Below are 144179 nucleotides of genomic sequence, written 5' to 3' on the forward strand. Positions count from 1 at the left end.
TAATAATCTGTTTTCCTGTTTTTGCCACCAAAGTGGATAACCTCACATTTATCCATATTAAATTGCATCTGCCATGAATTTGCCCACTCACCCAACCTATCCAAGTCACCCTGCATCCTCTTAGCATCCTCCTCACAGCTAACACTGCCACCCAGCTTCGTGTCATCCGCAAACTTTGAGATGCTGCATTTAATTCCCTCATCTAAGTCATTACTATATATTGTAAACAACTGAGGTCCCAGCACTGAGCCTTGCGGTACCCCACTAGTCACTGCCTGCCGTTCTGAAAAGGTCCCGTTTATTCCCACTCTTTGCTTCCTGTCTGCTAACCAATTCTCTATCCACATCAATACCTTACCCCCAATACCGTGTGCTTTAAGTTTGCACACCAATCTCCCGTGTGGGACCTTGTCAAAAGCCTTTTGAAAATCCAAATATACCACATCCACTGGTTCTCCCCTATCCACTCTACTAGTTACATCCTCAAAAAATTCTATGAGATTCGTCAGACATGATTTTCCTTTCACAAATCCATGCTGACTTTGTCCGATCATTTCACCGCTTTCCAAATGTGCTGTTATCACATCCTTGATAACTGACTCCAGCAGTTTCCCCACCACCGACGTTAGGCTAACCGGTCTATAATTCCTCGGTTTCTCTCTCCCTCCTTTTTTAAAAAGTGGAGTTACATTAGCCACCCTCCAATCCTCAAGAACTAGTCCAGAATCTAACGAGTTTTGAAAAATTATCACTAATGCATCCATTATTTCTTGGGCTACTTCCTTAAGCACTCGAGGATGCAGACCATCTGGCCCTGGGGATTTACCTGCCTTCAATCCCTTCAATTTACCTAACACCACTTCCCTACTAACATGTATTTCGCTCAGTTCCTCCATCTCACTGGACCCTCTGTCCCCTACTATTTCTGGAAGATTATTTATGTCCTCCTTAGTGAAGACAGAACCAAAGTAATTATTCAATTGGTCTGCCATGTCCTTGCTGCCCATAATCAATTCACCTGTTTCTGTCTGCAGGGGACCTACATTTGTCTTTACCAGTCTTTTCCTTTTTACATATCTATAAAAGCTTTTACAGTCCGTTTTTATGTTCCCTGCCAGTTTTCTCTCATAATCTTTTTTCCCCTTCCTAATTAAGCCCTTTGCCCTCCTCTGCTGAACTCTGAATTTCTCCCAGTCCTCAGATGAGCCACTTTTTCTGGCTAATTTGTATGCTTCTTCTTTGGAATTGATACTATCCCTAATTTCTCTTGTCAGCCACGGGTGCACTACCTTCCTTGATTTATTCTTTTGCCAAACTGGGATGAACAATTGTTGTAGTTCATCCATGCAATCCTTAAATGCTTGCCATTGCATATCCACCGTCAATCCTTTAAGTGTCATTTGCCAGTCTATCTTAGCTAATTCACGTCTCATACCTTCAAAGTTACCCTTCTTTAAGTTCAGAACCTTTGTTTCTGAATTAACTATGTCACTCTCCATCTTAATGAAGAATTCCACCATATTATGGTCACTGTTACCCAAGGGGCCTCTCACGACAAGATTGCTAATTAACCCTTCCTCATTGCTCAATACCCAGTCCAGAATAGCCTGCTCTCTTGTTGGTTCTTCGACATGTTGGTTCAAAAAAACCATCCCGCATACATTCCAAGAAATCCTCTTCCTCAGCACCCTTCCAACCTGTTCCGCTTAAAAGGATAAGTACCGGGAGGGAGATTGGTGGGAAGGGATGGGGGGGACGAGTGGACAAGGGAGTCGCGTAGGGAACGATCCCTGAGGAAAGCAGAGAGAGAGAGGGGGAGGGAAAGATGTGCTTGGTGGTGGGATCCCCTTGGAGGTGGCGGAAGTTAGGGAGAATTATATGTTGGACCCGGAGGCTGGTGGAGTGGTAGGTGAGGACAAGTGGAACCCTATCCCTAGTGGGGTTGTGGGAGGATGGGGTAAGAGCAGATGTGCGTGAAATGGGGGAGATGCGTTTGAGAGTAGAGTTGATGGTGGAGGAAGGGAAGCCCCTTTCTTTAAAAAAGGAAGCCATCTCCTTCATCCTGGAATGAAAAGCCTCATCCTGAGAGCAGATGCGGCGGAGACGGAGGAATTGCGAGAAGGGGATGGCATTTTTGCAAGAGACAGGGTGGGAAGAGGAATAGTCCAGGTAGCTGTGAGAGTCTGCAGGCTTATAGTAGACATCAGTAGATAAGCTGTCTCCAGAGATAGAGACAGAAAGATCAAGAAAGGGAAGGGAGGTATCGAAAATGGACCAGGTAAACTTGAGGGCGGGGTGGAAGTTGGAGGGAAAGTTAATGAAGTCAACAAGCTCAGCATGTGTGCACGAAGCAGCGCCAATGCAGTCATTGATATAGCGAAGGAAAAGTGGGGGACAGATACCAGAATAGGCATGGAACATGGATTGTTCCACAAAGCCAACAAAAAGGCAGGCGTAGCTGGGACCCATACAGGTGCCCATGGCTACACCTTTAGTTTGGAGGATGTGGAAGGAGCCAAAGGAGAAATTATTAAGAGTAAGGACTAATTCCGCTAGACGGAGGAGAATGGTGGTAGAGTGGAACTGGTTAGGTCTGGAATCCAAAAAGAAGCGGAGAGCTTCGAGACCTTCCTGGTGGGGGATGGTCTTCCTATAGATGCTGGCCTGGCCAGCATTTTGTGTGTGTTGCTTGAATTTCCAGCATCTGCAGATTTCCTCATGTTTGTGTACTAATTAGTTCTTTGTTTTCCACTGAATCACAAGATCAGGAGATGATAATTCAACAACAGTTAACGACCATATTGTGTAATTTCAGCAATGCTTAAGGACCATATTTCTTCCTGATGAAGGGTCTCAGCCCAAAACATCAACTATACTTTTCTATAGATGCTACCTGCCCTGCTGAGTTCCTCCAGCATTTTGTGTGTGTTGCTTGGATTTCCAGCATCTGCAGATTTTCTCGTCTGTAATTTTGCTGCTCACTGTTCAATTCATGCCTACTGTTATCGGCAAACAAATTATGAGCCTTCATTCTTCACAGAACTGACTATGTTGGTTTAATAAACAAGCTGATCAAGTTACATCAGTTACAAATTATATCCTGACGTAATCCTGAATCGACAATTTTCTCTTCTCTTCTCTCCTCTCTCTATGTATACCTAGTTTTTCCTGCTCATATGATCAACCTTTTATAATCTCCTGTTAACTTTGGCAAGTTCAGAGTTGTTATCTTTGAACTTCACACAAGCAACAATACTTTGCCTCCAACTTTTGTCTCTTGTAGGTCCCAATATTAGTCAAGACCAAGCTGTTCACAACTTTGATGAGCTGCTTTTCTCTGAACTGGCCACATTTCATTTCTGTAACAAAATGTCATCATGCCTGCTCATCCTGTGTCTTTTCAATGAAACTCCACCCTCTACTATTCTAATGCTTTCTTATCTGCCTATTTATCTTTCTGCATTTTCACTGGAGCTCATCCAAACTCCATCTGCCCTACACCCTAATCTGCACAGTCTTCCTCACAGATTAACTTTGTGTTTGTTGCCCTACATTGTTTAAGCTATTCATTTATTTTAACTTGGGTGGTCATGTATCTTCACTGCCCTTTTTCTACCCTGACTCTGTTACGTCTTTCAGTTGTGCAATCTTCCAATTCTGGATTCCTTAGCTATCTTGACTTTTGAGTTGTGTCATCTAACGTGACTATTCTGGATTTTCTATTTTGTTCCTTTGCTTTACTATTTGCAATGTTCAAGTTCAATTTATTGTCATTAAACTATACACGTATACTGCCAAACGAAACAACTTTCCAGTCCAAGGTGCACAACACTGCATATAATTTTCATAATACATAAAGTAATATTATCACAAATTAACAAAATTATTTATTTAAAGATGCGGCGCAGAGTAGTCCCTTCCAGCCCTTCAAGACGCAGCCCCCAACATCCCTGATTTTAATCCTAACCCAATCACGGGACAATTCAGACCATAAGACCAGAAACTCAACAGGAACACATTATGGCACATCAAAACCTTTTCACTATCAACAAGGCAGCAGTTGGACCATAAGATGCAGGAGCAAAATTAGGCTATTTGGCCCATTGAGTCTGCTGCAACATTTCATCATGGCCGATTCAGTTTTTCCCCTCTCAGCTATGATCTGTTGCCTTCTCCCCATATCCCTTCATGCCTTGACCAATCAAGAATCTATCAATCTCAGTCTTGTAAAGACTTGACCTCCACAGCCTCTGTGGCAACAAATTCCACAGGTTCATCACTCTCTGGCTAAAGAAATTCCTCCTCATCTTTGTTCTAAAAGGACGCCCCTCTATTCTGAGGCTGTATACTGTGGTCCTCGACTCTGCCACCACATGAAACATCCTCTCCACATCCACTCTATCAAGACCATTCAACAATTGATAAGTTTCAATTAGGTCACCCCTCATTCTTCTGAATTCTAGTGAATACAGGCCCAGAGCCATCAAATACTCTTCATATGACAAGTTGTTCAATCCTGGAATCATTTTTGTGAACCACATTTTAACTCCAGTGTCAGCATATCCCTCCTAAGACAAGGAGCCCAAAACTGCTCACAATTCTCCAAGTGAGGTCTCATCAGTGCTTTATAAAGCCTCAACATTATATCCTTGCTTTAATATTCTAGTCCTCTTGAAATGAATGCTAACATTGCATTTGCCTTCCTCACCACAGACTCGACCTGCAAATTAACTTTTAGGGAATCCTCCTTTTTCTCCCTTTGTCCCTCTGAATATACCTCTTGCCCATCCTCTGGGTCCCCCCCCCTTGTCTTTCTTCCCAGACCTCCTGTCCCATGATCCTCTCGTATCCCCTTTTGCCTATCACCTGTCCAGCTCTTGGCTCTATCCCTCCCCCTCCTGTCTTCTCCTATCATTTTGGATCTCCCCCTCCCCCTCCAACTTTCAAATCCCTTACTCACTCTTCCTTCAGTTAGTCCTGACAAACTGTCCGCCAGAGAAAGCAGGATCTCCCAGTGGCCACACATTTTAATTCCACATCCCATTCCCATTCTGACATGTCTATCCACGGCCTCCTCTACTGTAAAGATGAAGCCACACTCAGGTTGGCGGAACAACACCTTATATTCCGTCTGGGTAGTCTCCAACCTGATGGCATGAACATCGACTTCTCTAACTTCCGCTAGGCCCCACCTCCCCCTCGTACCCCATCTGTTATTTTTATGCACACATTCTTTCTCTCACTCTCCTTTTTCGCCCTCTGTCCCTCTGAATATACCTCTTGCCCATCCTCTGGGTCCCCCCCCCCTTGTCTTTCTTCCCGGACCTCCTGTCCCATGATCCTCTCGTATCCCCTTTTGCCAATCACCTGTCCAGCTCTTGGCTCCATCCCTCCCCCTCCTGTCTTCTCCTATCATTTTGGATCTCCCCCCCCCCCTCCAACTTTCAAATCCCTTACTCACTCTTCCTTCAGTTAGTCCTGACGAAGGGTCTCGGCCTGAAACGTCGACTGCACCTCTTCCTACAGATGCTGCCTGGCCTGCTGCGTTCACCAGCAACTTTGACGTGTGTTGCTTGAATTTCCAGCATCTGCAGAATTCCTGTTGTTAACATCTTTGTATATCTCCTCTGCACTCTCTTTATAGTATCCACATCCTTCCTGTGAAGAACTAAACACAGTACTTCAAGTGGGGTCCAAATAAGGTCTTGTATAGCTGTAACATTACCTCATGGCTTTTGAACTCAATCCCATGGTTGATGAAGGCCATCACACCATACACCTTAACAACACTGTCAACCTGTGCAGCAGCTTTGAGTGTCCTGTGGGCGTGAACCCCGAGATCTCACTGATTCTCCACACTGCCAAGAGTCTTAATATTATATTGTCTTCAAATTTGACCTACCAAAATGAACCACTTCACACTTATGTGGGTTGAATTCCATCTGCCAATTTTCAGTCCAGTTCTACATCCTATTGATGTCCCACTGTAATCTCTGACAACCCTCCAGACTATCCACAACACCCCCAGCTTTTATATCATCAGCAAACTTACTAACCCACCCTTCTACTTCCTCATCCGGGTCATTTATAAAATTTTACCAGTCTACATGCATATTGAACCCCTTAGGACTATTGTAACATTACCCTTTTGGCATGCATTTTGTATCTCCTGTTACATCCTTACTACTATTTGGGGGTCTGTATAGTTAAAAAATACACGTGGACTAAGATGTTAACTGTCCTGTGCTATCACCAGTGGGATCATCAGTTGATCTGCCACCTGTTTTCAGGAGTTTCGGCCCGCTTATGATCAAGATTCCCTTGAGCTGGTGGGCCAGCAGTGCTAAAGCACCACCTCCCACTGGTGAGCTTAAAAACTTGGCATCTGCCTCTATCAGAGTTGTTGGTCACTTCCATCCAACAGATCGTCTACTCTTCAGGTGTCTGTGCAACTACTGAAGGCAAGATATGTATACACTGTCTGACTATCTGCCCCTCTGGACATACTTGGTCCACACCCATGCTGAACCTTTCTCTGCTGCCTCAGCTACAGCCCTGCTGGTTGACTTGATCTCTCTTCTAGTGAAGCCAAGGTCACGCAGCCACTTCTGGAGAGTGAACGCAATAAACCCACGGCAGCCTACTTCGAATGGATAGCATGAGACTTTCCACCCTCTGTCTCTGCACTCTGATCTTAACTCTGCATACTTGGTTAACTTGCGCTCATGGGCTTCATCAATGTTGTCTTCCCAGGGAACTGTGAGTTCACCAGTCACCGCTTCTCTACTGGTGTCAGACCATACGATTATATCTGGACGCAATGTTGTGAAAGCTATTTGCTCCGGGAAACTGCCTTTCCCATCCAGGTCAGCCTTGACACACCAGTCGTTGGCTGAAGAAAGTATGCTTGATCGTGAGCCTGTGCTGTACACCCTTGACTTGGAGCCTTCTTTCACAAATAGTATGCGATGTTCTGTGCAGCATGGGACATGAGATAAGTTGTGCTGCAGTACTCTCTGCTCAACTGCTTCTGTTACAACTTTGAGAACATTGTTATGTCTCCAAGTGTACATGCCGCTGGAAAGATTGACTCTGCGTGCACTCAAAATATGTTGAAGTGTTCCCTTCTCGCCACAAGCAGCACACCTGTCTGTCTTATCTTCATACCAGGTGCTGAGGTTGGCAGGTGTTGGGAGCAGATCGTACGTTGCTCTGCATAGAAAAGAAATGCGGAGCGGTTCCATCTGCCACAGAACATCCCAAGATAGATGTCGTTGTTCAACACTTTCCCACCGGGTCCAAGCCCCTTGTTTGGCCAGGCCAGCTGTTTTAGTTAAGCTCTTCTCCTCTTCTACCTCTCCTACTTCTTGTGTTACAAGCTCATGGCGCTCCTTACCTGTAGAAGATGACCACCACTTGTGGGTTGTCCATCCAAGTCCCTGGTGGCCTAGCTGGATAGCCCCAACCGTCTCCTTGTGCTTCAATCTAGACTCTGCCTCATCAACTGCTACACGGGCTGACCACTTCCTGCCTGATCTCACATCCGGCTGGGTGTTCTTGATGACAGGGTCTTTTGAGTCTCGAAGCATCAAGAATGATCTTACCTTGGCTACCTTGACCTCCTCAACAAGGGATTGCACTGGGATGGTAAGCTTTGTCTGGCTACTGTGGATTGCAACATTGGTGAGGCTGCTCGGTACTCCAAGCCACTTCTTCACATACTTGTTGATCTTCCGTTCCATTGCCTCAACATGGGACATTGCCACTTCATAGACAGTTAGTGGCCACATTATCTGTGGCATCAGTCCCTACTGCAAGCACCACAACTTCAACTTGCCAGGCAAGCCACACTTGTCAACAGACATCAGACCTCTGCTGATCTGTTCTCCTGTCTTTTGAACCCTCTTGGTGTCTTAACTGGTTGGTCCTGAGTGGATGAAATCCCCTCTCCACAAAGGGTGAAATAAAAGTCAACCAGCTTTCCTCTCCTAAGAACAAGCTCCTTGACTTCTTGGTCTTGAACTTCATTCTTCCCCAATCCATCAGCTCCTCGAGTCTAGATAGTACATTTTCCACTGCCTCCGTGCTGGGACCCAAAAGTTTGAGATCGTCCATGAACGCTCATATTGGTGGTAACTCCTCTCCGCCATCAAGTGCGACACCTGGTCCCACTGATTCTGCAGCCCTCACAATAACCTCCATGGCTAACACAAAAAGGATGGGTGAAATTGAACATCCTATTGGGATTCCAACATCCAAACTCTGCCACCTAGTTGTAAACTGCTGAGTGGAAAACCTCATCCCGAAATCGTTGTAGTACTGCATAACTAAGTTCCTCACTTTAGCAGGAATCTATAGGAATTCCATCGCAAACCCAATCAGGACATGGGTAACAGAACCATATGCATTTGCCAGATCAAGCCAAACTACAGCCAGATTTCTTCTCAAACTTTTTGACTCCTGGATGGTATGCCATGTCATACTAAAATGTTCAAGGCATCCTGGGAAGCCTGGTATTCCTGCCTTCGGCTCAGATGTATTTGCTAATCCATTCTCAATCACAAATGAAGATATTCTTTCTGCCAGAATGCTACACATAATCTTACTTTCTACATTCAGGAGTGAAATTGGTCGGAACTGATTCAATGTAGAAGAATTCTCTTCCTTTGGGATGTATATTCCTTCAGCCTCACTCCATGACAAAGGAACAACACCTTGTCTCTACACCACCTTTAACAATCTCCACAAGTATTTCCTCAGCTGTTCACACTTCTTGAACACCTTATACAGCACTCCATTAGGTCCTGGCACTGAGCCTGACCTTGCCTTTCTGATGAACCTTTCAACTTCTGCCGGTTTGGGTTCTGACAGATCGAACTTCACTCCTGGCTCGGTAGGCTTCACAAGCCCTGAAATGTCAAGCAAAGGAGCCTCCTGCTGTTCGTTAGAGTAAGTGCTTGCTAGGTGATCCTCAAGTTCTTGTTGAGAGATGTTAAGCTGCCCGCTCTTACTTTGTTCAGACAGTTTCTTTGTAAACTCGTGAGGGTTCTCAGAGAATGACTTTCTTGCCTTCTCTCTCTTCTTTCTCTTTTTACGTTGTGACTCTGCACGACAGAGTGATGCTAACTTTATTCGAAAATGTGCTCGGAGATCAGCAAGCCCTGGCTTGTCACCCTCACTTGCTACATTCCACCTCTGTCTCAACGATCTAAGCTCTTTCCTCAACCTACTAATCTCCTTCTGGCGCCTGCTTGGTTGCTGTGTAGGCTTTGCTTTCTTCAACTCAACCAAACCAAACCTGTACTTTCCAACATCGTAAATCATATCGTCCATCACTTCCAACTTTCTCTTTGATGTTCCCCTGAGAGTGTTCTCCAACATCATATTGATATCCTCATCAAATACACACCAAGCCTTCTCATTGCTGGCCACTTGACCTTCCTCTTCTTCTCTACCTCCTCACCACCGCCATCATGCGAAGAATCTACCTGGGTACTGTGGTCTGAAACCTGACCTGGATTATCTCTCGTCTGACCTGGAGTATGATGACACTCTCCAGAGCGAATCGCTGTGGCTTGTGAATCAGTGGTTGAAAAGGCCACGTCACCTGTATATAACTCCCATAAGGGTCTTTTTACCCTTGCAGTTTCTTAGCTCTATTCACAAACATTCAACACCTTCCAAACCTATGTCACCTCAGTTTGCAATGACCAATTGGACCTACCAGGTATGTCCTTGGACTGTGGGAGGAAGCTGGTGTACCTGGGGGAAAACCCATGCATTCCACAGAGCGAACGTACAGACTCCTTGCAGATGGTGCTGGAATTGAACTCTGAGCTCAAGTATGAGCTGTCATAGTGTCGCGCTCACCACTACTGTACCATGGCGCCCATAATAAGGTGCATTTGCAACACAGGTTAAAATGTAAACACTGTAACACTACTAGCTCTTGTGTGAGGAGACCTGGGTGGTTTTATGGCCTGGGGGAATAAACTGTTTCCCATCTTAACAGTTTTTGTCCTACCTCATGGCAGTGGTTCAGAGGGATTATTAGATGGATGAGAGGAGGATCATTGACAATGCTAAGGGTCCTGTATATGCATCGCTCTGGATAAATATCTCTGGGTAGAAGAGAGACCCCAATGATCTTCTCAGCAGTTCTTGCAATCTTTTGTAGGAACTTGTGGGTAGGTGCCTTGCGATTCCCATACCAGACAGTAGCCAGGACACTTGATAGTGCTCCATTTGAGGGGGAGAAAAGTTAGAATTAAGCCTCGCTTGTCCCAATTTCCTTGTGAAGTGGAAATGCTGCTGTGCTTTCTTGACCAGAGAGGTGGTGTTGAGGGACCAGGTGAGATAGTCCATTATATGCACTTCCAGAAATTTGGAGCTCCTAACCTTCCCCACGGAGAAGCTGTTAATGTGTAGTGAGTGGTCAGCCTGCACATACCTAAAGTCCACAATCATCTCTTTAATCTTGTCCACATTAAAACTCTATTGTTGTGTTTGCACCATTCTACCAGCTGCTCTATCTCCTCTCTGTACGGCGTCTTGTCGTTGAGGCCAGCTGTGCTATAGGTGAACTTGATGATTTGATTTAAACTGGATCTAGCAATACAGTTATGCATCAGGAGAGTGAGCAGAAGCAAGCTGAACACGCAGCCCTAGGGTTGGGTGCGGTGGGGAGCACCATGCTCAGCGTAATGGATCTAGAGATATTTCTGCCAACAGGGACTGACTGTGACCTTTCTGTCAAGAAGTCCAAGATCCAGATACAGAGAGAGGTGCTGAGACCCAGTTTACCCACCAGCTTCTGAGGAGTGATCGTATTAAATGCCAAACTGAAGTTGATAAACAGCGTCCTGGTGTATGAGGCACCACTTTCCAGGTGAGACGGGACGCAGTGGAGTGCAGAAGCTATGGCATCATCGCTGGACTGATTTGAGTGATATGCAAATTGGAAAGGGTCCAATGTAACAGAAAGATAGGAATTAATGTGATCCATAGCCAGCTACTCAAAGCACTTTGGTTTGGTTAAATGTTATTCATGGAAATTTAAGAGCCATGCAGACTCATTTTTTAAATTGATGCCTCTAAACTGATAATATTATTGCTGATCTGAGAGAGCTTGGATAACCTTCTGTTTCTTTATAGTTTCAAATGACTGGGAAGCTTATATTATCCAAAGATCAACTTGTCAGAGTTGATCAACTATATTTCCTGTAATGGGCTAGGTAATAGAACAGTTGATTTTTTTTTTTAAATTTCAATTGGTGTCCTGTTTGCCCCATAGATAAGGTAAGCTGTATTGTAAGAAAAAAGCTAATGTGCATATCAAGTTTTTTGTATCTTCCGTTATTAATACCATATTGGTTCATGTTTGAAAAATACCATTCAGTCCATTTTTGAAGAGTGGAAAATTGAGCTCTATATTTCAGTAGCTCACACTCAGAATAAAAGTTGTTTGTGCAATATTTGGATATTGTTGTTTACCTAGATACAAGACATGAAGAAAGAAATGAAGTCCACATAGTAATGGCCAATGATAATGAACCTGAGGAAAAACTAAAAACTGATGATCCTATTTCAAAAAAAAAATTCTTTTAAAACTTATAGATGAGCTAGACACATAGATAAGTTTTATGTAAAAAGAAATGAGTTTGGGAAATGTGCTGTTTTTGAGAATTGAGTGGCTGTATTAATACAGAAGCAGTTAGTATCAATCTATGCATTGGAATGTGTCTATTTAATTTTGGGTTTACACATTAGAGTTGAAGTTTGCTGTAGTACATCTTCTGCACCTGTGGCAACAGATGAATTCTGGAAACACTAAAATGATTGCTTACATCTTTTTTAATGCCATTTGAGTTCAACAATGCTAGTCAGTTGTTTTGCTGTATGTAGGATAGTATGTATTTGAGAACTGATTCATGACTTCCAATATATAGGAAGGAAATCAGTATTAATAATCAAGACCCACAATCTCCTTCCTAAATTTCAAAATTTTGACAGATGGTCATATTAGGGCAGCACAGTAGCGTGGTAGTTAGCACAATGCTTTTATAGTGCAAGCGGCCTGTAAGGAGTTTGTACATTCTCCCTGTGATTATGTAGGTTCTCTCACACAGTCCAAAGACCTACTGGTTTGGTAGGTTAATTAGTCATTGTAAATTGTCCCCTGATTAGGCCAGAATTAAATCAGGGGACTGCTGGTTGTCATGGCTTGAAGGGCCTATTCTGTGCTGTATTTCCAATCAATCAATTAAATCTAAATGGAACAGTTGAACTGAAATTGATGCTTGTGATGTCTGCAGTGATATGCATTCCAACAGGTGGTTTGACAACCAAAAGACTCGATAGCAGAGTTCAAATGTTCTGCTATTTTCAGTATCAAAATTAATTAGTCAGGCAAATTATTTTAGAATCTTTAACAAAGTAAGTGTTCCTTAGAAAATTCATAGTTCAATTGTTAATGAAGCCCTGATGCAAAAATGTACCTCGAGTTATTGGGATAAGTGAGAAAAATCTTGGATGTACATTTTAGGGATTGTCTTACTGGGATGAAAAATGCATGGGGTTCATGCAGGGAATTGCAACATGTTAGCCTATGCGTCTAATAAAGGTAAGGTGATGAGTAGTGGGCACTGGAAATTGGAGACTTGCAGGAGACCACAATTAATTACATGACTAATAAAACCAGGAAAGGGTATTTACTTTTGTGGATCCCACCCTCCAAAGTCTCCATTAATTGCTAATTTTTTTTTATCAACTGTACTAAATGTTCTAATATACAGTCAATATTTGTATTTTAACAGATTTTAGGTATTATATGTTAAGCATAATGTTACTGATGTATATGGAAAAATAAAAACTATTTCAAAGCTCTGAATAGGATACTTTATTTGTAATATATATTATTGTCTTCCAACCGACAACAAAAAAACACTTAACGTTATTACTTTGGGTATTTCGTGAGATCCTGCGACTGATGCAAACTCATGAGCTTTTGAATATCTGGTTGCAACTTGGTTAAAGATAATCAAAGATCACCTGTTTTCACAACATCAAGATGGCAGTCTTTTGATGGCAGGTGAAGAGCTTGACTAAACTCACATTCGACTTGATAAGAATCCAATTAAAAACAACTTCGCTTTCTCCCAGAGCTGTGGAAACCTATTTTGAATATCACTAGTTGTTCAGAAATTTTCCTTGCTGCATTTGAAGTTTGCTTGAGCTGTTCTATCACTCTGCACAGAGGTCAATCAGACATTCTTTCAATGTGGTGTCAACATCATTCACATTCACTCCAAATGAATCCACCACCCAATCTAGATTTAATTTTGTAAGCAAATATTTTTAAACGCTATTATATATGCAAATTCTGTGGTTCCAAAATTAAATTACATTTGTTTATGCCTGCTACAAAATCTGGCAAGGCCCCCGGGGGCCCATGTTGAGAACCACTGGCCTAGGCCACTCTTGCCACGTTTCCCAAACCTAAGACCCTGAACACCAAAGACAGCGGCAGCCAAAACAAAGTAAAATCATAGCTCGGTGACATCCCTTAAAGTTGCACATTATTTTTGCTTGGAAGTAGATCATCTATTCCTTCATCTCAATTCTGGAATTCTTTATCAAACAACATTATAAGAGTGTCTTCATCATAAATAACAATTGAAACAGTTCAAGAAGATAGCACTTCACTATCTTCTGTCGGGCATGGGCAGCTGATGATGAACAATAATTGCTGGCCTTGCCAGTGATACTCACATCTTGCAAAATAAATGTTAAAAAGCAGTGTAGCCAATTGCCTGCTGTTCAATGTCTTCCGCTTTCTCATGTAAATGCTTAAATCCTAATGTCTTCTGCTTTCTCATGTAAATGCTTAAATCCTAATCTCTTTACTTCAGTATTAAGATTATTATCAATTTGGTATTCTGCTGCAGTTTCCACTACTTTTGTCCTATTTGTAGAATAAAGAATGGTTCTGTACAGTAGTTCAGTGTAGTTAGTGGCCCAAGCGATAGAATGGGGGCGAATTGTGCCTTCCTAGAGCTATTGATTATGCATTTACAGTTCATAAATCAGTTCTTTAAACTTTTATTCTGCTTTTTTAGTAATCCTAACACTAGGAAGAAAATTGGAGCCCAAAATAAAATCAGACTTCACATCTGTAGGCTCTAATGTCCTTGGGACATGACAAAATGTTTTGCAGCAATTCAGGGATTCTTAATGGGTGGACAATGTAAAGAAAAATGTAATAGATGTTTATACATAATCAGTCACCACAAAAAGCAGTATGGTAATTCTCAAACACGAGGAAATCTGCAGTTGCTGGAATCTGGTCCTGACGAAGGGCCTTGGCCCGAAACGTCGACTGTACCTCTTCCTATAGATGCTGCCTGGCCTGCTGCGTTCACCAGCAATTTTTATGAGTATGGTAATTCTGTTTTGGTCTGAGATTGGGATCATTTTCTTTCAAGTGGTAAGGCTGTATAATAGTGTTGATTTGTACTTGAGAGGCAATGGTACCATTGATTTAATGTCATCATCTCTAATTCAGAACTCCTTTTACTCAGTAGTAGACTACCAATCATGATTGTGTCAAATCTATAGAGTGGGATGAGAAATGCACAACCTAACAATAAGGTTAATGAGCACTTGCAATTGAGTCACAATCGATATAAGTGGGAGTAGCTGGAAATCTGTGTGAGACTCCAGTCAGCAGGTTGCTGACTTGGTCACAACAATTAGCAGTTTAGCTTCAATAAGTTGTAGTTTCGAGTTACATTTTTTGGTATCTATTTTTGTGATCAAGGTTCCTGATTCTTATCCATTTCAAGAGCTATAATGTCTATTAAAAAAGAACACACCACTTGCAGGTAACACGAGGAAATCTGCAGATGCTGGAATTTCAAGCAACACACATAAAAGTTGCTGGTGAACGCAGCAGGCCAGGCAGCGTCTCTAGGAAGAGGTACAATCAACGTTTTGGGCCGAGACCCTTCGTCAGGACTAACTGAAAGAAGAGCTAGTAAGAGATTGAACACTGCAATAATTTCCTTGGCAAACTTAAACTGCAATTGGTTCTGTATCATTTTCTTTAAAGGACCTTGCTTAAGTAAATGTTTTGTCATTAAAGGTTAATGTAATCTGGAATGCCATTTTTCTTAATACCTGTTTGCCCTATTCAATGTGATCCAACACTTGAGGATTTGTAAGTTTTGCTGCTATCCATTGTCATTACTGTCTTCCTTTGATGTGATCTACAAGGTATGGGGCCTGATTTTGTCGAAACAGAATATGTAAAGACACTTTCCCACGACGCACCCCCACATAGAGGTGAAACTTTCTTCTGAGTATTTTTTCTGTAGTTAGATGTATTTATTTTATTGTGCTAAAATTAAGGGCTTAAAATTGGCATCGGGAATTGGATATATATTTTTTGTTAATGATGTTTGCGTTTAAAAAAAAATAATGCCCACCCTCACCTTCTCCTTCTCCCTCATCAGACATGTATATACCGAAATCATCCAAAAGTTCATGCAGCTTTTCATGAAGTGAATAACGGTTAATCTCTGCAATACTATTGGTTTCTGTGTCATACACTTGAGAAAGTGTCAATGTTAATTTTGAGTTCCTAGCCTTCCAATTTTACAGGCTTCAGTGGTGCAAGATGAACATATTTGGTTTTTATCCTTCTAAAACAAATTATTGCATTTGTTATTAATGTATTGAAGGAACTTCCATTTGATTTATTATTGTAGTAGAATAATTAACTTCATTGCATTAAACTGAAAGCATTTAGTATGATGGCATTGTGCCCATTAATTTGGAGATGCTGTATGCTTTTGAAACTAATGGCATTGACTTGTACAAGAAGTATTAAAAGAAACTGGTTTACTGCAAGCCAGCAACCCCGATATGATAATTAGAGATGGAGCTATAGATATAGTATTTGAAGAAACATGCTGTATCTTAAAGTCATTATTTGGTTGTAAGCGCAAACACGAGGAATTCTGCAGATGCTGGAAATTCAAGCAACACACATCAAAGTTGCTGGTGAACGCAGCAGGCCAGGCAGCATCTCTAGGAAGAGGTACAGTTGACGTTTCGGGCCGAGACCCTTCGTCAGGAGTAACTGAAGGAAGAGCTAGTAAGAGATTTCTCTTACTAGCTCTTCCTTCAGTCAGTCTTGACGAAGAGTCTCGGCCCGAAACGTCGACTGTACCTCTTCCTAGAGATGCTGCCCGGCCTGCTGCGTTCACCAGCAAATTTGATGTGTGTTACTTGGTTGTAAGCTGGGTTTTTTCACATTCTTGTATTTATTGTCAAAATTCCAATTGTAATAATTTTACTGATTTTTCAGGTAACAAGAATTTTGTTTCTTCTTATTGCAGCTAAAGATTGAATATATTTCTATCTTCCCTTTGGGTACCCTCTACAGGAGAATATCAGTTTTCGTTATACATGTTTGATGGACAAACAGAGCAGCACATGTTTGAGCCTCATCTCTGTGATGACAACATTAATATAAAACAGAAACAGTCATTTATTTCTAACAAAATAGCGCTGACTGCTTTCAGCTGGTTCTTTATATTATCTTCACACAGATCAAGTGGTTGCAGCAGTTTGAACTTATTACTGTGATCTTAACGTCGGCAGCTTTCAGGCAGATCCTATGCTTTATTTGTACATCTAGACTTAATGTGAATGCATGTGATAAACAGGAGGTGGTAACTTTAGTTAGGGACCTTCAAATGAATAATGTTGTCAGCTCTTGCAAGAATCTGATTGACAGCTCTCCATTTGTTGCTGGAATGGCCCAGGAGGGCTCCCAGATCCCCCCTCAAATTTATAGCAATGCTGACAGAGAACTTGATCTGTCAACCAAGATTTGCCCTGGAGAAGGGAATAAACCCTATCTGGTGAAAGCTGAGAATACAATGGCAAAACGGTATTTGAAAACAAGAGAACAAACATTTTATGAAGATGGTAAAGGAATTACTGGAATGGGAGGAGATGCAAATGACTCTGACTCAGATGATCAAGGCTCTTATAACCAGGAGCAAATCATTGTTGAACTGAACCTTAATAATCAGACTTTACATGTGTCCAAAGGGACAGAAGGTGTAGCTTCACATTCTGAAAAATCAGCCATGGTTGATTCAAGTGATGCAGAAAATGAAGGGGGTGATGATGATGAGGATGATGTTGACGTAGAAGATGGTGGACATGATGAAGAAGTAGAAGATATCAAACAAGGCAAACCTAAGGAAATAACCAGATTGAAAGCAATAAAAACAACTTTTTTAAGAGAAAGTACAAAGATTCAGCTGCCTGAACAGAGAAAGAAAAAAAATAAGGTTTCTGGACCTCCAACACAGAAAGAAAAGCAGATTGAAGAAAAGCAGAATCTCACCTGTGAAAAATGTCCCAGAGTCTTCAATAATCGTTGGTATCTTGAAAAACACATGACTGTGACTCACAGTCGAATGCAGATATGTGATAAGTGTGGAAAAAAATTTGTGTTGGAAAGTGAACTTGTTCTTCACCAGCAAACTGAGTGTGAAAAGAATATTCAGGTAGGCTACAGCTTTTGTAATGTTAATAAATTATAAAGTTTTCATATTTTGAAGCTAGTGGAGCATCAGAAGTTGTAAAAAAGATATTTCTTTCAGGATTTGCTTCTTTGAAGGATATACATCATGTTTTCAAGCTTTACAGGTTTTATCCCAGGCAGAGTTAACTTCGACTGAAGTGAAATGACTCGCTGATAATCCAACAGTGCTGTAGTATTAATTGAGTTGGGTGTTCATGGATAGATCAATGGGTTATTAACCTTTCCCATCAACTACATGCAGGTGGAATCAGACCTAGTTGTTACCAACATTATCTCCATTGTTGAAATGACATCTCTATGGAGTAGAGGATGCACTTGATTCCTTCCTCTGTTGCAGTAGTTTTAACATGCCCTTATACAGATCTCAAAACACAATAAGTAACTAATCCTAAAATATAAATTTATTTTCATATACTACTTGAAATAAAAATGACTTGAAGAGATCATCACCCAAGAATAGCTTTGTGGAACTGAAGTAATAACTTAGTGATAACACGTTAATGAACAGCAAGAATAAATGGATTGTTTGCAGGTTGGCAATTTGAAAATGTTTGAGTGTAGCTGTAGAGGTGAAACAAGGAACCACAAGGTAATCAGATTAACCTTGACAGAGAAACACGCACAAAATGCTGGAAGAACTCAGCAGGCCAGGCAGCATCTATGGTAAAAAAGCACAGTCAATGATCCTTCAGCAGGACTGAAGAAAAAAAGATGAGGTGTAGAGTTAAAGGGTGGGGGTAGGGGAGAGAGAAATGCAAGGTGATAGGTGAAACTAAGAGAGGGAAGGATGAAATAAAGAACTGGGAAGTTAATTGGTGAAAGAGATACAGGTTTGGAGAAGGGGGAGTCTGATAGGAGAGAACAGAAGGCCGTGAAAGAAAGCAAAAGAGGGAGGCGATGGGCAGGCAAGGAGATAAGGTGAGAGAGGGAAAAGAGGATGGGGAATGGTGAAGGAGGAGCATTACCAGAAGTTGGAGGCTACCCAGATGGATTATAAGGTATTGTTCCTCCAACCTAAGTGTGGCCTCATTGCGACAATAGAGAAGGCCATGGATTGACATATCGGAATGGCAAGTGGAATTAAGATGGATGGCCACTGGGAGATCCTGCTTCTGGCGGGCTCAGCGAAACGGTCTCTCCTTCTACGTTGGTATCGTCGATGAGTTGTTTTCCTTGTAGAGAACAATTTAGAACAGGGGTCCCCAACCTTTTTTGCACCGCGGACCGGTTTAATATTGACAATATTCTTGCGGACTGGCTGACCGGGGTGGGGGGAGGTTGGTGTTCAATTAGGGTTAAACTCACCTCAACATGTCTTTTACAGTTAGGGTTGCCAACTTTCTCACTCCCAAATAAGGGACAAAAGTAGCAGTCAAATCCCGGGACACTTTACCCCAGGAAAGACTACCATGACCATGAAGCCTTGTGTGGGCACCTATGGGCGCATGCGTGACGTGCACATGTAATGTGCGTATGCGCGTACATGCCGATTTTTTTCCTCCACGAATTGGTTTTGCCTTCATCTTCCAGACTACACTGTACATACATTATTTCTACTTTATATAGGCTGTGTATTTATCATATCATTCCTGCTCTTACTATATGTTAGTGTTATTTTAGGTTTTATGTCATAGTCATACTTTATTGATCTCGGGGGAAATTGGTTTTTGTTACAGTTGCACCACAAATAATAAATAGTAATAGAATCATAAATAATTAAATAGTAATATGTAAATTACACCAGGAAATGAGTCCAGGACCAGCCTATAGGCTCAGGGTGTCTGACCCTCCAAGGGAGGAGTTGTAAAGTTCGATGGCCACAGGCAGGAATGACTTCCTATGATGCTCTGTGTTGCATCTCGGCGGAATGAGTCTCTGGCTGAATGTACTCCTGTGCCCACCCAGTACATTATGTAGTGGATGGGAGACATTGTCCAAGATGGCTCGCAACTTAGACAGCATCCTCTTTTCAGACACCACCGTGAGAGAGTCAATATTATGTGTTATTTGGTATGATCTGTTAAGTTATTTTTTGGGTCTGGGAATGCTCAAAAATTTTTCCCATATAAATTAATGGTAATTACTTCTTCGCTTTATGCCATTTCGGCACGAAAGGTTTCATAGGAACGCTCTACCTTAGCGGGGGAAATACAGAACAAAGGCGGCCCTGTGAGGGACAAACCAATTTAGCCCAATATACGGGATGTCCCAGCAAATATGGGACAGTTGGCAACCCTATGTTCAAGTTCAACAGTGCGTGACAGGGAATGAGGAAATGTGCAGCTGACTCATATCGTTTCCTCACGGCCTGGTAGCATATGCTTTGCGGCCCAGTACCAGTCCGTGCCTCGGTGGTTGGGGACCACTGATCTAGAAACTGGATCCAAAATAGGCTCAGTGATGGGAAGCAGAGGGTAGTGGTCGAGGGTTTTTTCCGACTGGAAGTCTGTAACCAGTGATTGGGATTGGTGCTAGGACTTTAATTGTTATATACAGTGGCATGCAAAAACTTGGGCACCACTGGACAAAATTTCTGTTACTGTGAATAGCTAAGCAAGTAAAAAATGACCTGATTTCCAAAAGGCATAAAGTTAAAGATGACAATATTTCTTTAATATTTTAAGCAAGATTACTTTTTTATTTCCATCTTTTACAGTTTCAAAATAACAAAAAAGGAAAAGAGCCCGAAGCAAAAGTTTGGGCACCCTGCATGGTCAGTACTTAGTACCACCCGCTTTGGCAAGTATCACAGCTTGTAAATGCTTTCTGTAGCCAGCTAAGAGTCTTTCAATTCTTGTTTGCCTATTCTTCCTTGCAAAAGGCTTCTAGTTCTGTGAGATTCTTGGGCCATCTTGCATGCACTGCTCTTTTGAGGTCTATCCACAGATTTTCGATGATGTTTAGGTCAGGAGACTGTGAGGCCCATGGCAAAACCTTCAGCTTGTGCCTCTTGAGGTAGTCTATTGTGGATTTTGAGGTGTGTTTAGGATCATTATCCTGTTGCAGAAGCCATCCTCTTTTCATCTTCAGCTTTTTTACAGACAGTGTGATGTTTGCTTCCAGAATTTGCTGGTATTTAATTGAATTCATTCTTCCCTCTACCAGTGAAATGTTCCCTGTGCCACTGGCTGCAACACAAGCCCAAAGCATGATTGATCCACCCCCATGCTTAACAGTTGGAGAGGTGTTCTTTTCATGAAATTCTGCACCCTTTTTTCTCCAAACATACCTTTGCTCATTCTGGCCAAAAAGTTCTATTGTAACTTCATCAGTCCAAAGGACTTGTTTCCAAAATGCATCAGGCTTGTTTAGATGTTCCTTTGCAAACTTTTGATGCTGAATTTTGTGGTGAAGAAGCAGGAAAGGTTCTGATGACTCTTCCATTAAGGTCATATTTGTGCAGGTGTCACTGCACAGTAGAACAGTGCACCACCACTCCAGAGTCTGCTAAGTCTTCCTGATGGTCTTTTGCAGTCAAACGGAGGTTTTGATTTTCCTCTCTAGCAATCCTACGAGCAGTTCTCTCGGAAAGTTTCCTTGGTCTTCCAGACCTTAACTTGACCTCCACCGTTCCTGTTAACTGCCATTTCTTACTTACATTACAAACTGAGGAAATGGCTACCTGAAAACGCTTTGCTATCTTCTTATAGCCTTCTCCTGCTTTGTGGGCATCATTTATTTTAATTTTCAGAGTACTAGGCAGCTACTTAGAGGAGCCCATGGCTGCTGATTGTTGGGACAAGGTTTGAGGAGTCAGGGTATTTATAAAGCTTTGAAATTTGCATCACCTGGCCTTTCCTAACGATGACTGTGAACAAGCCATAGCCCTGACAAGCTAATTAAGGTCTGAGACCTTGGTAAAAGTTATCTGAGAGCTCATCTCATGGGGTGCCCAAACTTTTGCATGGTGCTCCTTTCCTTTTTTTCACTCTAAAATTGTACAAAACAAAAATAATACACTAATCTCGCTTAAAATGTTGAAAAGAATGTTTCATCTTTAACTTTATGACTTTTGGAGATCAGTTCATCTTCTGCACGCTTAACTATTCACAGTAACAGAAATTTTGACCAGGGGTGCTCAAACTTTTGCATGCCACTGTAGTAATGACTGTCTGTGATCTGATGATGCAAATATTTGTGGAGTTGTGGATAGCTACAGTGGTTGCCCAAGGATACAGAGGAACATAGATGGGCTGGAAAGTTGGGCAAACAGGTGGCAATTGAGATTTAATCCAAACAAGTGTGAGGTTATGTATTTTAGGTCATCTAATATTGGCTGGACATGTACAGTAACTGGCAGGAACCTTAGCATTAATATACAGAATGACATTGGGAAACAAGTTCATAACTCCCTGACAATGGCAATGCAGGCCGATTGGGTAGTGAAATTTTTTTTCTTCTTGCCTTTATAGGCTGGGGTATTGACTGTAATAATAGGGACATTGGTTAGGCTGCATAGTGTGTAGTTTAGTCACCACGTGATAGAATGTATATGGTACCATTAGAAAGAGTACAGAAGTGTTTCACCAGGATATTGCTTGGAATGGAAATCTTTATTTGCGAGGAAAGATTTGATAGGCTGAAATTGTTCTCACTGGAGTGCAGGAAGCTGACGGGTGACCATATAGAGGTTTATAAAAATTATGGGGGGTAGTCTTTTTTTCCTCAGGGTAGGATAGTATAGAGGATATGGGTTTAAGATGAGAAGGAAAGATTTAAGGGAGATTTGAGGGACATGTTTACACACAGGGTGGTGGGTATGTGGAATAAGCTGCCAGAAGAAGTAATAGGGGTAGGTATCGTCACAGCATTCAGAAAAACATTTGGACAGGTACATAGATAAAGAAGGAATGGGGGGACATGGGCCAAATGCACGATATAGATATGCCCCTCTGATTGCCAATGAGTTTGGCTGATCAGTATGACCCTTTTTAAATAAATAAATAAACGGGAATGGAAACAGTAGTCATTTGGACATGTGAATTAGAGAAAGCTGGCAAGAATTTAAAGGCAAATTGTGTCTAAGTGACATGAGCAAATTCTTTTGCTGTAGTAATAGAAGCTCATGTACACTATATTAACCACATTTCCTTCGCTGAAGCTTTCTAAAAATAATTTGATCAGGTGCCACATACATTTGTTAAAATTGAAAATTATGAAATAAAGGAGACTGAGGCAGGTTGGGTAGAAAGTGGCAAAGTAACAGGAAATAATATAGCCATGAGAAAATGCTTTTCAGACGGGGGAAGACACGCATTTTCTCCAATGGCCAGTACCTCAAAGTTCAAAGTAAATTTATTATTAAAGTACATGTGTGTCACCATATACCTAGATTGCTACTTCTAATTGTTTTGCTAATGACTTGATCTAGAAATTGTGCCCTACATTCCTCATATTTAGAGGTAACAAGGAGGTTTTGTGAACTGTGAGGAGATGTATACAGGCTGGGAGGATAAGAACTAAATAAAATTTAATGGTAAAGATGTGAAGTGTTACATTTTAGTAGGAAGAATAATGGGATTGTAAACAATAGGGGTGCAAGAACAGATTTAGAGATAAGTACAGAGTTTGTTGGAAGTAGCAGGGAAGTTTTGTGATAGTATTGGGTTCCCTGTCCACAAAGCCCTAAACTCAAGTTATTTTAATCCCTTTCTGATTCTGGATATCTAAGGGTACCCTCACTAGTAGTCATAGTCATAGTCATACTTTATTAATCCCGGGGGAAATGGGTTTTTGTTACAGTTGCTCCATAAATAATAAATAGTAATAGAACCATAAATAGTTAAATAGTAATATGTAAATTATGCCAGTAAATTATGAAATAAGTCCAGGACCAGCCAGGCTCAGGATGTCTGACCCTCCAAGGGAGGAGTTGTAAAGTTTGATGGCCACAGGCAGGAATGACTTCCTATGACGCTCTGTGTTGCATCTCAGTGGAATGAGTCTCTGGCTGAATGTACTCCTGTGCCCACCCAGTACATTATGTAGTGGATGGAAGACATTGACCAAGATGGCATGCAACTTAGACAGCATCCTCTTTTCAGACACCACCGTGAGAGAGTCCAGTTCCATCCCCACAACATCACTGGCCTTACGAATGAGTTTGATGATTCTGTTGGTGTCTACCACCCTCAGCCTGCTGCCCCAGCACACAACAACAAACATGATCGCACTGGCCACCACAGACTCGTAGAACATCCTCAGCATCATCCGGCAGATGTTAAAGGACCTCAGTCTCCTCAGGAAATAGAGACGGCTCTGACCCTTCTTGTAGACAGCCTCAGTGTTCTTAGACCAGTCCAGTTTATTGTCAATTCGTATCCCCAGGTATTTGTAATCCTCCACCATGTCCACACTGACCCCCTGGATGGAAACAGGGGTCACCGGTACCTTAGCTCTCCTCAGGTCTACCACCAGCTCCTTAGTCTTTTTCACATTAAGCTGCAGATAATTCTACTCACACCATGTGACAAAGTTTCCTACTGTAGCCCTGTACTCAGCCTCATCTCCCTTGCTGATGCATCCAACTATGGCAGAGTCATCCGAAAACTTCTGAAGATGACAAGACTCCGTGCACTATAGGGGGGGTTATGCTATATCCGCCTACTCTTCAAGGACTAACTTCCCTGCCTAGCCTCTTTGCTGAGGTTTTAGCTGCTAATATTCACCGCTTGAGCTTTTTTCCCCCCAACCAAGGAGAAGATGCTTCCAGCTAATGAAGTAGTTGAAACAGTTATTTTATTTTTTATTATATACATTTAAATTTAGGCAAATAGTTCTTGACATACATTTAACTCTCAGAGAATTTCGAATCTATAAAATATTTACAAATTACAAAAGATTTATAAACTATTAAGGATTTCCAAGCACAGGTACAATTCTTAAGAACTAGAAGAATATACCAACAAGTTGCAGATGAATGAGTCATCCATCGCAGAAACTGAAGGTTGAGGAATGAATTCTAGTTCTTTCTGTCAATTCTCCTTATCATTCCTAACAATCCCCAATGCGTGTGATAATTATACAATTTTCTACTAAATGACATCATCTGCATATGATTTTTTTCCAGATACCTCTGCTAGGACAAAGTAACTCATACAGATGGTCTTAAAAGGTTCTGGCAACAGAGATCCTAAACATCTACAATTAATGCTATGAGAGCTGACCCTCTGAGTTCACACTCATCCCAACTTGTAACCGTGTTTGATGTACTAAGTGACATAACCCCATTGTCTTGCGTTTGGTTAATGCAGACAAGAAGTCTCTTGGTCACTTCATTTTGCAAAGCAGATCTCTTAGCAGACAGCCAACTGCTGTGAGCTATCTGCCTGTATTCTGTAACATTGCAAAACTATGCATCCAACTTCAAACTGATTGCTGATTGCAATTTACATTAAGAACATGAGAATTATTCTTGTTTACGACAAAAAGCTGAGCAAAGAATATTGGTTAAAAGTTTAACTATTGCCAGCAACTCTGACCCTTCAGAAAGGTCATGCCACTGTGCTAGAAAGTTGAGTTTAGCAATAAGCCTCTCAGGCCCTGGAAAGTGAATATCCATCACAGTTTGAGAGTCTTTTTTTAAAAAAAAGTAATCATGGAGGGTTAAAAGAATGCTGACTGTCCCTGGATGATCTTTGTGGCCCTTAGTAATAAAAAAATGTTCAACGTAGACATTGTTCTTTGCAAGCCTGGACCAGGCTTTTCTGAGTTGTTGGAACCATCTTTGTGGCATCCAATGCACAATTAAACCAGTAACCAGGGGCCTGATCTAATATTCAGGAGAACAAAAATGCTGGAAACTCAGCAGATCAGGCAGCCAGTCATTGGTCATGTCTGAAATCCTTAGAAGTGATTCAAATACCACCATGATAACTGAGAACATTAATTCAATTTAAAATAAATAGTTGACAGAAATAAAACAAATATTAAGCAATCTGATTTGGCGTTTTAAATAAAAGTAGGTAACTAACATCCTTTGAGAGGGAAATCTGCCTTACTTAGCCTGCAAATTGTTCCTAATTTCAGTTCTAAACCAATGTGGTTGTTGTTCAAATGGCACAGAGTATTTCAGAATGTGAGTTTCTGAATCCATTGTAAAGATGAGGAAGGAGTTAGGAGGACTCTTAAATTCTTTGTTTTTGTTCTCCTGAATATCTATCGTGTGCATTACTCTACATTTGTCAGAATTAATTAGATGCCACATGCCTATCTACTTCTCCAGTCTGTTCAGTTTTTGTTTTACACGGGTGCACAATTTGGTGAAATTAGCAGATTTAGTTACTCTGGTGCTGATATCCTACTCCAGATAAGTGATCAATGTAATAAGTCGAAATATTCTGAACTTAATCATTTGCTGATGATTACTTGCTTTCACAAGCATCTAGCAGTATAATGCCTGAAATAGAAAACTGCATTACAACTTTTAGCTGCAGGAAAAAAAAAGTCTTTATTTTTGGTTCTAATTTTCTTTTATCTGAGAATCCAGTAGATGTCCTAAATCTATGATGCAGTTTCCAATCTAAGAAAATCCAACTTGCCTGAATGTGTTGTTGAAATTATAAAATATCTTTCCTCATTGGTGCTGGGCTTTTTATAAATATTTTTAATGTGAATACAATTTGCTTTGCCATGTTTTAGTTCATTAGTGTACATTTTAAATTTGATCCTCCAAATGGAAACCAAAGAGGTAATAATCATTAGAAAATGCATACAAAGATTTGATAATCAGAATGTTGAAAACAGACAATGCGGGAAATATTTATAAAATGATGATTGTCATCGAGAGCACTTTTGCGTATTGCACTTCAGGATTGAAGTAACACCTCGCTAAGGATCAGAATCAAGTTTATATCACTGACATCTGACATGCTGTGAAATCCCTTGTTTTGTGGCAGTAGTACAGTGCCAGACATAAAAAATTACTCCCAAGTTCCAAAATTAGGTAGTGTAACAGATGAATAACAAGGTTGGGTTCATGGGCTATTCAGAAATCTGACAGCAGAGAGAAAGAAATTGTTCTTAAAATGTTTAGTGTGGGTCTCAGACTCCTGAACCACCACCTCTAATGTGAAGAGGGCATGTTCCAGATGGTGGGTGCCTTTAATAATGGATGGCACTGCTTTGAGGTACTGTTTCTTGAAGTTGTCCTTGGTGGGGAGGATTGTCCTTGTGGTGGAGTTGGCTGAGTTGACAACCTTCAGCAGCCTCTTGCGATCCTGTACGTTGTAGTATTCACACCATGCTGTGACTCAGCCAGTCAGAATGGGTTTCTATTGTACCTCTGTAGAACTTTGCTAGAGACTTTGGTGACATCCCAAGTTTCTTCACACCTCAAATGAAGTTAAGCCACAGTTGTGATTTTTTTTAAATAAAAAAAATTGGTGGAAATGACGCTGTTCAGTTATTTGGAAAGGCTGGTGAAGATGAGGTCAGTCTCCATGCTGAACAAATTTGATCAATTTTAAATTGACATAAACTGTCTGGAGTTGCACATATTTTAATCAGGGGGACAATTGACAGGTCATTTACAGAAGTGCAAGCAACCTAAAGAAACATTTTTATACAGTAAAATGTTGTAATCTAGAATTCTTTGGCAAAAGATTGTTGAAAGGTTTGTTACTGACATTGAATTGATATTGGATAAATAGTGCCAGACATAAAATTGTAAGGCAATGCATAGAGCAAAGGAATGGAATTAATTTGGTCCACCATGGGCCTATACAAGGGTGATGGGCTGATTTATCACATGTTTTGCATCATATTGCAATTTTCCAGAACTTGGGGAACAAAAAGTTAACTATATTTAAAAATGTGGATTGTGCACGAGAGCTGCTACAATTCTGCCCAATCAGTTAGTTATTGTTGGCATTCCCTTGAGTAACAAAATAGTACTTTTAATTGGATTTTCAGAAGGCCTTTGACAAGGTGCTGCACACGAGGCTGCTAAACAAGATGGGAGTCTGTGGTATTACAGGAGTGGTACTAGCATGGACAGAAGATTGACTCTCTGGCAGAAGGCTACATGGGAATAAAGGGGCCTTTACTGGTTGGCTGCCAGTGACTAGTGATGTTCTGCAAGGATGTGTGTTGGGTCCGCTACTTTTCATGTTATATGTTAATGATCTGAATGATGGAATTGGTGGCTTTGTGGCCAAGTTTGTGGATGATGGCGGGTCTGGAAAAAGACTTGGATGGATTGCGAGAATGAGCAATAGAAAAACATAGAAAACCTACAGCACAATACAGGCCCTTCGGCCCACAGAGTTGTGCCGAACATGTCCCTACCTTAGAAATTACTAGGCTTACCTATAGCCCTCTATTTTTCTAAGCTCCATGTACCTATCCAAAAGTCTCTTAAAAGACCCTATCGTATCCGCCTCCTCCACTGTTGCCAGCAACCCATTCCACGCACTCACCACACTCTGCGTAAAAAAAACTTACCCCGACATCTCCTCTGTATCTACTCCCCAGCACCTTAAACCTGTGTCCTCTTGTGGCAACCATTTCAGCCCTGGGAAAAAGCCTCTGACTATCCACAGGATCAATGCTTCTTATCATCTTATATACCTCTATCAGGTCTCCTCTCATCCTCCATCGCTCCAAGGAGAAAAGGCCGAGTTCACTCAACCTATTCTCATAAGGCATGCTCCCCATCCAGGGAACATCCTTGTAAATCTCCTCTGCACCCTTCCTATGGCTTCCACATCCTTCCTGTAGTGAGGCAACCAGAACTGAGCACAGTCCTCCAAGTGGGGTCTGACCATGGTCCTATATAGCTGCAACATTACCTCTCGGCTCTTAAACTCAATTCCATGATTGATGAAGGCCAATACACCATATGCCTTCTTAACCACGGAGTCAACCTGTGCAGCTGCTTCGAGTGTCCTATGGACTCTGACCCCAAGATCCCTCTGATCCTCCACATTGCCAAGAGTCTTACCATTAATAGTATATTCTGAAGTGGCAGATAGAATAAAACATAGGTTATGCACTCAGGTAGAAGGAATAAAAGCATAGATTGTTCTCTAAATGGGGAGTGAATTTGGAAATTGGGAGTGCAAGTACAGGACTGCCTAACTGTTAACTTGCAGGTTGAGTCAGTAGTAAGGAAAACAAATACAATGTTGGTACTTATTTCAAGATGAGTAGAATATGAAAGTAAGGAGTCCTTAAGGCATTGGTCATATCACGTTTGCAGTATTGTGAATGGTTTTAGGCCCCATATCTAAGGAAGAATATGCTGCTGTTAGAACAGATGTAAAGATTTATAAGACTGATGGTTTTGGTAATAAATGAAAGGGTTGACATAAGCGGAGCATTCATGGTTCTGGACTTGTATTCAGTGGAGTTTAAAAAAGATGAGGGGGGGATCTCATTGAAACCTACCAAATATTGAAAGGCCTGGATAGAGTGGCCATGTTTCCTGTAGTGGGAAAGTGTGGAACCAGAAGACATATCCTCAGATTGCTAGGATGTCCCTTTTAAAATAGAAATGACAAATTTTGGAATCAGTATTCAATAGTTCCATTTAATATCAGAGAATGTATACAATATACATCCTGAAATTTTTGCTCTCATACATCCACAAAAACAGAAGAGTGCCCTGAAAAATAAGTGACAGAAAAAATGTCAGAACCCCAAAGCTCCCCTACCCCCCCCATGAACAAGCAGCAGCAAAGCATCAACCCTTCCACCCCATAGTTCAGCAAAAAAACATCAGCACCCTCCACCGTCCAAACAAGCAAAAGCAAAGCCCACAATAAAGACCATGATCAGCAGTACAAAAAAAAACTAATAGCTTACTCAACTATTTGACATTCCACGGGCTCTCTCTGTCTATATAAAGGGACAAAGAGTCACTCAGTGAGAAGGGAGACATAAACAAAACAGATCACTGATTTACTGTGTTAAAGTCACTTTTTCTGAGTTCTCTGACTCAAGAATAAGCATCAAACTCTTCCCCCGCTGACAAGAGGAAAGAGAGTGTGATCCAAGTAGAGTCTCCAATAGCTGCCGTGCTGTTCCGGATATTCCGTTTACTCCCACAACACTGAAGTCAGCGACACCAGCATAGAGTCAGCTTGTCCCCAGAACTGCGAAGTCTTGGAACCCCAAGGATGTGCTCGTTGTAAAGGCCACGTCGTTGGGATATTGAGAAATGGTCAGTGAGCACTGGGAGCGGGAGCCATCGCCAGAAAGAACGAAAGTTTGGGTGCAGCTCTAGGTCAGGGTCTTCGACAGAACCCCATCCACCTTGAAAAGGAAAAAGAAACATTAAAGGTAGAAGTAAGTTGTTTCTGCAGATGAGCTGTAAGAAGTCACTGTCTAGCGTCATCTTAAATTCCGCCCTGTTTATATGGTTGGTCCAGTTTAGTTTCTGATCAATAGTGATTACCTGGCAATGTTATTGTCATTGAATATAAAGGATACCTGATCTTTAGTGGGAGGTGTTCATTGTCTGGCACTTTATAATTAAATATTGTGTAATCATAGAAAACATGCCCCTTCTAACCTTATAATAGAAGGAATATAATTGAAACAATTTGAAGACAATTTATTCTGAGATGTAATCCTGAGGAATTCCTGAAATTATGTTCCAATGGTGAGATGATTGATCTCCAACAACTATAGGTATAACTCTAGCCACTGGCGTTTTTACCAGTGACTTCAGTTTTACTAGGCCTCCATTATGCCACACTCGGTCATAAGCTGCTTTGATATCAAGGGCAGACATTCTCTACATCTTTTACCTCAAGAATTCAGCTCTTTGATCCATGGTTGGAACAAAATTGGTGAGTGTGGACCTAGTTAACTCCAAATTGCATTGGTGAGAGGATGATTGGTGAGTTGCATATTGCTGAAAGCACTGCCAACAATACCTTACGTCTCTTTGAAAATCAAGACTACTCTGGGCAATTATTAGCAGTCTGATTGTCCTACTTTTGTGAACAGGATATAACTGGAATTTTTCCATATTGTTGGGTAAATTGGAGTTCTGTAACTAGAGCATCTACAATAGAGATGCAGGTAGTTCTAGAGCACAAGTCCTCAGCATTACAGCTGAAAAGCTGTTTCATTCCACAGGCTTCTGTCGTTTCTAATTATTATATGAAGTGAATTTAAGTTGTTGGTTTATGATGGGAATTTTTTGGAGAAAGTAAAGATGGCATATCTGATTAATTTTGGCTGTAAAGGATGAAGGATTAACTTTTTAGTATTTGTGTAGCCTAGCACCATTGTTAAGGATGGGGATGCTCGTAAAGCAGCTCCTTTCTGATAGCTGTTTAATTCTTTGCCCCCATTAAAGACTGTGTAGCAGGACTGCAGAGTTTTGATCTGTCCTTTTTGAGGATTGGCTTGTTTATCTTTGTATAGTTTAGCACACATAATTCTGTGAGCTTCAAGTTAGCACCTCATTATTAAGCAGGCCTGGTGTTGCCTCTGTTTTTTCCTAATGCAATTGAACCATAGTTATTCCCCTGCATTATATATGATGGTGGGCATCCTTGGGGAGTTGGATGTCCGGTTTTCAGATGCCCAGTCTTGCCTAAGTCTCCCAATTAACACATCATAGAATATGATCGAAGCATCCTCAATGAGGAGATCTGATTTTTCTCTCCACATGGATTGTACAGTGGTCATTTCTGTCATTGCTATGATTGGTAAATACATCTGTCATGGGTGGATTGATGAGGGAGAAGTCAAATAGGTTTATTCCTCAAGCTCAGTAACCATCTGCAGCAGACTTAGTCTAGCTATCAAGCCATTCTTGGTGAAGACACTGAAGCCCCTACCCTTGATACTTATGCGTTCAGTAGTTGTACAATATGGAGTACTGATTGATCAGCTGAAACCATGAGACAGGAGTCAAATTAGGCCATTTGGTCCATCAGTGTACTCAGCCATTTGATCATGACTGATTTATTTTCCCTCACCCCTATTTCGCTGCCTTCTCCCTCTAACATTTGACACCCTTACTTATCAAGAATCTATCAACCTCCTTTTTATAGCCAGTGACTTGTCCTCCACAGTCATCTATGGCAATGAATTCAACTGATTCTCTGACTAAAGAAATACCTTGGTAGGCAGTAATCTGGAGTTTTCTTTCAAGGTGTCCATGAACGTATGGGGTTTGAAGTGTTAAGGACTTGTATAAGTAGGACAGAGTAGCTATTAAAGCCTCTGTCACCTATAGTAGATCTTTCCTTCCAGTTCCTTTGTTCAGACCAAGCATCAGAATGGGGAAGAAATATGATATAAGTGACTTTTACCAGACAGGACAGTTTGCGTATCTTAAAATGCTAATCTCTTGGGATTTTCATGCACAAATGTCTGGAGTTTACAGCGAGTGGTGTGTTGGGGGGGGGGTGGGGGGAGAAACAGTGAGCAGCAGTTCTGTGGGTGAAACTGTCTTGTTAATGAGAGAGGTCAGAGGAACTGGTTCAAGCTGATAGGAAGCTAACAGTAAGTCAAATAACTGCATTACAACAGTGGTGTGCAGAAGAGCATCTTGGAATGCACAATCAGACTTTGAAGTGGACAGGCTGCAGCAGCAAATGTACACTCAATGGCCTCTTAGGTATAGAAAGTACCAAATATAGAGGCTGCTGATGTAAATTGAGGTTGATATCTGAAGTTTACCCCTTTTTATAGTTAACTTCCTGCCTGCTGCAAGTCCATTTTGGAGCTAATGTATGTTCGTAAGAGGTGCTCACTTGCTTCTTCTACCTAAAGTCACCCACCAAGAACAAATTGTTTCCTATTGCAACCATTTCTGCTTCCAAGTGTTGATCCACAGGCATCCTTATGAGCAGAGGAAGTTTATAAGCTAGTAGTTAGCAGATTTTTGTTGCCTTTATTAACTTGAAGCCATAAGATTTCATGAAGTCTTTCAATTGATGTTGAACATTCCCAGGCCCACTGCCTTTATTCATAACATCGATGCCACCTCGGAGATTGTGATAAGGCATCTCTGTATCTGAAATGCAAGATTTGCATCTGGATGTCTCAAGCTATTGATTGTCTCTGGGGCAGCTCTTGCTTGTCGTCGTCATCGTGGCTATCCCTCAAGGTCGAGGATGATGGTCTTCGTTCTGTTGATCTACTTATGGGCTCTCAAGTGGCTTATGAGTCCAATCTTGGCTTTGAAAGTTCTTCCACATTCAGGACAGGTAGTTCCAGATGGCAGATTGGGCTTTGGTTGTTGCTGCCTCTCTTTCCATTTTCTTCTAATTCTGCACATCTGTTGGCTTCGAAAGTTGCTGTTCCTTCTTGGATGATGGCTTGCCAGAGCTTCCTGTCCTTGGCATTGGTTTCCCAATTGTTGATGTCGATGTTACATTTCTTCATGTTGGCTTTTGAGACGTCTTTGAATCTTTTCTGTTGTCCGCCTCTTTTACGTTTGCCTTCTTTAAGCTGGGAGTAGAAGATTTGTTTCGGCAGATGTTCGTCTTTCATCCCAACAACATGACTGCTCCATCTTAGTTGGTTCTTGATGACGGAGGCTTCAATGCTTGTTGTTTTTGCTTCATTTAGCACACTGACGTTGGTTCTTCTGTCTTCCCAGCTGATATTTAAGATGTTTCGAAGACCCTGTTGATGGAACTTTTCAAGTGCCTTCAGATGTCATTGGTATGTTGTCCAGGTTTCTGATGCTTACAGGAGCTTTGGGATTACCACTGCTTTGTATACTAACAAAGTGTACTGTGTCTGTTCGGATATCACGATCATGAAAGACTCTTGTTCGGAGATGTCCAAAAATGCAATGTTCCAGCGCATTTAAGACGATGTTGGATCTCGTCATTAAGGTCGACATTGCAGGAGAGGTGACTTCCAAGATACGGAAAGCGGTCCACGTTTTCCAGGGTTGTTTTGCCAAGTTGAAATGATGGTTCTATCCGATTTTGTCTCAATTGGTGAAGGGTGATAGATGATTTGAGTCTTCTTGGAATTGATGGTAAATCCAAGTTTTGTGTATGCACAGTTGAAGGCCGTCAGAATCTGTTGTAGGTGGTTTTCTGAAAGAGCTGCAACACTGTTGTCATCTGAGTATTGGAACTTGATGAGGGAACTCGTGGATATCTTTATTTTGGATTTGAGACGGGCAAGATTGAAAAGTCTGCCATCTGTTCTGTAGACAATTTGAATTCCTGGGGGTAGGTCATCCTTGATGATGTGGATGATTGTCGCAATGAAGATGGTGAACAAAGCTGGGGCAGTCACGTATCCCTGTTTTACTCCTGATCTAACTTGAAAAGACTCACAGTTACTGTTGCTGACTGGGGCAGCTCTTGCTTGTGAGGAGGACTTCATTGCATCAGATTTTTGAGCCTGGGTCAATGACAGGTGAACAATCTAATGTTATTTCTATGTTTTGATTATTTATCTGGACTATTTTAGGTTGTTTATAATCAGTTACATTGCTATCGGGCTTGTGTATATGAGTATACATATTAGTGGGTTAGATAAGGTAAAAAAAAAATGGATTTCCTTCTCCGAAGGGCTTTGTATGAGATGGGTCTTTGACTGTTCAGTAGACTGGTCGCCATTCCTGAAGGTATCTTTTTATTCCAGATTATTTAATGCATCAGATTCATGCTTGTCTCCACATTTATCAGTTCAAGTATCTGATTTAATAGTCCTGACGAAGGGTCTCGGCCTGAAACGTCGACTGCGCCTCTTCCTATAGATGCTGCTTGGCCTGCTGCGTTCACCAGCAACTTTGATGTGTGTTGCTTGATTTAATAGTCTGTCTACTTAACCAGTTTGCTGATTTATATCTTGCATTGTTTGAAAAGAGAAACAGAGATGTTATATGAAGTTTATTGGAAACACCTGAAGTTGAAGAATCAACTTCAAATGTTTGAAGTTGCTCTAATCCCAAACGGACTAAAGTGGGGAAAAAACAGTGATGTAATATTTAATCATTTTTCGTGAGTTAATTTTATTGCTTCTGACACCACAAAACTTAAGATATCTGCAATATCTCAAAGCACATCATACATGGGATGGATTTGAGACGTTTCTGTTGATTTTTTTAATCAATGTTTTAAATGGTTATTGAAATAATACATAAAACCACAGAGAAAACTCTGCTCTTTATCCTGTCCTATCTTTTTTGTATTTGTCCAACCACAGTAAGACGGACAAGAATTGATTTGAATAACTTATTTGTGCTGTTTTAAAGGATTTCTCAGGCTCTCAAGACTTCCCAAAGAGATTTTTCATTAATTAAGTATCTTGTTAAAATTTGAGTTGTGAGAAAGCTTCATTTCCTGCAGGCTGCAGTGAAATAAACAACCTGTTAATAATAGGAATGCTTGAGGGATGATCACGTTGACTATCTTACCTTGGAAAGGTATGCTGCTGTTCTTTAAGTGGTTCTGTCATACATTTATCACACTCCACAAAGCAGTCATGTGTCAACTGCAAGGCATTTTGCTTTCAGACCTATTGCTGGCATACAGGTGCTCAGTTTCTATAGTAGAATTAAAACCTTGATAGCTAAAGTACAGAGTTGGCAGAGAAAAACATTGACAATTGTTTTGTAAAAATGTCTGCTTTCTATTTTCCTACTCACTGTATAATCAAGTTATCACAGGAAGTAGTTGACATAAATTCAAGAGAAGCTAGATAAGCAGATGAGCAAAGAGGAATATGTTAATAGGAGGGGTGGGGGAGGCTCCTGCAAAACGCAAACACCAAGGTACTTTTGGGATGAATAACTTATTACTGTACTGTAAATATTTTTTTATATTTATATGTAGATGGGTCACGTTCTGAATGGAGGTCAGTGACCAGTGGTGTGCCTCAGGAGCATTCGTAATAAGGTGGATGAATTGAAAGTGCAGATTGTTACTAATGATTATGATATAGTTGGGATCACAGAGACATGGCTCCAGGGTGACCAAGGATGGGAGCTCAACGTTCAGGGATAATCAATATTCAGGAGGGATAGACATGAAGGAAGGGGAGGTGGGGTGGCGTTGCTGGTTAAAGAAGAGATTAACGCAATAGAAAGGAAGGACATAAGCCGGGAAGATGTGGAATCGATATGGGTAGAGCTGCGTAACACTAAGGGGCAGAAAACGCTGGTGGGAGTTGTGTACAGGCCACCTAACAGTAGTAGTGAGGTCGGAGATGGTATTAAACAGGAAATTAGAAATGTGTGCAATAAAGGAACAGCAGTTATAATGGGTGACTTCAATCTACATGTAGATTGGGTGAACCAAATTGGTAAAGGTGCTGAGGAAGAGGATTTCTTGGAATGTATGCGGGATGGTTTTTTGAACCAACATGTCGAGGAACCAACGAGAGAGCAGGCTATTCTAGACTGGGTTTTGAGCAATGAGGAAGGGTTAATTAGCAATCTTGTCGTGAGAGGCCCCTTGGGTAAGAGTGACCATAATATGGTGGAATTCTTCATTAAGATGGAGAGTGACATAGTTAATTCAGAAACAAAGGTTCTGAACTTAAAGAGGGGTAACTTTGAAGGTATGAGACATGAATTAGCTAAGATAGACTGGCAAATGACACTTAAAGGATTGACGGTGAATATGCAATGGCAAGCATTTAAGGATTGCATGGATGAACTACAACAATTGTTCATCCCAGTTTGGCAAAAGAATAAATCAAGGAAGGTAGTGCACCCGTGGCTGACAAGAGAAATTAGGGATAGTATCAATTCCAAAGAAGAAGCATACAAATTAGCCAGAAAAAGTGGCTCACCTGAGGACTGGGAGAAATTCAGAGTTCAGCAGAGGAGGGCAAAGGGCTTAATTAGGAAGGGGAAAAAAATTGAGAGAAAACTGGCAGGGAACATAAAAACTGACTGTAAAAGCTTTTATAGATATGTAAAAAGGAAAAGACTGGTAAAGACAAATGTAGGTCCCCTACAGACAGAAACAGGTGAATTGATTATGGGGAGCAAGGACATGGCAGACCAATTGAATAATTACTTTGGTTCTGTCTTCACTAAGGAGGACATAAATAATCTTCCAGAAATAGTAGTGGACAGAGGGTCCAGTGAGATGGAGGAACTGAGCGAAATACATGTTAGTAGGGAAGTGGTGTTAGGTAAATTGAAGGGATTAAAGGCAGATAAATCCCCAGGGCCAGATGGTCTGCATCCCAGAGTGCTTAAGGAAGTAGCCCAAGAAATAGTGGATGCATTAGTGATAATTTTTCAAAACTCGTTAGGTTCTGGACTAGTTCCTGAGGATTGGAGGGTGGCTAATGTAACCCCACTTTTTAAAAAAGGAGGGAGAGAGAAACCAGGGAATTATAGACCGGTTAGCCTAACGTCGGTGGTGGGGAAACTGCTGGAGTCAGTTATCAAAGATGTGATAACAGCACATTTGGAAAGCGGTGAAATCATCGGACAAAGTCAGCATGGATTTGTGAAAGGAAAATCATGTCTGACGAATCTCATAGAATTTTTTGAGGATGTAACTAGTAGAGTGGATAGGGGAGAACCAGTGGATGTGGTATATTTGGATTTTCAAAAGGCTTTTGACAAGGTCCCACACAGGAGATTAGTGTGCAAACTTAAAGCACACGGTATTGGGGGTAAGGTATTGATGTGGATAGAGAATTGGTTAGCAGACAGGAAGCAAAGAATGGGAATAAACGGGACCTTTTCAGAATGGCAGGCAGTGACTAGTGGGGTACCGCAAGGCTCAGTGCTGGGACCCCAGTTGTTTACAATATATATTAATGACTTGGATGAGGGAATTAAATGCAGCATCTCCAAGTTTGCGGATGACACGAAGCTGGGCGGCAGTGTTAGTTGTGAGGAGGATGCTAAGAGGATGCAGGGTGACTTGGATAGGTTGGGTGAGTGGGCAAATTCATGGCAGATGCAATTTAATGTGGATAAATGTGAAGTTATCCACTTTGGTGGCAAAAATAGGAAAACAGATTATTATCTGAATGGTGGCCGATTAGGAAAAGGGGAGGTGCAACGACACCTGGGTGTCATTATACACCAGTCATTGAAAGTGGGCATGCAGGTACAGCAGGCGGTGAAAAAGGCGAATGGTATGCTGGCATTTATAGCGAGAGGATTCGAGTACAGGAGCAGGGAGGTACTACTGCAATTGTACAAGGCCTTGGTGAGACCACATCTGGAGTATTGTGTGCAGTTTTGGTCCCCTAATCTGAGGAAAGACATCCTTGCCATAAAGGGAGTACAAAGAAGGTTCACCAGATTGATTCCTGGGATGGCAGGACTTTCATATGAAGAAAGACTGGACGAACTGGGCTTGTACTCATTGGAATTTAGAAGATTGAGGGAGGATCTGATTGAAACGTATAAAATCCTGAAGGGATTGGACAGGCTAGATGCAGAACGATTGTTCCCGATGTTGGGGAAGTCCAGAACGAGGGGTCACAGTTTGAGGATAAAGGGGAAGCCTTTTAGGACCGAGATTAGGAAAAACTTCTTCACACAGAGAGTGGTGAATCTGTGGAATTCTCTGCCACAGGAAACAGTTGAGGCCAGTTCATTGGCTATAGTTAAGAGGGAGTTAGATATGGCCCTTGTGGCTACGGGGATCAGGGGGTATGGAGGGAAGGCTGGTGCAGGGTTCTGAGTTGGATGGTCAGCCATGATCATAATAAATGGCGGTGCAGGCTTGAAGGGCCGAATGGCCTACTCCTGCACCTATTTTCTATGTTTCTATGTTTCTATGAATCTATTCTGGGACCTCCACTCTTCGTGATTTTTTATAAATGACCTGGATGGAGAAGTGGAGGGATTGGTTAGTAAATTTGCCGATGACACAAAGGTTGGGGGTGTTGTGGATAGTGTGGAGGGCTGTCAGAGGTTACAGCGGGACATTGATAGGATGCAAAACTGGCTGAGAAGTGACAGATGGAGTTCAGCCCAGATAAGTGTGAAGTGGTTCATTTTGGTAGGTCAAATATGTTGGCAGAATATAGTATTACTGGTAAGACTCTTGGCAGTGTGGAGGATCAGAGGGATCTTGGGGTCCGAATCTATAGGACACTCAAAGCTGTTGTGCAGGTTGACTCTGTGGTTAAGAAAGCATACGGTGTATTGGCCTTCATCAATCGTGGGATTGAGTTTAAGAGTCAAGAGGTGATGTTGCAGCTATATAGGACCCTGGTCAGACCCCATTTGGAGTACTGTGCTCAGTTCTGGCCACCTCACTGCAGGAAGGATGTGGAAATCATAGAAAGGGTGCAGAGGAGATTTACAAGGACGTTACCTGGATTGGGGAGCATGCCTTATGAGAATAGGTTGAGTGAACTCGGCCTTTTCTCCTTGAAGTGGCGGAGGATGAGAGGTGACCTGATAGAGGCGTATAAGGTGATGAGAGGCATTGATCGTGTGGATAGTCAAGAGGCTTTTTCGCAGGGCTAAGGTGGCTAACACGAGAGGGCACATTTTTAAGGTGCTTGAAAATAGGTACAGAGGAGATGTTGGGGGATAAGATTTTTACGCAGTGAGTGGTGAGTGCGTAGGATGGGCTTCCGGCGATGGTGGTGGAGGCAGTTATGATAGGGTCTTTTAAGAGACTGCTGGATAGGTAAATGGAGTTTAGAAAAATAGAGGGTTATGGGTAACCCTAGGTAATTTCTGAAGTAAGGACATGTTCAGTGCAGCACTGTGGGCCAAAGGGCCTGTATTGAGCTGTAGGTTTTCTATGTTCTATAAAATAAAAACAGGAATCTTTGACATTTGAATCCATTTCTTGACTGATTAGATAAATGTATCAATATAGTTTACTGTATCAAGCAATAGTACAAAATTGCTAATGGCATTTTAAAATGGTGAATAAAGTCTACAAGAGAGGATTTTGCAATTTGATACTGACTATATAAAATTTTAAGACTTTATTTTGTCTCATTGTATAAACATTTCTTTATGTGTAGGACTTGTAAAATATTTTCACACTCAGCCCTCCCCCCTTGGATAAATATTCAGAGCTAAATGGTTGTTTGGGTGAATTCTCTTGTATCCAGCTCTAGGGAGTAGCTCCATTTAAAGGGAAAGATTAATTGGCAGATATGCACGGCAGTGTGATAGCCCTGCACTAATTTATACTTCAGGACTTGAAAGGAAGGAGGAAGACGCCAGAATAAAAAGGTGCGGGCGGCGGCGGGGCGGGGGGGGGAGGTGGAGATGGAGGACTATCTGGAAGGTTATAGGTGAAGCCAGGTGATAAAGGTCCAGAGAAGTAATCTAATAGATGAGATTAAACCATAGGAGAAGGAGGGGCATAGGAGGAGATGATAGACAGGTGAGGAGTAGAGATAAGAGTCCAGAGAAGAGAGAAGGGGAAGGGATCAAAGGAGAAATTAATGTTTATGCTATCAGGCTGGAGGTTACCTGGACCAAATATGACGTGTTGCTCCTCCATCTGAGACTGGCCTTTTTTCCATGGTCCATGACTGGTATTTCTTTTTTGTTAATCCAGGAACTGAGAATGTGGTAAAGGTAGCTGTGTGGTTGGATAATATTAGCCATGGTCTCCTAGAATGACTATTCCACCTCTTGTGTATCTTCATGGTCACAGTATAGGAGAATATCCTGACAGCTTCTGGTTGCTCTCAAATGCTTGATGTTGTGTACAAAAAAAATTTATAGGTAAGGCTGGTACCTTTTATTCTTAAGGGATTTTTTCTGTATATCTCAGGGCAAATGGGGTAGTTGTTTAAAGTCAAGTTGAGGTTATCAGGCGTACAAGTGCAGTGAGGTATGGGTACGATGAAAAATTTTGCATCACAGGCATGTAGGTACAGACAACATACAGAATATAGATTCCACGTAAATTTATACAAGACCACAGAGACATGGGAGTAGGCAGATTAACAGTTCGACCAAAGAACTTATCTCTATGCTGTAATGCTCTATGACTGACATCATAACATCTAACGTATTAGTGGTTCTTGCTTTGAACACTGCTGGATGCTTTTGTGTCTCCTGCTGAAACATGCTGCCAAGAAACAGTATGTTTCACTTTGGCTCCTTGGAACCATAATGTAGTTGTCAGCGAGCATGAAAATGGGATGCCGCCCGCAAGTCAATTGACCATAGGTTAGTTTAGTCTATTCTGTTCAGGTTGTCATCCTTGCCACCAATCAAGAAAGATACAGATGCAAGAGTAGGTTGTGTGCTGCTGTTCTGTGTAAAGTAATGCTTGACCTCCTAGCTCAACCTTGTTTGCTTTTAAATCTTTGAATTATCTATTTTTTGAAGTTGTAAAGAGACGTACATCTAATTGCTGTTTAAGATTAATTTTTTATCTTCATTTAAAATTAAAGTTTCTTTACACTATTGGTGCTTTTGAGAGATTTCTATTTTGTTTTCATCGGCATATCTTTAAACATCTATGAACCATTATAGTAACTACTTTTGCACAAGGAATTGTACTGTAGGAACTGAAGTTCATCTAGTATTTCTGCCATCATTTTGAGCGATGCTAAATATGTCAAAGTTTGTGTGATTTAAATTGAACAATTGTACTGCAATGCACAAAATAGAAGTACTGTGGGAAAGAAAGTCCGAATCACCATTTGGTTCAAATATACGACTTGGAGAATAGTCTTTTCACAAATTGGTAATCTGCCAGCTCTTTAGACTAAGCCAACTTCTATAAATGTTCCATGTGTAACCATCACATTGATAATCTTGTCTAGAACGAGAGTTCAGAAACAACCAAAAAAAACTCTAATTGAATACTGGGCAAAATCTGTACTACCCATTACTGTCTGGCTTCTCCTCCTGTTTCATTTGATAAGAGATTTGAAACCCCCACAACTGATGTGCTCTTGAAATCTGACAAGCTAACCAGTCGTAAATGTCTGCTATGAAGTTTGATAATGAAATAGTTCTCGCTACCTGGCAACATTGTGAAAGAACAATTATCTAAGATTTCAGAGATTCTAAAAGTTTAACAAACTTAAAATTTAATGGACTATTCAGAAATCGCAGTCGTTCAATATCTGGCTTACCAGGTGATGTTTCCTGTTCTACCTTTTCATTCACAGGGCCCTGGGTCTCGTGCTCTTCTGCTTAACTGCCTCATTGAAAAATTTATAATACTGGGTATCAACATTTGAATTTACTTGTTTGTAAAACAAAAAATATGCTGAAGTACTAATAGATATAGCAACATCCAATAGACTTGAAAATTCAAACAGTCTGGCACTACCAAAGTCCTAAGCATGCTTGATTATATGAAGCTTTATTGTATTCACTTTAAACATTGTTTCTATTCTTCTGACTGCACTAACTCTCTTCTCCACCACCCACCCCCGCCCCCCCATCAGTCTTCTTCTGAACTGGCATGATGGTTTTATCCTTGTGTATTGGGGATGCAGTATGTTATTAGGAAATGAAATTTCTAATTGCACTAAATGTTCCCAGAGTTAATAGGTTAACTTCTAATAAAGTAGATCAATGTAAAATTGGTTTGAATTTTCTGGCCAATCCCTTCATATTACTCAACTCATTAATTTACTACCCATTTCCCATCCAGTAAGTGAGACAAGATTATTAAGTTCATATATTACAATCAAACTTACTAAGATCATAATAAAACTTAAGTTTTAGATTTAGAGGCAGCTATGTATATTTTGTATTCTAAATGGGTAAGTCATAGTTACAACAGTTGTTTGGTGAAGTTTAAATGTTTTAATAAACTTTGATTTTAAGACGGGTACCTAATTTCATTTTGGGAAAATCCTACAAAAGGTTCAACTTATTTCAATCAATCGAAGCTATTAAAGTTGATTTTGGGATCAATTATATTGAGATTCGTGGGAATTTTTCTAAATGATTTATAACTATCTGATCACCTCAGTACAGGAAGGATGTGGAAACTATAGAAGCGGTGCAAAGGAGATTTGCAAGGATGTTGCCTGGATTGGGGAGCATGCCTTATGCAAATAGGTTGAGTGAACTCGGCCTTTTCTCCTTGGAGTGGCGGAGGATGAGAGGTGACCTGGTAGAGGTGTATAAGATGATGAGAGGTATTGATCTTGTGGATAGTCAGAGGCTTTTTTACCGGGGCTGAAATGGCTAACATGAGAGGGCACAGTTTTAAGGTGCTTGGATGTAGGTACAGAGGAGATAGAAACATAGAAAATAGGTGCAGGAGTAGGCCATTCGGCCCTTCGAGCCTGCACCGCCATTTATCATGATCATGGCTGATCATCCAACTCAGAACCCCGCCCCAGCCTTCCCTCCATACCCTCTGATCCCCCTAGCCACAAGGGCCATATCTAACTCCCTCTTAAATATAGCCAATGAACTGGCCTCAACTGTTTTCTGTGGCAGAGAATTCCACAGATACACCACACTCTGTGTGAAGAAGTTTTTCCTAATCTCGGTCCTAAAAGGCTTCCCCTCTATCCTCAAACTGTGGCCTCTCGTTCTGGACTTCCCCAACATCGGGAATAATCTTCCTGCATCTAGCCTGTCCAATCCCTTTAAGATCTTATACGTTTCAATCAGATCCTCCCTCAATCTTCTAAATTCCAATGATTACAAGCCCAGTTCATCCAGTCTTTCTTCATATGAAAGTCCTGCCATCCCAGGAATCAATCTGGTGAACCTTCTTTGTACTCCCTCTATGGCAAGGATGTCTTTCCTCAGATTAGGGGACCTAAACCGCACACAATACTCAAGGTGTGGTCTCACCAAGGCCTTGTACAACTGCAGTAGTACCTCCCTGCTCCTGTACTCGAATCCTCTCGCTATAAATGCCAGCATACCATTCGCCTTTTTCACCGCCTGCTGTACCTGCATGCCCACTTTCAATGACTGGTGTATAATGACACCCAGGTGTCGTTGCACCTCCCCTTTTCCTAATCGGCCACCATTCAGATAATAATCTGTTTTCCTATTTTTGCCACCAAAGTGGATAACTTCACATTTATCCACATTAAATTGCATCTGCCATGAATTTCCCCACTCACCCAACCTATCCAAGTCACCCTGCATCCTCTTAGCATCCTCCTCACAGCTAACACTGCCACCCAGCTTCGTGTCATCCGCAAACTTGGAGATGCTGCATTTAATTCCCTCATCCAAGTCATTAATATATATTGTAAACAACTGGGGTCCCAGCACTGAGCCTTGCAGTACCCCACTAGTCACCGCCTGCCATTCTGAAAAGGTCCCATTTATTCCCACTCTTTGCTTCCTGTCTGCTAACCAATTCTCCACCCACACCAATACTTTACCCCCAATACCGTGTGCTTTAAGTTTGCACACTAATCTCCTGTGTGGGACCTTGTCAAAAGCCTTTTGAAAATCCAAATATACCACATCCACTGGTTCTCCCCTATCCACTCTACTAGTTACATCCTCAAAAAATTCTATGAGATTCGTCAGACATGATTTTCCTTTCACAAATCCATGCTGACTTTGTCCGATCATTTCACCGCTTTCCAAATGTGCTGTTATCACATCCTTGATAACTGACTCCAGCAGTTTCCCCACCACCGACATTAGGCTAACCGGTCTATAATTCCCCGGTTTCTCTCTCCCTCCTTTTTTAAAAAGTGGAGTTACATTAGCCACCCTCCAATCCTCAGGAACTAGTCCAGAATCTAACGAGTTTTGAAAAATTATCACTAATGCATCCATTATTTCTTGGGCTACTTCCTTAAGCACTTGAGGATGCAGACCATCTGGCCCTGGGGATTTACCTGCCTTCAATCCCTTCAATTTACCTAACACCACTTCCCTACTAACATGTATTTCGCTCAGTTCCTCCATCTCACTGGACCCTCTGTCCCCTACTATTTCTGGAAGATTATTTATGTCCTCCTTAGTGAAGACAGAACCAAAGTAATTATTCAATTGGTCTGCCATGTCCTTGCTGCCCATAATCAATTCACCTGTTTCTGTCTGCAGGGGACCTACATTTGTCTTTACTAGTCTTTTCCTTTTTACATATCTATAAAAGCTTTTACAGTCCGTTTTTATGTTCCCTGCCAGTTTTCTCTCATAATCTTTTTTCCCCTTCCTAATTAAGCCCTTTGCCCTCCTCTGCTGAACTCTGAATTTCTCCCAGTCCTCAGGTGAGCCACTTTTTCTGGCTAATTTGTATGCTTCTTCTTTGGAATTGATACTATCCCTAATTTCTCTTGTCAGCCACGGGTGCACTACCTTCCTTGATTTATTCTTTTGCCAAACTGGGATGAACAATTGTTGTAGTTCATCCATGCAATCCTTAAATGCTTGCCATTGCATATCCACCGTCAATCCTTTAAGTGTCATTTGCCAGTCTATCTTAGCTAATTCACGTCTCATACCTTCAAAGTTACCCCTCTTTAAGTTCAGAACCTTTGTTTCTGAATTAACTATGTCACTCTCCATCTTAATGAAGAATTCCACCATATTATGGTCACTGTTACCCAAGGGGCCTCTCACGACAAGATTGCTAATTAACCCTTCCTCATTGCTCAAAACCCAGTCTAGAATAGCCTGCTCTCTCGTTGGTTCCTCGACATGTTGGTTCAAAAAAACCATCCCGCATACATTCCAAGAAATCCTCTTCCTCAGCACCTTTACCAATTTGGTTCACCCAATCTACATGTAGATTGAAGTCACCCATTATAACTGCTGTTCCTTTATTGCACACATTTCTAATTTCCTGTTTAATACCATCTCCGACCTCACTACTACTGTTAGGTGGCCTGTACACAACTCCCACCAGCATCTTCTGCCCCTTAGTGTTACGCAGCTCTACCCATATCGATTCCACATCTTCCCGGCTTATGTCCTTCCTTTCTATTGCGTTAATCTCTTCTTTAACCAGCAACGCCACCCCACCTCCCCTTCCTTCATGTCTATCCCTCCTGAATATTGATTATCCCTGAACGTTGAGCTCCCATCCCTGGTCACCCTGGAGCCATGTCTCTGTGATCCCAACTATATCATAATCATTAATAACAATCTGCACTTTCAATTCATCCACCTTATTACGAATGCTCCTTGCATTGACACACAAAGCCTTTAGGCGCTCTTTTACAACTCTCTTAGCCCTTATACAATTATGTGGAAAAGTGGCCCTTTTTAATGCTTGCCCTGGATTTGTCGGCCTGCCACTTTTACTTTTCTCCCTAGTACTTTTTGCTTCTACCCTCACTTTACACCCCTCTGTCTCTCTGCACTGGTTCCCATCCCCCTGTTGTGAACTAACCTCCTCACGCCTAGCCTCTTTAATTTGATTCCCACCCCCCAACCATTCTAGTTTAAAGTCACCTCAGTAGCCCCCGCTAATCTCCCTGCCAGGATATTGGTCCCCCTAGGATTCAAGTGTAACCCGTCCTTTTTGTACAGGTCACGCCTGTGCCAAAAGAGGTCCCAATGATCCAAAAACTTGAATCCCTGCCCCCTGCTCCAATCCCTCAGCCACGCATTTATCCTCCACCTCATCGCATTCCTACTCTCACTGTCGCGTGGCACAGGCAGCAATCCCGAGATTACTACCTTTGCGGTCCTTTTTCTCAACTCCCTTCCTAGCTCCCTATATTCTCCTTTCAGGACCTCATCCCTTTTCCTACCTATGTCATTGGTACCTATATGTAGCACGACCTCTGGCTCCTCACCCTCCCACTTCAGGATATCTTGGACACGATCAGAAATATCCCGGACCCTGGCACCAGGGAGGCAAACTACCATCCGGGTCTCTGGACTGCATCCACAGAATCGCCTATCTGACCCCCTAACTGTTGAGTCCCCTATCACAACTGCCCTGTCAGGGTTAAGTTTTTTACGCAGAGTGTGGTAAGTGCGTGGAATGAACTGCCGGCTAATGTGGTGGAGACAGAAACAATAGGGTCTTTTAAGAGACTCCTGGAGAGCTTAGAAAAATAGAAGGCTATGGGTAACCCTGGGTAATTTCTAAAGTACATACATGTTCGGCACAGCATTATGGGCCGAAGGGCCTATATTGTGCTGTAGGTTTTCTATGTTCCTAGCTAGTTTCCTTTGTATCCCCATCGCCTATGCTTGAAACAAGGAAATGTCTATTGCATTGCTTATAAAATTGTACTTAATATTTTATATTGCATTTCATAAGGATGTATGCAGAAAAACAGAAAGCCTGCGTGCACTTACCCTATCTATACCCCTCAATTTTGTATACCTCTATCAAATCTCCCCTCAGTCTTCTGTGTTCTGGGGAATAAAGTTCTAACCTATTCAATTTTTCATTATAACTCAGGTCCATCAGTCCTGGCAATATCCTTGTAAATTTTCTCTACACTATTTCAATGTTATTGTCATCTTTCCTGTAGGTTGGTGACCAAAACTGCACACAATGCTCCAAATTAGGCCTCAGCAGCATCTTGTACAATGTCAACATAATGTCCCAACACCTGTACTCAATACTTTGATCTATGAAGGCCAATGTGCCAAAAGCTTTCTTAACAGCCCGATCTACCTGTGACACTGCTTTCAATGAATTATGCACCTGTATTCTCAGATCCCTTTGTTCTACCACACTCCTCAGTGCCCTGGCACTCACTGTGTAAGACCTACTCTGGTTGGTCCTCCCAAAGTGTAACACCGCGCACTTATCTGCATTAAATTCCATCTGCCATTTATTATCTCATTTTTCCAGCTGATCCAGATCCTGCAGTAAGTTTTCATAAACTTCCTTGCTGTCCACTATACCCCTATTCTTGGTGTCATGCGCAGTTTGTTGATCTAGTTAACTACATTATCGTCCAGATCGTTGATGTAGAAGACAAACAACGAAGGACCCAGCACCAATCCTGCAACACTCCACTAGTCACAGGCTTCCAGTAAGAGAGGTAACCATCTACTACCATGCTCTTGCTTCTCCTGCAAAAACAATGACTAATCCAATCAAATACAGGCTCCCACTTTCAAATCTCTTACTAACTCTTCCTTCAGTTAGTCCTGACGAAGGGTCTCGGCCTGAAACATCGACTGTACCTCTTCCTAGAGATGCTGCCTGGCCTGCTGCGTTCACCAGCAACTTTGATGTGTGTTGCTTGAATTTCCAGCATCTGCAGAATTCCTGTTGTTTGCGTTTTCTAATCCAATTTACTACCTCGTCTTGAATGCCAAGCGACTGAACCTTTTTGACCAACATCCCATATGGGACCTTGTCAAATACTTAGCTGAAGTACATGTAAGCAACATCCACTGCCTTGCCTTCATCAACTTTCCTGGTAACTTCCTTGAGAAACTCCATAAGATTGGTTAGACATGACCTACCATGCTGACTAAACTTAATCTCTGTCTATCCAAATACTCACATATCTGGTCTCTTATAATGCCTTTCAATCACTCCTGATGTCAGGCTCACTGGCCTATAATTTCATGGTTTATTCTTAGAGCCTTTCTTAAATGGCAGAACAACATTAGCTATCCACCAATCCTCTGGTACCTCACCTGTTGCTAAGGATTTATCTGTCTCTGCTCAGGCCCCTGCAATTTCTGCACTTGCCTCTAGTAGGGTCTGAGGGAACACCTTGTCAGGCCCTGTGGCTTTATCCACCCTGATTTGCCTCAGAACAGCAAACACTTCCTTCTCTGTAATCTGCATAGGGTTCATAATCTTGCTGCTGCTTTGCCTAGCTTCTATAGACCATCTCCCAAGTAAATACAGATGCAAAAAAAATCCATTTAAGATCTCCCCAGTCTCTTTTGGCTCTACATATAGATTACCATTCTGATCTTCCAGAGGACTAATTTTGTCTCTTGCAGTCCTTTTCCCCTTAACATATCTGTAGAAGCCTTTAGGATTCTCCTTCACCTTGTCTGCCAGAGCAACTGCATGCCGCCTTTTAGCTCTTCTGATAGCTTTCTTAAGTGAGAAAGCAAGGCAGAAGATCCCAATGGAGTACCTGCTAAGGCTCTGCAAACCTGTGCCAACCAACTAGCAGGAGTATTCAAGGGCATTTTCAACCTCTCACTGCTACGGGCAGAAGTTCCCACTTGCTTCAAAAAGGCAACAGTTATACCAGTGCCAAAGAACAATAAAGTGGGCTGCCTTAACGACTATCGCCCAGTAGCACTCACATCGACAGTGATGAAATGGTTTGAGAGGTTGGTTATGACTAGACTGAACTCCTGCCTCAGCAAGGACCTGGACCCATTGCAATTTGCCTATCGTCACAGAAGGTTGTAAATCTAGCCTAAGAAGTACTTATCTTTAGGGAGCGGTGTCTCAGAAAGGCAGCATCCATTATTAAAGACCTCCAGCACCCAGGGCATGCCGTTTTCTCACTCTTACCACCAGGTGGGAGTGTGCCTGAAGACACACACTCAGTGATTCAGGAACAGCTTCTTCCCTTCTGCCATCCGATTTCTGAATGGACTTTGAAGCTTTGGACACTACCTCACTTTTTTTTTAATATACAGTATTTCTGTTTTTGCACATTTTTTAGTCATCGATATATGTAATTGATTTACTTGTTTATTATTATGATATTTATTTTCTCTGCTAGATTATGTATTGCTTTGAACTGCTGCTGCAAAGTTTACAAATTTCACGTCACATGACGGTGATAATAAACATGATTCTGATTTCTTGCATTTCTTATACTTAAGTACCTCTTTAGGTCCTACCTGCCACACACTTTTTTTCTTAACTAGGGCCTCAATATCTCTCAAACTGAGGTTCCATAAATCTGTTTTCTTGGCATGCAGGTACAGCAGGCGGTGAAAAAGGCGAATGGTATGCTGGCATTTATAGCGAGAGGATTCGAGTACAGGAGCAGGGAGGTACTACTGCAGTTGTACAAGGCCTTGGTGAGACCACACCTGGAGTATTGTGTGCAGTTTTGGTCCCCTAATCTGAGGAAAGACATCTTTGCCATAGAGGGAGTACAAAGAAGGTTCACCAGATTGATTCCTGGGATGGCAGGTCTTTCATATGAAGAAAGACTGGATGAACTGGGCTTGTACTCGTTGGAATTTAGAAGATTGAGGGGGGATCTGATTGAAACGTATAAGATCCTAAAGGGATTGGACAGGCTAGATGCGGGAAGATTGTTCCCGATGTTGGGGAGGTCTAGAACGAGGGGTCACAGTTTGAGGATAGAGGGGAAGCCTTTTAGGACCGAGGTTAGGAAAAACTTCTTCACACAGAGAGTGGTGAATCTGTGGAATTCTCTGCCACAGCAAACTGTTGAGGCCAGTTCATTAGCTATGTTTAAAAGGAAGTTAGATATGGCCCTTGTGGCTACAGGGGTCAGGGGGTATGGAGGGAAGGCTGGGTTCTGAGTTGGATGATCAGCCATGATCATAATAAATGGCGGTGCAGGCTCGAAGGGCCGAATGGCCTACTCCTGCACCTATTTTCTATGTTTCTATGTTTCTATGATACGCTTTGTACTCTCAAAATTTCACCTTTGAAGGCCTTCAACTTACAAAGTGCACCTTTGCCAGAAAACAGTCTGTCCCAAGCCACACTTGCCAGATCCTTTCTAATACCATCAAAACTGGCCTTTCTCCAATTTAGAAGCTCAACCCAAGGACCAGACCGATCTTTTTCTATAATTACCATAAGACATAGGAGCAGAAATTAGGCCATTTGGCCCATCAAGTCAGCTCTACCATTCAATCATAGCTAGTCCTTTTTTTTTACCCCTCCTCAGCCCCACTCCCCGGCCTGCTCCCGTAACCTTTGAAGCAGTGTCAAATCAAGAACCTATCAATCTCTGCCTTAAATACACCCAAATGCATGGTCTCCACAGCTGCCTGGTTTCAATGAGATCTCTCCCCCTCCTCCCCCCATCCTTCTAAATTCCAGTGAGTACAGACCCAGAGCCATCATCTGATACCACTTTCATTCCCAGAATCATCCTGGTGAACCCTCTCCAGCACATCTTAGATGAGGAGCCCAAACTGTTCATAATACCTCAAGGTGAGGCCTCAGCATTACACCCCTGCTGTTGTATTCTAGGCCTCTTGAAATGAACGCTAACATTGCATTCGCCTTCCTCTCCACCGACTCAGCCTACACTGAGCATGGGGGAGGGGCCGGGGACAGGGCTGTGTGCTCAGTCCACTGCTGTTCACTCTGCTGACCCACGACTGTGCAGCAACACACAGCTCGAACCACATCGTCAAGTTCGCCAATGACACGACCGTGGTGGGTCTCATCAGCAAGAACGATGAGTCAGCATACAGAGAGGAGGTGCAGCGGCTAACAGACTGGTGCAGAGCCAACAACCTGTCTCTGAATGTGAACAAAACAAAAGAGATGGTTGTTGACTTCAGGAGGACACGGAGCCATCACTCTCCGCTGAACATCGACAACTCCTCCGTAGAGATTGTTAAGAACGTCCCTACTTTCTGCGAAGGCTGAGAAAAAACCATCTCCCACCCCCCATCCTCACCACATTCTACAGTGGTGGTATTGAGAGCATCCTGAGCAGCTGCATCACTGCCTGGTTTGGAAATTGCATCATCTTGGATCACAAGACCCTGCAGCAGATAGCGAGGTCAGCTGAGAAGATCATCGGGGTCTCTCTTCCCACCATTACAGACATTTACACCACATGCTGCATCCGTAAAGCAAACAGCATTATGAAGGACCCCATGCACCCCTCAGACAAACTCTTCTCCCTCCTGCCATCTGGCAAAAGGCACCGAAGCATTCAGGCTCTCATGACCAGACTACGTAACAGTTTCTTCCTCCAAGCCATCAGACTCCTCAATACCCAGAGCCTGGACTGACACCAACCTACTGCCTTCTGCTGTGCCTATTGTCTTGTTTATTATTTATTGTAATGCCTGGACTGTTTTGTGCACTTTATGCAGTCCTGGGTAGGTCTGTAGTCTAGTGTAGTTTTTGTGTTGTTTTACATAGTTCAGTGTAGTTTTTGTATTGTTTCATGTAGCACCATGGTCCTGAAAAACGTCGTCTCATTTTTACTGTGTACTGTACCAGCTGTTATGGTCAAAATGACAATAAAAAGTGACTTGACTTGAAGTTAACCTTTAGGGTGTTCTGAACAGGGACTCCCAAGTCCCTTTGCATCTCAGATACTTGGATTTTTCTCCCCTTTTAGAAAATAGTCTGCACATTTATTTCTACTACCAAAGTGCATGACCATGCATTTTCCAATCTTGTATTTCATTTTCCACTTTCTTGCCCTTTCTCCTAATCTGTCCGAGTCCTTCTGCAGCCTGCCTGTTTCCTCAACACTACCTGCCCCTCCACCTTGAAACTAACGGTATTATGATTATTAGATGCAAAGTGTTCCCGTACACAAACCTCTGTCACCTGCCCTGTTTCATTCCCTAATAGGAGATCAAGTATTGCACACTCTCTTATTAGGACTTCTATGTACTGATTAAGGAAACTTTCCTGAGCACATTTGACAAACTCAAACCCATCTAGTTGTTTTACAATGTGGAGGTCCCAGTCAATATGTGGAAAGTTAAAATGACTTACTGTCACAACCTTATGTTTCTTGCAACAGTCTGTGATTTCTCTACGAATTTGTTCCTCTAAATCACGCAGACTGTTGGATGGAATATAATGAGCATTAACGTGGTCATACCTTGTTTGTTCCTCACTTCCACCCATAAAGCATCACTAACTAGCTCTCCAGTCTGTCCTGACTGAGCACTGCTTTTGACATTTTTCCTGACTAGTACCCCTCCCACTTTAATCCCTCCGGCTGTGTCGCGTCTAAACAACAGAACCCCGTAATATTGAGCTACCAGCCCTGCCCCTCCTGCAGCCAAGTCTCAGTAATGGCTACAATATCATAGTTCCAAATTGATCCATGCCCTAAGATCATCTGCCTTTCCTACGATATTTGCATCTACCTGTGTGTGCGTGTGTGTGTTCGTTCCTTTCACCTTTGCCGTCTAGTATTTGATATTTCCATCCTGAAGGAAAATACTTTCTCTACCCATCTATGCCTCTCGTAATTTTGTATACTCTCGTTATCATCCTCCTCTGACACTTTAAAGAGAACAATCAAGCTTGTCTACCCTTTCTAGCTTAATATATTCAAATCCTGGCAAAGTGTATGTGAACCTCTTTAACCTTTTCAAGGCCTTCACATAGTGTTATAACCAGAACTGCACACAACTACATTATCATTTCAAGTTATTAATTCACCTGTAATGTTTGTTCACTGCTGATTTTCAGTACCTAAACTCTGTTTCCTCTATCATATTCTTTCAGTCTGACCCAGCACTTCCATGATCTTGATTTCACTCCACTTTTGCCCTAAATTAGTTCCATATTAGATTCCAATTAATTCAATATATCTGAGGTTTCACTGTTTGTCAAAAATCATATGGCCTCTGTTTTCAGGATGAGGTGATGAATTGGGAAGTGTGTGGACTGTATTGGGTGGTTTCTATCTGGCAAAGATGGTGAAGGCATGAGTTATTGTTGTTTATTGTGTAGTTATTCTGATTTTTTTTTGCGGATATGATTGGGTCTTTTAAGAGACTTTTGGATAGGTACATGGAGCTTAGAAAAATAGAGGGCTATGGGTAACCCTAGTAACTTCTAAGGTGGTGACATGTTCGGCACAACTTTGTGGGTCGAAGGGCCTGTATTGTGCTGTAGGTTTTCTATGTTTCTAAATGTTGCTAGGCCTACGTAATACCTGCGCCTTCCTGTGACCTCTTGTAACCACATTGACTTGCATGATCTCTCCTGCTTTGCATTTGTAGCCAACAGAAATGTTCCTATTTGTTCTCTTGGAATCTAATTCTGCACTTGGTCAGTTGGACATTTGAAGGAATAATAAAATTTGTCATTTTTTTTAATAATATCCTTTTATAACTTGGAGCCAGTAAAAAAATATTACTATGTGCTTCTGGTCTAGCACAAAATGGCTTTTTTTTTCTCAGTGGCAATTAGCAAAATGAGGTTGCATAAATACCAAGAAACTAAACGTGAAACTTGATTTCTTGATGTGAAGTTTTATCACTTCGTTCATATTCTTTAAATCCATGTGTTACAAAACCAGTTTGGCTAATTATTACTTTCAGTTTGGGATTGTACGTTGACTAATTGTAAAATTGCAAAAAGATACTTTACATAAGATTAAGTTTAGTTAATTTTATTTTGTGTTAAAGTATCTTTTTGCAATTAGTCAACGTACAATCCTAAACATACAGTGAAATGTGTTTTGTGTTAACGATCAACACAGTTTGAGGACATCCTGGGGAAAAGGCCTGTAAATGTCACCAAGCTTCTGGCACCAATATAGCATGCCCACAGCTGGCTAACCCTATCCTGCATATCTTTGGAATGTGGGAAGAAACTGGAGCACCTGGAGGAAACCTATGCAGTCACATGTAAGCTCCTTACAGACAGCATGGGAAATGAACACTGATTGTTGTTGCTGCTACCATGAGCAGTACTTGCTCATTTTAGTTTAATATGAACAGTTAGATGAGTTTTGATTTCATTGTTTCACCTTAAAGTTGTAATGACCTTCAATAATGCTTAAAACAGGATAGCCCACTTGTCATCTTGGTTTAAAAGGCCACTGTGGATGTCTGCACTCATGTACTCTAAAGCTAGTTTCAGAGAGTAAATCGACAGGAAAAACTCTGGTTAACTCTGAAACTGTATCTATAAACATACAAAATAGGAACAAGAGTCGGCCTTAACTGATTATAACCTAATATCCTAATATGTTCCTGTCTATCCATGTAACTTTTCAACCTCTTGCTTATCAAGTATCTACCTGATTCTATTTAAAAATATTCAAAGATCGTTTCCACCTCTCTTTCAGATGGAGAGTACAAAGATACACAAACCTCAGAGAAAAAAAAATCACTTTACTTCCTATCTTAAATGATTTTTGACAATGATTTATAGTTCTAGTTTCTCCCACAAAACAAACGATCCTCTCTGCATGAAGACATTAAGAGACTTCAGATACTGGAAATCTGGAGCAACACACACAAAACACTGGAGAAGTTCAGCAGGTCAGGCTGCATCAATGGAGGGAAATGAAGAGTTGATGTTTTGAGCTGAGACCATTCACAGTAAGATTAAATTGGCCAGATCCTTCCCCTCTCATTTTACTTATCAATATCCCTTTAACACTTCTTCATGTACTCCTCGCAGTCTAGTTTTCTATTTATCACCTTGTCATCAGCAAATTTAGAAACTGCATTGTGCATGTTTTCATTGAAGTTACCAATAAAAGTCATATGATTGAAGTCCCTCACTGATCACTGTGGCACACCACTCATTACATCTTGCCAACCACTTCTTTACATTTTCCTGGTTAACTGATCTTCTAATCCAGCAATATGTTTATTCCTACACCTTGAATATTTTCTGCAATAATTTTGGATGCAGAAGGTAGCTTTTCAGAGAGCATTTTGAGTACAGTACATCCACTGATTCCCCTTTATTGATAGCACATCTTGCTTGAAAAAATTCTAATACAAGATTATTAATCAAATTTTTAATGGTCTTGATTAAAGGAGACATATTGAACAGAACGCTAGGTTCTTCAGCTAGAGAGAATTATCACGGAACTGCAAAGTCATTTGTTGGAGGTAATGGAACAAAGCCTCCCAACTATTTGCTGTTCTATTAATTACAGAATTATTAATGCAGAGAAAAAGGTAAATGAATATGTTTGAAATTATTTATTTTGAGTATATTATTTTCAAATGATTTTTTCAAACACTTATTCTTCCTGTCATCAGATTTTGAAATTCCATGAATACTAGCTCACTATTCCTCTTTTGTATTATTTATTTATTCATTAATTGTAACATAGTAATTTCTGTCATCCTCTATTGCTGCCACAAAACAACAAATTTCATCACATCAGTGATAATAAATCTGATTCTATTGATCATTTCTTAGCTGCTATTATTTTTAACTGCAGTTAATATGTATTTCCTGCAGATGGCATATGAATTCATCTAATCAAGTTACTGATTTAAATGTGAAGTCTCACCCAAAGTAATCAGGTTTCAACCAACTTGTGTTCAGCTCTAGTTCCTGCTTTTCCTGGTTGAGTTGCCCATTGGTTAACTGGTGGTTTACTTCTGGATGAGCGAAATTATTTCAAAAATGACTTATGACATTGGAAACAGAAACTGCAGATGCTGGTAAGCTGCAGCAAGACACAAAGGAGTTAGTGGTATTCATTGGATCAGGCACCATCTATGGGGGGAATTAGATGGTTAATATTTTGTGTCGGGACCCATCTTCTGTCCTCGCTCTCCATTTCCCTCTATAAGTGCTGCCTGACCTGCTGAGTTCTTCTAGCTCTTTTGTGTGTTTCTGTATGTGACATTAGAAGTTTTGAACATAGTGAATTTGTTAAGTTGATACTCGTAGAATTCCACAAAACTGTTATTGCTTGGTTGACAAATGAAACCAGTTGTTGAAGCCACTCAACACCAAATTAGCCTTTCTAATTAAATAAGTGACTGAAACCTGTGAAATAGCAGCAAACAGAATGATGATTCATTCTGATCTAATGTATTGTTTTAGCAAATTGTGTATTTTATACTTTTTGTCTATAACTGGAGCTTCTAAGTTCAGAAGCAAGCAGAATTGTATGTGGAAGAGGTTGTACAATATACTTTCAAAACATGGAAACCCTGGAATAGATTATCGATTTTTCTGCTTGTTTGGTTTCACTTCTTGATCATGACTGGATTTCCATTTACCTTAGACTCCCAACTGATCAAAAATAAAGTTCAAATATATTTAATGTAAATGAAGAATCAGGTTTACATGTTTTGGGTTTATTTAGTTGCTTAATAAATCAACGGAACTATATTCTTCACTTTGCTCACTATTGAACCACAGTATTGATTTATTAATTCATAGAGTTATTCATCACTGAAGCAAGCTCTTAGGCTCCCTGCCAATACCATCCAAGTCCCATTCACTATCACTTCATCTGTATCATTCTGTGCCTTGGCATTTTAAGTGCTCATCTAAATTGTTTTAAAATGTTGAGAGTACAGACAGAACCACCATCTGGTGAAAAGATTTTTTTTCAGATTTCCTCTTGCTTCTCACCTTAAAGCTTTGTTTGTATGCATCTGTTTTGGAGAAAAGTTTAGAATGGGAATATGTCATTCATCACCTTGAGACCATTTTCAATGCAAATAGGGCTGGCCTATATTTAAATCTTGTAATCTAAAAGTGTAGAGAGCAACAGTGAGACATGTTGGTGGTTGCTTACTGTGGAATTTTGAAAGTGCTTCTTTTCTCGAAAGTGCGTGAGCAGTTGTCATTACCTATCGGTAGTCTCCCTCTAGCTGAAAGTTTTTTTTTTTGAGTACTCAAGTAATCTCATAGAAACATAGAAAACCTACAGCACAATACAGGCCCTTCAGCCCACAAAGTCGTGCCGAACATGTCCCTACCTTACAAATTACTGGGGTTATCCATAGCCCTCTATTTTTCTAAGCTCCGTGTACCTATCCAAAAGTCTCTTAAAAGACCCTATTGTATCCACCTCCACCACCGTTGCTGGCAGCTCATTCCACGCACTCACCGCTGTCTGTGTTTATATAAAAAAAAAACTTAACCCTGACATCTCCTCTGTACCTACTCCCAAGCACCTTAAACCTGTGCCCCCTTGTGGCAGCCATTTCAGCCCTGGGAAAAAGCCTCTGACTATCCACACAATCAGTGCCTCTCATCATCTTATACACCTCTATCAGGTCACCTCTCATCCTCCGTCGCTCCAAGGAAAAAAGGCCGAGTTCACTCAACCTGCTTTCATATGGCATGCTCCTCAATCCAGGCAACATCCTTGTAAATCTCCTCTGCTCCCTTTCTATGTTTTCCACATCCTTCCTGTAGTGAGGCGACCAGAGCTGAGCACAGTACTCCAAGTGGGGTCTGACCAGGGTCCTATATAGCTGCAACATTACCTCTAGGCTCCTAAATGCAATTCCACGATTGATAAAGGCCAATACACTGTATGCCTTCTTAACCACTGAGTCAACCTGCGCAGCTGCTTTGAGCGTCCTATGGACTCGGACCCCAAGATCCTTCTGATCCTCCACACTGCCAAGAGTCTTACCATTAATACTATATTCTGCCATCATATTTGACCTACCAAAATGAACCACCTCACACTTATCTGGGTTGAACTCCATCTGCCACTTCTCAGCCCAGTTTTGCATCCTATCAATGTCCCGCTGTAACCTCTGACAGCACTCCACACTATCCACAACACCCCAACCTTTGTGTCATCAGCAAACTTACTAACCCATCCCTCCACTTCCTTATCCAGGTCATTTATAAAAATCACAAAGAGTATGGGTCCCAGAACAGATCCCTGAGGTACACCACTGGTCACCGACTTCCATGTAGAATATGACCCGTCTACAACCACTCTTTGCCTTCTGTGGACAAGCCATTTCTGGATCCACAAAGCAGTGTCCCGTTGGATCCCATGTCTCCTTACTTTCTCAATAAGCCTTGCATGTGGTACCTTATCAAATGCCTTGCTGAAATCCACATACACTACATCTACTGCTCTTCCTTCATCAATGTGTTTAGTCACATCCTCAAAAAATTCATTTAGGCTAGTAAGGCACGACCTGCCCTTGACAAAGCCATGCTGACTATTCCTAATCATATTATACCTCTCCAAATATTCACAATTCCTGCCTTTCAGAGTCTTCTCCATCAACTTACCAACCACTGAAGTAAGACTCATTGGTCTATAATTTCCTGGACTATCTCTACTCCCTTTCTTGAATAAGGGAACAACATCTGCAACCCTCCAATCCTCTGGAACCTCTCCTGTCCCCATTGATGATGCAAAGATCATCACCAGAGGCTCAGCAATCTCCTCCCTCGCCTCCCACATCCGGTACATCTCATCCGGTCTCAGCGACTTATCCAACTTGATGCTTTCCAAAAGCTCCAGCACATTCTCTTTCTTAATATCTACATGCTCAAGCTTTTCAGTTCGCTGCAAGTCATCACTGCAATCACCAAGATCCTTTTCCATTGTGAATACTGAAGTAAAGTATTCATTAAGTACCTCTGCTGTTTCCTCCGGTTCCATACACACTTTCCCACTGTCTCATTTGTTAGGTCCTATTTGTTCACATCTCATTAGTCAAATGGGTGAAGGCCAGAGGGCTTCACTGCTTCTGGTCTTTTAACTGTAGGATGAGTTGCTGAATTTGATGAAGGGGGGAAGGAGTTGCCATTTAGTATTCCATAGTATGTTTCACCTAGTTAAACACACATTATATAGAATATTTAAAATGTTCCTATTTTTCCTTAGTGTGTTTCCTGTGGAAAATGTTTCAAGAAACTGTGGTCTCTGCATGAACATATCAAAGTTGTCCATGGCTTTGCTGAAAAGAAATTCTCCTGTGAGATTTGTGAGAAGAAGTTCTACACAATGGCTCATGTTCGAAAACACATGGTTGGTAAGTTGAAAATATAAGTACACTGCCTTTTAATTGCCTCCCTTGTTACTGGGTTAGTGTGCCCAGAATTTCTTTTAACATTTATGGAAGTGTCTTACAGCAAAGATTAAACAACTTAAGGAGAAGCACAGCCAAATACATGAAGTTGTTAATGCATTCTACATATTGAAACCATTTTTCTAAAAATATGCTCTTGCTATTCCTTTCCACTACCATCTTCAGAAGTTATTACATCTTATAAGGAAAGTGGTATTTCTTTACGATTAAATTCTCGGGCTTCCAGCAAGTATCGATTATAACCAAGATCCTTTTTTATCCTTCGTAAAATTATTATAATTAGTTTGTGTACAGAATGGTGATAAGTTCAAAATTTAGTCTTTTAGGTTTATTTTCTTCACAGCAGTTACCATGTATCTCTTCTTTAAGTTTATTGGCCTGAACTGAGAGCTGTACTTATCGTGTGATTTGACCAGAGCACTGGGAAAATCAGACATGACCATTTTAACCTTGTGATTCACTATTTTTCCTTTATTGCTACCTTTAAATTATTGGAACACATGATACTTAAGACTTCACTCTCTTTCAATATCATTCATAGCTATTGAGTACATGTTTTTTTTCAATTGAGAAAAATCTGAAGAGCTGGAGTGCAATCGGCAAATCTGTCTTTAACATCTGGCTGCATCTTACATCTATAAAATTTTGAAAGTTGCATGGGAAATGTAGACAACTGTAAGGAACTTTGTACTGAGAAACTTTATAGTGGACAGTGAAGAAAATTATCTAAGATTACATCAGGATCTAAATTAACAGTATATGATCCAAAATTTGTGGTTCGTGATGAGCTGAGCAAACTCACAGCTGACCTGTTCAGAAGGATGATAATTAACTCATGCTATCACATCCTAACCACTACCACTTGCACAGTGAAAACTTGCTGAGGGAAGCAAACTCCATCTATCATAGTGAGATTCTGTATGGTGGTGGGTGGACGAGGAGGAGAGGGTTGGTGAAGCCTTCAACTTAAGTTTCTTCTCCCAACCTTCTTTGCTTAGCTTGCCAAAAAACCAATGTTTTGAAAGTATTAATCATTAAAATGTTTCAGAATCGGGTTTAATATGTCGTGAAATTTGTTAACTTAGCAGCAGTACAATGCAATATATGATGTAGGAAAAAAAAGTAAATCAATTGCAGTAAGTGTGTGTGTGTGTGTGTGTGTGTGTGTGTTTGTGTGTGTGTACCCACACCCAGGGCTTGTCCTGCGTGATGGGGGTCCTTAATAATGGACACTGTCTTTCTGAGGCACCTCTCCTTGAAGATGTCTTGGATACTACGGAGGCTAGTACCCAAGATGGAGCTGACTAATTTAGCATCTTTCAGTAGCGTCTTTTGATCATATCCAGTAGACCCCCCCCCCCGCAAAAAAAACTAGACAGTAATGCAGCCAGTCAGAATGCTCTCCACGGTACACCTATGGAAGTTTTCGAGTGTTTTGGGTGACAAACCAAATTTCCTCAAACTCTGAATGAAATATAGCGTACCTTCCCTAATTTATATTCAGTGGATATTTTGGAAAAAAATTTAGATTTAAATACTTTTCAGAAAGGTGTAATAGCAATTATTTATAATATAATTATGAAAATACATCCAGACGTATCTACTAAAGTTAAGATTGATTGGGAAAGGGAACTTAAGATTACTTGACCGATTGAAAAATGGGGAAAAAAATTCTTCAATTAGTTAACTCATCCTCTATATGTGCTAAACATGCGTTGATACAGTTTAAAGTAGTGCACAGGGCTCATATATCTAAGGATAAATTAGCACGTTATTATTCTCATATAAATCCTCTATGCGATAGATGTCACTCTGAGATAGCTTTAACTCATATATTTTGGTCATGTCCTTTTTTGAAAAAATACTAGAAAGTTATTTTTGATATTATTTCAACTGTTTTGAATATTGATTTACAACCTCACCATATTACTGCAATTTTTGGGTTACCAGTGATAGAACCAAGTCATTTAACTTCTTCAGCTCGTCGGATGATTGTATTTCTTACATTAATGGCTGGAAGATCCATTTTGCTGAATTGGAAAGAGATCAATCCTCCCACCACATTTCATTGGTTCTCTCAAACTATGTTGTGTTTATTCTATTAAATTCGAAAATACTTGGAGGCCATTTATTCAGCATTTCCATATGATGTAATTTGATCTTTTCCAAACCTATTTTATTTCTTTTTAATATATGTCAAGAGGAGCGAAGTCAACAACACTAATGGTTCTTTTTTTTGACGTTACGTAACAGCCCATGTCTTTTCCTGCTTTAGTTAGTTGGTTAGCATTGTTTAGATTAGTTTTTCTTTTGGGGTATATACTCTTTTGGGGTATATATGTTTTTTTTTCTGTATATTATATTTGTATCCTGTACGATTGGGAGGTTTAATACCCATGTGTCAACTGGGTTTATATTTAAATATGTTAATTACAACAATGTAATCCCAATAACTTTGTATCAATACTATGTTATGTTTATCATTATGAAACTAATAAGAAAATTGAAAAAGAAATATAGCCGCTGTCTTACCTTCTTTATAACTGCATCAATATGTTGGGACCAGGTTAGATCCTCAGAGATCTTGACACCCAGGAACATGAAATTGCTCACTCTCTCCACTCCTGATCCCTCTGAGGATTGGTTCGTGTTTCCTCATCTTGCCCTTCCTGAAGTTCACAGTCATCTTTTTCGTGAGTGCAAGGTTGTTGCTGTGACACCACTCAACTAGCTGGTATATCTCACTCCTGTAGATCCTGTCATCACCATTTGAGATCCTGCCAGCAATGGTTGTATCATCAGCAAATTTATAGATGGTATTTGAGCTATACCTAACCACACAGTCATGGGTATAGAGAGAGTAGAGTAGAGGGCTAAGCACACATCCCTGAGGTGGCCAGTGTTGATCGTCAGCAAGGAGGAGATATTATTACCAATCTGCATAGATTGTAGTCTTCTAGTTAGGAAGTCGAGGACACAGTTGCAGAGGGAGGTACAGAGGCCTAGGTTCTGTAGCTTATCGATCAGGACTGTAGGAATGATGGCATTAAACCCTGAGTTATAGTCATTGAACAGCATCCTGGTATGGCTGTTTGTATTGTCCAGGTGATCTAAGGCCACGTGAAGAGCCATTGTGTCTGCCGTAGACCTATTGTGGCAATAGGCAAATTGCAGTGGGTTCAGGTCCTTGCTGAGGCAGGAGTTGATTCTAGCCATGACCAACCTTTCAAAGCATCTCATCACTTGATCAAGTCATTAAGGCAGCTCACACTACTCCTCTTGGGCACTGGTATAATGTTGTCCTTTTGAAGCAAGTGAGAACTTCTGACCATAGCAGTGAGAGGTTGAAAATGTCCTTGAATATCTCCACCAGTTGCTTGGAACAAGTTTTCATAGTCTTACCAGGTACTCAATCGGGACCTGCCGCCTTTCGAGTGGTCACCCTCTTGAAAGACCGCCTGACATCGACCTCCGAGACAGAGATCAAAGGGTCACCAGGTGCAGAAGGGAACTTCACAACTGTAGTTATATTCTCCCTTTAAAAGCAGGCATTGAAGTCGTTGAGCTTGTCTGGTAGTGAAGCAGCACTGCCATTCAGGGCTTCACTTTGTCGGAACTAATGTCCTGCAAACCCTGCTGGAGTTGATGTGCATCTGATGTTGCCTCTAATCTCACTTTGAATTGTTTCTTCGCTCTTGAAATAGCCCTCCGCAAGTCATATCTGGTTTTCTTGTACAGATCTGGGTAACTAGACTTAAATGCCACAGATCTAGCCCTCAGCAGGCGACAAACCTCTTGGTTTATCCACAGCGTTTGGTTTGGGAATGTACAGCAAGTTTTCATTGGCACACACTCATCCACAAAGGTTTTAATAAAGTCGGTAACTACTGTGGCATCCTCATCCAGATTCGAAGATGAATACCTGAACATAGTCCAGTGCACTAATTCAAAGCAGTCCTATAAGCGCTCTGTGCTTCCTTTGTCCATACCTTCTGGATCCTCACTACTGGTGGTGTAGTCTTTAGTCTCTGCCTATACTCAGAGTAGAAATACAGCCAGGAGATCAGACTTCCCGAAGTGAGGGTGTGGAATAGCACGTTAGACATTCTTGATGGTCCAGGGTGTTGTTTCCTCTGGTTTACAAGTAATTTGTTGATGATAATTATTTAGTGACTTTTTCAACATGACCTGGTTAAAATCCTCCAAAATGATGGTGAAGGCATCAGGGTATGCTGTTTCTTGCATGTTGATCACATCGCTGAGATCACCTAGAGCCTGATTGACATTGGCTTGAGGTGGAATGTACACTGCTATCAGAATGATCGCTTATATCTCTCACAGTAGGTAAAATGGACGGCACTTAATTGTGAGACATTCCAGGTCTGGTGAGCAGAATTGGAACATCACTGATACATTTGTACACCAAGAGGAATTGATCATGAGGCATACTCCACCACCTCTGCTTTTGAGAGATTTGATAGTCCTGTCCAATGGTATATAGTGAACCCATCAATCTGAATCTCTGCGTCTGCTACAGAAGGGGGTTAACGAGGATTCTGTGAAGCAGAGGAAGCACACTGTACTAACGTCCCTCTGATACAGCGTCCTAGCTCTGAGATTGTCAATTTTATTTACTAAATACTATACACTTGCTAGCAATATAGTCAGTAGTGGGAGTTGAAAACACTTGTTTTTAAAACACACTTGTAACCCATACTGGCAGCCACGTTTCCTTTGAGTAGTCCAACAGAAGTATGGCTACGTTTGGCATTGTTTCCATCGGTTTTAAGCAGTGATAGATTGTTCAATTGCATTAAAGTATATTTATTAACTGTACAGACCTTGGATGCAGTTATGATTCTCAGCTGCAGCAGGCCGAAACAAGAATATTTAATCGTATCCATCAAGCTGTGCCACAACGAGATCACCCTGAAGGTGCCCTGAAAGTAAAAATGTTTAAAACCAATTTAGATAAGTTGATTAATTAATGCTTAGATTCACCCTGTGTAACTGTTTATCACTATTTAAAGTAATTCAGATGCAGTCACTATCAGTATATTAGGTTATTAAAATGGGTTCCCACTGTGTTGCAACTTCATGTGATGGATATCTGCCAGAGGAAGCTGTGGAGGCAGGTACAATTAGAACATCTTAAATACATTTAGATATGTACATGGAATGCAAAGATTTAGAGGGATATTGGCCAAATACAAATGAGAGTAGCTCAATTAGGCAACTGGGTTGGCATGGATGAGTTGGGCCATAGGACCTATTTCCTTCTGAATGACTAACTTCCTGACATTGAAAAATCTGCTTTCATTGATTGGTGTGATTTACTTGCAGATACAATAGCAACATTTGAAAAGCTCTTAGACAAGCACATAATATCCAAGGAATGGAGGGCTATGGACCATTTGCAGGCAGAAGGGATCAGTGTAATTAGACATTGTTAGCTTAATTAATTCAGCACATCGTGGGATGAAAGGCCTGTTCCTTTGCTGTAACTGCTCTATGTTCTAATATGCCCAAATATATACTTCACCCAGCTAATCTAATTTATGAATTGCTTTATCTGGTTTTACTTTAGCCTTGACAGTTGGTTTCAATGGTAATTTAATCACTGTGCTTTGCCACTGATTATTTGTGCAAATTGAACAAGAGCAGTATCCCTACACTAAGAATCGAATATTCTGCTAGCTACTTTCTGGATTTCCAATCTCTCAATTTTTTTCTATGTTTTGAACCTTTTTTTTAATCTATTCCAAGAATTAGTGAATTCCCAATGCTTTGATCTTGATCATAGAAAAGTTCTAAGGATTTTGTCAAAAGCATTTTGGAAGATTAAATACATAACGGTGAAAAGCTTTACACAATGTTGCTTCCTCAGACGCGCATGGTCTATTTGTAATTTTGTGGATGTACTAAGTGAGAGCTAAAAGTTTGTAAATAACATTTTCAAGAGCAAAAGTAGAATTGTCTGCCAAGCAGGTATTTGCCACAAGAACATCCATATATGACTCTATTACTAAAAGGTATTTCAATTTCCATTTGCATTTTTAGTAATGTGCAGATCTCTCAAAGTACATTACACATAATGAAGTACTGTTTGAAGTGTAGACATTGTAATAGAGAAAAAGTAGCAGCTAGTTTTACATATCAAGATTACACCCCATTAATATAACACCAATGTTAGGGACAGGTACTATCATTTAAGTAAAGAAATATCATATATAGTCAATTTTAATTTCAAAGCATATGCATAGAAGGAATATATCATATAACCCTGCTTTGGTTATAACATCTTATCTGATGTGCATAACCAGATTATCAATGCAAAGAAGATAATTTGAATCATTTAGTTATAGTCATACCACAGATCATGTTTTTTTTGTTTGCAGTCTTTTTATCTTGTAGAAATATAAACCAGGTAGCAATGGGGATAAAGAAATTGATAGATTATTGCAGGGTCAGAAAATAATTTGTGGCACTATTTAGCTACAATATGGTGACCGTAGACCAAACCTATTATATTATTGGAGAGAGATCACAAGACTGTTGCAAGAAACTAAAGTTGTTATAGCTTTCCACATGTTGACTGGACTTCTATACTTTAAAAGGACCAGGTGGGATAGAGTTTGTGAAATGTGGTCAGGAAAGTTTCCTTAATCAGTACAGAGAAGTCTGAATGAGAGAATGGATCTGCTATTAGGGAATGAAACAGGGCAAGTGATAGAAGTTTGTGTAGGGGAACACTTTGGATCTAGTGATCATAATGCCTTTAGTTTCAAAGTAAAAATAGAAAAAGGTAGGTTAGGTCTGTGGGTTGAGATTTTTAAATTGGAAAAAGGCCAGTTTTGATGGTATCAGACATGATCTGGCAAGTGTAGGTTGGGACGGGCTGTTTTTTGGGTAAGGGTGTACTTGGTAAGTGGGAGGCCTTCAAAAGTGAAATTTTGAGAGTACAAAACTTGTATTTATGGAACCTTGGTTTTCAAGAGATATTGAGGCCCTGGTTAAGAGAAAAAAGGAGGTGCATGCAGGTATAGGCAGGCAGGAACAAATGAGGGTATGTGTGGAGTATAAGAAATGCAAGAGAACACTTAAGAAAGAAATCAGGAGGGCTAAAAGAAGGAAGGAGGTTACCCTAGCAGACAAGGAGAAGGAGAATCCTAAGGGATTCTATAGAGCAAAAGGATTGGTCCTCTGGAAGATCAGAATGATAATCTGTGGAGCTAAAAGAGAAGGGGGAGATCTTTAAGGTATTTTTTGCATTTGTATTTTCTCAGGAGGCAGACAGAGTCTATGGAAGTAAGACAAAGCAGCAGCAAGATCATGGATCCTGTACATACTACAGAGGAGGAGGTGTCTGCTGCCTTGAAGCAAATTAGTGTGGATAAATCCCTAGGGCCTGACCAGGTGTTCCCTTGGTCCCTGTGGGAGGCAAGTGCAAAAATTGCAGGGGCCCTAGTAGATATATTTAAATCATCCTTAGCGACAGGTGAAATAACAAGGGATTGTAGGATAGCTAATGTTGTTACACTGTTTAAGAAAAGCTCTATAAATAAACCATGAAATTACAGGCTGGTGAGCCTGACATCGGTAGTGGGAAAGTTACTGTGAAGTATTTTGAGGGGCCGTATATATGAATATTTGGATAGACTTGGATTGATTAGGGATAGTCAGCATGGCTTTGTGCATGGTAGGTCATGTCTAAACAATCGTAGAGATTTTTGAGGAAGCTACTGGGAAAGCAAGGCAGTGGATGTTGTCTACGTGGACCTTAGCAAGGCAATAGACAAGGTCCTGCATGGAAGGTTGGTCAAAAAGATTCAGTCATTTGGCATTCAAAATAAGGTAGTAAATTGGATTAGACATTGGCTTCGTGTGGTAGTAGATGGTTGCCTCTCCGACTGGTGGCCTGTGACTAGTGGAGTGCCATCGGAATTGGTGCTAGGTCTGTTGTTGTTTGTCGTCTAAAACAACAATCCAGTAAATGTGTGGATGACAACAAGATCAGGGGTGTAGTAGATCTTGAGGAAAACTCTCAGAGCTTGCAGCGGGATCTGGACCAGCTGGAAAAATGGGCTGAAAGAATGAAGATGGAATTTAATGCAGACAAGTGTGAGGTGTTGTACTTTGGTAGGACCAACCCAAGTAGGTCTTGCACAGTGAATGGTAGGGCACTGAGGAGTGGCAGTAGAATAAAGGGATTTGAAAATACAGTTGCATAATTCATTGAAAGTAGTAGCACAGGTAGATAGCTCATAAAGAAAGCTTTTGGCACATTGGCCTTCATAAATCAAACTATTGAGTACAGGAGATGGGATGTAATGTTAATGCTGGTGAGGCCTAATTTGGAGTATTGTGTGAACTTTTGGTCACCTACCTACAGTAAAGATGTAAATAAGATTGAAAAAGTACAGAAAAAAATTACAAGGATGGTGCCAGGACTGGATGATCTGAATTATAAGGAAACATTCAATAAGTTAGGACTTAATTTCTTGGAGCAAAGTAGATTGAGGTATACAACATTAAGAGGGGTATAGATAGAGTAAATGCAAGCAGGCTTTTTCCACTGAAGTTGCATGAGACTACAACGAGAGATCATGGGTTAAGAGTGAAAAGTTTAAGGGGCAGTTTCTTCGGCAGTTGAACGGGGCATGACTGTGCAAGCGCGTGTAAGTCGGACCGTGAGGTGGCGGGAGTATTTAAAAGAGAGCAGTTTAACGGAGCGGGCGACGGAGTAGAGGGAGACAGAGTAAGAGGGCTTTGACTCCTGAGGCTTCGGCGAGCAGAGGCTGAGGAAGAGCTTCACTCCAAGTGAGGTAAGGCTGGGTAAGTTCCTTTAATAAATCTTATTACCTCAAGAGTAGGTAATGGAGGCAGCAGTTAGGGCAGTTGAGTGCTCCGTTTGCAGTATGTGGGAAGTCAGGGTGAGCACAATCGGCCCTGATGACTACACCTGCAAAAGGTGCATCCAGCTGTAGCTCCTAACAAACTGAGTTAGGGAGCTGGAGGTGGATGAACTTCGGATCACTGGGGAGGCAGAGGCAGAAATAGAGAGGAGTTACAGGGAGATAGTCACCCCTAAGAGTCAGGAGACAGGCAGCTGGGTGACTGTCAGGAGTGGGAAGGGGAATAGACAGAATGAGCAGAGCACCCTTGTGGCTGTTCCTACCAATAATAAGTACATCATTTTGGATACTATTGATGGGGGCAACCTACCACGGACAAGTTGCAGTGGTTGTGTATCTGGCACTGAGATGGGACCCTCAACTCAGGAGGGAAAAGAGGAGAGCAGTAGTGATAGGGGATTCGATAGTTAGGGGGACAGATAAGAGGTTTTGTGGAAGAGATCGAGAATCCCGGATGGTCTGTTGCCTCCCTGGTGCCAAGGTCCGTGATATCTCGGATCGAGTTCTCAGTATTCTCAAGAGGGAGGGTGAGCAGTCAGATGTTGTGGTCCATGTAGGGACCAATGACGTGGGTAGGAAGAGTGAGGAGGTCCTGAAAGGTGAGTTTAGGGAGCTAGGCACCAAGTTAAAGGACAGGACCTCCAGGATAGCAGTCTCAGGATTGCTACCAGTGCCACGTGCAGGCAGGTTTAGAAATAGTAAGATTGCGCAGATCAACACGTGGCTGAAGGCGTGGTGCAGGAGGAAGGGCTTCAGATTTATAGATAATTGGGCAGTTTTCCAGGGAAGGTGGGACCTGTTCCAGCGGGACGGACTACATCTGAACTGGAGGGGGACAAATATTCTTGCAGGTAGGTTTGCTAGAGAGGCTCCAGTAGATTTAAACTAGATACGAGGTGGGGAGGGGAACCAGAGTGTAGGAACAGATGTAGGGAAGAAGGAAGAAAGAGAAAATAGTAAAGTTGTTTGCACCGTTAGTGATAAACAGAGAGTAAGAGATGGAAAATTTCTTAAATGCATTTATTTTAATGCTCGGAGCATTATAAGAAAGGTGAATGAGCTTAAGGCATGGATTGATACCTGGAAGTATGATGTGGTAGCTATTAGTGAAACATGGTTACAGGAGGGGTGTGATTGATTCCTGGATTTAATTGCTTCAGGTGTGATAGAATCGGAGGGACAAGAGGGGGAGGTGTTGCATTACTTGTCAGAGAAAATATTACTGTGGTGCTCCGTCAGGATAGATTAGAGGGCTCATTTAGGGAGGCTATTTGGGTGGAATTGAGGAATGGGAAAGGTCTTATGGGGGTGTATTATAGACCACCAAATGGGGAGCGAGAATTGGAGGAGCAAATTTGTAAAGAGATAGCAGATATTTGTAGTAAGCACAAGGTTATGATTGTGGGAGATTTTAATTTTCCTTGCATGGACTGGGAAGCCCATACTGTAAAAGGGCTGGAGGGTTTGGAGTTTGTAAGATGTGTGTAGGATAGTTTTTTGCAGCAATACATAGAGGTACCACCTAGAGAAGGGGCAGTTTTGGATCTCCTGTTAGGGAATGAGATGGGTCAGGTGACGGAGGTTTGTGTTGGGGAGCACTTCGGGTCCAGTGATCACAAAGCATTTAGTTTCAATATAATTATGGAGAAGGATAGGTCTGGACCCAGGGTTGAGATTTTTGATTACAGAAAGGCTAACTTTGCGGAGATGCGAAAGGATTTAGAAGGAGTGGATTGGGACAATTTGTTTTATGGGAAGAATGGTAATAGAGAAATGGAGGTCATTTAAAGGTGAAATTTTGAGAGTACAGAATCTTTACGTTCCTGTTAGGTTGAAAGGAAAGGTTAAAAGTTTGAGAGAGCCATGGTTTTCAAGGGATATTGGAAACTTGGTTCGGAAAAAGAGAGATATCTTATCTCATATATATATATATATATATATATAGGCAGCATGGAGTAAATGAGGTGCTCGAGGAATATAAAGAAGGTAAAATGAATCTTAAGAAAGAAATTGGAAAAGCTAAAAGAAGATATGAGGTTGCTTTGGCAAGTAAGGTGAAAATAAATCCCAAGGGTTTCTACCATTATATTAATAGCAAAAGGATAGTGAGGGATAAAATTGGTCCCTTAGAGAATCAGAGTGGACAGCTATGTGTGGAGCCAAAAAAGATGGGGGAGATTCTGAACAATTTCTTTTCTTCGGTATTCACTAAGGAGAAGGATAATGAATTGTGTAAGATAAGGGAAACAGGTAGGGAAGTTATGGAAACTATGATGATTAAAGAAGAGGAAGTACTGGAGCTTTTAAGGAATATAAAGGTGAATAAGTCTCTGGGTCCTGACAGGACATTCCCTAGGACCTTGAGGGCAGTTAGTGTGGAAATAGCAGGGGCTCTGACAGAAATATTTCAAATGTCATTAGAAACGGGGATGGTGCCGGAGGATTGGCGTATTGCTCATGTGGTTCCATTGTTTAAAAAGGGTTCTAAGAGTAAACCTAGCAATTATCGGCCTGTGAGTTTGACGTCAGTGGTGGGTAAATTGATGGAAAATATTCTTAGAGATGGTATATATAATTATCTGGATAGACAGGGTCTGATTAGGAAGAGTCAACATGGATTTGTGCGTGGAAGGTCATGTTTGACAAATCTTATTGAATTTTTTGAAGAGGTTACAAGGAAAGTTGACGAGGGTAAAGCGGTGGATGTTGTCTATATGGACTTCAGTAAGGCCTTTGACAAGGTCTCACATGGAAGGTTGGTTAGGAAGGTTCAATGGTTAGGTATTAATATTGAAGTAGTAAAATGGATTCAGCAGTGGCTGGATGGGAGATGCCAGAGAGTGGTGGTGGATAACTGTTTGTCAGATTGGAGGCCGGTGACCAGTGGTGTGCCTCAGGGATCTGTACTGGGTCCACTGTTATTTGTCATATACATTAATGATCTGGATGATGGGGTGGTAAATTGAATGAGTAAGTATGCAGATGTTGTTGGAATGTTGGTTATGCACTTTGGCAGAAAAAATAAACGGGCAGACTATTATTTAAATAGGGAAAGAATTCGAAGTTCTGAGATGCAACGGGACTTGGGAGTCCTCGTACAGGATACCCTTAAAGTTAACCTCCAGATTGAGTCAGTAGTGAAGAAGGCGAATGCAATGTTGACATTCATTTCCAGTGGAATAGAGTATAGGAGCCGGGATGTGATGTTGAGGCTCTATAAGGCGCTGGTGAGACGTCACTTGGAGTACTATGGGCAGTTTTGGTCTCCTTACTTAAGAAAGGATGTGCTGACATTGGAGAGGGTACAGAGAAGATTCACTAGAATTATTCCGGGAATGAGAGGGTTAACATATGAGGAACGTTTGTCCACTCTTGGACTGTATTCCTTGGAGTTGAGAAGAATGAGGGGAGACCTCATTTTGAATGTTAAAAGGCATGGACAGAGTGGATGTGGCAAAGTTGTTTCCCATGATGGGGGAGTCTAGCACGAGAGGGCATGACTTAAGGATTGAAGGGCACCCATTCAGAACAGAAATGTGAAGAAATTTTTTTAGTCAGAGGGTGGTGAATCTATGGAATTTGTTGCCACGGGCAGCAGTGGAGGCCAAGTCATTGGGTGTATTTAAGGCAGAGATTGATAGGTATCTGAGTAGCCAGGGCATCAAAGGTTATGGTGAGAAGGCGGGGGACTGGGACTAAATAGGAGAATGGATCAGCTCATGATAAAATGGCGGAGCAGACTCGATGGGCCGAATGGCCTACTTCTGCTCCTTTGTCTTATGGTATTATGATACTAAGATAGGTAGAGTTGTGGATAATGAATTAGGTTTTCAAAGCTTGCAGAGAGATTTAGGCCAGTTGGAAGATTAGGCTGAAAGATGGCAGATGGAGTTTAATGCTGATAAATGTGAGGTGCTATGCTACATTTTGGTAGGACTAATCAAAATAGGACATACGTGGTAAATGGTAAGGCATTGAAGAATGCAGTAGAACAGAGGGATCTAGGAATAATGGTGCATAGTTCCCTGAAGGTGGAATCTCATGTGGATAGAGTGGTGAAGAAAGCTTTTGGTATGCTGGCCTTTATAAATCAGAGCATTGAGTATAGGAGTTGGGATGTAATGTTGAAATTGTACAAGGCATTGGTGAGGCCAAATTTGGAGTATTGTGTACAGTTTTGGTCACCAAATTATAGGAAAGATGTCAAAAAAATAGAGAAAACAGAGAAGATTTACTAGAATGTTACCTGGGTTTCATCACCTAAGTTACAGAGAAAGGTTGAACAAGTTAGGTCTTTATTCTTTGGAGCGTAGAAGGTTGAGGGGGGACTTGATAGAGGTATTTAAAATTAAGAAGGGGATAGATAGAGTTAACGTGGATAGGCTTTTTCCATTGAGAGTGGGGAAATTCAAACAAGAGGACATGAGTTGAGAGTTAAAGGGCAAAAGTTTAGGGGTAACATGAGGGGGAACTTCTTTACTCAGAGAGTGGTAGCTGTGTGGAACGAGCTTCCAGCAGAAGTGGTTGAGGCAGGTTCAATGTTGTCGTTTAAAGTTAAATTGGACAGCTATATGGACAGGAAAGGAATGGAGGGTTATGGGCTGAGTGCAGGTCTGTGGGACTAGGTGAGAGTAAGAGTTCGGCACAGACTAGAAGGGCCGAGATGGCCTGTTTCCGTGCTGTAATTGTTATATGGTTATAATATGAGGAGAAACTTCACTCAGAGGGTCATGAGAATGTGGAACGAGCTGCCAGTGCATGTAGTTCATACAAGCTCGATTTCAATGTTTAAGAGAAGTTCGAATGGGTACGTACATGGATGGTAGGGGTATGGAGGGCTATGGTCTGGGTGCAGATTGATGGGAGTAGGCAATTTAAGTGTTTCAGCATGGACTAGATGGGCTGAAGGGCCTGTTTCTGTGCTGTACTTTTCTATGACACTATTTGCCTTTCAATAAAGTGCCTATTTTGATTGCTGACCACTTGTCAAAAATAATGTTTTTCAGTATTTATTTTTAAGGTAGGGTATCCTATAAATATTGCACCTCAGCCAAAAATGTACAATGTGGTACTCAATTTATAACCCAACATCCTTCAGAAATCATGGTATAAGGGGAAATGGAGCTTGGTACAGCACCAATAAAGGAGGTGTCCAAAGGGTATTGTTTTTACTTACTGCATTCAAAACTTAAGACCATACATTTTTTAAAAAATATTATCTCATGCCTAATCAAAATGCATTAAGTTCTAGCTGCTGGATTGTAACTAATTGAGGTATTGCCATGCATCTAGCCGTTTCTTTTCTCAGCCATAGTATGATTATGAAGACACATAGTCCTCTTTTATTGTCACTTAGTAATGCATGCATTAAGAAATGATACAATATTTCCTCTGGTGTGATATCACAAAACACAGGACAAACCAAGACTGAAAAAACTGACAAAACCACATAATTATAACATATAGTTACAAACAGTGTAACAATACCAGAACTTGATGAAGAAGTCCGTGAGCACAGTAAAGTTCAAAGTTTCTCAAATGTCCCACATCTCACGCAGACGGGAGAAGGAAGAAAAACTCTCCCTGCCATGCCAACCACAATCCGACTGAGTCATCCGAAAACTTCGAGCTCTAATCAGCTCTCTGACACTGAGTACTGAGCGCCATCTCTGTCCGAATGATTCGACCTCCTTCTCAGTTGTCAAAAGCAGGCAAGGCCAGGGATTTTGAGGCCTACCCTCCGAAAGATTCACGACCACACAGTAACGACAGCAGTGAACAGGCGTTTCAGAAATTTCTCCAGATGTTCCTCTGTGCTTTCACGTCCATTCTCCATCAAATCAGAATTGTCCACGGCCCCTATTTAACAGATACGATATCATTTTCACTGGAGAGCTGCGCACGCACAGCACGCTGCCATCTTCTCCTCCCGCCTAGTGTACTTTTTTTAAAAAAAAAACCACCTGTAGCCAAAAGTGCCCTTTAAACATTCCGTCATTTCCATTTCCCCAATATTTTCAGATTAATTCTTGCTTATTTTCGCCCTTCCTCCATTGTACCTAATTTCTCATGCTTTTTACCTTCGGTGTAATCCCATTTATTCTTACTGAAATATTTTGGAGCTGTGGGTAATCATAAGGGGTTACAACACATTTCCTTTAAGAGAATATAACCAAGTCTTATAAAATACTGGAAACACTCAGATCAAATGCAGGAACAGTCTCTGCTGCTCCTCACTGCTGTACTAATCAGCCTGTTAATATTCTTCAGGCTTGTTGAATTAGAACTACTCAAGCCATTATTAATAGAAACATTGAAACATAGAAAACCTACAGCACAATACAAGCCCTTCGGCCCACAAAGCTGTGCCAAACAAGAAGCCTTTTGGATTGAATTGCTGAATTTCTTTAGCCAGAGTGTGGTGAATCTGTGCAATTCATCGCCACAGGCAGGCCAAGTCTTTGCGTATATTTAAGGCAGAGATTGATAGATTCTTGATTGGTCAGGGTATGAAGGGATATGAGGAGAAGGCAGGAGACTGGGTCTGAGAGGAAAAATGGATCAACCATGATGAAATGGTGGAGCAGATTCAATGGACCAAATGGCCTAATTCTGCTCCTATATCTTATGGTCTTATGGTCTTTTCACAATAAAGAATGAGTTTTGCACAGATGTATCCCAATTTCAAACCATCTGCATTGGAAATTCTTAACCTCAGTAAATATGGGACATTTGTGTACATGTTTTAAATTCAATATCAGGGTATCCCATTGGCTTTGCAGGGTGACATGCTTGGCTGAGGGATGCTGAAGAAGGGTCTTTGCCCGAAACATTGACTGTTTGTTCATTGCATAGATGCTGCCTGACTTGCTGAGTTCCTCTAGCATTTTATGTACAAACCCCCTTTCCAGAAAAGTTGGGATATTTTCCAAAATGCAATAAAAACAAAAATCTGTGATGTGTTAATTCACGTGAACCTTTATTTAACTGACAAAAGTACAAAGAAAAGATTTTCAATAGTTTTACTGACCAACTTAATTGTATTTTGTAAACATACACAAATTTAGAATTTGATGGCTGCAACACACTCAACAAAAGTTGGGACAGAGGCATGTTTACCATTGTGTTACATTACCTTTCCTTTTAATAACACTTTTTAATCGTTTTGGAACTGAGGGTACTAATTATAGTAGATTTGCAATTGGAAATTTTGTCCATTCTTGCTTGATATAAGACTTCAGCTGCTCAACAGTCTGTGGTCTCCATTGTCTGATTCTCCTCTTCATGATGTGCCATACATTTTCAATAGGAGATAGATCTGGACTGGCAGCAGGCCAGTCAAGCACACGCACTCTGTGTCTACAAAGCCATGCTGTTGTAGCCTGTGCAGAATGTGGTCTGGCATTGTCCTGCTGAAATAAGCATGGACGTCCTGGGAAGAGACGTCGCCTTGATGGCAACGTATGTCTCTCTAAAATCCTAATATACGCCTCAGAGTCAATGGTACCTTCAGATACATGCAACTCACCCATGCCGTGGGCACTGATGCACCCCCATACCATCACAGATGCTGGCTTTTGCACCTTTCGCTGATAACAATCTGGATGGTCGTTTTCATCTTTGGCACAGAGAACTCGATGCCCGTTTTTTCCTGAAAACTAGCTGAAATGTGGACTCATCTGACTACAGCACATGGTTCCACAGTCTTTCGGTCCATCTGAGATGAGCTCGGGCCCAGAGAACTCACCGGCGTTTCTGCATAGAAACATAGAAACATAGAAAATAGGTGCAGGAGTAGGCCATTCGGCCCTTCGAGCCTGCACCGCCATTTATTATGATCATGGCTGATCATCCAACTCAGAACCCCGCCCCAGCCTTCCCTCCATACCCCCTGACCCCTGTAGCCACAAGGGCCATATCTAACTCCCTCTTAAACATAGCCAATGAACTGGCCTCAACAGTTTCCTGTGGCAGAGAATTCCACAGATTCACCACTCTCTGTGTGAAGAAGTTTTTCCTAATCTCGGTCCTAAAAGGCTTCCCCTCTATCCTCAAACTGTGACCCCTCGTTCTGGACTTCCCCAACATCGGGAACAATCTTCCTGCATCTAGCCTGTCCAATCCCTTTAGCATCTTATACGTTTCAATCAGATCCCTCCTCAATCTTCTAAATTCCAACAAGTACAAGCCCAGTTCATCCAGTCTTTCTTCATATGAAAGTCCTGCCATCCCAGGAATCAATCTGGTGAACCTTCTTTGTACTCCGTCTATGGCAAAGATGTCTTTCCTCAGATTAGGGGACCAAAACTGCACACAATACTCCAGGTGTGGTCTCACCAAGGCCTTGTACAACTGCAGTAGTACCTCCCTGCTCCTGTACTCAAATCCTCTCGCTATAAATGCCAGCATACCATTCGCCTTTTTCACCGCCTGCTGTACCTGCATGCCCACTTTCAATGACTGGTGTATAATGACACCCAGGTCTCGTTGCACCTCCCCTTTTCCTAATCAGCCACCATTCAGATAATAATCTGTTTTCCTATTTTTGCCACCAAAGTGGATAACTTCACATTTATCCACATTAAATTGCATCTGCCATGAGTTTGCCCACTCACCCAACCTATCCAAGTCACCCTGCATCCTCTTAGCATCCTCCTCACTGCTAACACTGCCGCCCAGCTTCGTGTCATGCGCAAACTTGGAGATGCTGCATTTAATTCCCTCATCCAAGTCATTAATATATATTGTAAACAACTGGGGTCCCAGCACTGAGCCTTGCGGTACCCCACTAGTCACCGCCTGCCATTCTGAAAAGGTCCCGTTTATTCCCACTCTTTGCTTCCTGTCTGCTAACCAATTCTCCACCCACACCAATACCTTACCCCCAATACCGTGTGCTTTAAGTTTGCACACTAATCTCCTGTGTGGGACCTTGTCAAAAGCCTTTTGAAAATCCAAATATACCACATCCACTGGTTCTCCCCTATCCACTCTACTAGTTACATCCTCAAAAAATTCTATGAGATTCGTCAGACATGATTTTCCTTTCACAAATCCATGCTGACTTTGTCCGATGATTTCTCCGCTTTCCAAATGTGCTGTTATCACATCCTTGATAACTGACTCCAGCAGTTTCCCCACCACCGACGTTAGGCTAACCGGTCTATAATTCCCCGGTTTCTCTCTCCCTCCTTTTTTAAAAATTGGGGTTACATTAGCCACCCTCCAATCCTCAGGAACTAGTCCAGAATCTAACGAGTTTTGAAAAATTATCACTAATGCATCCACTATTTCTTGGGCTACTTCCTTAAGCACTCGAGGATGCAGACCATCTGGCCCTGGGGATTTATCTGCCTTCAATCCCTTCAATTTACCTAACACCACTTCCCTACTAACATGTATTTCGCTCAGTTCCTCCATCTCACTGGACCCTCTGTCCCTTACTATTTCTGGAAGATTATTTATGTCCTCCTTAGTGAAGACAGAACCAAAGTAATTATTCAATTGGTCTGCCATGTCCTTGCTCCCCATAATCAATTCACCTGTTTCTGTCTGCAGGGGACCTACATTTGTCTTTACCAGTCTTTTCCTTTTTACATATCTATAAAAGCTTTTACAGTCCGTTTTTATGTTCTCTGCCAGTTTTCTCTCATAATCTTTTTTCCCCTTCCTAATTAAGCCCTTTGTCCTCCTCTGCTGAACTCTGAATTTCTCCCAGTCCTCAGGTGAGCCACTTTCTCTGGCTAATTTGTATGCTACTTCTTTGGAATTGATACTATCCCTAATTTCTCTTGTCAGCCATGGGTGCACTACCTTCCTTGATTTATTCTTTTGCCAAACTGGGATGAACAATTGTTGTAGTTCATCCATGCAACCTATAAATGCTTGCCATTGCATATCCACCGTCAATCCTTTAAGTGTCATTTGCCAGTCTATCTTAGCTAATTCACGTCTCATACCTTCAAAGTTACCCCTTTTTAAGTTCAGAAACTTTGTTTCTGAATTAACTATGTCACTCTCCATCTTAATGAAGAATTCCACCATTTTATGGTCACTGTTACCCAAGGGGCCTCTCACGACAAGATTGCTAATTAACCCTTCCTCATTGCTCAATACCCAGTCTAGAATAGCCTGCTCTCTAGTTGGTTCCTCGACATGTTGGTTCAAAAAACCATCCCGCATACATTCCAAGAAATCCTCTTCCTCAGCACCTTTACCAATTTGGTTCACCCAGTCTACATGTTGATTGAAGTCACCCATTATAACTGCTGTTCCTTTATTGCACACATTTCTAATTTCCTGTTTAATACCATCTCTGACCTCACTACTACTGTTAGGTGGCCTGTACACAACTCCCACCAGCGTCTTCTGCCCCTTAGTGTTACGCAGCTCTACCCATATCGATTCCACATCTTCCCGGCTTATGTCCTTCCTTTCTATTGCGTTAATCTCTTCTTTAACCAGCAACGCCACCCCACCTCCCCTTCCTTCATGTCTATCCCTCCTGAATATTGAATATCCCTGAACGCTGAGCTCCCATCCCTGGTCACCCTGGAGCCATGTCTCTGTGATCCCAACTATATCATAATCATTAATAACAATCTGCACTTTCAATTCATCCACCTTATTACGAATGCTCCCTGCATTGACACATAAAGCCTTTGATGTATGTTGATGTATGGCTTCCTCCTTGCGTAATACAGTTTCAAGTTGCATTTCTGGATGCAGCGACGGACTGTGTTGAGTGACAGTGGTTTTCCGAAGTACTCTTGAGCCCAGGTGGCTATAATTGTCACAGTAGCATGACAGTTTCTTAGGCAGTGCCGCCTGAGGGCTTGAAGATCACGCGCATTCAACAGTAGTTTCCGACCTTGCCCTTTACACACTGAGATGTCTCTGAATTCTTTGAATTTTTTCACAATATTATGTACTGTAGATGTTGAAAGACCTAAATTCTCTGCAATCTTGCATTGAGAAATGTTCCTTTTGAACTGACAAACAACTCTCTCACGAATTTTGGCACAAAGGGGTGAGCCACGACCCATCCTTGCTTGCAAAGACTGAGCCTTTGATGGATGCTACTTTTATACCCAGTCATGATACCTCATCTGCTACCAATTAGCCTGCTTAATGTGGAGTCTTACAAACCGGTGTTACTTGAATATTCTGTGCACTTTTCAATCTTATTTTCACTCTGTCCCAACTTTTGTTGAGTGTGTTGCAGCCATCAAATTCTAAATTTATGTATATTTACAAAATACAGTTAAGTTGGTCAGTAAAACTATTGAAAACCTTTTCTTTGTACTTTTGTCAGTTAAATAAAGGTTCACGTGAATTAACATATCACAGATTTTTGTTTTTATTGCATTTTGGAAAATATCCCAACTTTTCTGGAAATGGGGTTTGGATGTTGCTTTGCATTTCCAGCATCTGCAGAATTTCTTGTGTTTAGCATCTCCATTGGAGTCTCCTTACAGCTGTCGAGTGGGTTTTAGGAAATAGTATTCTGGCATGTTTCTGCAAATGGTATGAATGGCAACCTCTAATCACTTTGACCAACTTGCCTCACAGAAGAACACTAAAAGCTTAACTGAATCAATAAGAATGTCAAAAATGATTCAGCCTGACCCATTCTGTCACATGACCAGCAACAATGAATATAGAATTGAATTGAGTCAGGTTTTATAAAACAATCAAGCATTTATTAAACTGTGCTCAATATAAAAAAAGTAAACAAACGAAAATCTTAACCGGAAGTAAACTGCTATGCGGTCATTTAACAAACAGCCACTCAGTACTAGTTCTTAAAGCGGTAAATTCAGACACAGTTCTTAGAATGGTAAGTTCGAAAGTCCAAGAGATTTATACAGTCAATTCGGAGAGACTTTCCTGAAGTAAAGAATTCCTCGAAGACATGACATCACACCAATTCCAGCCAGATCCTGCCTTGTCCGCAGGTTTCACGATGATGGAAATAAAATGGTTTAAAGGTACTGACCTTTCCCTCCAGATACTAGATCCTGCACAGCCTTTTCTGCCACTTTTAGCAGAGGCTATCTCATGCAGATCACTCTTTCTTGAACGAATTCAATAATGGTTGATCCTTTCAACCGTCGAACTACTCCTTCAGGTTCCTGTCCTCACTCTCCAATACTACTGAAAAGATATATCAACAAACCTGGCAGAAATTGGTTAAACTGCCGGTCCAGCACTTTTGTACCTTACAATAGAACGTAAAACTCCGTTTTAAATGGAAACTGCGTCATAAGGAAAATATGCAGCGGAGCGGAGTATCTGACTGACGATCTAACTGAAAAACTAACTGCGTTACTGGGGGTCCACATTTATATACCTGGTGAGAACAAGTCATCACATGACCTCACATTGGCGGGAAAGTTACATTATGTGACCTCCGCAAGACCATTACATCATCCTCATAAGACAGTCACAAGATATCCATGAGGTATGTAACAATTCCCATAGCCACTTTTTACAACTCAGAGTCAGAATTGGGTTTAATATCACCGGCATATGCTGTGAAATTTGGATTGGTATGGAACTCTATTGAATTAGTGTCATAGGGTGCACTATTTTTCATCTGCCACTTCTTTGCCCATTCTTCCACTCTGTCTAAGTCCTTCTGTAGCTTTTCTATTTCCTCAAAACTACCTTCCCCTCCACCTATATTCGTATAGTCTGCAAACTTAGCCACAAAGCCTTTCATCCCATCATCCAAATCATTGACCTATGACATGAAAAGCCTTAACACCACAAAGTGCCAAACTCTAGAAGGACTGAACTGACAGCCAGAATCTGTGACATCATCCTTAAAATAATGAAATTATGATATTTTGAGATGGAGTGATGACATTAATGTAATCCCTACCTGCATCTCTTCAAGTGGAAAGGCTAATGTAACCCAATTTTTTTTAAAAGATGTAGGAGAAAGTAATTCTGTCCTTCAAGCCTGCTTTGCCATTCAATAAGATCATTACTCATCCAACTTGTCTTGAGTTCACTTTCTATTCTCTCCATTACTATTGATTCCCTTATTGTTTGAAATCTATCATATCTTTGAATATGTTCAAGGATTTATCATTCACAGCTTTCTGCACGAAAAATAAATTACAAAGGCTCAACCCTCTGATGGGTGGGGGGGGGGAACCATCTTCATCTTTATCTTATGAATTCTGGGATTAAGCCCTCTGGTCATCGACTCTCCCATGAGAGGACTCCCTTAGACTCCTTGAGAGTTTTCTCTTAGCATTTGCTGTAAGAATCTTGCATGTTTTAATAAGATTACATCTCATCCTTCTCAACTCCAATAAGTATAGACCCAATCTGTTCAAACTTCATCAGACAATTTTAGGATCATTCCTAAAGCCCTGAGCGAAAAGCTGTAGAACCTGGGCCTCGGTACCTCCCTCTGCAACTGGATCCTCCACTTTCTAATCGGCAGTCCACAATTTGTGGGAATGAGAAATAACATCTCCACCTCATTGACGATCACTGGCGTTCCACAGGGATGTGTGCTTAGTCCAGTGCTCTACTCTGCCTACTCTCATGACTGTGTAGCTAGGCATAGCTCAAACCACATCTATAAATTTGCTGATGATTGTAGGCAGAATTTCAGATGGTGACGAAAGGACTTACAGGAGCAAGATCTACCAGTCAGTTGAGTGACGTTGCGGCAAAAACCTTGCACTCAACATCAGCAAGAACAAAGATCTGATTGTGGGCTTCAGGAAGGGTAAGATGAGGGAACACAAACAATCCTCAAAGAGGTATCAGAAGTGGAGAGAGTGAGCAGTTTCAGTTCCTGGGTGTCAAGATCTTTGAGGACCCAATCTGGATGCAACATATTGATGCAGCTAAAAAGAAGGCAAGACAGTGGCTATATTTCATTAGGAGTTTGAAGAGATTTGGTTTGTCAACTAAAACACTTGAAAACTTCCACAAATATACCTAGGAGAGCATTCTGACTGGCTGCATTACTGTCTGATATGGGGGAGAGGAAGGGTTACTGCACAAGATCGAAATAAGTTGCAGAAACTTGTAAAAGTAGTCAGCTCTATCATGGGTACCAGCCTCCGTAATATCCAAGACATCTTCAAGGAGCGGTGCCTTAGAAAAGTGGCGTCCATCACCCAAGACATGCCCTCTTCATACTGCTACCGTCGGGAGGGAGGTACAGAAACCTGAATGCACACACTCAGTGGTTCAAGAATAGCTTCTTACCTCTGTCAACCAATTTCTAAATGAACATTGAACCTATGAACTCTACCTCACTACTTCTTTATTTCTGTTATATTTCACTACTTATTTTCACTTAACTACTGATCATTCCTAGTGAGACTTCCCCAAACTGCCTCTAATTCAAATTGGCCATTCCAATAAATGTTGCTTAGAAATAAAATCAACTAAGTTTTCTCTCATTCTCCAGAAACAATGAATTTTTAACATTGGAAACTATGTTTGTACTTCCAAAATTTTTGACCGATTAGGGAGCAGTAGTTTTTGATGATCCTGAATGATCTCTGGTGGTACATTTCTATCTATTCTGCATTACTCAGCTGAGCATGTCATCCTGCAACCCCAACTGATAATGAATTTAAAATATGTACAGAAGTGTCCCATATTTAAGTTAAGAATCTGCAAATTAGGTATATTTCCTTTTCTACTGTTTTCACAGGGCATAATTCACCTGCTTTATTTTCATTGAGGCAATATAAATGCAAGTGTAAATGTTGGGGATAACAGTGGATGGACACAATATAATTCTCTGCATCATTTAACTAAGATTAATGTTTGTAATATCTACTTCAGGATTAAATAGTCTAGTAGTATGCTTGGGCTGTCAAATGCTGCATTCTAAATTTTGGTTATACATAGAACATAGAATAGTACAGCACAGTACAGGACCTTTGGCCCACAATGTTGTGCCGACCCTCAAACCCTGCCTCCCATATAAGCCCCCACCTTAAATTCCTCCATATACCTGTCTAGTAGTCTCTTAAACTTCACTAGTGTATCTGCCTCCACCACTGACTCAGGCAGTGCATTCCACGCACCAACCACTCTCTGAGTGAAAAACCTTCCTCTAATATCCCCCTTGAACTTCTCACCCCTTACCTTAAAGCCATGAATCTATGCAATAAATCTGTGGCACCATTGGCAATACAAAAGAAATTGTTGCATTTTTATGCTGCTATTTTGAATATTTTGGTCATAACACCTATTTAGACAATTAACGTGAAATCATAATACAAATGTTTCAATGCAAGTAATCAAGAAATGCAGGTGAGCTGAGAGCACATATTAGGCCCATGTGGAAGTATGGTGGCTTATAAAGGAATGTCTATTTGATATTTCTAGTTGTAAGTTTTTCAGAGAAGAGGCATAGACTGGAACAAAAATATGGCAGCAATATTGTTTAAATAAACAATTATAGTTTTGAAGAGCTATTATGTGCCCAGAAAAGAAGTAATTTGAGTTGAACTAAGGATATAGTAAGGGCATTACATTGCTGAAAATATACAATAGTCTCCAAATGAATGAAGGGAGATGTATCTCTGGGCAAATTTACTGGGAGTAATGTAAAAGTAGTTGACCACCAATGAATAACTTCAACTATCTCATCATTAATCAGGAGGAGGGAGGAGAAGATGACGGCGCGACGCAGCGCGCGCGGCTGTTCCGAATGATATTGATTATATGTAACTAGGGGCCGTGCACAATCCAGATTTGATGGAGACAGCCGTGAGAAGCGCGGAGGAACACCTGGAGTAACTTCTGAAATACCTGCTTTGCTGCCATTGCTACTGCACGATCATGAATCTCCGGAGAAGAAGGCCCCAAATCCTCGGCTTTGCCTATTGCCTGTTGCAGGGGCCGGAGTCGGAACGCTCGGCAGAGATGGTGCTTGGTGTCAGAGAGGTGGTCGGAGGCTCGGAGTTTTTGGATGGGCTGGGAGTCTGACTGTGGTCGGGTGCTTCCAGTATGCTGCATCGGCAAGTTGGCGCTAGAGGTTTACCGTCTGCGTGAGATGATGGGACTTTCGGAGAGACTTTAAGACTATTACCATGCCATGGTCTGTTCTTATCAAATTACGGTATTGCTTTGCACTGTTGTAACTATATCTTATAATTATGTGGTTTTTGTTCGTTTTCAAGTCGGTTTGTCATGTGTTTCCGAGATATCATTCAAGAAAAACATTGTATCATTTCTTAATGCATGCATTACTAAATGACAATAAAAGGGGACTGCGTGTCCTCATAATCTAATCTAAATCTATTAACCAAGACATAAGGCAAGTAGAAATGCATTTGGAAATAGTTCTGATGAACAGATAGCAAACTTAACAAGAAAGTATCAATTCCGGATATAATTGTAGGGAATGACAAGGGATTAATGAAGGATCACTTTGCCTTTTGTAAGTGTAATCCAGTTACATTTAGCGTAATTTTAATAAAGAGCAAGATGAGAACAAAAGAAAGATGAAGGCCTATTGGAGATCAAGGAGGCTTGATGTTTAATGTTTTGTGTGTGCAGAAGTAGAAGGTGCAGACATGGTTCCCAGTAATTACTTGTCCTTTACCAAACAGGACAAATAATACTGTCATACTTAATGAGGAAGAGAGAACAGGTAAGATTGAGTATGATGGACATGGAGAGAGGGATTTAAGCTTAGCTCACATGTACATCAAAATATCAAAACATAAAGTGAAATATGTTGTTTGCATCAACACCACCTAAAGATGTACTGGGGCAGTCAGTCCCACCCTTCCGGTGCCAACATATCATGCCCACACTTGCTAACCTTAACTCATACGTCTTTGAAATATTAAGTGGCTTAGCATCTAATCCTGTCTGGTATCACGTACGATGTTGGAAATTCTGGAAGGCTGCTAACAGATACCATTTCAATGAAGTGTTGGGGAGACTGATTAAACTCCCTCTCCAATACAAAGATAGTGAGCTGGATTTGTTAAAGAATTCAGAGATAATAAGGAGGATTGTGAAGGTACTGCATTTGATGAAGTCCTGCATGGCAGAGATTAGAAAACAAAGTCAATGAGAATCATGGGAAAAGACCAAGTCTGGGTTATTAACTGGAAGCAAGATAATTGTTAATATTTTTGATTTGTAGAAGTGGTGCTGTATTGGAGTATCACAAGGCTTTTTGCTTTTTCTGAATCTTGCTTCCTATACTTAAGTCTAAACCATGAAGAAGTTTGTAGATGATACAAGAATTGCCCAAGTGGGCAATAATAAGAACAGAATATATAAACTGAAGGAAAACATCAGTGAATCAAATGCCAGGCGAATAGAAATGTGAGAAATTGAATTTTATCTGGAGAAGGGTGAACTGAAGCATGGGGAAGGGTAAGGCATTAAGTATTAAAATGTAGGTACCGAGAAGTGTAGAAGACATTGGAATTTGTCAGAACAGGTAGACGCAGTGATTAAGAAGCTAAGAAAGATATGTTCCTTTGTTGGGTAAAATATTGCATTTAAGAACACAAACATCAAATTAAGGATAAAAGCACAATCCATTTACTTGGATGCTGCCTGGTTTGGAGAGCATGGCTTATGAAGATAGGTTGAGTGAGCTAGGGCTTTTCTCTTTGGAACAAAGGAGGATGAGAGGTGACTTGGTAGGGGTGTACAAAATGATAAGAGACATAGATCAAGTAGATTATTTTTTTCCCATGGCAGGAAAAACTAACACAAGCAGTCTTAATTTAAAGTTGATTGGAGAAAAGTATAGGGGGGATGTCAGAGATATGCTCTTTACTCAGAGTAGTGGGTGTGTGGAATGCACGCCAGGGTGGTGATAGAGGTAGATACATTAGGGACATTTAAGCCACATCGATAATAGAAAAATACAAAACTACTAGATGCTCTTCTTCATCTTCTAAATATACTTCTGAACTGGGATCAATTGCAGACTGTAATTTCCCTTTTAAGAATGTATTTTTGGGCAGAGTGAATGATCTACCACTTCTGTGATCTCCTGGAGGATTCAGCATGAAGTGCAGCTATGGCCGTCACTGGGGGTGTACGCTACATCGACTCCTAATGGCAGAATATGAACCTGTGGTCAACTCCATTAAAACATCGAACAAAATTAAAATTGATGAGCACAAGAGTGGGAAATGAACAGGTATTCATTGCCATCTGCCTGTGTTCAACTGATCTCCCTCTCGCTATTGCAGCCAAAAGGTACAGTGGTCCTGAGTCCCACCTTACAACATTCAATCACCTCACTTTTGGCTGCGATTTGATGTTCAATGTCCTCGGTGCTGAACGCACTTTACTATTTACATGATTTAATCGAGGCAATTCAGCGCAGTACTAGATCTGCAGCCATCGACACAGTGCTGAACTGACTTACTCAGTGGCTGTGGCTGCAGCCATTGACTCCTGGACTGGCTTTACTCACCTTGGCAACTCATGGTTGTAGACTCACTTTTGGGGACTCAGTGGTTTTATGTTTACTGTCTTGTGTGTTATTTGTTTCCTTTTTGCTGTTTGCATGATTTTTTTTGCACAGATGATGGCCTTATTGTGTAGGGGTTTTCTTTCAATAGGTTCTATAGTGTTACCTTGTGGCTGTCTGCAAGAAGACCAATCACAAGGTTGTATATAGTATACATACTTCGATAATAAATGTACTTTGAACTTTGATAAATGGAGGGCTATGTGAGAGGGAATGGTTAGATTGATCTTAGAGTAGGTTAAAAAGTCAGCACAACATCATGGGCCAAAGGGCCTGTACCGTGCTCTGATGTTCTATGCTCTAGAATACGCAGGAAACACTTAACAGCACAGATAGCATTTGCAGAAAGCATTCTAATCTTGCACTCATTCTTCTGATCTTCTGTACCTTTACTTCAAGTAAACAGTTTAAAATATAATCTACATCAGATACACTTAAAGTAAGTATTTATTAATAAAAACTTGATTGGATATCGCATTGTAGTAATGCAATGATTTAATGTAAGAAAGCACTGACATGTGTAGCATTACACTGAAGTATTGTGACTAATTAATTAACATATTTAAATCTCTTCACGCATTACACTCATCATCGCATTATGTGCCGTGTCGTATGGTGTGGGCGATCACTGTCTCATGACCATGATTGACCTTGGCAAATTTTTCTAAAGAAGTCGTTTGCCATTGCCGCCTTCTGGGCAGTGCCTTTACAAGACGGGTGACCCCAACCATTATCAATACACTTAAGAGATTGCCTGCCTGGTGTCAGTGGTCGCATAAGCAGGACTTGTGATATGCACCAGTTACTCATAGGACCATCCACCACCTGCTCCCATGGCTTCATGTGACCCTGTTTGTGGGGGCTAGGCAAGTGCTACACCTTGCCCAAGGGTAACTTGAAGGCTGGTGGAGGGAAGCAGTGCCTTGCAATTCCTTTGGTCAAGCTGTATCTCCACCCTGCCACCTAGAATTACATTATGTGATTTAAATGTGATAATTAGGTACAATAAGCATTATAAAGCTTGATAGCTTTAAATCTGGTTTAAATGTCATTCAGTGAACTTTTTAATGTGCAATTTGGTTTGGATCCATGTTTAATCTTCGGGAAACTAAAATTCCAGCTGTGTTGTCTAGAACTCAATGCTATGAACATTGAATTTTCCAATTTCATGTAACCCTTACCTCGTATTCTCCTCTCTTTCTCCTTCTGATTATCCCATGGTCTTACTATTTTTCCCCCTTTTCCATCCATCTCCTACAGCTGCCATCACCATCTTAGTTCCATCTACCAACTATCTACCCACTTCACCCACCAGATCCCTTCCCCCATCTGGTTCTGTCTGACCACTCTCCTCTGAATCTGATCACCTTTCCTATTAACTAATTCCAGCAATTATAGCCTTTGTGGTCCTACTTATCACCCTTCAGACTCTGTCTCCACTTTCACCCTTCCCTCCCACCCTTAGCTCTACCTGCCCATCATCCTTCACCCCTCCTCCGTGCACCTATGACCCACACTGGCCCCTGTCTCACCTTCCTCCCCTCGCCTTTCCTTTTTATCCCAGCTGCCTTCCCTCTCCACTCTCAGACCCAATGCAAAGTCTCAAGCTGAAATATGGACATTTCCTTTACCTCCACAGGTTCCATTCGACCTACTGAGTTCCACCAGCTCTTTGTTCTTTGCTTGGGTTTACATTAGTAAATATTTAGCTTAGCAGCATTGTGAAAATTATTGCAGCATTTTAAAGGATATAGTGTATTAATTGAAAGATGATCGGAAAGCATCAATGAAATATTTCTGACTATTTCATATTTTCAGCACATACAAAGGACATGCCATTCACCTGTGAAACATGTGGAAAGTCTTTCAAACGCAGTATGTCTTTGAAGGTCCATTCTCTTCAACATTCAGGAGAAAAACCTTTCAAATGCGAGGTATGTTAATATGGTATTTTATTTTTAATATAAATGTTATATGTTTGAAAACATAGTTTTTGAGATTATCTTAGTGCTTTATGACCTTCATTTCCAAATGTTTGTAACACAGATGGTCGTGTTATGAGCTCCATTCTACTAATTTCTACGGTTTTCTTAGCGTTTTCTGTTCAAGTAGCTGATAGTCATATCAGATATGATATGATATGATATCAAATATGATAGACTGACCCTTCTGAACATCGGAAAGATGGTATTTACCCACTATGTGCCGCTTTTCCTATACTGGAAACCCCTGCTTGCACGGTCCATGGGAGATTCATCTCTTACACCACCACTGCCTTGGAAGAAGCACCAGAGGTGAGGGAGAAGGGCCGGCATCCTGGTGAGGCTGAGACAGCATGCAAATCGGCCGCCGCTCCCTAGCATACTCCTGGCAAACATTCAGGCCTTGGACAACAAGCTGTGCAAACTGAGAGCCAGAATCTCCTAGCAGTGGGAAACAAAGGAATGCAACGTTTTGTGCTTTGTGGAGACCTGGCTGACAGAGGAGATACCGGATCATGCTATCGAGCCCTCTGGGTTCTCCCTGTTCCAGGCAGACAGGTCAAAAACCTCTCTGGGAAGAGTAAAGGAGGACGGGTATGCTTCATGGTCAACAATGCTTGGTGCGAACCCCAGAATATGCATGACCTCAAATCCTTTTATTCCCAAGACCTGGAATACCTGCTTCTGCTGTGCAGACCCTACTGGCTGAGCTAGCATCACAGCCGTGTACATTCCGCCACAGACTGATACTGACCTGGCTCTCAAACAACTGCACGAGACCATCAAAACGCTGGAAACTGCACACCTAGAGGCTGTCTTCATCGTCGCCGGTGTCTTTAATCGAGTGTTACTGACGGAAGTCTCTTAGAAGTTTTGTCAGCATATCCAGATGAGCACTCGTGGAGATAATAACACTTGACCACTGTTACACTCCCTTCCACAACACTTGCAAAGCTCTCCTTTGCCCAGCTTTTGGAAAATCAGATCACTCTTCGATCCTGCTTTTGCCAGCGTACAGGCAGCAACTGAAATAAGGGGCGGCCATAGTTAAAACCATCCACTGTTGGTCCGACCAATCGGCCTCCATGCTGCAGGACTGCTTCGATGACATCGACTGGAATGTCTTCCATGATGAGGATGTCTCCAAGTTCACTGATAGAGTCATGTGCTTCATCTGGAAGTACATAGACGATGTTGTCCCCCAGAAGTTGATCAGGGTCTTCCCAAACCAGAAGCCCTGGATCAGTAATTCCGTGCAAGCAGCACTTACAGCGCGACACAGAGCTTACATTGCCAACAATCAGTAGGAGCTCAAGAAAAGCAGCTATGATATGAGCAAAGCCATCAAGGCTGCGAAACAACAATACAGGGACAAGATTGAGTCAAGGTTCACAACGAATAGCACATGTGACTTGTGGCTGAGGTACACAGATGTTTCCAAAGAGTGGATAGTCACAAGGCTGTGGGACTGGATGGCATTCCAGGGCAAGTACAACTGGCAGGTGTATTTACAGACATTTTTAATCTATCCCTCTCCCAGTGTAGAGTAGCTCCCCTGCTTCAAATTATCCACCAGTGCAGTGTAGCTCCCCTGCTTCAAATTATCCACCATTGTCCCTGAACCAAAAAAGACCAAGGTAACATGCCTGAACGACTGGCATTCTGTCACACTCACCTCAATGATAAGCAAATGCTTTGAGAGGCTGGTGAAGGATTACATCTGCAGCTTGCTACCACCCACACTGGACCCTCTGCAGTTCACCTACCAACACAACCGATTGATAGACGACGCAATAGCCACTGCTCTACATACCATCCTTTCACACCTGGAGAAGAAGGATGCTAATGTGAGAATGCTGTTCTTGGTCTACAGTCCAGATGTATGTCAATGATTTGGACTGTGGGATTAATGGATTTGTGGCTAAATTTGCTGATGATACAAAGATAGGTGGAGTAGTGGGTAGTGTTGAGGAAACAGAGAGCCTGCAGAAAGACTGAGATAGTTTAGGGGAATGGGCAAAGAAGTGACAAATGAAGTGCAATATTGAAAAGTGTATGGTCATGCACTTTGGTGGAAGAAATAAGTGAGCAGCCTATTATTTAGATGGAGAGAGAATTCAAAATGCAGAGATGCAAAGGGACTTGGGAGTCCTTGTGCAGGATATCCTAAAGGTTAACCTTCAGGTTGATTAAGAGCAGGGATGTGATGTTGAGGCTCTATAAGGCACTCGTGAGACCACACGGAGTATTGTGTGTGGTTTTGGGCTCCTTACTTTAGAAAGGATATACTGACATTGGAGAGGGTTCAGAGAAGATTCACGAAAATGGTTCTAGGAATAAGACCAGAAGACAAAGGAGCGGAAATCGGCCATTCGGCCCATCGAGTCTGCTCCGCCATTCTGAGCTGATCCATTCTCCCATTTAGTCCCAGTCCCCCACCTTCTCACCATAACCTTTGATGCCCTGGCTACTCAGATACCTATCAATCTCTGCCTTAAATACACCCAGTGATTTGGCCTCCACTGCTGCCCGTGGCAACAAATTCCATAGATTCACCACCCTCTGGCTAAAAAAATTTCTTCACATTTCTGTTCTGAATGGGTGCCCTTCAATCCTTAACTCATGCCCTCTCGTACTAGACTCCCCCATCATGGGAAACAACTTTGCCACATCCACTCTGTCCACGCCTTTCAACATTCAAAATGTTTCTATGAGCTCTCCCCTCATTCTTCTAAACTCCAAGGAATACAGTCCAAGAGCGGACAAACGTTCCTCATATGTTAACCCTCTCATTCCCAGAATCATTCTAGTGAATCTTCTCTGTACCCTCTCCAACGTCAGCACATCCTTTCTTAAATAAGGAGACCAAAACTGCCCACAGTACTCCAAGTGAGGTCTCACCAGCGCCTTATAGAGCATCAACATCACATCCCTGCTCCTATACTCTATTCCTCTGGAAATGAATGCCAACATTGCATTCACCGCCTTCACCACCAACTCAACCTGGAGGTTAAACTTAAGGGTATCCTGTACGAGGACTCCCAAGTCCCGTTGCATCTCAGAACTCTGAATTCTTTCCCCATTTAAATAATAGTCTGCCCGTTTATTTCTTCTGTCAAAGTGCATAACCATACACTTTCCAACATTGTATTTCATTTGCCACTTCTTTGCCCATTCTTCCAACCTATCCAAGTCTCTCTGCAGACTCTCCGTTTCCTTAGCACTACCGGCCCCTCCATCTATCTTCATATCGTCAGCAAACTTAGCCACAAAGCCATCTATTCCATAATCCAAATCGTTGATATACAATGTAAAAAGAAGCGGCCCCAACACAGACCCCTGTGGAACACCACTGGTAACCGGCAACCAACCAGAAGAGGATCCCTTTATTCCCACTCTCTGTTTCCTGTCAATCAGCCAATGCTCTATCCACATAGGTAACTCTCCTGTAATTCCATGCCTCATGTGTGGCACCTTGTCAAAGGCCTTCTGAAAATCCAAATATACAACATCCACTGCATCTCCCATAGAACCATAGAAACTACAGCACAGAAACAGGCCCTTTGGCCCTTCTTAGCTGTGCCGTACCATTTTCTGCCTAGTCCCACTGACCTGCACACGGACCATATCCCTCCATACACCTCCCATCCATGTATCTGTCCAATTTATTCTTAAATGTTAAAAAAGAACCCGCACTTACCACCTCGTCTGGCAGCTCATTTCATACTCCCACCACTCTCTGTGTGAAGAAGCCCCCCGTAATGTTCCCTTTAAACTTTTCCCCCCTCACCCTTAACCCATGTCCTCTGGTTTTTTTCTCCCCTTGCCTCAGTGGAAAAAGCCTGCTTGCATTCACTCTATCTATACCCATCATAATTTTATATACCTCTATCAAATCTCCCCTCATTCTTCTACGCTCCAGGGAATAAAGTCCTAACTTATTCAACCTTTCTCTGTAACTGAGTTTCTCAAGTCCCGGCAACATCCTTGTAAACCTTCTCTGCACTCTTTCAACGTTATTTATATCCTTCCTGTAATTTGGTGACCAAAACTGAACACAATACTCCAGATTCGGCCTCACCAATGCCTTATACAACCTCATCATAATATTCCAGCTCTTATACTCAATACTTTGATTAATAAAGGCCAATGTACCAAAAGCTCTCTTTACGATCCTATCTACCTGTGACGACACTTTTAGGGAATTTTGTATCTGTATTCCCAGATCCCTCTGTTCCACTGCACTCCTCAGTGCCTTACCATTAACCCTGTATGTTCTACCTTGGTTTGTCCTTCCAACGTGCAATACCTCACACTTGTCAGTATTAAACTCCATCTGCCATTTTTCAGCCCATTTTTCCAGCTGGTCCAAGTCCCTCTGCAGGCTCTGAAAACCTTCCTCACTGTCTACTACACCTCCAATCTTTGTATCATCAGCAAACTTGCTGATCCAATTTACCACACTATCATCCAGATCATTGATATAGATGACAAATAACAAGGGACCCAGCACTGATCCCTGTGGCACACCACTAGTCACAGGCCTCCACTCAGAGAAGCAATTCTCTACCACCACTCTCTGGCTTCTTCCATTGAGCCAATGTCTAATCCAATTTACCACCTCTCCATGTATACCTAGCGACTGAATTTTCCTTACTAACCTCCCATGCGGGACCTTGTCAAAGGCCTTTCTGAAGTCCATGTGGACAATATCCACTGCCTTCCCTTCATTCACTTTCCTGGTAACCTCCTCGAAAAACTCCAACAGATTGGTCAAACATGACCTACCACGCACAAAGCCATGTTGACTCTCCCTAATAAGCCCCTGCCTATCCAAATGCTTGTAGATTCTGTCTCTTAGTACTCCCTCCAATAACTTACCTACTACCGACGTTAAACTCACCGGCCTATAATTTCCCAGATTACTTTTTGATCCTTTTTTTAAACAACGGAACAACATGAGCCACTGTCCAATCCTCCGGCACTTCACCCGTAGACAGCGACATTTTAAATATTTCTGCCAGGGCCCCCGCAATTTCAACACTAGTCTCCTTCAAGGTCCGAGGGAACACTCTGTCAGGTCCTGGGGATTTATCCACTTTAATTTTCCTCAAGACAGCAAGCACCTCCTCCTTTTCAATCTGTACAGTTTCCATGGTCTCACTACTTGTTTCCCTCAATTCCATAGATTTCATGCCAGCTTCCTTAGTAAATACAGACGCAAAAAACCTATTTAAGATCTCCCCCATTTCCTTTGGTTCCGCACAAAGCCGACCACTCTGATCTTCAAGAGGACCAATTTTATCCCTTACAATCCTTTTGCTCTTAATATACTTGTAAAAGCTCTTTGGGTTATCCTTCACTTTGACTGCCAAGGCAACCTCATGTCTTCTTTTTGCCCTCCTGATTTCTTTATTAAGTATTTTCTTGCACTTCTTATACTCCTCAAGCACCTGATTTACCCCCTGTTTCCTATACATTTCATACAACTCCCTCTTCTTCTTTATCAGAGTTGCAATATCCCTTGAGAACCAAGGCTCCTTATTCCTATTCACTTTGCCTTTAATCCTGACAGGAACATACAAACTCTGCACTCTCAAAATTTCCCCTTTGAAGGCTTCCCACCTAGCAATCACATCTCCCTTGTCTAGCCTACTTGTAATTTCCTCAAAAAATTGTAATAAGTTTGTCAGGCAGGATTTTCCTTTAAGGAATCCATGCTGAGTTCTGCCTATCTTGTGGGGGGGCAGTGCCAACTTCAGCTTGCCTCCAGTGGAGCACACCGACTCTGATGCCTCTCTCCAGGGCAGCTGTAAACAGGCAACACTGTGGCTTGAGGCCTAGCACTAACTACGACTAAGGCCACACAACTCCCCCGCCATCCACCAATAAAGCTGTGAATCGGACTTACAGCATTCCACATAACAATGTTTAATAGGGTGTTGTGATCACAAGAAAAGGACCTAAGAATGATCACTTGCTGTTAAACTGCACACCGCCTTCACACACTGACTCCTCTAACGCAAGCAGCAACATAATTCACACCAAGGCCAGCTCTTTCAGTTTCTCCGTCAACGAGCAATTTGCTGTTGGGGTAGGTAGGCCTGCAGTCCTTTATGTTCTTGATGTTCAGCAGGGTCTTGCAATCATTAAAAAAATACATTTTAAAAAGGACAATTACACCTTTGGTTTGCCTTGTAGAAGCTACTGCAATCAAATGTGTTGCCATCTTATTGGAAGTGTAAAGTCGACTGGGGTGATATACTGCATCCGGTGCTCCCGGTGTGGCCTTTTATATATTGGTGAGACCCGACGCAGACTGGGAGACCGCTTTGCTGAACATCTACGCTCTGTCCGCCAGAGAAAGCAGGATCTCCCAGTGGCCACACATTTTAATTCCACATCCCATTCCCATTCTGACATGTCTATCCACGGCCTCCTCTACTGTAAAGATGAAGCCACACTCAGGTTGGAGGAACAACACCTTATATTCCGTCTGGGTAGCCTCCAACCTGATGGCATGAACATCGACTTCTCTAACTTCCGCTAAGGCCCCACCTCCCCCTCGTACCCCATCTGTTACTCATTTTTATGCACACATTCTTTCTCTCACTCTCCTTTTTCTCCCTCTGTCCCTCTGAATATACCTCTTGCCCATCCTCTGGGTCACCCCCCCCCTTGTCTTTCTTCCCGGACCTCCTGTCCCATGATCCTCTTGTATCCCCTTTTGCCTATCACCTGTCCAGCTCTCGGCTCTATCCCTCCCCCTCCTGTCTTCTCCTATCATTTTGCATCTCCCCCTCCCCCTCCAGCTTTCAAATCCCTTACTCTTCCTTCAGTTAGTCCTGACGAAGGGTCTCGGCCTGAAACGTCGACTGCGCCTCTTCCTATAGATGCTGCTTGGCCTGCTGCGTTCACCAGCAACTTTGATGTATGTTGTTAACTAAAATGAGTATTTATTTTTTTAAATTATTGCATGCTGTGCTATGTCATGCTCAAAGTTTTAATTTATATGAAGCTACAAACATCTTGACAAAGTTTGAGTAATTGTAAATTACTGGCTTCGAACATGATTGTTGAAGGGACCATGAAACTCAAACATGCGATTTATCTTTATACAATACTGACTATTCAAATTTTCATTTCAGAACTGTGATGAACGATTTCAATACAAGTATCAACTTCGTTCTCATATGAGTATTCATATTGGTCATAAACAATTTATGTGCCAGTGGTGTGGCAAGGATTTTAATATGAAACAGTATTTTGATGAGCATATGAAGACTCACACTGGTAAGCATGTCCTCCTTTGACTAACATTTTATATCTGTTACTAATGAGGATTTTTATATCTGTGTGCTTTATGTAATTGATTGTCATCAACTTGACTACTTTGTGAGTATTTCAGAAAGCAAGCTTCCTCCAAACAAATACTGCTGGGGGAGATTGGCATTTAAATTGTCAAGAGAGATGGTGGAACCTAACTTTGTTTCTTTAGTAGACATATTCTGACTTATCAAGAACAAGACTAATAAAAAAAGATCAGTTTCATGTATGAGTTAACGTGACACTGATGCAGTATGACCAAAACAAAATGATGATGTTTAAACCTGGTGCTGTAGTTGTTTTCCTTTTGCATAATAAAGAATTCAAGAACATACCGGTTAGTAGGTTAATTGGTCATTGTAAATTGTCCCATCCTTATGGGTTGAGCTAAGAAATCGCAGGGGTAAAAGGACTCTGATGGCAGTTATTTATAGGCCTCCAAACAGCTGCAGGGATGTGGACTACAAATTACAACAGGAAATAGAAAAGGCTTGTCAGAAGGGCAGTATTATGATAATTGTGGGGGATTTTAACACGCGAGTGGATTGGGAAAATCAGGTCAGCACTGGATCTCAAGAGAGAGAATTTGTAGAATGTCTGCGAGATGGCTTTTTAGAACAGCTTGTTGTTGAGCCCACTAGGGGATCGGCTGTACTGGATTGGGTATTGTGTAATGAACCGGGGGTGATTAGAGAGATTGAGGTGAAGGAACCCTTAGGAGGCAGTGATCATAACATGATTGAGTTCACTGTGAAATTTGAAAACGAGAAGCCGAAATCTGATGTGTCGCTATTTCAGTGGAGTAAAGGAAATTACAGTGGCATGAGAGAGGAACTAGCCAAAGTTGACTGGAAAGGGACACTAGCAGGAAAGATGGCAGAGCAGCAGTGGCTGGAGTTCATGCGAAAAGTGAGGAAGGTGCAAGACAGGTATATTCCAGAAAAGAAGAAATTTTCGAATGGATAAAGGATGCAACCGTGGTTGACAAGAGAAGTCAAAGCTAAAGTTAAAGCAAAGGAGAGGGCATACAAGGAAGCAAAACTTAGTGGGAAGACAGAGGATTGGGAAGTTTTTAAAACCTTACAAAAGGAAACCAAGAAGGTCATTAAGAGAGAAAAGATTAACTATGAAAGGAAGCTAGCAAATAATATCAAAGAGGATACTAAAAGCTTTTTCAAGTATATAAAGAGTAAAAGACAGGTGAGAGTAGATATAGGACCGATAGAAAATTATGCTGGAGAAATTGTAATGGGAGATAAGGAGATGGCAGAGGAACTGAATGAGTATTTTGCATCAGTCTTCACTGAGGAAGACATCAGCAGTATACCGGAGACTCAAGGGTGGCAGGGAAGAGAAGTGTGCGCAGTCACAATTACGACAGAGAAAGTACTCAGGAAGCTGAATAGTCTGAAGGTTGATAAATCACCCGGACCAGATGGAATGCACCCTCGTGTTCTGAAGGAAGTAGCTGTGGAGATTGCGGAGGCATTAGCGATGATCTTTCAAAAGTCAATAGATTCTGGCATGGTTCCGGAGGACTGGAAGATTGCAAATGTCACTCCGCTATTTAAGAAGGGGGCAAGGAAGCAAAAAGGAAATTATAGACCTGTTAGCTTGACATCAGTGGTTGGGAAGTTGTTGGAGTCGATTGTCAAGGATGAGGTTACAGAGTACCTGGAGGCATATGACAAGATAGGCAGAACTCAGCATGGATTCCTTAAAGGAAAATCCTGCCTGACAAACCTATTACAATTTTTTGAGGAAATTACCAGTAGGCTAGACAAGTGAGGTGCAGTGGATGTTGTATATTTGGATTTTCAGAAGGCCTTTGACAAGGTGCCACACATGAGGCTACTTAACAAGATAAGAGCCCATGGAATTACGGGAAAGTTACATACGTGGATGGAGCGTTGGCTGATTGGCAGGAAACAGAGAGTGGAAATAAAGGGATCCTATTCTGGTTGGCTGCCAGTTACCAGTGGTGTTTCATAGGGGTCCGTGTTGGGGCCGCTTCTTTTTACATTGTACATCAACGATTTGGATTATGGAATAGATGGCTTTGTGGCTAAGTTTGCTGATGATACGAAGATAGGTGGAGGGGCCGGTCGTGCTGAGGAAACAGAGAGTCTGCAGAGAGACTTGGATAGATTGGAAGAATGGGCAAAAAAGTAGCAAATGAAATACAATGTTGGAAAGTGTATGGTTATGCACTTTGGCAGAAGAAATAAACAGGCAGACTATTATTTAAATGGGGAAAGAATTCAAAGTTCTGAGAAGCAACGGGACTTGGGAGTCCTTGTACAGGATACCCTTAAGGTTACCCTCCAGGTTGGCTCAGCGGTGAAGAAGGCGAATGCAATATTGGCATTCATTTCTAGAGGAATAGAGTCTAGGAACAGGGATGTGATGTTGAGGTTCTATAAGGTGCTAGCGAGACCTCACTTGGAGGACTGTGGGCAGTTTTGGTCTCCTTATTTAAGAAAGGATGTGCTGATGTTGGAGAGGGTACAGAGAAGATTCACTAGAATGATTCCGGAAATGAGAGGGTTAACATATGAGGAACATTTGTCCGCTCTTGGACTGTATTCCTTGGAGCTTAGAAGAATGAGGGGAGACCTCATAGAAACATTTTGAATGTTGAAAGGCATGGACAGAGTGGATGTGGCAAAGTTGTTTCCCATGATGGGGGAGTCTAGTACGAGAGGGCATGACTTAAGGATTGAAGGGCGCCCATTCAGAACAGAAATGCGAAGAAATTTTTTTAACCAGTGGGTGGTGAATCTATGGAATTTATTGCCACGGGCAGCAGTGAAGGCCAAGTCATTGGGCGTATTTAAGGCAGAGATTGATAGGTATCTGAGTAGCCAGGGCATCAAAGGTTATGGTGAAAAGGCGGGGGAGTGGGACTAAATGGGAGAATGGATCAGCTCATGATAAAATGGCGGAGCAGACTCGATGGGCTGAATGGCCGACTTCTGCTCCTTTGTCTTATGGTCTTATGATTAGTCTAGGATTAAATCGGGGGATGCTGGGCTGTGTGGCTCGAAGGGCCTATTCCACACTGTATCTCAATAAATAAATACATACATATATACACATATATAAACTCGTACTGTCCTACAGACATGCAAATCTGTTGGCAAAAACTAGAAAATAATTTAAAATTACACCAAGATCATATGCTGCAGGTACAGAATTTCAGAAAATCAGTGAGTTGTTCATATCTTGCATTTTCCACAGTGACTGCTGCAAACATTTTTAAACTTTGATGTCTTTGATAAATTGTATGTTTGCAATAACATGCAATAATATGTTTGCACATGTGGCCACAACAGCAAGCTTCTTGAGAAGAGGCCCTACATTCACACCATAGATGTCCTGCATTATGTTTAATCAGATTAATACCATACTATATGCGACCTAACTGCTCAAAGCCGAGGATCCATAAAGCATTGTGAGCAATTAATTAAAGCAACAGAATTGTATTTCATCCTAGTTGTAAACCCATTGTCTTGATTATCCCTCATTCCACTCTTAAAATTGAACCAAGGCATAAGAAATTCAGAGGAGTACTCATAGGAGATGTCTAAAAATTAGGCACCTAGTGAAGCTACAACATAGGATTGTAGATTGCTATACAGCAGAAGTGACTTGCTGTGGATGGATGCTAAACAATACTTCAAATAGTGGATCAAATCAAACTTCTCCATTCTGCCACATCCACTGTTAACTATGGATAGACTATTAAACAATGAGAAAGGCAGTTCCATAAACACCCTCAGTGGCAGCAAAATGAGCAAGCAAGTGCAAAAACTATGAACAGAATGTTTGTAAGCTTCTGCACACAGGAGTGCTGAATGAATAGACCATCTCACTCTCTGATATCAACACCATTACAGAAGTCAGTCTATCCAGTTCATTTCACTGATGCAGAAATGAGCAAAACCTATTGGATACAGTTGTGGACCTTGACAGATTGTCATTATAACTATATTAGAACATCCACTCAACATGGAGATTTACCTAACAATACTCTGTCCATATAAAGTTGGATAAATCCATTCTATCTTTTTACTGCCCCAATCAGTCTACTTATAGTCAACAGCAAACTTGAAATATTTAAATATTTATTTGTGTAACTCCTTAATTTGCTTTTCAGGTGAAAAACCATTTATCTGTGAAATCTGCGGAAAAAGTTTCACAAGCAGACCAAACATGAAGCGTCATCGCAGAACTCATACCGGAGAGAAACCGTACCCTTGTGATGTCTGTGGCCAACGATTCCGATTCTCCAACATGTTGAAGGCTCACAAAGAGAAGTGTTTCCGAGTCACCAGCCCTATTAACTTCCCGACCAATGCTATCATTGCTTCTGTTGCCATCACAACTACTTCCTCACCTCCACCAGTCACCATAAGCTCTCTCAGTTCACTTCCTCTGCGGCCAATGCCCCATCCACTTTCTCATCTGCATCTCCATCACCATACACACCTTCCAACCATTGCACACCTTCCACCACCACCAGCCCTTTTCAGTGCTGAAGCAGTGAATCACAGATGTCAAAGTGAGAGCACTTTTCTGCACCATATTTCTGAGAAAAACACTGCAACAGGTGGAAGCCACCATCACTGAGAATTGTTTTAACTTTCCATTCAGCTGCGCCAAAGTTTGGGTGATTTCCTGTTAATTGTGCACTAAGCTGCAAAACAAAGACGGAGTAATTAAAGTGAACTACAAAGATTATTTTTATTAAATTTTGATGTACTTATTGAAGATGAGCCTATTGAAGACTAGCCCATTGAACAGCAATTCAAATTTTGTTAATTTCATTATTTAAGATAACTAAGCTGTCTCTGTACAGTGAACCAAGGTTTTAACCTGTTAAATTTAGATATAACCAGTTTTGGCACTTCATATCTGTTGTTAATATATGTTTTTTTATTAATCTTGGATTATATTATTTGAATTAAGAAAGTATGCTTATTCTTTTGCATTGATTAAATATTGTGGGAAATTTTAATCCTTTAAATTAAATAATGGCATCTCTTGTGAGATTCAAGAGAATATGCTGCAATGATTTTTGAAGCTAACAATTAACACTAGGCTATGTCTAGCCTAACCTATCCATATGAAGCATTATTGAAAAGTTCTGTTAATACTTTTACTAAAAATAAATGTTTCTATATGTCTATGTAGAAAATCTAGAAGCAGTTCTAAAATACAAATGTTTGTCATTATGCATTTTATTGATATTTTTGTTCCTGTTGCTGTTGTATACATGAAGTTCAATTTTACTGATACTGTATTTAGCATATTTATTCCAAAAATGTCAGTTTAAAAAGTTGATATATTTTGCAGGTAAGCCATATTTTTAAAACCAGACAGATGATGTTCAATCTTGGAACTTATCCGGACAGACGTATTTCTTTGCATTATCAAAAATTCATTGGTACAAATTGCAAAACAAATTGAGGTGGAAAGATACTTTGGAGATAAATTCAGTGTCATTAGTATTTGCAAACTGATCTATTTTATGTACACTCCTTGTTCCAAACACAGCGTACTGTATTTATGTTTCATTGAGCAATAGAGAGACCATGTTACGTTCATTGGCTCTATTTAGTTTTCATGAGGAAATTCAGGTTAATTACCAGTTTTAAACAATGCATGATATCTGTTAACATCACAAGTTTAGGAATTCATGAGTTCTTTATAAATGGATATAATTGTGCTTTCAAATGAATGTGGGCAATAACTCTGATTGAACCACACAACTTTAGTTTTTTGCCGATTATATATCATACCAGCTCCATTTCTTCAAAATCAATTTACTTCTTTTTACCCATTTAATGAACTACATCTCATTTCTAACAAGATTAGAATGATGCAGCTGGTAGAGCTAACAATTTCAGCTTCAGTGACCCAGGTTCAATCCTGACTTCAGTTGTTGTCTGTCTGAAGTTTACCCATTCACTCTGAGTCCACATATGCTCCTGTTACAGTGCGCCTGTTCACCTCCACATCCCAAAAACATGCAGGTTGGTGGGTTACTTGATCATTGTAATTCTCCCTTGGTGTGCAGGTGAGTGGTTGAATCTGGAAGGAGTTGATAAGACTGTGGGGAGAATAAAATGGAATTAGTGTAGGATTAATACAATTGGGTGTTTTGTGTTTAGCATGTACTCAATGCGCTAAAGGGCCATTTCCAAGACTGCCCTTGGTGATGAAAGTAAGTACAACTACCTTATGCTTTTTTTGCTCTTTATTTTCAGTGTCAGGGTGTAGCCTGATCTTAATTGCCTTTGAGAAAGGAGAAGTGAGTCGCTGCCTCACTCTCCACTTGCCTGGATGTATGCTTCCGATTTGTGTCTTAGATGGTGGAAAGACCTTGTGTTATCAGGAGATGAGGTCTTCACAGCAGGATATGCAGTCTCTGACCTGCTCAGTGGTCATGATATTTATGTGGCTGGCCCAGTTGAGTTTCTAATGACATTCAGGATAGTAATGGATGTTTGACTTTGTGATAGTAATACTATTGAATGTCAGGGGTAAGTGGTTTGATCCCCTTTTCCTGATACTACAGTAGGTCATTCTATTTACACACTACGTCAGCCTGTACCTGAATGTCATCAGAGTCTTGCTGCAAATAGGCAGGGTTTGTTGAGGAAATAGGAAATAGAATTGATCATTGTGCAATCATAATCAAACAGGCCCATTTCTGACAAAGGGGAAGTCTTTTAGGACCGAGATTAGGAAAAACTTCTTCACACTGAGAGTGGTGAATCTGTGGAATTCTCTGCCACAGGAAACAGTTGAGGCCAGTTCATTGGCTATATTTAAGAGGGAGTTAGATATGGTCCTTGTGGCTAAAGAGATCAGGGGGTGTGGAAGGAAGGCTGGTACAGGGTTCTGAGTTGGATGATCAGCCATGATCATACTGAATGGTGGTGCAGGCTCAAAGGGCCGAATGGCCTACTCCTGCACCTATTTTCTATGTTTCTATGATAGAAGTAAGAACATTGATGAAGCTGCAGACAATATTCTGGCCCAGCGTCAACATGAAAAACTCTTGCAGTCATATTCTGACTGGAATTGATTGACCTCTGACAACCACAACCATATTTGTCCATTGGAATATTTTCCCATTGACTTCAGTTTTACAAAAGAGCCTTGATGCTACATTTAGTCAAATGTTTCCTCCAAGTCAAGCAACATTTAGCTGACCTAGAATTTCATTTCTTTGGGCCATGGTTGGACAAAGGTTGTAATGAGATATGGAGCTGAGTGATCCTGACACAATCTAAACAGTGAACAGGTTAAATGCACTTGATAGCTTTGTCAACAATAACTTCTGTTATTTTGAGAGTAGAGTTTGTGTGTGGGTGCTTTGGGGGTGGGGAGAGGGGTCAGTAATTAACCAGATTGATTAGCCAGCTAATTTTAAACCACAGATTCAAAAGTACTGCAGGTATGATTCCATTGCACTATCTGATTCTGTAGCTTTTATGGTATCTAATGTTCTCAGGCATTTCTTGGTACCATGTGGAGTTAATTGAATTGCCTGGAGACTGGCATCTGTGATGTTGTGGAACTAAAAAAGAAGCCAAGGTGGATCATTTAATCAGCAATTCAGGATGTTTGTAGTGATACATGTTTCTGCCTTTTCTTTAGTTTCTGAGGCAGTCTGCTGGATCAAGGATCAAAGTTACTGCCATTTTTTTTTCCAGATGACCAATGAGACCTATGTAGGTACTTGAACTCTTCCGTAGATAGTCATACAGCACAGAAACGGGTCCATTTGGCACAGGTTGTCCATGCCGGTCATGATGCTTATCTATTTGTAGATATATAACATTTGTCTGCATTTGGTCCGTATCCCTCTAGACCAGGGGTTCCCAACCTGGGTTCCACAGACACCCTGGGTTAATGCTAGGGATCCATTGAATAAAAAAAAATTATGAACCCCTCCTCTGGACCTTTTCTATTCATGTACCTGTCCAAATGTCAGTAATTGTAACCCTGATTTGCTCTGTACACTAGCTTACTCTGGCAGCTCATTCCATTTACCCACTCTGTGTGGAAAAAGTTGCTCTCATGTCCATTTTAAATATTTCCCCTCTCACCTTAGTCTTATGTCCTCTAGTTTTAAGCTCCTCTACCCTGGGAAAAGGACTATGAACATTCACCTTTTCTATGCGACTAATGATTTTGTATACTGCAATGAGGTCAACCCTCAACCTCCTCCATTCCAGGGAAAGAAAGTTTCAGCCTTTCCTACATAACTCAAGCACTCCAGTCCTGATAACAGCCTTGTGAATCTTTTCTCACCCTTTTTACAGCTTAATGGCATCCTTCCTATGGCTGAGTGACTAGAACACACATTGACCCAGAGGGTGGCCACATTGTAAGAAAACCACAACACCTACTACAAGTTTGTTGATTCCCTTCTGAAAATCTATTTGAATATGTTAACAAACTCCAATGGACCACTTCAGTGATGAAAGGGTTTCTTAAAAATCAAATTCCTGTCTCTTTTTAATTCAATAAAATTTTCTTCCATCTCCTCAACTTTAGCCTCAGCTTAGTTTTGTACATTTAAGAATGTGCTTCATGATAGTATTTTGGTAATATGTTCCTGAACAACTCTGATACTGTTGCTGTTTGTTGTCAACACACATACTGTTCTATTTCTTGATTGCAAAACATCAAAATCTTCTTTCAAACGCAGTCAACACACATCAAAGTTGCTGGTGAACACAGCAGGCCAAGCAGCATCTGTAGGAAGAGGTGCAGTCGACGTTTCAGGCCAGGACCCTTCGTCAGGACACAGTTTCACTTTCATCAGCCAGAAAAAGTAATTAACAATAGTGCACCCTCAAAACATCGTGGCTTGTCTAATAATTGACCCCTGACCAATGCCCAATCCAGACATCAGAATTTTAAGAGGAGGGGATTTCACTCAGGTCCACTGACCGAATAGAAAACAGCAATGGCAGATCCGAGCAGCTGAATCGTGCTTTGACCAGTGATCAATCAGCATTTGAGATTGATTAGCAAAAGCAAATGTAAGGAAGACAGAGGCAAGCGCAGCGGCTATCGTCTGAGTGGTGATTTTGAGGCTTTAGCTCTCTGAGGCTTCAATCAGAGAAAGTGAAAAAAGAAAAGCTCTAGGTCAGTGATTCCCAAAAAGGGCGGTACTGCCCACTAAGGGGGAGTTAGGGGAAATAGAAGTCTTCGGGGAGTGGTAAGCGAACCCTAACTCGAGGCAATAGACCTGACTGACCGTTAGTAGAGCAGGCACTTCCAAAAAAAAAATGGGGCACTGGAACACAGAAAGGACCATAGCTCTGCAGGCAGTGAGAACTCATTGTCAGACCTGCCTGAAACTCAGCAATCTCATCCAACCTTACCAACCAAACAGATATTAGTGATGCATAAATTAGCAACCAGGGTACCCAACAGTTCCGCTTGATTCATGGCACGGAATGAGTTCATGCAATTTAACAGTTGATAAGTCAAATAAACCCTCTCAACTTTCTCTACAGATCTATGGAAAACTATTGTGTAACGATACAGCGCTGGCCGGAACCAAATGGTGAAATAGAGCCAATTAGTGAACCTGCCAACTCCAAGTATTCCTCTTGAGCTGTTTAAAGCGACATCTGCTTCATATGTGTGGTCAAGAGTCATCTTTGGGGATTATGAGACTTTACATGATTGGTTAATCACGCTAACTGTAATAGTGTAAAGGTAGCTTGCCGAACCAACATTTAGATTCCAATCTGAATCCTTATCAACATAATTTTTTCTGTTGTGATCATCTTCATCTTCGCCTCACCATTCCTTTGCGTGCTGCTACCATCGTTCCATCCATGTCAACTTGCTGCTGTTGTCAACATCTGATAGGCATTAGTTTACCCCCATAACACACTGGAGGAACTCAGCAGGTCGGGCAGCATCCGTGGAAACGATAAGTCAACGTTTCGGGCCGGAACCCTTCATCAGGACTGTAGGGGGAAGGGGCAGAGGCCCTATAAAGAAGGTGGGGGGAGGGTGGGAAGGAGAAGGCTGGTAGATTCCAGGTGAAAAACCAGTAAGGGGAAAGATAAAGGGGTGGGGGAAGGGAGGCAGGGAGGTGATAGGCAGGAAAGGTGAAGAAAGAATAGGGGATGTGACGAAAAACCAAGTTATCAGAAGATTGAATGCTGATGAGAGAGATAAGAGAGACAAATGGAGAAGAGTTCAAAATGTTAATGAGAGAGGAGAGAGATTAACGAAAAGAGACACAGTTCCGAGTATTGACCGGTTGCTTTGAACCTGAACTGTTTGAAGTTTGATGGACAGGCAATACCCCAGCAGGGGGATAAAAGGAACAGGTTCACTCAGGCAAGACAGACACCATGAAATCACGAGATAACGAGACCCTGGAACAGCGGTGTGCCCCCACAAGTTGGTGGAGTTTAGAGGTCTGGTGACGAGAACCGACCATAGACGCACAGGGTGAAAAGGGTACAAACGGCGGGAACCTGGTGTGTGTGTCCGCCCTTGCCTGGGTGCCGGGTTCACCGCGGAAGAATGGTCGTATCCGGAATGGAGGGGTCACAGTCGGTGACCACAGAAGACATTAAAAGGGTTCGCCCGAAAGCTAACTGCGAAGAACAAAGGTCTGTTTGAATCAGAATTTGCATATTCTCTCTCTCTCTCTCCAACGGCACAAAAGCGATTACTGCGAACTGTACTAAGCTGAACTGAACTCTGCGTCACTTGAGACTGATCATTTTACCCCTAGACTGCGATAGAGCTTGATTGATTCCTATTATCCTAGTTCTGTGTACATGAGTGTTTTATCATTGCTAATCTGTTGCATTTATATCCTTATGATTAGAGTACTGTGTTACTTATTTCTTTAATAAAACTTTCTTAGTTCCAGTAATCCAGACTCCAACTATTTCTGTTGGTTTGGCAACCCAGTTATGGGGTACGTAACAGGGAAAACACAATGGATTTGGAGGCAGAACCATGAGGGAGGTGGTAGGCAGCTGGGGGAGGGGGCAGAATGACATAGGGATAGGGGGAGGGAATTACTGGAAGTTGGAGAATTCGATGTTCATACCAAGGGGCTGGAAACTACCTAGATGGTATATGAGGTGTTGCTCCTCCAACCTGAGTTTAACCTCATCATGGCAGTAGAGGAGGCCATGTATGGACATATCTGAATGGGAGTGGGAAGCAGAGTTGAAGTGGGTGGCTACTGGGAGATCCTGTCCGTTTTGGCGGACGGAGCGGAGGTGCTCGACGAAGCAGTCACCCAATCTGCGTCGGGTTTCACCGATGTAGGGGAGGCCGCACCAGGCTTTGTCACTCTGCTCCCTCCCCCAGCTGCCTACCACCTCCCTCATGGTCCCACCTCCTTCTACTACCCATTGTGTTTTCCCCTATTCTTTCTTCACCTTTCCTACCTATCCCCTCCCTGCCTCCCTTCCCTCACCCCTTTATCTTTCCCCTTACTGGTTTTTCACCTGGAACCTCCCAGCCTTCTCCTTCCCATCCTCCCCCCACCTTCTTTATAGGGCCTCTGCCCCTTCCCTCTACAGTCCTGACGAAGGGTTCCGGCCCGAAACGTCGACTCATCGTTTCCATGGATGCTGCCCGACCTGCTGAGTTCCTCCAGCATGTTGTGAGTGTTGCTTTGACCCCAGCATCTGCAGATTATTTTGAGTTTACCCCCATTAATGACGTGTGACGCAATTTCTATGAGTCTGAAGGCGGTGAAGCCTTGAATTCAATGGGACATACCTGGAGTATGATTTTATTCCGTTCCCGTCAGATCTTCAACGCCCCATGTGTCTTATTTGTAATACTGTACTGTCTAATGAAGCCATGAAACCATCAAGATTGCAGGAACACTTCTGTAAAAGACACCCTGAAAAGGTTACTCATGGTATTACTCAGTTCCAGAAGATGAAAGAACCATTTGAAAAGCCTTGCACACTTGGGTCATTTCCCAGGAAAGCTAAAAATGACCTTGATAGTGGTGTAATTGCTTCTTATAATATTTCCAAAATGATGGCAAAGTATGGAGAATCTCATACTGTATTAAGATTAATACTGTAATGCCTGCTCTATCAGAAGTTTTCACCACTGTTCTCAAAGTTAATACCAGTAGTTTAAAATCAATTCTTCTGAGTAATAACTCTAGCTCATCATATTGACGAAGTGAGTGAAGACCTTGAGTATCAGCTATGCACAGAGCTACAAAAAGCAGAATTTGGGATACAACTGGATGAGTCAACTGTGTGAGACAATGAAGCATTGCTAATAGCATATGCACAGTTTATCAAAAATGGAAAAAATTATGAAGAGATTCCTTTTTGTAAGAAGTTAAAAACAAATATTACTGGAGAAACAATCTATGACAAGCTTGAATCTAAGGGGGACCAATATTCTTGCAGGCAGATTTGCTAGAGCTGTTGGGAGTGGTTTAAACTAATATGGTGGAGAATGGTGATAGAGTGTGATAGAGCTGAGGATGAGCCAGCAGGTTTACAAGTAGATGATGGATGTGACACAAATGTAAGGAAGGACAAGCCAATGATTAGGTACAAATACAGACAGAGCAAAGAGTTAAATTGTACTACAGACGCAAAATTCAGAAGTACAAAGAATGTAGGACTAAATGCACATAGCATTCAGAATAAGGTGGACGAACACATAGTGCAATTAGAGATTGGTCAGTATGATGTTTTGGGCGTCACTGAGTTGTGGCTGAAAGAAGGTCATGGTTGAGAGCTTAACATCAAAGGATACACTTTGTATCAAAATGACAGGGAGGAAGGCATAGGCAGTGGTGTGGCTCTGTTGGTAAGGGATGGAATTACATCTTTAGAAAGAGGTGACATAGGGTCAGAGTATGTTGAATCTTTGTAGGTGGAGTTAAGAAACTGCAAGTATAAAAACAGCATTATGGGAATCATATCCAAGTAGTAGTCAATATGTGAGGTTGAGATTGCAAAGGGAGCTGGAAAAGGCATGTAACAAGGGTAATGACACAGTTGTAATGGGGGACTTCAATATGCAAGGGGATTGGGAAAATCAGGTTGGCATTGGATCGCAAAAGGGAATTTGTTGAATGTCTACGAGATGGCTTTTTAGAGCAGCTTGTGCTTGAGTCTACTCGGGGAAAGGATATTACGTAATAACCCTGTACTTATTAGGGAGTTTAACATAAAAGAACCCTTAAGAGGCAGTGATCATAATATGATTGAAATCATACCGCAGTTTGAGAGGGAGAAGCATAACTCACATGTGTTAGTATCCCAATGGAATAAAGGAAGTTACAGAGGCATGAGAGAGGAGCTTGCTCAGGTGCATTGGAGGAGGATATTGGCAGGGATGATGGCAAAGCAAAGATGGCGGAAGTTTCTGGGAATAGTTCACAAGGTGCAGGATAGATACGTCCCATAGAGGAAGAAGCTCTCAAACAGCAGGGATAGGCAACTGAGGCTGACAAGGGAAGTTGACTGCATAAAAGGAAGGGGCATATAAGGTAGCAAGAGTGAGTAGGAAATTGAATGATTGGGAAGTTTTTAAAATCCAACAGAACGCAACTAAGAAAGCTATACAGATGAAATATGAGAGCAAACTAGCCAATAATATAAAGCAGGATACATAGAAAACGTAGAAAATAGGTGCAGGAGTAGGCCATTCGCCCCTTCGAGCCTGCACCGCCATTTATTATGATCATGGCTGATCATCCAACTCAGAACCCCGCCCCAGCCTTCCCTCCATACCCCCTGACCCCCGTAGCCACAAGGGCCATATCTAACTCCCTCTTAAATATAGCCAATGAATCTGCCTCAACTGTTTCCTGTGGCAGAGAATTCCACAGATTCACCACTCCCTGTGTGAAGAAGTTTTTCCTAATCTCGGTCCTAAAAGGCTTCCCCTCTATCCTCAAACTGTGGCCCCTCGTTCTGGACTTCCCCAACATCGGGAACAATCTTCCTGCATCTAGCCTGTCCAATCCCTTTAGGATCTTATACGTTTCAATCAGATCCCCCCTCAATCTTCTAAATTCCAACGAGTACAAGCCCAGTTCATCCAGTCTTTCTTCGTATGAAAGTCCTGCCATCCCAGGAATCAATCTGGTGAACCTTCTTTGTACTCCCTCTATGGCAAGGATGTCTTTCCTCAGATTAGGGGACCAAAACTGCACACAATACTCCAGGTGTGGTCTCACCAAGGCCTTGTACAACTGCAGTAGTACCTCCCTGCTCCTGTACTCGAATCCTCTCGCTATAAATGCCAACATACCATTCGCCTTTTTCACCGCCTGCTGTACCTGCATGCCCACTTTCAATGACTGGTGTATAATGACACCCAGGTCTCGTTGCACCTCCCCTTTTCCTAATCGGCCACCATTCAGATAATAATCTGTTTTCCTATTTTTGCCACCAAATTGGATAACTTCACATTTATCCACATTAAATTGCATCTGCCATGAATTTGCCCACTCACCCAACCTATCCAAGTCACCCTGCATCCTCTTAGCATCCTCCTCACAGCTAACACTGCCACCCAGCTTCATGTCATCCGCAAACTTGGAGATGCTGCATTTAATTCCCTCATCCAAGTCATTAATATATATTGTAAACAACTGGGGTCCCAGCACTGAGCCTTGCGGTACCCCACTTATCTCCGCCTGCCTGCCATTCTGAAAAGGTCCCGTTTATTCCCATTCTTTGCTTCCTGTCTGCTAACCAATTCTCCACCCACACCAATACCTTACCCCCAATACCGTGTGCTTTAAGTTTGCACACTAATCTCCTGTGTGGGACCTTGTCAAAAGCCTTTTGAAAATCCAAATATACCACATCCACTGGTTCTCCCCTATCCACTCTACTAGTTACATCCTCAAAAAATTCTATGAGATTCGTCAGACATGATTTTCCTTTCACAAATCCATGCTGACTTTGTCCGATCATTTCACTGCTTTCCAAATGTGCTGTTATCACATCCTTGATAACTGACTCCAGCAGTTTCCCCACCACCGACGTTAGGCTAACCGGTCTATAATTCCCCGGTTTCTCTCTCCCTCCTTTTTTAAAAAGTGGGGTTACATTAGCCACCCTCCAATCCTCAGGAACTAGTCCAGAATCTAAAGAGTTTTGAAAAATTATCACTAATGCATCCACTATTTCTTGGGCTACTTCCTTAAGCACTCTAGGATGCAGACCATCTGGCCCTGGGGATTTATCTGCCTTCAATCCCTTCAATTTACCTAACACCACTTCCCTACTAACATGTATTTCGCTCAGTTCCTCCATCTCACTGGACCCTCTGTCCCCTACTATTTCTGGAAGATTATTTATGTCCTCCTTAGTGAAGACAGAACCAAAGTAATTATTCAATTGGTCTGCCATGTCCTTGCTCCCCATAATCAATTCACCTGTTTCTGTCTGCAGGGGACCTACATTTGTCTTTACCAGTCTTTTCCTTTTTACATATCTATAAAAGCTTTTACAGTCCGTTTTTATGTTCCCTGCCAGTTTTCTCTCATAATCTTTTTTTCCCCTTCCTAATTAAGCCCTTTGTCCTCCTCTGCTGAACTCTGAATTTCTCCCAGTCCTCAGGTGAGCCACTTTCTCTGGCTAATTTGTATGCTTCTTCTTTGGAATTGATACTATCCCTAATTTCTCTTGTCAGCCACGGGTGCACTACCTTCCTTGATATATTCTTTTGCCAAACTGGGATGAACAATTGTTGTAGTTCATCCATGCAACCTTTAAATGCTTGCCATTGCATATCCACCGTCAATCCTTTAAGTGTCATAAAAGTTTTTTCGGTTATATAAAGAGTAAAAGGGAGCTGAGAGTTGCTATTGTACCACTGGGAAATGAAGCTAGTGAGGTAGTAATGGGGGACAAAGAAATGGTAGATGAACTTAATAAGTACTTTGCATCTGTCTTCACTGTGGAAAACACTAGCAGTGTGCCAGAGGTCCATGAGTGCCAGGGAGCAGAGTGAGTGCCATTGCTACCCTTGCTATTACAAAGGAAAAAATACTAGGCAAACTGAAAGTCACCTGGACCAGATGGACTACATCCCAGAGTCCTGAGAGAGATTGCTGAAGAGATAGCAGATGCATTGGTCATGATCTTTCAAGAATCACTTGATTCTGGCATGGTCATGGAGGACTAGAAGATTGCAAATGTCACTCCACTCTTTAAGAAGGGAGGAAGGCAAAAGAAAGGAAATTACAGGCCGGTTAGCCGAACCTCAAAGGTTGGGAAAGTGTTGGAGTCTATTATTAAGGATGAGGTTTCAAGGTACTTGGAGACTAATGATAAAAGAAGTCAAAGTCAATATGGTTTCTGTGAAGGGAAATCTTCCCTAAGAAATCTGTTAGAGTTCTTCAAGGAAGTAACAAACAGGATGGACAAAGGAGAGGCAGTGGATGTCATTTACTTGGATTTTCAGAAGGCGTTCAATAAGGTGCCACACATGAGGCTGCTTAACAAGATAAAATCCTATGACGTTACAGGAAATATACTCGCATGGATAAAGGAATGGCTGACAGGTAGGAGGCAGTGATTGGGAATAAAGGGGTCTTTTCTGGTTGGCTGCCAGTGACTAGTGGTATTTCTCAGGGGTCAGCATTAGATCTGCTACTTTTCACATTGTTTGTCAATGATTTGGATAGCGGAATTGATGGCTTTGTGGCAAAGTTTGCAGATGATACAAAGATAGGTGGAGGGGTAGGTCATGCTGTGGAAGCAATGTGATTGCAGCAGGACTGAGACAAATTGGAAGAATGGATAAAAAAATGGTGGATGGAAGACAGCACTGGGAAATAAATGATAATGCATTTTGGCAAAAAGAACAATAGTGCAGACTATTATCTAAAAGGGGAGAAGGTTCAAACATCAGAGGTGCAGAGGGACTTAGGAGTCCTTGTGCAAGACTCTCAGAAGGTTAATTTACAGGTTGAGTCTGTGATAAAGAAGGCAAATGCAATGTTGGTATTTATTTCAAGGGGAATAGAATATAAAAGTAAGGAGATGATGCAGAGCCTTTTTAAGACACTAGTCAGGCCGCACTTGGGGTATGGTCAACAGTTTTGGGCCCCATATCTCAGAAAGGATGTGTTGTCCTTGGAGAGAGTCCAGAGGAGGTTCACAAGAATGATTCCAGGAATGAAAGTGTTAACATATAAGAAGCATTTGGGAGCTTTGGGCCTGTACTCACTGGAATTTAGTAGAATGCGGGGGGGATCTCATTGAAGCCTACCGAATGTTGAAAGGTCTAGATAGGGTGGATGTGTTTACTATGGTAGGATATTCAGAACTAGAGAGCACAACCTCAAAATTGAGAGGCGACCCTTTAGAATGGAGGTAGGGTGGATTTTTTTTTAGCCAGAGAGTAGTAAATCTGTAGAATGCTCTGCCACAGACTGCGGAAGAGGCCAAGTCTGCGCGTATATTTAAGGTGGATGTTGATCGATTCCTAGTCGGTCAGGGCATTAAAGGATATGACAAGAAGGCAGGTGTATGGGGTTGAGTGGGATCCGGGATCAGCCGTGATGGAATGGCGAACCAGACTCAGTGGGCTGAATGGCCTAATTCTGCACCTATGTCTTCTGGTCTAAAATGTATATTGAGGATAAAAGTATTCCAATTAGGAACATGATTTTTTATGCAACAGATGGAGCACCATATTATGACAGGTCACCATGCTGGTTTAGTGGCATTTATGGAAAAAGAAATTCTAAGTCTGTTTGCAACACATTCAGCATCAACATCTCACAGCCAAACTCAGCCAGTGACTTTTTTCAAGCATAAGTATTGTAATATCTGCTATCAACAAAATTAAAGTTTGTCCATTAAATAGCAGAATATTTCACCGGTTATGCCAAGATAACGATGAAGAGTTTGAACTCTTGCTTCTTCACACGGAAGTGTGTTGGCTGGCAAAAGCCTGCTGCTTAAAATGTTTCTTTGATCTTTTTGACACTGGTTAAATTTTTGCTCAAAGTGGACAAGAGCTTGGGAAACAAGACTGAACTTTTACTTGAAGATATGGCATACTTAGCCGATCTGTATGACAAAATGAACGTTGTAAATATGAACACAAGGAATTCTGCAGATGCTGGAAATTCAAGCAACACACATCAAAGTTGCTGGTGAACGCAGCAGGCCAGGCAGCATCTCCAGGAAGAGGTACAGTCGACGTTTCAGGCCAAGACCCTTTGTCAGGACTAACTGAAGGAAGAGCTAGTAAGAGATTTGAAAGTGGGAGGGGGAGGGGGAGATCCAAAATGATAGGAGAAGACAGGCGGAGGAGGGATGGAGCCAAAAGCTGGACAGTTGATTGGCAAAGGGGATATGAGAGGATAGAACATAGAATAGTACAGCACAGCACAGCAATGTTGTGTCGACCCTCAAACCCTGCCTCCCATATAACCCCCCACCTTAAATTCCTCCATATACCTGTCTAGTAGCCTCTTAAACTTCACTCGTGTATCTGCCTCCACCACTGACTCAGGCAGTGCATTCCACGTACCAACCACTCTCTGAGTAAAAAACCTTCCTCTAATATCTCCCTTGAACTTCCCACCCCTCACCTTAAAGCCACACCCTCTTGTATTGAGCAGTGGTGCCCTGGGGAAGAGGCACTGGCTATCCACTCTATCTATTCCTCTTATTATCTTGTACACCTCTATCATGTATCCTCTCATCCTCCTTCTCTCCAGAGAGTAAAGCCCTAGCTCCCTTAATCTCTGATCATAATGCATACTTTCTAAACCAGGCAGCATCCTGGTAAATCTCCTCTGCACCCTTTCCAGTGCTTCCACATCCTTCCTATAGTGAGGTGACCAGAACTGGACACAGTACTCCAAGTGTGGCCTAACCAGAGTTTTATAGAGCTGCATCATTACATCGCGACTCTTAAACTCTATCCCTCAACTTATGAAAGCTAACACCCCATAGGCTTCTTAACTACCCTATCCACCTGTGAGGCAACTTTCAGGGATCTGTGGACATGTACCCCGAGATCCCTCTGCTCCTCCACACTACCAAGTATCCTGCCATTTACTTTGTACTCTGCCTTGGAGTTTGTCCTTCCAAAGTGTACCACCTCACACTTCTCTGGGTTGAACTCCATCTGCCACTTCTCAGCCCACTTCTGCATCCTATCAATGTCTCTCTGCAATCTTTGACAATCCTCTACACTACAACACCACCAACCTTTGTGTCGTCTGCAAATTTGCCAACCCTCCCTTCTACCCCCACATCCAGGTCAATAAAAATCAGGAAAAGTAGAGGTCCCAGAACAGATCCTTGTGGGACACCACTAGTCACAATCCTCCAATCTGAATGTACTCCCTCCACCATGACCCTCTGCCTTCTGCAGGCAAGCCAATTCTGAATCCACCTGGCCAAACTTCCCTGGATCCCATGCCTTTGACTTTCTGAATAAGCCTTACTAAAATCCATATACATCACATCCACTGCACTACCCTCATCTATATGCCTGGTCACCTCCTCAAAGAACTCTATCAGGCTTGTTAGACACTATCTGCCCTTCACAAAACCATGCTGACTGTCCCTGATCAGATTATGATTCTCTAAATGCCCAGAGATCCTATCTCTAAGAATCTTTTCCAACAGCTTTCCCACCACAGACGTAAGGCTGACTGGTCTATAATTACCCGGACTATCCCTACTACCTTTTTTGAACAAGGGGACAACATTCGCCTCGCTCCAATCCTCCGGTACCATTCCCATGGACAACGAGGACATAAAGATCCTAGCCAGAGGCTCAGCAATCTCTTCCCTCGCATCGTGGAGCAGCCTGGGGAATATTCTGTCAGGTCCCGGGGACTTATCCGTCCTAACATATTTTAACAACTCCAACATCTCCTCTCCCTTAATATCAACATGCTCCAGAACATCAACCTCACTCATATTGTCCTCACCATCATCAAGTTCCCTCTTATTGATGAATACCGAAGAGAAGTATTCATTGAGGACCTCGCTCACTTCCACAGCCTCCAGGCACATCTTCCCACCTTTATCTATAATCGGTCTTACCATCACTCCTGTCATCCTTTTTTTCTTCACATAATTGAAGAATGCCTTGGGGTTTTCCTTCACCCTACTCGCCAAGGTCTTCTCATGCCCCCTTCTTGCTCTTCTCACCCCCTTCTTAAGCTCCTTTCTTGCTTCCCTATATTCCTCAATAGACCCATCTGATCCTTGCTTCCTAAACCTCATGTATGCTGCCTTCTTCCACCTGACTAGATTTTCCACCTCACTTGTCACCCATGGTTCCTTCACTCTACCATTCTTTATCTTCCTCACTGGGACAAATTTATCCCTAACATCCTGCAAGAGATCCCTAAACATCGACCACATGTCCATAGTACATTTCCCTGCAAAAACATCATCCCAATTCACACCCACAAGTTCTAGCCTTATAGCCTCATAATTTGCCCTTCCCCAATTAAAAATTTTCCTGTGCTCTCTGATTCTATCCTTTTCCATGATAATGCTAAAGGCCAATGAGCAGTGGTCACTGTCCCCCAGATGCTCACCCACTGAGAGATATGTGACCTGACCCGGTTCATTACCTAGTACTAGATCTAGTATGGCATTCCCCCTGGTCGGCCTGTCCACATACTGTGACAGGAATCCGTCCTGGACACACTTAACAAACTCTGCCCCATCTAAACCCTTGGAATTAATCAGGTGCCAATCAATATTAGGGAAGTTAAAGTCACCCATGATAATAACCCTGTTATTTTTGCACCTTTCCAAAATCTGCCTCCCAATCTGCTCCTCTGTATCTCTGCTGCTACCAGGGGGCTTATGGAATACCCCCAGTAGAGTAACTGCTCCCTCCCTGTTCCTGACTTCCACCCATACTGACTCAAAGGAGGATCCTGCTACATTACCCACGCTTTCTGTAGCTGTAATAGTATCCTTGACCAGTAATGCCACCCCTCCTCCCCTTTTTCCGCCCTCTCTATCCCTTTTAAAGCACTGAAATCCAGGAATATTGAGAATCCATTCCTGCCCTGGTGCCAGCCAAGTCTCTGTAATGGCCACTACATCATAATTCCATGTTTGTATCCAAGCTCTCAGTTCATCACCTTTGTTCCTGATGCTTCTTGCATTGAGGTACACACATTTCAGCCCTTCTACCTTACTGTCTTTACACTGTTTATTCTGCTTCTCTTTCCTCAAAGCCTCTCTGTATGTTAGATCTGGCTTTATCTCCATGCACTTCTTTCACTGCTCTATTGCTCTGGGTCCCATCCCCCTCGCAAATTAGTTTAAACCCTCCCGAACCATGCTAGCAAACCTACCTGGAAGGATATTGCTCCCCCTCGAGTTCAGGTGCAACTCATCCAATCTGTACAGGTCCCACTTTCCCCAGAAGAGATCCCAATAGTCCAAAAATCTAAAACCCTGCTCCCTGCACCAATTCCTCAGCCACGCATTCAACTGCCATCTCCTCCAATTCTTACCATCACCGTCACGTAGCACTGGCAGCAATCCTGAGAACGCCACCCTTGAGGTCCTGTTCTTCAGCCTTCTGCCTAGTTTCCGAAACTCACACTTCAGGACCTCATCCCTCTTCCTGCCTATGTCGTTGGTCCCAACCTGTATCACGACTTCTGGTTGCTTTCCCTCTTGTACCAGGATGTCGTGCACCCGGTCAGAGACATCCCGGACCCTGGCACCCGGGAGGCAACAAACCCTACGGGTGTCCTTCTCACGTCTACAAGATCTCCTGTCTGCTCCCCTGACTATAGAGTCTCCAATGACAACAGCTCTCCTCTTCTCCGTCCCACCCTTCTGCACCACAGGGTCAGACTCAGTGCCGGAGGCCCTGCCACCGTGGCTCACACCTGGTCGGTCATCCCCGCCAACAGTATCCAGGACGGTAAACTTATTATTCAGGGGAATGGTTACAGGGATGCTCTGCACTACCTGTCTGCTTACCTTCGCTTTCCCCCCTCTGACTGTCACCCAACGACCTGCTTCCGACAGCCTAGGTGTGACTACCTCCCTGTAGCTCTCATCTATGACTGCCTCATTCTCCCTTATGAGTTGAAGGTCATCCAGCTGCTGCTCGATTCCTTACATGGTCTTCCAGATCGCCCAGCCGTATGCACTTCTGGCAGATGTGACTCTGCGGGAGAGGAGAGTTCCCCCAAGACTGTCACATCTCACATGAGAGGCACATTCCAGTCTCAGGAGGCATTGTGAAGACTAACTGCGAGGAAGCTTGTCCTCTGCCCCTTCTTGTCGAAGCCTCTCAAGTCAAAGCCTCAGAGCTCCACTCCTTCACTGGCCCACTCACTCACTGGCCGCTTCGCTTGTTAGTAGGGAAGTGGTGTTAGGTAAATTGAAGGGATTGAAGGCAGATAAATCCCCAGGGCCAGATGGTCTGCATCCCAGAGTGCTTAAGGAAGTAGCCCAAGAAATAGTGGATGCATTAGTGATAATTTTTCAAAACTCGTTAGATTCTGGACTAGTTCCTGAGGATTGGAGGGTGGCTAATGTAACCCCACTTTTTAAAAAAGGAGGGAGAGAGAAACCGGGGAATTATAGACCGGTTAGCCTAACGTCGGTGGTGGGGAAACTGCTGGAGTCAGTTATCAAGGATGTGATAACAGCACATTTGGAAAGCAGTGAAATGATCGGACAAAGTCAGCATGGATTTGTGAAAGGAAAATCATGTCTGACGAATCTCATAGAATTTTTTGAGGATGTAACTAGTAGAGTGGATAGGGGAGAACCAGTGGATGTGGTATATTTGGATTTTCAAAAGGCTTTTGACAAGGTCCCACACAGGAGATTAGTGTGCAAACTTAAAGCACACGGTATTGGGGGTAAGGTATTGGTGTGGGTGGAGAATTGGTTAGCAGACAGGAAGCAAAGAGTGGGAATAAACGGGACCTTTTCAGAATGGCAGGCGGTGACTAGTGGGGTACCACAAGGCTCAGTGCTGGGACCCCAGTTGTTTACAATATATATTAATGACTTGGATGAGGGAATTAAATGCAGCATCTCCAAGTTTGCGGATGACATGAAGCTGTGTGGCAGTGTTAGCTGTGAGGAGGATGCTGAGAGGATGCAGGGTGACTTGGATAGGTTGGGTGAGTGGGCAAATTCATGGCAGATGCAATTTAATGTGGATAAATGTGAAGTTATCCACTTTGGTGGCAAAAATAGGAAAACAGATTATTATCTGAATGGTGGCCGATTAGGAAAAGGGGAGGTGCAACGAGACCTGGGTGTCATTATACACCAGTCATTGAAAGTGGGCATGCAGGTACAGCAGGCGGTGAAAAAGGCGAACGGTATGCTGGCATTTATAGCGAGAGGATTCGAGTACAGGAGCAGGGAGGTACTACTGCAGTTGTACAAGGCCTTGGTGAGACCACACCTGGAGTATTGTGTGCAGTTTTGGTCCCCTAATCTGAGGAAAGACATCTTTGCCATAGAGGAAGTACAAAGAAGGTTCACCAGATTGATTCCTGGGATGGCAGGTCTTTCATATGAAGAAAGACTGGATGAACTGGGCTTGTACTCGTTGGAATTTAGAAGATTGAGGGGGGATCTGATTGAAACGTATAAGATCCTAAAGGGATTGGACAGGCTAGATGCGGGAAGATTGTTCCCGATGTTGGGGAGGTCCAGAACGAGGGGTCACAGTTTGAGGATAGAGGGGAAGCCTTTTAGGACCGAGATTAGGAAAAACTTCTTCACACAGACAGTGGTGAATCTGTGGAATTCTCTGCCACAGCAAACTGTTGAGGCCAGTTCATTAGCTATGTTTAAAAGGAAGTTAGATATGGCCCTTGTGGCTACAGGGGTCAGGGGGTATGGAGGGAAGACTGGGTTCTGAGTTGGATGATCAGCCATGATCATAATAAATGGCGGTGCAGGCTCGAAGGGCCGAATGGCCTACTCCTGCACCTATTTTCTATGTTTCTATATAAATAAATAACGGATGGGGTATGAGGGGAAGTGGGGCATTAGTGGAAGTTTGAGAAGTCAATGTTCATGCCATCAGGTTGGAGGCTACCCAGACGGAATATAAGGCATTTGTCCTCCAACCTGAGTGTGGCTTCATCTTTACAGCAGAGGAGGCCGTGGATAGACATATCAGAATGGGAATGGGATGTGGAATTAAAACGTGTGGCCACTGGGAGATCCTGCTTTCTCTGGCAGACAGAGCGTAGGTGTTCAGCAAAATGATCTCCCAATCTGCGTCGGGTCTCGCCAATATATAGAAGGCCATATCGGGAGCACCGGACGCAGTATATCACCCCAGCCAACTCACAGGTGAAGTGTCACTTCACCTGGAAGGACTGTCTGGGGCCCTGAATGGTGGTAAGGGAGGAAGTGTAAGGGCATGTGTAGCACTTGTTCCGCTTACACGGATAAGTGCCAGGAGGGAGATCAGTGGGGAGGGATGGGGGGGACGAATGGACAAGGGAGTTGCGTAGGGAGCGATCTCTGCGGAAAGCAGAGAGGCAGGGAGGGAAAGATGTGCTTAGTGGTGGGATCCCGTTGGAGGTGGCAGAAGTTACGGAGAATAGTATGTTGGACCCGGAGGAAGATGGGGTGGTAGGTGAGGACCAGGGGAACCCTATTCCTAGTGGGGTGGCGGGAGGATGGAGTGAGAGCAGATGTACGTGAAATGGGGGAGATGCGTTTGAGAGCAGAGTTGATAGTGGAGGAAGGGAAGCCCCTTTCTTTAAAAAAGGAGGACATCTCCCTCGTCCTAGAATGAAAAGTCTCATTCTGAGAGCAGATACGGCGGAGACGGAGGAACTGCGAGAAGGGGATGTCAGTTTTGCAAGAGACAGGGTGGGAAGAGGAATAGTCCAGGTAGCTGTGAGAGTCAGTAAGCTTATAGTAGACATCAGTAGATAAGCTGTCTCCAGAGATAGAAACAGAAAGATCAAGAAAGGGGAGGGAGGTGTCGGAAATGAACCAGGTAAACTTGAGGGCAGGGTGAAAGTTGAAGGGAAAGTTAATGAAGTCAACGAGCTCAGCATGCGTGCAGGAAGCAGTGCCAATGCAGTCGTCGATGTAGCGAAGGAAAAGTGGGTGACAGATACCAGAATAGGGACATCAGCAGATTGAGAATTTCAATTTAATCCAGGCAAAAACTGCAGTATCCTCTTTTATCAGAACATTAGAAATGTGTAAGTAAATCATTGGGAGAAGAATGTTTTTACAGTTTCCCTGTGATTTGCAAGAGCACTGCTTACACCTGCAGTCACTGAAGGATTTTCAGAATCGACTCAAGGTTTTGAATGGTCTGAAAATTCTGGACTGGGTAATTAACCCATTTCTTTGCAAGGTGGAAGAGCCAAGCTGCTCTTCATTGCATTTACGTCCTCCTACCTTGTTGAAAGAGGTTTTAGTGCAATGAACCACATACTCACCATAAACGGAAACCACTTGGACATTATTACACTTAGGGACTTGAGGTTTTACTGTCACAACTTGAACCAGACACTTCAAGTCTTGCTAAAAACCATTAAACTCAAGGATCACGTTGACGTTGAAGTTGCTGCACAGCGCACAGGTTCTGCGTAAGCTAGGTTTAAAGACAAATAAAAATTTAAAGCAGAATCATTTTTCTCAAGTTAGCTTATGGTAGACATAGTAGACTTCCAGTGTCTCTGCCAACTTCAACTGCAAGAAGTGTATCCAGTTGCAGCTTCTAACAGTCTGCGTTAAGGAGTTGGAGCTGGAACTGGAAGAACTCCAGGCATTCAGGAGGTTGAAGGAAGCATAGGACATATAGAGAGGTAATTACACCCAAGATGCAAGACACAGGAAACTGGATGACAGTCAGAAAGGGGTTAAGGAGACAGTGCAGACTACCCCTAGGACTATCCCCTTCATCAACAGGCATATCACTTTGGATACTGTTGCGGGCAGGGGGGGTTGATCAGAGGAAGGTCACAGTGGTCGGGTCCCTGGCACTGAGTTTTGCTCTGTGACTCAGAAGGGAAGTGGAAAAGAGGTGAGCAGTGGTGATAGGGGATTTGTTAGATAGGGGAACAGAAGGGAGGTTCTGTGGGTGAGAACAAGATTCCTGGAAGGTATGTTACCTCCCTGGTGCCAGGGTCCAGGACATTTTGGATTGAGTCCACAGCAGTCTTAAGAGGGAGGGTGAACAGCCAGAGGTCATGGTCCATGTAGGTACCAATGACATGGATAGGACAAGTAACGAGGTTCTGCATAGGGAATTCAGGGAGTTAAGTGCTAAGTTAAAGGGGCTGGACCTCCAGGCTTGATATCTCAGGATTGCTATCCGTGCCATGTGCTAGTGAGACCAGAACTAGGAAGATACACAGTTTAATATGTGGCAAAGGAGTTGGTGTAGGAGAGAGGGCATAAGATTTTTGGTTCATTGAGCTCTCTTCCAGGGAAGGTGGGAACAGTACAGAAGGGAGGGTTTGCACCTGAACTGGATGGGAACCAATATCCTAGCAGGAAAGTTTGCTACTGCTGCACTGAGCAGTTTAAACTAGAGTTGAATGGGGTTGGGAAACAGAGTGTGAGAACAGTTAGTGGAGAAGTTGTGGAGGCAGATGTTAGTAAGACCTCATTCAAAGTCAGGAATCAGAAGGTTGATCATTGTGCGATTGGTGTCCTGAGCTGCATATATTTCAATGCAAGTATCGGAGGAAAGGCGGATGAGCTCAGGGCATGGATCAAAACTTGGAATTATGACATTGTACCCATTAGTGAGAGTTGGTTGCTGGAGGGGCAGGAGCGGCAACTCAATATTCTGCGTTTCCTTTGTTTCAGATGTGACAGAGCAGGAGGGATTAAAGGAAGGGGGGTGGCATTACTAGTCAGGGAAGATGTCTGTCAGGAAAGACTGGAGAACTTGACTAGAGATGTGTTATGGGTGGAACTGAGAAATAAGAAAGGTATGACCACGTTAAAGGGGCTATATTACAGACCTTCCAAGGGAATTAGGGAAACAAATTTGTAAAGAGATCACAGACTGTTGCACGAAACATAAGGTTGTTATAGTACAAACAAGAGAAAACCTGCAGATTCTGGAAATCCGAGCAACACACACAAAATGCTGGAGGAATGCAACACGCCAGACAGAATCTATGGAAAAGAGTACAATCGATGTTTCATAACATAAAACATAGAATAGTACAGCACAGTACAGGCCCTTTGGCCCACAATGTTGTGCCGACCCTCAAACCCTGCCTCCCATATAAGCCCCCACCTTAAATTCCTCCATATACCTGTCTAGTAGTCTCTTAAACTTCACTAGTGTATCTGCCTCCACCACTGACTCAGGCAGTGCATTCCACGCACCAACCACTCTCTGAGTAAAAAACCTTCCTCTGATATCCCCCTTGAACTTCCCACCCCTTACCTTAAAGCCATATCCTCTTGTATTGAGCAGTGGTGCCCTGGGGAAGAGGCACTGGCTATCCACTCTATCTATTCCTCTTATTATCTTGTACACCTCTATCATGTCTCCTCTCATCCTCCTTCTCTCCAAAGAGTAAAGCCCTAGCTCCCTTAATATCTGATCATAATGCATACTCTCTAAACCAGGCAGCATCCTGGTAAATCTCCTCTGTACCCTTTCCAATGCTTCCACATCCTTCCTATAGTGAGGTGACCAGAACTGGACACAGTACTCCAAGTATGGCATAACCAGAGTTTTATAGAGCTGCATCCTTACATCACCACTCTTAAACTCTATCCCTCAACTTATGAAAGCTAACACCTCATAAGCTTTCTTAACTACCCTATCCACCTGTGAGGCAACTTTCAGGCCGAGACCCTTCAGCAGTACTGGAGAAAAAAAGATGTGTAGAGCTAAAAGACGAAGGGGAGGAGAGGGAGAAACACAAGGTGATAGGTGAAACCCGGAGAGGGAGGGGTGAAGTAAAGAGCTGGGTAGTTGATTGGTGAAAGAAATACAGGGATGGAGAAGGGGGAATCTAATAGGAGAGGACAGAAGACCATTGAAGAAAGGGAAGCGGGGGGTGGGGAAGCACCAGAGGGAGGTGATGGGCAAGCAAAGAGATAAGGTGAGAGAGGGAAAAGGGAATGGGGAATGGTGGGGGGGGGGGGTGCTTTACCGGAACCCATAAACACTACCACACTTTTTAAAAATATATATTACTTCAGTTTGGTCACAGTCTGAAAAGTAGTGTCGCACTGGACGGAGGAAATAGAAACCATAGAACCATAGAAACTGCAGCACAGAATCAGGCGTTTTGGCCCTTCTTGGCTGTGCCGAACCATTTTCTGCCTAGTCCCACTGACCTGCACACAGACCATATCCCTCCATACACCTCCCATCCATGTATCTGTCCAATTTATTCTTAAATGTTAAAAAAGAACTCGCATTTACCACCTCATCTGGCAGCTCATTCCATACTCCCACCACTCTCTGTGTGAGAAGCCCCCACTAATGTTCCCTTTAAACTTTTCTCCCCTCACCCTTAACCCATGTCCTCTGGTTTTTTCTCCCCTTGCCTCAGTGGAAAAAGCCTGCTTGCATTCACTCTATCAATACCCATCATAATTTTATATACCTCTATCAAATCTCCCCTCATTCTTCTACGCTCCAGGAAATAAAGTCCTAACCTATTCAACCTTTCTCTGTAACACAGTTTCTCAAGTCCCAGCAACATCCTTGTAAACTTTCTCTGCACTCTTTCAACCTTATTAATATCCTTCCTGTAATTTGGTGACCAAAACTGAACACAATACTCGAGATTCGGCCTCACCAATGCCCTATACAACCTCATCATAACATTCCAGCTCTTATACTGAATACTTTGATTAATAAAGGCCAATGTACCAAAAGCTCTCTTTACGACCCTATCTACCTGTGACGCCACTTTTAGGGAATTTTGTATCTGTATTCCCAGATCCCTCTGTTCTACTGCACTCCTCAGTGCCTTACCATTAACCCTGTATGTTCTACCTTGGTTTGTCCTTCATAGAAAATAGGTGCAGGAGTAGGCCATTCAGCCCTTCGAGCCTGCACCGCCATTCAGTATGATCATGGCTGATCATCCAACTCAGAACCCTGTACCTGCCTTCTCTCCGTACCCCCTGATCCCTTTAGCCACAAGGGCCATATCTAACTCCCTCTTAAATATAGCCAATGAACTGGCCTCAACTGTTTCCTGTGGTAGAGAATTCCACAGATTCACCACTCTCTGTGTGAAGAAGTTTTTCCTAATCTCGGTCCTAAAAGGCTTCCCCTTTATCCTCAAACTGTGACCCCTCGGTCTGGACTTCACCAACATCGGGAACAATCTTCCTGCATCCAGCCTGTCCAATCCCTTTAGGATTTTATACATTTCGATAAGATCCCCCCTCAATCTTCTAAATTCCAACGAGTACAAGCCTAGTCGATCCAGTCTTTCATCATATGAAAGTCCTGCCATCCCAGGAATCAATCTGGTGAACCTTCTTTGTACTCCCTCTATGACAAGGATGTCTTTCCTCAGATTAGGGGACCAAAACTGCACACTATACTCCCGGTGTGGTCTCACCAAGGCCTTGTACAACTGTAGTAGTACCTCCCTGCTCCTGTACTCAAATCCTCTTGCTATGAATGCCAGCATACCATTCACCTTTTTCACCGCCTGCTGTACCTGCATGCCCACTTTCAATGACTGGTGTATAATGACACCCAGGTCTCGTTGCACCTCCCCTTTTCCTAATCGGCCACCATTCAGATAATAATCTGTTTTCCTGTTTTTGCCACCAAAGTGGATAACCTCACATTTATCCACATTAAATTGCATCTGCCATGAATTTGCCCACTCGCCTAACCTATCCAAGTCACCCTGCATCCTCTTAGCATCCTCCTCACAGCTAACACTGCTGCCCAGCTTCGTGTCATCCGCAAACTTGGAGATGCTGCATTTAATTCCCTCATCTAAGTCATTAATATATATTGTAAACAACTGGGGTCCCAGCACTGAGCCTTGCAGTACCCCACTAGTCACTGCCTGCCATTCTGAAAAGGTCCCATTTATTCCCACTCTTTGCTTCCTGTCTGCCAACCAATTCTCTATCCACATCAATACCTTACCCCCAATACCGTGTGCTTTAAGTTTGCACACTAATCTCCTGTGTGGGACCTGTCAAAAGCCTTTTGAAAATCCAAATATACCACATCCACTGGTTCTCCCCTATCCACACTACTAGTCACATCCTCAAAAAATTCTATGAGATTCGTCAGACATGATTTTCCTTTCACAAATCCATGCTGACTTTGTCCGATGATTTCACCGCTTTCCAAATGTGCTGTTATCACATCTTTGATAACTGACTCCAGCAGTTTCCCCACCACCGATGTTAGGCTAACCGGTCTATAATTCCCTGGTTTCTCTCTCCCTCCTTTTTTAAAAAGCAGGGTTACATTAGCAACCCTCCAATCCTCAGGAACTAGTCCAGAATCTAAAGAGTTTTGAAAAATTATCACTAATGCATCCATTATTTCTTGGGCTACTTCCTTAAGCACTCTGGGATGCAGACCATCTGGCCCTGGGGATTTATCTGCCTTTAATCCCTTCAATTTACCAAACACCACTTAGTGCAATACCTCACACTTGTCTGTATTAAACTCCATTTGCCATTTTTCAGCCCATTTTTCCAGCTTGTCCAAGTCCCTCTGCAAGCTTTGAAAACCTTCCTCACTGTCCACTACACCTCCAATCTTTGTATCATCAGCAAATTTGCTGATCTAATTTACCACATTATCATCCAGATCATTGATATAGATGACAAATAACAAGGGACCCAGCACTGATCCCTGTGGCACACCACTAGTCACAGGCCTCCACTCTGAGAAGCAATTCTCTACTACCACTCTTTGGCTTCTTCCATTGAGCCAATGTCTAATCCAATTTACCACCTCTCCATGTATACCTAGCGACTGAATTTTCCTAACTAACCTCCCATGCAGGACCTTGTCAAAGGCCTTACTGAAGTCCATGTAGACAACATCCACTGCCTTCCCTTCATCCACTTTCCTGGTAACCTCCTCGAAAAACTCCAATAGATTGGTCAAACATGACCTACCATGCACGAAGCCATATTGACTCTCCCTAATAAGTCCCTGTCTATCCAAATGCTTGTAGATTCTGTCTCTCAGTACTCCCTCCAATAACTCACCCACAACCGACGTCAAACTTACCGGCCTATAATTTCCCGTATTACTTTTCGATCCTTTTTTAAACAAACGGATGAGGTCCTCCATGACTGCTTTGAATCGGTGGACTGGTTAGTATTCAAGGACTCGGCAGGTAACCTCGATGAGTATGCCTCAGCTGTCACGGACTTTATTTGGAAATGCATGGAGGACTGTGTGTCTCGCAAGACGATCCGGTAATTCCCTAACCAGAAACCTTGGATGAATTATGAGGTCAAGTCCCTTTTGAAGGCTAGAGCTGCGGCTTTTAGGTCCGGGGATACCAGTTGCTACACGGAATCCAGGCATGAAAGCCATTAAGGGCACCAAGAGGCAATATCGAGCCAAGTTGGAAGCCCAGGCTAACCAAAGGGATGCCTGTAGACTATGGCAGGGTCTAAATGAGATCACCGGGTGCAAAGAAAAGGCTGGGAATATCAATAACTTCTCTTCTTGATGAACTTAACATATTCTACGCAAGATTCGAACAGAAGAGGAGTGTCCCACTCCCTCCAGATGAACCGGACCTGGTGGCATCGAGATTCATCGTCACCAAGGAGGATGTTAGAAGGGCCTTCCTGAAGATAAATCCAAGGAAGGCGACGGGCCCAGTAGGCATCCCAGGACAGGTTCTCCGGGCCTGTGCAAGCAAGCTAGCTGGAGTGTTTGCTGACATCTTCAACTGTTTCTTGCTTCAGTCTAAGATCCTCTCGTGTTTTAAAAAGGCAACGATAATCCCAGTGCCGAAGAAGAGGAAGGTGGCATGCCTGAATGACTATCGACCTGTGGCTCTGACATCAATTGCTATGAAGTGCTTCGAGAGATTGGTTATGGCACACATCAACCACAGCCTACTGGTCAACCTCGACGCTTTGCAATTCGCCTACCGGAGCAACAGGTCAACGGGAGATGCCATCTCCCTGGCACTACATTCCTCCTTAGAACACCTGGAGAATAAAGACGCATACGTAAGGCTCCTTTTCATTGACTACAGCTCTGCCTTTAATACCATCATTCCAAATAAACTGATTCCTAAGCTCTGGAACTTGGGCCTTAGCACTCAGATCTGCAGCTGGATCTTCAACTTCCTCACAGACAGGACCCAGGCTGTAAAAACAGGGGACAAGCTCTCCTCTACAATCACTCTGAGCACCGGTGCCCCACAAGGCTGTGTACTCAGCCCCCTGCTGTACTCACTGTACACCCATGATTGTGTCGCCAAGTTTCCATCAAACTCAATATATAAGTTTGCTGATGACACAGCAGTTGTAGGCTGTATCTCGGGTAATGATGAGTTTGAGTACAGAGAGGAAATTAAGATCCTGGTGGCATGGTGCGAAGACAATAACCTATCCCTCAATGTCAGCAAGTCGAAGGAATTGGTTGTTGACTTCAGAAGGAGTAGCCGACCGCACGACCCAATTTACATCGGTGGTGCGCAAGTGGAACAGGTCAAAAGCTTTAAGTTCCTCGGGGTCGATATCACAAATGACCTGACTTGGTCCAACCAAGCAGAGTCCACTGCCAAGAAAGCCCACCAGCACCTTTACTTCCTGAGAAAGCTTAAGAAATTTGGCCTGTCCCCTAAAACCCTCACTAATTTTTATAGATGCACCATAGAAAGCATTCTTCTAGGGTGCATCACAACCTGGTATGGAAGTTGTCCTGTCCAAGACTGGAAGAAGCTGCAGAAGATCGTGAACACAGCCCAGCACATCACACAAACCAATCTTCCGTCCTTGGACTCACTTTACACCGCACGCTGTCGGAGCAGTGCTGCCAGGATAATCAAGGGCACAACCCACCCAGCCAACACACTTTTCGTCCCTCTTCCCTCCGGGAGAAGGCTCAGGAGCTTGAAGACTCGTACGACCAGATTTGGGAACAGCTTCTTTCCAACTGTGATAAGACTGCTGGACGGATCCTGACCCAGATCTGGGCCGTACCCTCCAAATATCCGGACCCGCCTCTCGGTTTTGTTTTTCACTACTTTACTTTCCATTTTTCTATTTTCTATTTATGATTTATAATTTAAATTTTTAATATTTACTATTGATTTGTAATCCAGGGAGCGGGAAGCGCAGAATCAAATATCACTGTGATGATTGTACGTTCTAGTATCAATTGTTTGGCGACATAAAGTATAAAGTATTTTTAATCTACTGAAAATACATATACTGTATATTCTTAGTGTAATCGATTTACAGAATTTTGTCTTCTTTCTATATTATCATGTATTTCACTGTATTGCTGTTGCAAAGTTAACAAGTTTCAGGACACATGCCAGTGATAATAAACCTGATTCTGATTCTGAACTTATTGTATTAAGAAGGCCATCAATGAAAATGATGATAATGCATTGGCAGGCTGTTTATCCTGAAATTCATCTTCCTTCAGTGACAGCTTCAAGAATATTTTCAACAAACAGAAAGTTTATCCTGTATGTACTTGTTACCGGCCACTTTGTAATTTCAGCAGAATTGTGTGGATTTACTGTTGTAACCCAGATATTTTGTTTAGTTATTAAGTAATAGAACTTAAAATATAGAACAGGCCCTTTGGCCCATGATGTCCATGGCACTCATCATGCCAATTTGAACTAATGAAATCTGACTGTATCCTTCCATCTCTTGCCTACTCGTACATCTATCTAAGTGCCTTTTAAATGTTTTTTCTTATCTGCTTCTACCATCTGCAGGTTTGTCCAACTCCTCATTATAGCTAATACTCTAATCCAGGCAACATCCTGGTGAACCTCTTGTACCCTCTCAAAAGCCTCCACATCCTTCCTATAATGTGGTGATCTGAATTGTGACCATTGCTGTTATTACCTGACTCTCTAAGACTGTTGGTCAAAATCCAAAATCTATCTAATGGAAGAACACACATGTCAAAACTTTGGAAAACCTATTTAAGAACACTATGTAATCCAAACTGTATCTTAATAATGCAATCTTGTTCAGCATTCACACTTTATACAGCTTTTTTCTGTAAAGGATGCATCTCAAGGTGTCTTTGAAAGAAGGAATTTACTTACAGTATTTTCATGTGCTTCCTGGTGGTTTTCAGCTAATTTGAATAATTTCTACAGTGAATCCTGCCAGTTTGAGCCATTCTACTCTGACCCTTTCTCATTAACAAGATGTTTTCATCCACAGAAACTCTGTTCACGGGATGATTTTTGTTTATTGCACTATTCTCTGTAAACTCTAGAGAATTTTGTGTGTGAAAATCCCAGGAGATCAGGAGTTTCTCACATACACAAATCACCCTGTCTGGCACTAACAATAATTCCATGGTCAAAGTCAACATCCTTTCCCCATCCTGATGTTTGGTCTGAAGAACTGAACCAATTGACCATATCTATATGCTTTTATGCATTGAGTTTCTGCCACATGATTGGCTGATTAGTTAGTTGCATTAACGAGTGCCACTGAGTGGCCACTGAGTGTACAAGGTTGGAAATTGTAGCACAGAGGTCCTAGTCATTCAGGCCCACTGAGGTACAGCCTCACCCAAAAATAATTAGAAAGCGTGTCCTGGGTGGTGGGGGTCCCTGATGATGGAGATGCTTTCATAGAAACATAGAAACATAGAAAATAGGTGCAGGAGTAGGCCATTCGGCCCTTCGAGCCTGCACCGCCATTTATTATGATCATGGCTGATCATCCAACTCAGAACCCCGCCCCAGCCTTCCCTCCATACCCCCTGACCCCTGTAGCCACAAGGGCCATATCTAACTCCCTCTTAAACATAGCCAATGAACTGGCCTCAACAGTTTGCTGTGGCAGAGAATTCCACAGATTCACCACTCTCTGTGTGAAGAAGTTTTTCCTAATCTCGGTCCTAAAAGGCTTCCCCTCTATCCTCAAACTGTGACCCCTCGTTCTGGACCTCCCCAACATCGGGAACAATCTTCCCGCATCTAGCCTGTCCAATCCCTTTAGGATCCTATACGTTTCAATCAGATCCCCCCTCAATCTTCTAAATTCCAACGAGTACAAGCCCAGTTCATCCAGTCTTTCTTCATATGAAAGACCTGCCATCCCAGGAATCAATCTGGTGAACCTTCTTTGTACTCCGTCTATGGCAAAGATGTCTTTCCTCAGATTAGGGGACCAAAACTGCACACAATACTCCAGGTGTGGTCTCACCAAGGCCTTGTACAACTGCAGTAGTACCTCCCTGCTCCTGTACTCGAAACCTCTCGCTATAAATGCCAGCATACCATTCGCCTTTTTCACCGCCTGCTGTACCTGCATGCCCACTTTCAATGACTGGTGTATAATGACACCCAGGTCTCGTTGCACCTCCCCTTTTCCTAATCGGCCACCATTCAGATAATAATCTGTTTTCCTATTTTTGCCACCAAAGTGGATAACTTCACATTTATCCACATTAAGTTGCATCTGCCATGAATTTGCCCACTCACCCAACCTATCCAAGTCACTCTGCATCCTCTTAGCATCCTCCTCACAGCTAACACTGCCACCCAGCTTCGTGTCATCCGCAAACTTGGAGATGCTGCATTTAATTCCCTCATCCAAGTCATTAATATATATTGTAAACAACTGGGGTCCCAGCACTGAGCCTTGCGGTACCCCACTGCAACAACACTCCATGTAAACATACTCAGTGGTAAGGAGGGCTTTACCTGTGATGGACTGGGTGTATCCACTACTTTTTGTAGGAGTTTCCATTCATAGACATTGTTTCCATACCAGGCTGTGATGCAGCTAGTCAATATACTCTGCACTACACATCCTTGGAAATTTGTCCAAGTTTTAGATGTCATGCTGAATCTTCGCAATCTCTTAAGGAAGTAGAGATGCTGTCGTACTTTCTCCATAATTGTGCTTACATGCTGGGCTCAGGGCAGGTCCTCCGAAATGATAACAATAGGTAGGTCAATAGGTACATTTAATGTCAGAGAAATGTACACAATATATATCCTGAAATTCTTTTTCTTCATAAACACTCACAAAAACAGAGGAATGCCCCAAAGAATGAACAACAATTAAAAAGTTAGACCACAGAACATAGAGCATAGAATAGTACAGCACAGTACAGGCCCTTTGGCCCACAATGTTGTGCCGACCCTCAAACCCTGCCTCCCATATAAGCCCCCACCTTAAATTCCTCCATATACCTGTCTAGTAGTCTCTTACATTTCAGTAGTGTATCTGCCTCCACCACTGACTCAGGCAGTGCATTCCAAGCACCAACCACTCTCTGAGTAAAAAACCTTCCTCTAATATCCCCCTTGAACTTCCTACCCCTTACCTTAAAGCCATGTCCTCTTGTATTGAGCAGTGGTGCCCTGGGGAAGAGGCGCTGGCTGTCCACTCTATCTATTCCTCTTAATATCTTGTATACCTCTATCATGTCTCCTCTCACCCTCCTTCTCTCCAAAGAGTAAAGCCCTAGCTCCCTTAATCTCTGATCATAATGTATACTTTCTAAACCAGACAGCATCCTGGTAAATCTCCTCTGTACTCTTTCCAATGCTTCCACATCCTTCCTATAGTGAGGTGACCAGAACTGGAAACAGTACTCCAAGTGCAGCCTAACCAGAGTTTTATAGAGCTGCATCATTACCTCGCGACTCTTAAACTCTATCCCTCGACTTATGAAAGCTAACACCCTATAAGCTTTCTGAACTACCCTATCTACCTGTGAGGCAACTTTCGGGGATCTGTGGACATGTACCCCCAGATCCCTCTGTTCTTCTACACTACCAAGTATCCTGCCATTTACTTTGTACTCTGCCTTGGAGTTTGTCCTTCCAAAGTGTACCACCTCACACTTCTCCGGGTTGAACTCCATCTGCCACTTCTCAGCCCACTCCTGCATTCTATCAATGTCTCTCTGCAATCTTTGACAATCCTCTACACTATCCACAACACCACCAACCTTTGTGTCGTCTGCAAACTTGCCAACCCACACTTCTGCCCCCACATCCAGGTCAATAAAAATCACGAAAAGTAGAGGTCCCGGAACAGATCCTTATGGAACACTACTAGTCATAAGCCTCCAATCTGAATGTACTCCCTCCACCACCACTCTCTGCCTTCTGCATGCAAGCCAATTCTGAATCCACCTGACCAAACTTCCCTGGATCCCATGCCTTCTGACTTTCTGAATAAGCCTACCGTGTGGAACCTTGTCAAATGCCTTACTAAAATCCATGTAGATCACATCCACCGCACTAACCTCATCTATATGCCTGGTCACCTCCTCAAAGAACTCTATCAGGCTTGTTAGAACCCCAAAGTCCCCCCAGCTCCCCCCTCCCACACACAAGCAGAAGCAAGGCAATGACCCTCCCCACCCCCACCAGCATAAAAGCATCAGCACCCCCCACCGAGCACTCAAACATGCAGCAAAGTGTTAATAACGACACAGACTTGCAGTATCCCAAGAACTACACGTTCACCCGGTCATTCGACATACCACAGGCTCTCTCTCTCCCTAATAGGGGAAAAAGAGGTATCCTTGTTTCACAGCCAGAGGGGAGACATAACAAACAACTTGCTGATTCACAATGTTAAAAGTCTGTTTCTGAGCTCTGTGCCCAGAGAGTCAGCACCAGAAAGGCACAGCTCTCCAGACACACAGCCCCCGGCAGCTAACCCGCTGATCCCGATGTTCCGTGTTCTCCCACGACACTTCAGTCAGGGGCACCGGCCTAGGATCAGCACATCTCCAGAACCACAAAAACCAGGAACCCTGAAGGTGCACTTGTCTTCCAGGCTGCGTCCTTGGGATATCAAAAAGCAGCCGGTCGTGAGGCCCTGAGAGCGGGACCCATTTCCATAGTCAGAGCGTAACTCCGGGTCAGGGTCTTCAAAAGAACTTTAAAAAGGGAAAAATAGATCTCAAAAATAGAAATAGAGCTGTTTCCGAAGATGCAAGCAAAGGAGTCACTGTTTAGCGCCAGCTTGAATAACTTCTTTCCCAAGGAATTTTATCAAGGAATTTAAAGTTGCTGACCCTCTCCACCTCTGATCCTCTGACTGGCTTATGGGAACCTCTGGTTTCCCTCTCCTGAATCCATAATCAGCTCCTTGGTCCTGCTGACATTGAGTTGTTATGACACCCCTCAGCCAGATTTTCAATCTGCCTCCTATGTGCGATTCATCACCACCTTTGATTCAGCCCACAACAGTGATGTCGACAGCAAACTTAAATTTGGTATTGGAGTTGTGCTTAGCCACACTGTCATAAGTGTAAAACGAGTAGAGCAGTGAGCTAAGCACACGGCCTTGTGTGGACCGGTGCTGATGGAAATTGTGGAAGAGATGTTGGTGCCAATCCAAACTGACTGGGTTCTGCAAGTCAGGAAATCAAGGATCCAATTGCACAAGGAGGTATTGAGGCCAAGCTGTAGTCGATAAAGAGCATCTGTCATGGTCCGGTCCGTGAAGTCCGCATTCCAGTTCACGGTCCCATCCGTGGACTCAGGACTCCGGGTCTTCCAGCTGTCTTTTGTTTCGGTTTGGTTAATCATAAGCATCTGATTCCCATCTTGGGGCTTGGAATATAAGTAGCCTTGGGGTTGAGTGTGAGCTGCTGGTTTGTCTTGTCAAGATCCCCTGGGAGCAACCTGCCGGTGGAAGGCTAGAGCGGCCACTTGCCATCTTTCGTACGCGTTGGAGAACCATCGCTTCATGGGCCTTGCTGTCGGTAGTTGGAGCTGTCTTTGCGGTATGGATTCGGCTGTTTCCTGGGCCAGCTGTGTGGCTGTCAGCCACTCTAAGCTAGGTAGGGATCCGGCTGTTTCCGTAGCCAGCCAAGGTTGCTTGCCGTAACTGCAACTCAGATCAACCCCGAGGCAGAGATGGAACTGTCTGTCGTTCTTCAGTGTTTGTCTCTTCTTGTCCTCACTTCCGTGGGGTAAGTCAGGCCATTCTGCCGTTGCCCTGCGGGGGGATCTGTCTTGTCTTGTCCTCGCCTCTGTGGGGTAAGTTCTGCTGTTACCCGACGGATGGACCTGTCCCACCTTGGTGTGGAGATAAAGTTGAGTCCTGGCTTGCCTAAGGACACGTCCCGGCTCTATGTCTATGTAATGTCCAGTCTCATGTTAGTGTCATGTCAAAGATGAGTCCCGGCTTTTTGAAGGGTAGGTCCCAGCTCTGTGTTGATGTACAGTTTCCAGTCTGTCTCCGGGCTCCAACCTCTGAGTTATCAGCCTCTGAATTCCAAGACCCCAGCCTCCAGCCTCCATCCTCAAGACCCTGGCTCCCGGCCTCAAGACCCTGGCCCCCGGCCTCAAGACCCCGGCCCCAAGACCCCAGCCCCCAGCTTCCAGCCTCATCCAGTCCTGTAGCCATGTCATATCCTTGCCTAGATCTGGGGTCTGACCCCGAGACAAGACCCAGGTTCTGGGTCCTTGTCCAGTCTCTGGCTCGGAGTTCAAGTCCAGGCTCCTAGTTCATAGTTCCTTGACCGGGTTCCCTGTTTCTTGTCCATGTCCTAGCCCTGGTCCTGCATCCTAGTCCTGTTCCTAGTACTTCAGTGTCTGTGTCTTGCATTTGGGTCTGCCACCAGCGTCCCCCATTATGACAGCATCCTGATGTCTAGATGTTCTGGGGTTGAGTGAAGAGCCAATGAGATGGTATCTGCTGTGGATCTGTTGCTCCAGTCGGGAAACTGGAATGGATCCAAGTCACTTCCCAGGCAGGAGTTAATATGTTTCATCACCAACCTCTCAAAGCATTTCATCACATTGGATGTGGGTGCTGCTAGGTTATAGTCATTGAGGCAAGTTATCATTTTCTTCTTGGGCACTGGTACAATTGAAGCCTGCTTGAAGCAGCTGGGAACCTCAGACTTCTGCTTCAGGCAAGAGGTTAAAGGTCTCAGTGAATACTCCAGCCAATTGATCAGGACAGGTCCTCTGTACTTGGCCAGGTACCTCATCTGGGCCAGGTGCTTTGTGAAAAGAGGTGATCTTTGATTATCTTTGACCAAGTTGCAACCAGGTATTCAAAAACTAACTAGTTTGCATCAGTAACAAGGATCTCACTGAAGGTCGTTCATACTAAATTAGAAGTCCTGTTGATAATGAAGCAATTACAAAGAGAACTTAGCCAGTTAGAGAGATGAGCTGAGGAATGGCAAATGAATTTCAACTTAGACAAGTTTGAATTGATGCATTTTGGATATTCACACCAAGGTAAGATAGTGAACAGGCAAATGTGGAACAGAGGAACCTGGGAGTACAAGTGCACAGTTCGCTGACAGTGGAGCAAGTAGACAGGGTGGTGAGAAGGCGTTTAACATGCTGACCTTCATCAGTCAGAGCATCAAGTAATAGAGCCATTATGTTGCAGTTATTAAAGTCATTAGTGAGGCCACACTTGGAGTGAATGAATGAGGCCTCTGTTTGTCAGGGTCAACCATGGATGTTGTGTCCTAGCAGTCTAGATACGCAAGCCAGGGCAGTACAATACGAAGGGCAAGCTATTTCATGACTTATTTCATAATTTACTGGCATAATTTACATATTACTATTTAACTATTTATGGTTCTATTACTGTTTAATAATTATGGTGCAACTGTAATGAAAACCAATTTCCCCCGGGATCAATAAAGTATGACTATGACTATGACTATTACCCATGTAACAGGCTCCCTCTCTCCACACATCTGATAAGTCCAAAGGAAAGGCAGAAACAGATAAAATTTGGTACTAGCAGCGTCGCAGGAGTTGCCAGTCAGCATTGAACTGCCTCAGAGAATCCAGCTACGAATTTTTCCGTCGCGGTTTACCCCCAAAGCCTTCCTCATGACAGGGTATAGCCACAAGGCAGCAGAGATTTGAGGTCAGTTTTCCTTCTTCTAGATGACCTGCCAACCATGGTTGACGAGACACATCTGTCTGAAGCGATTAGTTTTAAGGTGCCAGCAACTCACCTTTTCCCATTCTCCTGTCATGCCTCGTTAACCTGGAATATTGATTGTAATTCTTTCCCACACAAGTTGTTTTCAGATATTTTCCATGTATTTCCTTGGAGCATCAAAATTTTGCCCGTGATGTAAGGGAAATTACAGTGGTATGAGAGAGGAGTTGGTCAAAGTAAATTGGAAGGAGCTGCTGGTAGAGATGTCAGCAGAGCAACAATGGTGTGCATTTCTGGGAAAAATGAGGAAGGTGCAGGACATGTGTATTCCAAAAATGAAGAAATACTCAAATGGCAAAATAGTGACAAGGGAAGTCAAAGATAATGTAAAAGCAAAAGAGAGGGCCTACAACAAAGTAAAAACTAATGGGAAGATTTTAAAAACCTACAGAAAGCTACTAAAAGAATCATAATAAAGGAAAAGTTGAAATATGAAAGCAAGCTAGCAAATAATATCAAAGTGGATAGTAAAAGTTCTTTCAAGTATGTTAAAAATAAAAGAGAAATGAGAGTGGATTTAGGATGGCTAGAAAATAAAGCAGGAGAAATAATAACAGAGGACAAGGAGATGGCAGATGAACTAAATGAGTATTTTGCATCAGTCTTCACTGTGGAAGACAATAGCAATATGCCTGATGTTGTAGTGTGTGAAGAAAGAGAAGTGGGTGCAGTTACTATTACAAGGGAGAAAGTGCTCAAAAAGCTGAAAGACCTAAAAGTATATAAGTCACCCAGACCAGATGAACTGCACCCTAGGGTTCTGAAAGAGGTAGCCCTAGAGATTGTAGCGGCATTAGAAATAATCTTTTAAAAATCATTGGACTCTGACATGGTACCAGAGGACTAAAAAATTGTAAATGTCACTCCACTCTTTAAGAAAGGAGGACGGCAGCAGAAGGGAAATTATAGACCAGTTAGCCTGACCTCAGTGGTTGGGAAGATGTTAGAGTCATTTGTTAAGGACAAGGTGATGGAGTTTGATGGCCCTGGGTCTGTACTCGCTGGAATTCAGAAGGACGAGGGGGGATCTCATTGAAACCTTTCAAATGCTGAAAGGCCTAGACAGTGTAGGTGTGGAAAGGATGTTTCCTATGGTGGGAGAGTCTAGGACAAGAGGGCACAGCCTCAGGATAGAGGGGTGTCCATTCAAAATAGATATGTGGAGAAATTTCTTTAGCCAAAGGGTGGTGAAATCATGGAATTTGTTGCCACATGCATCTGTGGAGGCCAGGTCATTGGGTGTCTTTAAGGCAGAGATTGATACGTTCTTGATTGGACATGGCATCAAAGGTTACTGTGAGAAGGCCAGGAAATGGGGTTGAAGAGATGAAAAAAAAAGATCAGCCATGATTGAGTGGTGGAGCAGACTCGATGGGCCAAATAGCCAAACTCTGCTCCTCTGTCTTATGGTCTTAAGTTAACTCCCGTGTCTTTTTTAAATCTCGCCCTCTCATCTTGTATCTATGCCCTCTAGCTTTGGACTCACCAACCCAGGGGATAAAGCTTCATGTGGATTACTGTCACAGATTGATTTTAACTGGAACAGTGTTGTATTTCTGTTGTGTATCTCAATGTGGTGATACTGTGGTGAAAGCTCTGCTTTCAGCGTCTGTTGCTTTAGCATGGGTGTGAATTGATGACAATTTAATTCCTCTGTCAGAAGCTTATAGACTTCAAGGAAATACATGGAAAGTATCTGAAAACAACTTGTGTATGAAAAAATTACAATCAATATTGAAGCATTTGTGTAATTCTGATTTTCTGCATTATGTGTAATTTTTTGCTATGGTCATACCCAAAGTTAACCTGAAATATAATGCCATGCAGAAGCACAGCATTGATGTAGCTGCGTATATCAAACTGAATATGAACAAAATTAGGAAATTTACTGATTAATTGGCAACCATAAATGTGACAAAGTAATCAGCTTCAAAATGAAGGCAAGCAACACGTAGATCATTATGAAAGAGGCTTGTGAAAAACTAACCATAAAGCAGGTCAGATTTAGTCAAAGTGATCATTTAGATGCCGCAAAGTTGACTGATTGTTTATTTTCCCCTACAAGTTTCTGACAGAGGAATTAAACTGTCATTCCTGACTGCAACTCAGTTGGTCCCTGGCTGCTGTTTCCATTGATACAGAAATTTCAAATGCTGTTTTAAATGAGAGTTGTGCTTCAGTTAGGAGCTATTTTTGAATGCTTTCTTGTAAGATTCCACAAACTGAACAATCTTTCAGTGCATCATTAAGGCCATCACTAAACTAACAATGCTCACATGATTTCTTCCATCCAGCCACATAAACTGAAATGGAACCCTCTTACTTTTGATTCCACTTATGAAACCTAAAGTGTTCTACAATCAACAATGGTTTTGGTTTTAATTGTTCCTGCACTACATTCATGATATCTGCACAGCTCATTTCAGCTGGTTTGGTTGGAACAGTTAAATTTCTAAACAAACTGTATGCTTTCCCACCCATTGCATGCAGCAACACCGGAACTCATTTTTCACCAGTTATTTCATTTGCTTCAAAATACTGCCCAATTTGTTCAGTGAACATCATCCTGTTAGCTGTTATGCCATCAAACATTATCTATCTTTCCAATGCAGCCAGCCATTTCTGCTTTATTTCTTTCTTTATTATTATTATCATCCAGTACTCACTGTTTATAAACCTGTAGCTGTACTCATTGCTTGTTAATTTTATCTATTTTCTGCCCTTTCTTTACTCAAATGTCTCTCTCCTCTTCCAAAGAAAAACATGCTGTGCTTAACAGTTAGGTACTTGGCTCGGTTCATTTTAAAACTTCCTCAGTGCCACTATTATGTTTTGTAAGTACAGAAACTAATTGAAAGAAAAACACAGTAGCCGGGATGCTTGACTACTTAGTTTTTTCCTTTTTTTTCAGTGAGGCGCTCACATATGATGTGGTGGCATAATGACATTTGCCATTCACGTACTTCTTACATATAACCCTGTAATGAATTACGTAAACAAAAGAAGAATGCTTATTCAAACAATATATTGTATTTACAATGTTCCTCAAATATTACTGAAATATTGAATACACTGCAGGGACCTATCAAATCAAATCAAGCTTAATTATCATACAAACCATACATGGATACATTCAAATGAGACAGCGTTCTTCTGGGGCCAAAGTGCATAACATACACTCAAAATAGCAAGCAAGAGAAAAAAGTACACATAATTACACAAGATAGCACATGCATAGTCCAAGTCCCTGAGCAACATATAAAAATTGACTGTGCAGCCCCAGACAATCCAGCCTGTACATCCACCTGCCGAACACTAAAGGGCAGCACCAATGAAAAAGGAAGCTTCCAACCAAGTACAGACTCCACACTGCACTGCCTCCAGCTTCATCTCATCTCGATTGCAGCAGCAGGCAAGCCCGCTTGAGGCCTAGTCCTTGCTACAAACGAGGCCATGCTGCTGCCTCGTCGCCTGTCTCATCAGCAGTCAAGGGAAACAGGCCTGCAGCATCTTACAGTATTAATGTCTAACAGGGTCTTGCAATCACAAGAGAAACAGCCAAGACAGCCACTCACAGTTACACTGCACACTGCTTTCGCACACCAAATCCGATGTAACAGGCAGCAACACAGTATACACCCAGGTCAGCTTCCCTAACCCACTTGCCAGCTTCTCCTTCTCCCAGCCAAGCACCATTGTCTCCTTCTTCCCACTGAACGCTGGTTTCTCACTTCTCCCTGCCCATCCACCAACCTCTCTCCTTCCCCCGCCAAGTGCCGGCTTCCCCTTCTCCGTTTTGTCCACTGGCTCCATTGACACCCCAGCCAGCAGTTCCAAACAATGAACAGAGCACTGATACAGTAGACCTGCTGTACCTATTGTTCTTGGAGTCTAGTATAGTCTTTAAATCACAAAAAACATATTTCAAAAAGAAAAGTGTGCCTTTGGTTGGCCTCAGAGAATCCGCTGTGTTCAAATGTCTTATAATCTTATAACAGTGGGATAAAAGCCGTTTTGAGCCTTGTGATAAATGCTTTCAGGTTTTTATATTTTCTGCTTGATGAGATAAATCTTACTGAGAAAATAATGGTCTTTTTACTTGAAGTACTGCACTGGCAATCCATTGATGGTGCTTACTGGTAGTTTTGTAATGGTTTAATTTACTGAAGAATTATTTGTGACTACTTAAGTGTAGATTGCAATTTAGGAACAAATGTGCTGATGGTTTTTATGGAGAGAAGAGAATGGCCTTAACCATTGGGCAATTGCACGACAAACAAAATGTTGGGGAAGCTCAAAACGCCATGCAGCATCCGTGGAGAAAAATGGACAGTCTAAATTTCGGGTCCTGACCCTTCATCTGAGCTATTGCATGTGTCTGCCTGGATGGTGACAGTGGATGTTCTTTACTTGGATTTTCAGAAAGCATTTGATAAGGTGCCACACAGGAGGTTGCTTAACAAGATCAAACCCTACGACATTGATTTCCTTCGGATCTGAACATCTGTCAGTCCCTGTCATGAATACACTCAATGCATGTCACCACAACTTTCTACTGCAAAGGACTCCAAAGGTTCACCACTCCCTCTCAGTCACAGATCACGGACCTCTTATTTTGAGACTGTGACCCCCTGATTCGAAACACTCCAGCCAGGGGAAACACTATCCCCATATTTACTCTCTCAAACTCCATAAAAATGTATTAATGCACTCAATCTACAGGAGTGACCCTGAGCTTCCTGTGGCCTACTACTTTAATTCATCATCCTGTTCCCACATTGATCTTTCTGTCTGTGCCTCCTGCACTATTACAAGCCCCAGCCCAATCTTGAGAAACAACACCTTATCTCCCATCTTGACATGCTGAACCTGCAATTCAATATCAAATTCCTCAACAGTGCAATGTTGGTGGTGGAGGCGAATACGATAGGGTCTTTTCAGAGACTCCTGGACAGGTACATGGAGCTCAGAAAAAATAGAGGGCTATGGGTAACCCTAGGTAATTTCTAAGGTGAGGACATGTTCATCACAGCTTTGTGGGCCGAAGGGCCTGTATTGTGCTGTAGGTTTTCTGTTTCTATTGGAATGTTCACTTTTTCTTTTCTGCTTTTTCAGAACTGGCCATTTTCCTTCTTGTGCAGGCTGGTCTGCTGGAAACATCCCACAGCCTTATCATTAGCAACACATTCCGCAGACAACACACTTAATTTGATCTCAACTGTCCTTTAACTAACATATTAGGTCATTCACTCTCACTCTGTGCCACCTGCCCCATCCCTCACTCTCTCTGCTACCCAGACTAACTTGATTTCTCTTTCCTGATAAAGGGTCTGGAGCAGAACCATTAACTGTTTCTCTTTCCACAAATGCTGCATGACCTGTTGAGGTTTTCCAGTATTTTCCAGCATTCGTTTGGAGACAAAAGAGGTTAATTTAATTTGGTATCATGTTCAACAGAGACGTTGTGTTCCTGTGCTGTTCTATGTTAACAGGCAGTTTGAAGATGATTGTGAAAGCAGTTGTAGAATTGACAGGGGGTGGCAATAAATTTGACTTTGACTTTGACCTTGACTTTTGTTCTCTTTGTTGAGTTAAGTGCTGGATGTTAAACTAGTTTCATTTTGATTATTCTCAGAGAACTTTGATACAAGAAAATTGCTTACTAATAAATTTCTAGGGTGTGGTTCATTGCCAACCACATTCATCCTAAATTAGTTTCACCAGTTTATATATCCCTTTGTCAGATCTCATCTATAAAAATGACAAATATTTAACAGAAGCTTTAAAAATACTGAAGGCTGCTTTGAGGTGATAGATACAGAAACATAATTTTAAAGATAACAGCAGTATATGCCAGAAATCTGAAATGAAAGCAGAAAATAGAAAACACGAGTCAGACAGTATCTTTTAAAAAGAAACAGTGTTAAAAGTTCAGCTCAATGACCCTTTGTTAGAACTGGAGAAGTGTGAAGAGTCTGTTTTACATTGCAGAGCGTGTGAAACACTGTCTCCTAATTAGAGAATCAGAGAAGAGAGGTTATCAAATGGTAACAGTACGGGAGGGCGAGTTTTGTTTGACACAGAGAAAAATGAAGCAAATTGGATCAGCAAATTTGCAGATGACACCAAGATTGGGGGCATAGTGGACAGCAAGGAAGGTTATCAAAGCTCAAAGTGGATTTCTGACCAGCTGGAAAAATAGGCTGAATAATACCAGGTGGTATTGCAGCTTCCCTTCAGCAGCCTGAATGAGGAATTCATGGTTTCCTGTACAGAAGAACTGATGCTGTACAGAGGTTCCAGCAACTCCAAAATCTCGTCAGCAGGCATTGAGGTCCGGACAGGCAGAAAGTGCAAGGCCAAGGATGCAGTGGAGATGGCTGATTCACATGGATCTTGTAAGGACAGTTGTTTCTGATCAGGTGGAACTGGGCAGCTTCCATTCAACCCACTTCGACAGGGCCCAGAGCAGGGACAGATGCAAACTGGTCCAGGAAGAGGTGTGAGCAGCTGTCAAAGAAGTGCGTACTACCAGGATGGTCGGAATGGGGAAGCAGGGAGCTTAGACAATGTAGGAGGGTGCGCTGAAGTGGAAGATCTCCTGGTCCAACATCTGGCAGGCAGAACCCTAGAGCATCAAATTCATGATCCAGGCTGTATACAACGTTCTCCCTAGTCAAGTGAAACTTTTTGCTTGGGACAAAATTGAGGTTCCATCATGTCCTCTCTACCCTGGCAGAGGGAGCCTGGACACATCCTCAGCAGCTTCCCAGAAGCTTTGGGAGAAGGACACCACCACTGGTGCCATGACCAGGTGCTGAAGGCAGTGGCAGAAAGTATCTCCTCGACCATTAACAACAGTCGGCACTTCCGCTAACCCAGAAAGTCCATAGTCTTTATCAAAGCTGGAGACCAACCACAGTCTCAACCCAAATCACCAGCAGGCTTGTTCAGCATGGCTTCTGGCTGGCAACAGAAAGTCGATCTTAGCAAGCAATTAAAGTTCTCTGGCTTCATCACATCATCATCACTGAGGCCTGACATGGTCATTCTGTCAGAAACCTGGAAGCAGGTGGTCATGGTAGAACTAACTGACAGTGTGTTAGGAGACCAGATTAAGGAGTTGTTTGAGCATAAGGCCAAATACCAGTAGCTAGTAGAGCAATCTCAGAGACAGGGGTGGAAGGCACGATGCGAGTCTAGGGTGTTGAGGTTTGCTGGCTGCTTGCTCTGCAGAA

At 42.3% G+C, this 144179-nt stretch overlaps 1 protein-coding gene across 1 annotated transcript; it reads left to right on the plus strand.

Annotated features, from left to right (window-relative positions):
• The first annotated feature begins 16453 nt into the window (after nucleotides 1–16453).
• On the plus strand, nucleotides 16454–103160 carry znf652 (zinc finger protein 652). The gene is given in 7 exon segments (XM_063037067.1): nucleotides 16454–16484; nucleotides 16487–16594; nucleotides 16597–17585; nucleotides 58868–59015; nucleotides 88308–88423; nucleotides 95620–95764; nucleotides 99957–103160. Coding segments are annotated over 7 exon segments (1986 nt in total). The 5' UTR covers nucleotides 16454–16477; the 3' UTR covers nucleotides 100430–103160.
• The last annotated feature ends 41019 nt before the right edge of the window (nucleotides 103161–144179 follow it).

Source organism: Mobula hypostoma, chromosome X1, assembly GCF_963921235.1.
Source record: "Mobula hypostoma chromosome X1, sMobHyp1.1, whole genome shotgun sequence".
In the NCBI taxonomy this organism is placed as follows: Eukaryota; Metazoa; Chordata; class Chondrichthyes; order Myliobatiformes; family Myliobatidae; genus Mobula; species Mobula hypostoma.